This window comes from Lytechinus variegatus, chromosome 2, assembly GCF_018143015.1.
Source record: "Lytechinus variegatus isolate NC3 chromosome 2, Lvar_3.0, whole genome shotgun sequence".
Lineage (NCBI taxonomy): Eukaryota > Metazoa > Echinodermata > Echinoidea > Temnopleuroida > Toxopneustidae > Lytechinus > Lytechinus variegatus.
The window spans coordinates 32,491,102-32,635,280 of record NC_054741.1 but is presented as its reverse complement, the minus strand read 5'-3'; the positions used below and the strand labels follow the sequence as shown (position 1 = coordinate 32,635,280).

At 36.4% G+C, this 144,179-nt stretch overlaps 2 protein-coding genes across 2 annotated transcripts; one reads left to right on the top strand and one right to left on the bottom strand.

Annotated features, from left to right (window-relative positions):
- The first annotated feature begins 2,322 nt into the window (after positions 1-2,322).
- LOC121407882 (multiple epidermal growth factor-like domains protein 6) lies at positions 2,323-75,583 on the top strand. Its single transcript, XM_041599117.1, has 14 exons — positions 2,323-3,237; positions 25,978-26,112; positions 33,660-33,905; positions 39,589-39,710; positions 40,233-40,324; positions 48,154-48,183; positions 51,470-51,562; positions 52,226-52,342; positions 53,229-53,321; positions 57,646-57,735; positions 60,860-60,970; positions 62,168-62,197; positions 72,274-72,369; positions 72,910-75,583. Exons 1-14 carry the CDS (start codon positions 2,743-2,745, stop codon positions 73,035-73,037), a joined length of 1,878 nt encoding a protein of 625 aa, XP_041455051.1. The 5' UTR covers positions 2,323-2,742; the 3' UTR covers positions 73,038-75,583.
- A 3,959-nt stretch (positions 75,584-79,542) lies between these two features.
- On the bottom strand, positions 79,543-138,532 carry LOC121407881 (rotatin-like). The gene is made up of 45 exons (XM_041599116.1): positions 138,376-138,532; positions 134,117-134,304; positions 133,194-133,392; positions 132,079-132,237; positions 131,086-131,176; positions 129,388-129,502; positions 127,907-128,060; positions 126,895-127,057; positions 124,297-124,567; positions 123,587-123,772; positions 122,432-122,644; positions 122,003-122,106; positions 121,451-121,583; positions 119,685-119,810; positions 118,933-119,049; positions 118,316-118,467; positions 117,100-117,265; positions 115,883-115,982; positions 111,249-111,461; positions 110,308-110,455; positions 109,859-110,056; positions 109,235-109,486; positions 108,387-108,698; positions 105,132-105,269; positions 104,399-104,474; positions 103,487-103,615; positions 102,539-102,631; positions 100,705-100,863; positions 100,225-100,320; positions 99,526-99,709; positions 98,943-99,001; positions 98,054-98,096; positions 97,194-97,383; positions 96,220-96,503; positions 94,716-94,844; positions 93,363-93,581; positions 91,875-92,039; positions 90,969-91,066; positions 90,340-90,417; positions 86,357-86,483; positions 85,482-85,669; positions 84,039-84,198; positions 80,840-80,962; positions 79,991-80,094; positions 79,543-79,756 (listed from the first exon to the last, which is right to left on the bottom strand). Exons 1-45 carry the CDS (start codon positions 138,428-138,430, stop codon positions 79,577-79,579), a joined length of 6,837 nt encoding a protein of 2,278 aa, XP_041455050.1. The 5' UTR covers positions 138,431-138,532; the 3' UTR covers positions 79,543-79,576.
- Positions 138,533-144,179: the final 5,647 nt, after the last annotated feature.

Sequence of the window (144,179 nt, the reverse complement as noted above, 5' to 3'; positions counted from 1 at the left end):
CATTCGAGACCTCTCCCACATGGTTTGAGTAAAGTAAAATCTTCATCAAATTGTAATATTTCCCTATAAATTTCATTTTAATTTTCATTTCATTTTCAACAAAAAACACATCAGGAGAATAGAGTTTGGTCAAATGAATGAAGTAAATGCCATAAATTTGTATTTGCACACTTGTATTGGGTAACACTAATACCATTAGGTAATATCGGTATTCCAAATCTTTCATATCACAGAGTGTCAGTCTGATTGTGCAAAATGACGCCCCTCAAAAATATTCTTTAAACCATATTCATGTTCCATTTAATAAATATCACTGTTGTACTGCGGACAAGAAACAGACATAGACACTTGTCTGATAATAAATGGTGTTGCACTGAATCATTCGCATTTCAATGAGAATGTTCAACTGTTTGGTTCTGTAGCTTTCTCAGATTTTTTTTAATGTTCCCTCCTTTTTTGTTCCGCGTTTTCCTTTCTAATTTTCCCCGACTTGAGTTCCCCTTGTGCGTCCCCTAAAATCGACCCCGAGACACGTGTCCCTTGCCCCAAACCTGTAATGCCACAGTAGGGTCCTGTTTCGTATATAGACCTGGTGCAATAACATTTTCTATTACAAAAAATACTATCAGTCAATCAGATTGAACATGTATTAATATCTTTTGCTGCAGTAGAATTTAAATTTACAAAATCAAAGCCCTTTAAAATGGCACGATCCTTGGTGTTGATTTCAGTCAATTTGTCTCCGGCTGGACAACGGCACCCTAATCAATGTTTCTCATTTACTTCTATCGTCTAAGAAGAAATCCAAACTGTGCTTAATTTCAAGACTGACCTTCAGAGTGATTAAAAAACCTGTGTCTCTGTCTCTTGTAAAGCTCATGCGCGGTTGCGTTAGGTAGTTTATTTCTAACTGCCTGATCACGTGTTTACGGTTCATCAGCCAATCAGGATGAGATCTCAGTTTTTTAGTTCTCGATGACCAGCTGAATTGAACCGATCTGTGCGTTGTGGCTTGCGCCTGTATAAAAAAATAGCTCAGAGATCTACAGTTTGATCTAGTAGACGTAGATAATCATATAAAACCCAGTAACTGACACATCTATGCAAAACGCGCATACGCACACACACACTCACATGCACGTCCGTACACACTACACACACGCACACAAATACACGAAAAAGGTACTTTTTTATATAAATGTTTTGTTGTTTTTCGCTCAAATAAATTCATACAATGCAGTTCACAAAGTAACAATAAAATTGTAAAGAATAATTCGAACAAATTACTTAAACTCATTTATATTATGCACATCATGTAATATTATTCTGCATCGTACCATATGAGTGTGACAAACAAATATCAGAGAAAAAAACTTAAATAGTGAACAATTTCATGATAGCAACAACAAGAAGGTAACCTACTGGTGTATTATCATCGACGTTATTAAAAGTTAACATATTTTCACTTCAGTCGTAATTAATCGGAGTGTATTGATTCGTGCTCTTAATGAAAACCAAAGTGTTACCAGCCCCCTCTTACCTCTCCACTTCCTCTCTCTCTCTCTCTCTCTTTTCCTTTCTCTCACTGCATTTTCGTCAGAAAGCAAGCCTGTAATGCGCGACCGATTAATCATTATTACCACAGCTCCATCTATAGTCTCAAGTTATTGATCGAAATCTTGGTCTAATTGCAACCCGTGGGCGGTCAGAAATCAATGCAAATGCATTTGAAATGTTATCTATAGTCTAAACTTCAGTCACAACCTCATATTTCTATTCAGATTTTATTTGAGCTTTAAACCTTTTCATCAATTCTCTAAAGATCTCCACAATTCAAGCAGAAAAAGTGTATCATGTATTACATTTTTGCCCTATTTATTTGTTTTGTCCCCAAACATGAACACGTCTTTATCAAGAACCGATGTTTCCAAACTTTCCCAAAATATTATCTACCAGCCTTACCACCCGAAGCTCTAAATAAATCACTAAAAAATAAAATCACTTTAAATGGATACAAATATTGGTATCAGATTGTCTCTTCAATAGGCCCCGGTTTATCAATATAAGTAAATTTAACAAAAATTATAATTTTAATAGGACTAATACGGTGAAAAAATCAGTAAAGCTTTGTTGGTTGGCACACTGATGAAAATGATTAAAAACCATGACATATATTATCACTTGGGGAAATGGTACAGCTTTACGTGAATCGTCAAGAACTAGATAAGACAGAGCGCAGCTAAATCACGGTCTGACACCCCTACCTACTGAAATCGACGAGTCCGTACCTCTCTACGAAACTTTGTTGCTGTATTGTTGCGGCTCATATTCATAACTCACCGATCCACTCGAGTAGCCGCCACGCACACACATCATCATCATCACACACACAGCGGGCCACTATGGAAGCACACCCACCTCTTCGCTCCCACACTCCTCACGCACACTTATTATCCCAGTGGACTGATTGATGCTGGCTGGCGGCTACATCGCGCTTGTTTGCACCTCATTATCACCCATCTTTCCCGGTTATTTATTATTCCCTACCCCCACCTTGCCTGGATTACTATCATCGCAACCAGTACCACCAGTACCACCGAGTCGAGACGAGACGTCTTCTTCCACAACCTGTATATATTTTACTTGTCAGGATTAACGCAGGTCATTTTCAGGAATAACATAACTCGCACCATACGCCGTCTTTCTTGGTTTTTATTCAAACCAGAAATATCTTATGTGAATATGCCTTCATTGTGCAGGACGAATACGCGTCGACATCTCGGGACCGTCTCTGCTTGTTTCTTACTATATTTCTTCGTCGCGGCGGTCGATGGTGTCCCGCAGAGGACGTCGCGGGGCCCCATCGCCGAGGTCGACCCCGACGCGATTATTCTCAGAACACGGGGTCAGCAGCAAACTCCAAACAACCACGAATTTACGTCGACGACGACGAACTCGTCGACGACAGACACATATGACCCTTCGTATTCGCTGAACAATTTGGATGATGATTTCCTTCTCTTCTGGAATTTAAGCAGCGTCGGCGAAAGCGAAGACGATGCGTCGACGACCGGGGTGGTTCCTTCGGATGATGAAGGAACTAACCTGGAGGAATTAGTTCTCAGGTTAGAGGAAGAAGCAAGACTTGATGAGATGGAAATGGAAGGAGAGGTAGTGAGACAAGCTTTGGAAGCAAGGAGATCGAGGCCGTCATCTAGACTAGCACAACCAAAAAGGGTATGTAAAATGAATTATTATATTACATACCAGTTTTTAACCATCACTGGGCAACACTGTCCACACAACTATTGATTAAAATCTGTCAAAATTTGGAAATAAACACCAATAATTGGGTAATAAATTTGCTCAATTGGATAATAATTGCCCAGAATATATACATATATATATATATACATATATATATTCATATATTTTTCTGATGTTGATGAGTTTCAATCTGGAGCTGGAGGATGTAAGACAGCATAAATAGACGTAATTCTTATCTTGTAGAAATGTGAGTAAGAAAAGTCGTTCGGAACATGAAAATTCAATTTAGCGATCACAAATGTCATGTGGATAGAGAAACTTATGAACATCGCAGTGTTCTAGTTTTTTAGTAATATTTTGAGGAAGATAAAGTTATTTTTACCATAGATGCTTGATACATCTGTCATATAATTTCCCTGTGATGCGTAGAGATCCAGTAGGGTATATATGCAATCGACTTACAACCATAACTGATTCTATTGCACGTAACCAGCAAATACAATCACCCAGGAACAATCATACCCACGAAAGTGTTTTGAAAGATATTAATTTTCTGGGCGTGGGGAGGGAGAATGAGCGTGGGTTCAATACGAATATAAATTTACTTTGTATTCAAACAGTTTAACAATTTTCCTTTTTTAAGAAATTAAATTACGGGAAAAACATGCTTTACCGATATTTTTCTTTGGTGTGTTTACCAAGGGCAAAAACATGATCTGAAATTCCAAACAACTTTCAAGAACATTATGAGTCATTTCCGTATTGCGAATCTGTATGTCATCCAAATTGTGATGAATTTATGTAAACCGTATTAGATTAGACGGAGTTCATGGTATTCCAGTAATTGACCAATCGATGTGGGTCCAAACCATGACCATTTTCCAACGAACTCGGAGAGTGAAATCACAAGAAATGTGATTTCGCCTTCAGCCTGCATAAGATGTGCATCGAGGTAATAAATGTAATATTACAACGTCATTTTTTGTGATTCTTGGAAAACAGTAAAGAAATGACAAAGTGCTGACCAAACAAAAATGAAGGCAACACATGATATTGCTTGAAGACACAATGATTACTACAATGATTACTTGACTATGAAACCTCAGAGTTTGCAAAGAAATCACTCTCACCCTTCTTGAATTTAACCCATTATTCAGTTCTGATTTTTTTAGACTTTTATATCATTATCTTAATGCAATTGAAATGATAAAAGCAGTTCATTCATTTATCAAATATATTTTTAATTTTGATTGGCAATTGTTCGATGTAGGTTTCATAATAGTATTAAAGATATTGAACGAGCTCTTAAAAGGACTTCTACCATAAACCCCACACCACAACAACTTAAAAAGGACATTTTTTTAAACCAATAATCGAAATAATGAAAACATTTGTCTGTCATTGATGTCTGTAATTAATGTGTTTTGATTCTATTCCAAAACCGGAAAGCGTGGAAAAAGGAGGTTTCCCGATGCACTCTTTTAAGCCATGGAAAACAGGCCAGAATCCATATAGACTGATTATTTGTTTTAGTGTGGGATGCTGATATAATCTCAAGGTTTTGCTTTATTATTGCTTTCTTATAATAATTTAAATGATGGGTCTTCTTTTATATACTTTATCAGCGCATAGATCTTCTTTCAGCATGTTCAGATGGATATATCTTTATTCCATATTCCGTTTTATTGAAAATCGAATTTGCTTTGATTTCCTCATGCTTACGTATATATGTACGCCAAGAATGAACGTTCAAGAACATAGACGTTATAGTTAACAACTTTTCAAGTAGAACACCTCATATGTATTAGCTCTAAGACAATATAGGACGACTTTTATTCACTATTCAGCGATTTTTTAAAAAAAAAATTAATCAGAAAAAAAAATGTTTGAAGGTAATGACAGGCTAATTTTCAAAATGCTTGCATCATTCAAAATAAAGTGATAAAAGCAATAATCCATATGCGCTTTTTGAAAATGTAGAAAATTTATTAAGATGTCAGAGAATTCAAATTAAGTTTTAAGTAACATTTTGTCGAATATATAGCAACAGAGTGGTATATAAATCAAGAGCTATTTTCCAAAAGACATACAATATACTTTGGTTGCATGGTTCTAAGTTCCAAATTCTTGGAAGAAAGTGAGTGAAATCTTATTTGTTGAGAGAACAGTAAGAAATCCGAAATGACTATAAGCACCATCTTGTCCGGGGTGAGAGATCTAGTCAGTGGGTATCCCTCCTTTCTATTAATAAAAGAAAGTCAAGAAGCAAGTGTGACACCACCGATTTGGTTAGTCATCGGTATCAGGCGCCAACCTGTTAGACGTTTGTTAGTCATGGGGAGGCGATCAGAAGAGACATATTCCAAACCCATGGCTCCAGAAAGTGCAATCTCACCGTAGCTAATACTCTCAAAGGCTGATTCTGATTTTATACTGTCAGATTTTGATGATTCAGTTAATGCAATTATATAATGATTCCTCTCCGATATTGTCTCAGTGATAAGTAGATTTCATAGCATGTTTGTAAGTCTTCTGAAAATCCCATTTCCTTGATTGAACTAGCAGTAGTATATGCCTAACCATCAATATCGAAACGTAAGTAAAGTTCCAATTATGGATTTGTTTAAATCAAATCTATCAAATGTAATTGTTTTAAGACAGAGACTTTAGATTGAGAAATCACATATACATTTTTTACCAATATATCCCTTTGCTCATTAAGTTGGTTATATGGTTATATCACGATGTTTTAATAAGTTCTTTCATAATGTATACGTCCATGCTCTATTCTTGCCATCGGTATTACAGAATCAGCGTTTTGCAGACGAGAGGGTTTCTCTGCACCGTCTTAAATTTCTAGCCTTCTCACAACTCACTGTTATTTACTTCAGTTACTTCAATCACCCATTTTAGAATAAGCTCACAGTCAGGATGAATACATAGTGATACAATTTTGTGTAATTCGCGCTTATTGTGGCTTCTGGAGCAGTTCGGGTGGAAGTGGGGGAGGAAATCACGGACGAAAGGGGGATATTTGACTCGAGTTTGACAAGAAGTTTATCGAAGTGTCTTGAACGGGTGTGGGTAAACTGAGGTTGGCTCCCTGCACATGCTGAGTAATTGTGCCCCCAGACGGCAGTTGATAGACCTCAAGTTCAAGAATAGAGTTTCCCTCAATTTACGAGTTTTCGTACGGTCTGGCCTAGTACTGCGAGATCCCACCACATTCAACTTAAAGGGAGTCACGTAGCACCAATAGTGCCTCAGATCATAGACATGCTCAGACTTTCATCTCTCGTTATTCTTTTTACTTGTGTGCATATTTCTATTTTTCCTATCATTCATGACTGTAAGTAGTGGTTTGTGTGTAAAATTTGTACGGGAGGCAACCATTTTCATGGACTGACTTTTTTAAACATAAGCACAGCAGGAAAGCTGACAGTGTCACACAGTGTGGCCACAATGTGTTCACATATCCACACTGTTAAAATGCTCAAATTCAATAGTGTGAAGATATTTTCACACTGTGGACACCTTAATAATGTGACTGTCCACAGCGTGTTCACATGGCCGACTATTTGAATCTGTGTTTCACACTGTTGAAACGCTCAAATTTTACAGCGTGGAGGTAATTTCACGTTGTGTGCCACACTGTGGACAAACTGTGGGATAATGTGCTTTTTCTAGTAGAGAATCCTTTATCAAAAGGTCCTTACTAAACTAGGTCGACGATTTCGATAAAATAAATAATGGTTTATGAGCAGCTAATCTATTATTTAAACATGTTGAAGGCCGGCCCTTGTTTGCTTAATCTTATCTAGCTATGTTAGGATGATTTGTCTCCTGCATCGCACACTCTATCCAGTCACATGTCTATCCTCCACGTGTTTCATCTAATACTAATGGATATTTCATGTTTCTTTTAATACTTTAATTGATTTATATAAACAAATAAATGGAACTTGATTAACTGATATTGATGCTTATTATGAGTGTTGATGGAGAACAAGACCCAAGGCATGTAAGGTTTGTTCCCAAAGTCGAAACGGATTTATCTGGTGCAAAGCTCTGTCATTCTTTGCTGACACATAATAATTTATTGTGCTTCTTCGAGTGTCGCGAGGTAACAATTTCAGGGGCTGATTTAAGAATATTGGGCACTTTAAAAAAGCGATGGAATGAGTATGTTGGATTTTATAGGACCTAAATGATTATTTCTGTCATTATCGGCATTAAAAAAATGGACCAGCTAGATAATCAAGGAATTTTCAATTAAGCGTTTATAAAATGATGAATAATAAAGTACGATTATTTATTTTTAAGGGGTGGGGCTCCACCTCCCCAAACCAATTGGCCAGTGAATATATAACATCGTAGGGGACGAAATATTTTGTCTTGTTTCCCTTTCAGATTCATACACTGTCTTTCTTGCTGACCTCATTTTGAGACCATATCACTATTCAACATGCGTCAAATATACCGCACTGACAATAAATTTGGTATGAAACGACATTGAAAAGTGTCGTACCACACTTCTATGCGGGAAGGTAGATGTTATGTTTTCTTGTTCAAAATTATTCTTTGTTATTCTCTTGTAAACACAGTGCACACAGACTCACCGCAAACAACTCGAATATTTTCTTTAACAACTTTTCATGTTGACAAGTCTTTGATGTTGCAAATACTTTGTCGTTGCACAACGTTATGATAGGGCCTATACAAGATTTATCGAACAGTAATTTCAGCTGTTCCTTTAGTTCTTTCATTTTCACTTTTCATCTAAGTTTATTCCACCTATACACGCCATCTGTCCTTTTTATTTTATCTTGCCTCCCTTATATTTTTTCGTTTCCTTGTTAAATTTCGCTTGTTCTCTTTGATCGCTCCTAGTTTTATGGTATTAACAATTTTACATGACACCCATACACACATGCGCACTGTGATGTAACCGCACACGCTCGCACACACCACCTTTCCGCTCACATTCGCATTCATGTCATCATAGTACACATTTTTCAACTTCTTAAAAAAAAATATGTATCAAAATGATATTCAAATATTTCATGAAACTCTCTTTGATTCTATCGTTCTCTCTTAACAATCTACTCGTGTGTGGGTGATACTCTTGCCATTTTCTTAACAAGCATGTCTAAATTAATGAGATGGAAAGAGAAGAAAATGTTCTGTCAATGTTGCGTGGTTTGCTGTGACCGAGGGACATCCTCCCTGAGAATCCATACTAAGGGTAGGCGATGAAATAACACTTCCTGTCTTTTGAGCCTTGAGGAAAGAGAGCAAGAGAGAATGAATTAAAATGATATCACACAATGTTTGATTATTATATCACTGAAATTAATTCATTAACAATCCAATTGCATCACAGACCTCCCATGGAAGTCCTATTCATTTGTCAGTATTGAATCTTAATTATTTAATGTGTAGACTGTTTTGAATCCAGTTTTCATTTTACTTAGCCATTTTGTAGTAAAACAAATACACTTTCATTATTTTATTGTACATAATCAGCAAGAACAAGACCAAATGGTTTTTAATCATTAACTTACAGTATGCTTAAGCGTTGAGTTTTTAGAATGGGGGGAGGGACCGCTTAATACACAGGGATAAACTTCACATCTAACCTGAAAGCGACTTGATACAGGTTGAGATTATCATCTGAACCGGGGTAGGGGGTTAAATATAGCTCACTTTACCCCCTTCACGGAGTCCAAATCTCCCACATCAGTGAGCCTAGTTGTTCAGCCAAGTTAAGTTAAGTCACAGTTTCTTACTGCTGGAAAGAATACAGTGTCCTACAGTGTGTTCACAGTGTGGAAAACAATGTTCAAAGTGTAGAACACAATGTTCAAAGTGTAGAACACAATGTTCGAAGTGTAGAACACAATGTTCACAGTGTAGAACACAATGTTCACAGTGTAGAACACAATGTTCACAGTGTAGAACACAATGTTCACAGTGTAGAATACAATGTTCACAGTGTAGAACACAATGTTCACAGTGTAGAATACACAGTGTAGAACACAATGTTCACAGTGTAGAACACAATGTTCACAGTGTGGAACACAATGTAAATTCAAGTTCACAATGGGAACACTGTCAATATGTGACAATACTGTGGATAATTTAACACTGTAGAGATTTCCACAGTGTGAAACCATCTTTACATTGTGCGAGTGCATGGCTTGAATCGCATCTTCCCATGGTCCACTGTGTGGAGCGTTGTGGTCCAGTGGATGAGTCTCCGGACTTTGAAACAGAAGGTCATGTGTTCATATCCCAGCCGTTGCGTAGATTCCATCAGCAAAAAAAAAAGATACACATTGTACTACACTCAACCCCGGTGAATTAAATGGGTACCTTGCAGGAATTATTCTTTGAAATCCGTGTGCCCTGTAAGTAACTATACGACCGTCACGCTAGAGCCGGGGTATAATCATATCCAAATCTTTTGAAAGGGCATAGAGACGTTATAATCATAATGTGATATATACAAAAGCTGTTTATTAGTATAGTACTATTATTGATCGCACTTTTTGGCTTTGCACTCTTTCCATTGGGGTTTACTTTGGACCGATACTATATTGTCATATGGCAAACAAAACGAATTTATTGCTTCATGTTTGTGAGCACTTGATACGGTATTTCATTAATTCAAGTTTTTCACAATATATTAATGGAATAAAATGGATGGAATAATTTCATGGATCTGTCAATACTTATTATGTCAGTGGGCAATTTGTGATATTATCTTTGTGAACTAATTCAGAATTTAAAAAGTCAATATCGATTGTCATTTGCATCATATTTATATTTGATAACTTTGGGTTATTCCGATGACACATTTGTGTCACTGGAAACATTCCCATAAATTTTCAGTGCATAAACACACTTTTACACAATAGGACTTGGAAATTATTTTTTTAATTCAGTCTGCAAACTAAGCCATACCCCCAGGCCATACCACACCTCCATTACTAGCCCCCGCAACAAAATCATACCTGATTAAAGGACAAATCCACCTCAGAAAAATGTTGATTTGAATCAATAGAGAAAAATCATACAAGCACAATGCTGAAAATTTCATCAAACTCGGATGTAAAATAAGAAAGTTATGACATTACAAAGTTTCGCTTGTTTTTAACAAAATAGTTTTATTAACGAGCCAGTTACATCCAAATGAGAGAGTCGATGATGTCACTCACTCACTATTTCTTTTGGTTTTTGTCTCACCTGCGAAGCAAAGTGAGACTATAGGCGCCGCTTTTCCGACGGCGGCGGCGACGGCGGCGGCGGCGTCAACATCAAATCTTAACCTGAGGTTAAGTTTTTGAATTGACGTCATAACTTAGAAAGTATATGGACCTAGTTAATAAAACTTGGCCATAAGGTTAATCAAGTATTACTGAACATCCTATTAGAGTTTCATGTCACATGACCACGGTCAAAGGTCATTTAGGGTCAATGAACTTAGACCATGTTGGAGGAATCAACATCGAAATCTTAACCTGAGGTTAAGTTTTTGAAATGTCATCATAACTTAGAAAATATATGGACCTAGTTCATGAAACTTGGACATAAGGTTAATCAAGTATCACTAAACATCCTGCATGAGTTTCACGTCACATGACCAAGGTCAAAGGTCATTTAGGGTCAATGAACTTTGGCCGAATTGGGGATATCTGTTGAATTCCCATCATAACTTTGAAAGTTTATGGATCTGATTCATGAAACTTGGACATAATAGTAATCAAGCATCACTGAAAATTTTGTGCAAGTTTCAGGTCTCATGATTAAGGTCAAAGGTCATTTAGGGTCAATGAACTTTGGCCGAATCGGGGTATCTGTTGAATTACCATCATAACTTTGAAAGTTTATTGGTCTAGTTCATTAAACTTGGACATTAGAGTAATCAAGTATCACTGAACATCCTGTGCGCGTTTCAGGTCACATGACCAAGGTCAAAGGTCATTGAACTTTGGCCGAATTGGGTGTATCTGTTGAATTACCATCATAACTTTGAAAGTTTATGGATCTGATTCATGAAACTTGTACATAAGAGTAATCAAGTATCACTGAACATCCTGTTCGAGTTTCAGGTCACATGATCAAGGTCAAAGGTCATGAAAGGTCAATGAACTTTGGCCATGTTGGGGTTTTTTGTTGAATAACCATCATATCTCTGTAAGTTTATTGGTCTAGTTCATAAAAAGTGGACATAGAGTAACCATGTATCACTGAACATCTTGTGCGAGTTAGAGTAGTATTCAAAGTCAGCACTGCTGCTATATTGAACCGCGTGATGCAGGTGAGACGGCCAGAGGCATTCCACTTGTTTATTGTTTGAATTATACAATATTTCAATTTTTACGAATTTGACGATTAGGACCTCCTTGCCCAAAGCACAAAATGTTAAAATAATGGAATTCCAGGGAGGTTTGAAACTTCATTTCACATGACAATGACGAGAAAATAAGAATAAAATCATATTTCATATAATAAAACAAAAAAAAAACAATGAGTGAGTGATGTCATCAGTTCCTCATTTGCATACCGATCTAGATGTGTATATAACTGTTTTGTGAAATGAAGCGAAACTTTAAAATGCCATAACTTTTTTATTTTACATCCGATTTTGATGAAATTTTCGGTGTTATGCTTGTTGAATTTTTCTCTTTTTATTCAAATCAAGTTTTTGTTGGGGTAGACTTGTCCTTTAATGAATTCCCTTTCTGCACACAATGTTCATATTGATAGTGTGATCATAATGATACAGATTTCTATCGAAGTTTTGTCACCCGTAAACGACCACAGAATGGATACTAAGAAAGCGTTATGTTTGATTTTTTGCTTCGAAGTAATTGAGTTGAAATTGAAATACTTCCGTCAAGATTGAAAGATTATTTTTAATGGAAGCTGATTGAATGTTGAATTGAACAGGTGGTTTTCGAGTCGGTAACATAATACCTACGATATTCACTTTTCTGACAGATTTCATAGATAATATTTATGATTTCATTTTTCATAATTTTCAAACAAAGCGATTGTAGATTATGTTTCAAATTTCTCTTAGTGATTTTCGCTTTTCAAATTTTCTTGAATTTTGCGAATATTTGTTGAAGTCTTTCTATCTAAAAACTTTTGTGACTTGTCTACTTCTGGTTCATGAGAAGTATAATATTAAATAAATAGAAAAAGGGTGCGAGAAATTTGACAAAAATATGATACGCTTAAGCATTGAATACACAAAATTTGATAAAAACATTTTATCCAAAAAAACATATCATGATTCCTAATGACAAACCGGACGAAAAAGGTTAATTTATTAATATACATTTTCGTTCATCCTGAGAAAATCTTATTTCATTTCTTTAACCCTTCAGATATAACAAAATAACGAAACCTGGGGATAATTCGACCCGCTATACACATGATCATGAAGATTTTCTGTTAATATTCCGACTCGCTAGGTGGTTATCCGGGAGAAGGGGTGGGGGGTCATCTAATTCATTAAATCATCTCAAAGTAATTATTGCATGATTATGTCACTTTGGTCGTTATATTAGCTTGATTAGGAGGAGGATGTTGTTTTAAAGGCAAACTATGGGGTTGTAAATTCGTTAGTTATTATTGCGCGGAAGAGACTGATGTAACATCCCAGCTGGAGTTGAGGACTTCATGAATGATCCGTCTCGAAAGATTTTGTTCATTTCCAAACAGTAATGAAATGAACGTGATTACCGCCTCTCAATGTGACCATTTACAGAGCAGGTACAGTTTTAAGAGAGAATGATAAACAATCTTAATTTAATATTCAGGCATGTATATTTCAATATTTGTATTGATTGCAGGAATTGAGAGTGAGGAGTGAACTTAAATAATGCAGCTATGGCTAATGGGATTGTGAGTGATTGCTTTAACCAGTAGATCGGAGATGTAATATGTATTTATCCTGAACGTCAAACCTTAATTAGTACTCACAGGTAATGAGGTATAGGTCCTATACGTATGTATTTAGGTCAAAGTCAATGTTCAAACTCCGCTCCTGAGTTTGGGTGACTTCTGTAGAATGTGACGTCAACACATAAGTTAGTTACTTTGTCGTGTTTCTCAATAGTACATGTAGCACTTTGCAGAGAATTTGGTTGTATTCACCGAAATAAATGACTAACTGTAGTCCACCCCCATAAGAGTTAAAATTATTTCTTTGACGCAAGAAAAATGTAACGAATCAAAAGATGGTGACGAGAGCACAACGTGTAGGAAGGGAGGAAATGAATTCGAATTGTCGAGCACAACGAAAAGAATCTCATTTTCTGGAATGCATGTACCCGTTTCTTCCAATATCATATACCGGCAATCCAATTTAGACAAGAAACGGGACATGGTCAATATAATTTGTGTTGTTTATACCGCTCAGTGAAAAAGCCTTCGACAACATTTCGGTTTTTATTTCCATGATGAACCACGATCTTTCCATGAACAAGAATTATAGAAGAAGTTAATATTTTTCAAATAGTAACATATCAAATAAAAAAAAATTATCATGAAAGCAGTTCTTACAAATTAAGTTATTTTTTGCCACTTGATTTTAGAAGAACAACTGAAGACTCGTACATGTAAGCTAATATTGCATTCCCTTTTCAAATGAGTCAAGACAGTTGTAAAGTAAATGTGATCAGCACCCATCAATAGTACGGTAATGACGGTGCAATTATTTGAACTCTAATTATAATGTATAGGTTTAATTATGAGTAACGATTTATTGAAATCAACGAATTACCAAGACCCCCTTATGAAGCTCCATTAAGATAGAGTCATCTTAATCAAGGCCCTGCATTCTTTCAGTCTCTGAAAACATACTTACTTACGAGTGACGGGCCGAAGAGACACCGTACTTGGTGGCTTATGTTTATATCTTCGTCAACAGTCACTGTCAACACTCAACACCCCGACTGTCATACACGGCACTCGAATGTAACGACAAATCGGAGGGCAGTTTGTCCTCTGGTTCACTAAATTGGGTTAATATCATTCGATGATTCATTGACATCTTGAATGAAGTATTCATATCAAACAGCTGTAACGGTTCAAGATTCCACCATCCTTCCGTCCTGTTCAATAGCACCCTTTCATTAAAAAAATAGGATAGGATACAAGTTAAAAGCTACCGAAATGCTGCTTTTGGATTGGCTGAGAAATACTTGCAAATGGATTGAGGTACTTGTGATGTTTTGGAGGCGCTGAACTTGACTGCTACAGGAGACTGAAATGGAACAAGATCCTGATCCCTGGGGAGGGTGAAGATAGAACATGCCATTGCGCTACTGTCACACTGCCAAGGCTGTCAATGTTCCAGTCACACCGGAACCGGCTCCAGACAGATGAGAGGTACTACGTTATTTCGAATGGCATATAATCGGTCGGTTTGGGGTAGGTTTCGTTGGTGTGACATGCTCAATAGAAGGATGACATAACTACTGAATAGGAATTTTTTTTTTAAAATCATATTTATTTCTTCCTCATATCACATGTAAAAAAAATATATATATATATAACATGACATCATTAAAACTTAATTGTTTCAAGTTAACACATTAACATTTTAACATGGTGAGAAAAGGAATATATATGAATTTCAAATGTAAACTTAAAATTAATCTGCTCACATTTCTTTAACAACTTATAATCACGAAGGGATAAATACAGAACAGAATCCGGGTACCACAGCAAAAATCTAAATTACGGAAATAAACTTATAATCTGTCTATAAAACTCAAAATTCTCCATACTCTTCAATCAAACTGATTAATGAGGAAGTTATATTAATAAAAAAAACATACACACAACTTAAAGCCAGACCCTTAGCTACACTTAACCCCCTACCCCCATAAACTACAAATAAAGAATAATAATAATGGTAATAAAGAAAACCTAACTAAGTGGTGGAAGACTGTAATGGTAGGAATGGTAATGTCCGTAATCGGTTGGTAAGGAGTGTTTAGTGATGTGACAGGGTACTTGGGGCGCGCTGATATCCGAAATTGTAACAAATCAAACTTTATTTGTTAGAAAGAAAGCTCCGTCTCAAACAGAGCAGCTAGTAGGCAGATATTCCTGTGATCCGTGTTTGAAATTAAACTAGTTTGAGATGACAGCGCTCTTTCTCCGAGTGAGGACTTAAATTGTTGCTTGTCTGTATGTGTACGATATAATATAATAATGTTACTTATAAAGCGCCAAGTCCACTCCGTAGAGTTATCAAGGCGCATAAAGAGCTAAGAGTTAAATAAAAAAGTTTTTAGAAGATTTTTTTAAGTCCTGACAGAGATACATTTTTTATGTCTTCAGGAAGGCTATTCCACAATGTGGGGCATGCAAAAGCAAATGACCCCCCAAAGTTTTTGTAAAAGACATACACAAGGCATGCACAGAACAATATGTATAAAATACACATTTCTGAGAGATGTGCGAAGACAAAGTGTTCATCGTATGCGTAAGATGAAAGGGTGGGTGAGTGAGTGTGTGTGGTTGGGTATGTGTTTTAATTTCAACAGATGTGTATCAATCAGATTACATCTTGGACGCCACCAGGGCTTGAAACTCTGCAATGGAGCTTGCATGGCTTTATAGGGGCGCACGCCACAACCCCATGGTCATGTTATACGGCAAAAGTATATATATATTTATTCAAAAAAAAAACAGTTTATAAGCAATGTGTCAGACATACAATGTATAAAATGAAAGCATTCCGAAAATGATTCCGTTCATAGATCCTACTAATTTTGAAGAGTCTGTTCACATTCATGCTTTTAACTCCAGTTTTTTTTCTAACGATGACTTATGACCCGGTCACGCATTCAGATAGACCTGTGTGTTAGTGTTGAGTAAACAGTTTCTTTTATACAACAAAGCAGTTTTCTTTCTTCAATTTATTTTACCAGGTGTAAATATTTGTTCAAACCACTTCCTTGTTTATTCAAAGTCCAATTCATTCAAATAATGACTGAGAATGGTTTTAAAGGCCATCTTAAGACGATTCTGGTGATATCTTAAGGGTATTTGATAAAACGGTTGCCTACATGAAATAGTGTCTGAATATTTTGTACTGTATAGTATCTTGAACTTAAAACTAGATCCTCATTGGAATTTTTCAGAGAGCATAGATGCACCATGTGCACGGTCTTATATTTTTCTTTTTGTCAGTCGAGTTGGTAATTATTGTCGAAAGGGGCACTTACTTCAAAAGACAAGGAAGCCATCTGTTGTTGCTCGAATTGTTTCATACTCATTTTCAAATCTTTGATAAAGGTATGCATTTTTCTGGTTTATTACCATACCTATCTTTGAGAATACGTAAAACGAACTTAAAGAACCTTTAGAATTGACTACTTCAAGACACACAAAAAAACTATATCTACACGGGCATGTTATAGCTTAGTTTATCCCAGAGGTTTGAAACCTAAACCTGACAGACTGAACACTAAAAGTCAATAAATAGATCATTTTATTCGCATATCACACAAGAACCGGTATTTATGATGTATTACATGACGTCACATTTCTATGTGTTGTCGTCACATTTATATCTGTCGATCATGGAACCTTGATCAGTTTCAACTACCCACGGACTCGCAACCGATCCGTAGCAGTAATTCTGGCACAAATCAGTCTAGGATCGTGGTCATAGTATGCAAACGGTTGTAGAAGAGGATATCTTTACAAACCGATAGAGCTGTCGAAGTGACAAAAAAAAATGTTTGTATTAACAGGGCCTCGGAAACGGGGGGGGGGGGGGGGGGTCTACAGGGGCTTTTTTCCAAAACAGCTTACAAAAATGTAAAAATGACCATCTGATTAGGATTTTTTACATGGTAACCCCCCCCCCACACTTTCAAAACCGTTCCGTGGCCCCTGCTGTAATAACGCTAAGGATTATATTAACTCTTCTTTAAAAAAATGAAATGACATGAAATGCAGCACCATCAAGATGAATCATATAGATAAAACAACTAATTTAACATTTGGACTGGACTGACTCTGACAAAGAAGGACAAATAAGAAAAGATGAGGGTAATTTCGGAGTAATAACCCCTCTTTTTTGCATGTCAAAATATCTTCCCGTGTCCGCGGCCCCTAAATTGGAATCCTGGATCTGCCCCGGTACCATTTAAAATTTATTTTGACAACCTCATCAGGATATCAAGCAATACCAAATAATTCACTTTGTAAGCGATTTTATCAGGACTGCTGTTCTTCAAAATGTAATACGTAACAAACGTAACAAGAAAGTTTTAAAATAATTAAAGATGGTCAAAAGTATGTATTTGACCATCAGTAAACTTACATCATTCACGTGAGTTTTCATTTGACAATGTTTTGAGGGTTTTTTGTTTGTTTTTTATTCATTTGTCTTTGATTTTTTTTTAATAAGGGATTTCTTCATTCGATAATGATGTCAGGACCATTAGGATACATTGATTTGGACTATTCATTTCATCTTTCCCTTTAAATCCTATAAATATATGTCATATCATATTCTATGTTAGTTTCTGCAAGCTGAGGATTGGAAACCTGCCAAGTCAATTTGTTTTACTCGTCTTTTTCCATGTTCCTCCCAAGACTGGACCCAGAGTTGCCAGGATTTTGTTTGATTCCGCCATGTTTCCCATCCATCAGGAGGAAGATAGCGTGCGAGGGTCCGCTTTACCTGGATTCATGGACACTGGATGTCATTCTTTCTCCTCTTCTATCCTTCATTATCTCTTTTCTGACTTCCTCTCTCACTTACTCTCCCTTCTTTTTTGGTCTACTCTCCTCCGAACTTCTACCACTTCTTTCTCTTGTTTTATGCTTCTCTCCTTTCATTTCACCATGGAGATCTGTTCATCTCACTATGGATTCTTTTTTGTTTCTCTCTCTATTTATCTGTCTCTTGTCGTGTCCCGAGTCACGTCTTTCTGACTAATTTGTCGTCATCTTCTCCTAATCACACATTTCTTCCTCTCCATAAACATCGGATATTGAATAATTTCTATTCACTTTTTTATTCTATTATTGCGCATCCATCGATTTCCATTTATATCAGTTTCCAATCCAATCACGGTTTTCATCGTAAAAAATGACACACTATAACTTCTCTGGTACTGAATAATTTCGTCTGAATAGTGAATGATTTCTAATCATTTTTTTTGTTTTGCTTTACGGATTGAGTATCCATCGATTTCTTTTTATATCAATTTCCAATCCATCCCCTCAATTTACTACCTTCTTCGATGACTAGCAAGGACAAAATATATATCTTATGACGATTTTAATCGTAAAATGACTCAATAACATCGCTGGTAGTGAATAATTTCTCTTGATAATGAATGATATCCAATCATTTTTTACTTAATGAATTGCGCATCCATCGAAATCCATTTATTTCAATCCATCCTCTCAAATTGCTACCTTGTTTGATGACTGGCGAGTACAAAAAACGGACTCGTCTTAATTAATGACGGTTTTCATCGTAAAATGACTCAATAACTTCTCTAAAAAAAAAATATAATTATGGAGTTAATACCAAGTTCCAAGAAACAAGTTCGCCTTTCCACTAGGAGCAATGGCCAGCCAATGTCACTTTTTTCTCCTGATTTTCGGCAGATGGATGTACAGCTCTGTAAGGTTATGGACATCTCCATTCGCTCCAAGACAAAAGTTGAATTTCTTCTTCTTGTTCAATTTTTATACAAAATATTGGGCATTTATGAGGATTGAAGAAAAATTAAAAAATATGTTACCTAAATCATGTTTTGATTACCAGCCCAAGCATGCCAAAGGTAACTTCTTCGTAGGAGAAAACGAGTTCCTGATGACGACATTCGGGAGTGTTGTTCGTACCATTTACCACAATCTACATGTTGACCAAATCGCCGATTTGAGATTTAAGTAGTGACATCAGTTCTCAAATTTATCTTTCTACTTCATAATCCAGTTTCTTTCAAACTTTCATCTTTCACCCAAGTTGATTACCAAAGTTGAAATAAAGAGTATTCCTCGTGAGGGACTAATATTTGGTCAGGGCTACAAGGGAAAAAAGATGTCTTGAAAGGGGAAAGATTTTCGGAGTTTCGGTATAGGTATTCGGTGTATATGACTGTGTTTTCAATGGGACGTAGGTAGTTTTAAGAGATCAAATAAAATATTTTAAAGATAAAATGACCTCAGAATACCGCCCCAGATATTACCTCTTTAAATAAGAAAGAGTACAAAAGTACTTGGTAAAAAGGAAGCATACATATGTTTTGAGTAACATGTTGCCGCATATTTGCGTAAAACCTACACAACATTATTTTGTGGTTATCTAAACCGAACATACATTTGTAAATGTTCTCTCTTAACCAATATTGGGGAATGGGCATCGTCCAAAGGAATGTATATATCTTTTCACCATACATCTTCGCCGTACAGTGAAGTTTGGGGGCAGTTCGTGATGGATTATGAATAGGATTTAGAAGCTGATGTTCAGTAGAGGATGGGGATCTTTATTTCTGTCGCCGCTTTGGCATTGTGGCGTAGCCAGTTCTACTCAAAATGGGCGTGATAGTTTCATCGACTCAAGGGAGACCAGTCGCCCGTTTCATAAAGAGACTTACAACTATGGTAACTTTGCCAACTACCATGGTAACCTTGATTGTGATTGGCTGCTGAGTCATGTTACCATGGTACTTGCCATAATGACAAAGTTACAAAAGTTGTGAGTCAGGTGATCTCTGTAGTTTTGCATGGTGGAGTTGTAGGTCCTTTATGAAATGGCCCCCAGTGCCCCGTTTCATAAAGAGTTATTTATATATTTAGTAACACATTTAGAATTTCTGTAACAAGTTCTCTCCCAGCCAATCAAATCGGATGATTTCAGTAGCTTTTAACTGTTATTGAAATTTTTTCGTTATAACAAGTTTTATGAAATGGGCTCTTGAATATTGTGCATGAGAGCTACAATCGTATACAATAGAATTATTTCTTTGGATTGGGGGACCTGGAGTGTATTTGTGTGTGTGGGGGGGGGGCTGGAAAATAACAACAATCGAGGAAAAAAAAAATGCACAATGCATGATAGCATTTAGTATACCAGCATGTATTGCAGATAACACATCACTTTCACGAGGTCGCAATGCTCCGAATTCTGAAATGAGCATTCTTTTCGGGGAGCGTGTCAACCTATCGCGTGATATGGATGTGAGACCCTCGTGACACCCCTACGCCATCCCCAACTTTCCCGGCATCCAGGGGGGGGGGGAATGGTACGCTAACATATTTTGCTCTCCATAAAACATTACACGATGTGACATGACATGTCGGATTTTGAGAAGCTATAGAGATGTTTTGCTCGAGTTATGATTTCAACTGACAACGCTGCCTACGTTGTCTTGCCTTTTTCGAGTTATCCAGGGGCGATGCAGTAGACGGGTCGTCGGGTCGATGTGAATGGAACCTCTCGCAATGGCCCTGGGATGCGCGGGTACTGGGGTTGCTGAAGCACCCCAAGATTTTCTTTGGGGGTGTTGCGTGTATTATTTTCCATATATAGGCAGCACCCCCTGGAATTCTGATAAGTGTCTAAAAATTGAGAAATGTAAGCAAAACAGCGTATATATTTTGTGGCGAAACTCTTTTTTTTGGCTTGTCCAATGATCTTTATTCAAGTATACGGATTTTGTTACTTGTTAGATAACTATAGGCCTACGTATCTATGCAATTTAATCTGTTCGAAAAATGACAGTTTATACCTTGGTCACATTTGCTCTACGGCGGCCGTACGGCGAGTCGAAAACAGTCGTTTTATTCATTTTTATTCAAACCACCGATATATCATGTATATAGCTGGTACAAAAAACAAATGTTAAAACGGCTGTTTTCAACTCGCCGTACGGCCGCCGTAGAACAAATGTGACCAAGGTATTAGTTTGTATCCATTTTCCAGTCAAGTTCAACGTAGATCTTCTTGAGTAACCGTCTGTTATGACAAACTAGATTCTACGATTCCCGCGGGATGGGATGTAGAACGGATGGTATCTTGTTTTAAGTATGTTAGGCCTAATTGTAAACGGATAATTTTCAAGTTTGGTACTCAGCTGCTGTGGGTGTTGGGTATATTAGAATTACGCGTCACTATTTTATTTCAATTGACTTGTCCTGAATGTTCATCACCATTACGATGTAAAGAATTAGCAAAAAATAAATCTTTCAGATTTTTTCTCACCCTCAACCCTACCCCACTCTCTCCCTCTCTCTCTCCTTCTCTCTTGTGTAAGGGTCTTTCATTAAAATCAGTAGATTTTCTGTAACGACCATGATCATTCAAAACACACCTTATACATCCCCACGTGACATGTGTCACCGGTATCCAAATACATGACTTTCTGAATTAGCAATGTCTTATTTCGTTTAGTTGTAAAGGGCAAGATGTCACTGATGACGTCACAATGCATGCATGATATCCCTTCGGGTACCAGCAGACATCTTGTGTACAGATGCCAAACCCCATACTGAACTTGGGCCCTGTTTGGTACAGATCGAAGTAAACAAAGTCTCAATGTTGTTGTACTTTATTAAAGGTATCCTTCATCATCATGAATATTCATAGGTTCCGCTCTCGAGAAGGAGTCGTGTGGGCTAGCGGTAAGAGCCTTGGACTCATGATCGTGATTCGTAAGGTTGTGAGTTCGAATCCCCGCTCTGCCACGGTGTCTCCACTTTGATTAAAAAAAGGCCCCGAGGGCAATATCTGTTGTCTATAAGGTCAGGCACTATGCCTGATTAACTTAGACGTAATTGCTTTCCCGATAATTGGTTATACCAGCTTGGCGTTGTATACCAGCAGAAACCTGTCACACCGAGTGTCTACACGAGAGATGCCATAACGGAAACATGTCGTGAAGTCGGAGAATAGATGTGTAATCGTTGTCCATTCGTTAAGAAATGTAAATTCGTGGAATTTACGGAACGAAACATAACCAGAAAAAATACTGTCAAAAGAAACGAACATAGTGTAGTATCAATTTCGCTGTCTTGAGCTAATATTTGAAGTCAATAATACAATTCTGAATTGTTTTCTATTGGTAACTCAAGGAATTTGGTTGACTTAAGTAGCTCGAACGTGTGTATTTATTTTTATGTAAAACTTCTTCTCTCGGATCCGTAAAACGTACATTAGAACCCAAATAATAATTAAACAGGAACGTAAATAAGAGGGTATAACAGTGAATGGAGTGAGAAGAGCAAACGCGGAGATTGGATTTCAGGGAAGATAAAAGTTCATTAAACGAAGGAAACTGTGATTCATTTTGATACCATTCACATTTATTGTGAAAGTTTTTTTTCTTATCCTTTTTGTCTGTAAGCATGGTTAGTATTGACTTGTTATCAGCAGGTGATTTGAAGTTAAAACCATGTTCTGTTATAAGAGTCATATCTCTCACCTTGAATGTCAGCCAGAATGGAAATGCTACATTAAAACGAGTAGTATTGGTAAACCTTGGTAATCTAAACACTGTTAAGCCAAATGTTTCTCTCGACCTTCTGATAGAATTCAAGTCGGAGAGGGGAAAAAACATCTGGAAATCCAAGGAAATGGAATTAGAACAGAATGACGGCATCCATTTCTTGGCGTATCAATCAGTTGCAGATAGGTGAAACAATATTCTGGGCCTGCATTTTTGCAATATGTTTTTTTCTCTCGGAATGTCCCGTTTAAGATTTCCTTTTCTTGATACGTACCAAATACAAGCTAGCTATGCCAACAAGACCATTAACTTTGGATAGTCAATAGTATCACAAAAACTCCTTGATATCTGGATAGACTTATGGTAGTGAGGTACGAATTTCAAAGAAAAAAAATCTTTAATTCGCTGTATCATGGGTAAACTCGTCTGGCGAAAATAAATGCATGTATCACAAGACATTTTCTGAGTTTAGCGCTGTCTAAAATCAAAGCTATGTTGCGTGCCTATAGCGATGTAATGAATGTTTGGAACGCAGCATGTCTGTGCCCCTGACCCAGTTACTAAATATTCTATGAGGTTGCCCCATTCTAACTGAAACAAAATCGAATCAAGCTAAACAGAGAGTTGGATAGATGAAGTATTCACACAAGACGTCAGTCTGACTATGTTATTAGCTACGCTAATTAGCCCTTTGCACCACTGAATGAGCTACTGGTACGTTTAAACTTTTTATTTTACTTTTTCGAACGATGCGTCAAATAACGAACAGCCTATATATACGAATTAAAATGGGTCGTAAATCTTGCAATGATCAACGTATGCGTCAGTCTGATCATTGTCTTGCGCTAAACGAGAATCAGTTGATAGGGGAATATTTGAAGATATATCTGCTTCTTTTATATATACACTCTTAAAAATATTGGGTAAAAATGCTCCATAATGGTAATTATGTATCCAACCAACATTGGGCATTTCTTTTGGGCATTATTATTTATCCAGTGTGATGAAAATTTGCTCATTCTAAAGTGATTTCTGCTTATTTTTTAACCATACTGGACAATATGCTTCCCGCATTGGGTAAAATACTGCCCAAAATTGGTTGGATACATAATTACCCTCGTGCTGGTTAAAATTTTGCCCAATATTTTTTACAGTGTACGCTGCAGTCACAATTCCCTTACAGCCGCCATACGGCGAGTCGAAAACAGCCGTTTTATGTAATTTTATCCAAACCACCCGTATGCAGCTGGTACAAAAAAATTTTACGACGACTGTTTTCGACTCGCCGTACGTCTAGCTTAGGGGAAATGTGACTGCGCCATTAAGATAAGTATTATCCAAGTATGATCTAATGCTTTAATCTGATTAGTTGCGCTATTGAATGATATATCAATTCAGTCTACATATAAAAGACGGACTAAAAATCCTGGGTCCGTGCTTGGTTGATACAAAACATAATTACATATAATTTTGTACATAATTAATGCCTAAACAAAAATTTAGCTCCCATAAGATAACCTGAGTTTGAAATAAACCAGGCTTCTCTATCTGACAGAGATTCGTCTGTTTGCTTATAATTGTCGATAAGTAACATCACACTTCATCACATCAAAATTCAGTTTCATGAAGTTAACTGTGACGTCACTTTATGTTGTGTGGCCCCTTGACCCGTAAATGCAATATCCGGCTTGGTCCAGTATGCAACTCCACTCGGATATCCGAAAGTCGTGGGCGATTTATTCCCATATTGCGTGCAATATCATGAGCACATTCTGAAGATGGCTCCATCCGGGTTTTTTTCATACTGGGCCGAAATTCGATGAACAAAAACGTTTTCATATCAATGGACGTGGACCTTTAATTAAGCTGAAAAGCAGAGCCTTGGAGAACACATGTGAAAAAAAAACCCAGTTCGTACTGAGCGCCTCTTGAAATGGTCACTTATAGATGCTTTCTAAAGATCTCGTGATTACCTTATGAATATTAATTTATCGGGGATGAAAAGATGATATTCAAACAAGTTGCTATCTAGATAGGAAGAGATATAGGTATAGACGATAAGGGGGTCTATGGGGGAGGGGTGGGGGAGGCTTGATGCCTCGTTTTTACCCCTTTTTGCTCTCCCGTGCGTAGTTATGGTTATAATTACCAGGTCCATCATCAGTCATGATCCCATTAATGATTTCCGTTTCCCCTTTTAACCAAGGGCTTCCAGGCCAAGTCATGAACACTTCCTATATGCGTGAATAAAAATATCTTTCCAGTCTCGAGAAAATAAATTTCGATATTCATTCTGTTTTTTTTTATCCATGACTCTTAGAACGTGCATTCTATTTTTCAATTCATAGTATGACTAGTTTGAATTGTCCATCAATTCTTCATTCGTTTTTTTTTTGTCTTTCTTGAATCACTTTCACGATCTATTTTGTGTATGTAATTATTTATGTTGCTTATATATATGTTAATGCCTATATCTATTTATTAAATCAATGTGTGTTATTTTTTTCAAATTTTTAATTTCTAGATGTCAGTTGTGGGTTGGTCTTTATGTAGGTACACATCTCAGTTGCGTTTTCCCCCCTTTAAATTTGGTTTTTAATTCATTGAGACTACATTTTTATTTTCCCTGGTAATTTGTAGTTGATAGGCAGAAAACTGCATGAGCGCTTAACACGTGCAGTATTCATATATTTTCAAAGTTTATTTGTTAATCTATTCATGGACGTATGGGCCCTATAAACCTATATTGTATTATGTTAATCCATTTATTGGTACATTGTGGGCCAAGGATTTTTGACAAGGATTCAAATGAGACAATGGTCACATAATTTGTATAGATCATATTTCCATTTTGAATCTTTTAGTGGAAAATGGTCAGAAACCTAAACGGTTTCGTCTCCCAGTATTCATTCAGATCATACAATTTAATGTCACTCCAAGGCATATGAAATGCAGGTAAATTAAACAAAGTAGTTCAGCAACAGGCTTACAAAAATGTAGCAACTGAACTACAAGAACTGACCCCCCCCCCTTGGACTTGCTGGATAAAAATCTTGGAATTTGTTATGACAATACACGACACTTCATGCAATCCGATGTACAGTACGTATTTGATACATTTTCCTGCTACATTACAGTTTTTAACATTTAAGATTGTAATAATATTATTTCAGCATGTTCAATCTTAATGTGTTTTTTTCCACAGAAAAAGCCGAAGAGACGGAAAGATTTACGGAGCGAGTATACACCACTGAGTAACAGACACAAGAAACGTCTACTTGATATTCATAACTCATATAGGAGAAAGGTCCCAGGACCAGCGTCTAATATGGATGAGATGGTAAGATCTCTTTCAATTAAAATGTACTTGTATTTATCATGTTTATGCATTTTGATCGTACGTCTATGTTGTTACTGCTAAGGTTCCTATAATCTATCACCACCATCACTACTATTAATTGAAAGATGGATCACAACGTATGTGATTCCCCTTCCCTTCCCGCACCGGGTTATATAGGTAAGCTCAACCGACATACAATAATAAGCTCTCAAAAGCTAATATGATTTGAGGGTTATTCCGAAACACGCGTAAATTGCCTATACCTCGATGTTCGTTTATCCGAAAACGTAAAGGGTTCGTTAATCCGAACATTTGTGGCGTTATTCCAAAGGTTCGATAATCCGAAAACGAAATAAGGTTCGATGTTCCGAAGGTTCGTAAGTCCGAAAACGAAATAAGGTTCGTTGTTCCGAAGGTTCGTTAATCCGAAAACGAAATAAGGTTCGTTAATCATTACGTTTTCGGACTAACGAACCTTCGGAATTACGAACCTCATTTCGTTTTCGGACTTACGAACCTTCGGAATTACGAACCTCATTTCGTTTTCGGACTTACGAACCTTCGGAATTACGAACCTCATTTCGTTTTCGGACTTACGAACCTTCGGAAATACGAACCTTCGGAATATCCGAACCTTCGGAATAACGAAGCTTCGGAATCACGAATGTATGCGTGATTTGAGTATATGAGGATGGTTTTTGGAAAATTCTTGGAATTCGAATTCAGCATGTTCAAGGAGGAAATCAAATAATAATGAAATAGATTTCATTACATACGTTACAATTCAAAGAATATTTTCATTTATTTGACAAATAAACCGATCCTTGGTTCAGTTAAAAACTCTTGCAGATGTAGATTTTGAAAATTCAGGATGTTGAATCTTCATGTTTGCCGAAATTGTATTCAGGCAAACATGGCAAACGACCCGAGTGTCAATCTAACCGCGGTCTCATTTACCGATCCCAAGCATTGTGGTGACTTTATACAATGCTTTCTTCTTGGTATTGCATACTGCAGTAATATTGTGGTTAATATATTTTTTTAGTAAGATCCACTATGCACCACGTCATTTGATTATGCATCCTTTTTTCCCCTCAGTAATCATGTTATTTTTGTTATTTTTGCTTCTGCACAAAAGTGTACTTTTATCTGTTTATAAAGCGACACATGCAATGTATATATTGTTAACATAATGTATGCATCATGATAAAAATCCATTTAAGTTCATGCGATAACAAACAAATGAATGAGCTCAAAATATTAAAAATATTTATTAATTTCGACTAGAAAATGACGAAAGGATATGAGCGCAGGGGTGATGTGTGTTCCAAGTCGTGTAAAGTCTTTAATGTTTGATTTATTTCTCCCGTGTTTTAGCGATTGGGAGTAAATGAACAATAGCATAAAAAGGGACTGCAAGCGATTCAGACATTTGAGACAATGTTCCAAATCTGCTAAATTTACATCCAAATCGATATTGATACAACATAGTCCTATGATGTATGATCGATAGTTAGCTGAATATCGTCATCGTAGTTTTGTGCGTTCATTGATCTTCAAACGTGTCTCGGTCGAATTCTTCCAAGGCGAACCCTCTTCCAACATGACCAAGGTGACGTTACCCAGACTGCAAATCAACCTAGGTGTTAATCACAAGGTGAATGTTGTCTCGATTTAGCTCGCCCCCGTACTTTTTCCACATGTCCCAGGGTCGAGCATGGCTGAGATATCTTATCCTTTCCTTCATCTTCTTCAACAGGATCCGTGTGTTTTCTAATCAATTCAATACCTTCCCCAACATTTGGCTTTCACCTGCATGGTTGTCCTTAAACAGTGTCAGGTCGTGGTGGGGGCGTGTTCAGATTGAATTTTATGGGGGTGGGGTGTCTGAATCGCGCAAAGGCCCTACTATGTGACGTTAACATATTCATTAAAACAGACGATTAAAACAAAATTATTAATAGAAAAAAATGTGTTCAAATATCATGGACCAAAGCTCATCCTGGATCACCCTGGCACCGTTATCTCCATCAGTCGGACCATGAAGGTCATGAACTGTTCTGTCAACATCTTTGATCCAATCTTACAAGTTATGTACATACGAAATTCATTTAAGTATTTTATGGGGGGGGGGTTCTGGGGGCGACTACATGTAAAATTATTTCCGTGCTGGTGTCGTTAAAAATGAAATCCGAAAATTTTAAACAAGAAAAGGATCTCTTCTTGTGCTCCTACAGTACAAGTCAAGGACCCATTTTTGACAGCGTATGCAGAAATGCAATTGAGATTGGCCGATAGGGTACTGAAAATAAGTAAATGGATGAAATTAGATAAAAACCCAAATATCATTGCCAAGTTTTTTTTATTACCCCCTCTCAATCTTCGGAATAAGGGTAGATTGCGGTGGGTGTCAGCGAGTGGTGAACCACAGGAAGCCAGCTCTTCTCCTACCCCTTCCCGTTATCATTCTAGTAAAGAAAACCCCTCATGTTTCATCGGTTTGGGATAACTTCATCATGTTTATCATTAATATCCATTAGTTCTCATTTATGTTCGGGATAGGGAGCTAACCCCCTCTTTCTTTCCCAGTGATATCATGGATCGTTGATAATTCGTTGTAGAAGCGATTTAATGTATGATGTCAGAAAGGTGGTTGCGTTTTTTCGTTATCTTTGGAACATTTAGCTCTTAACTTCATCTTGAATTTGCATTGCGGTGATACGGCACGCCACAATTCGACCTCTGTGACCTGCAACCATGCATGCCTTTTCTCAATACTTCTGAACCATATTTTGCTTTCCATCATTTTTCTTATCTCTTAGAAAGTTAGAATATAGTATTTACTTTCATCACTCACAATTTTACATCTACCTCTCTGTCTCTCTCTCCTCTTAGCTCCATACTTGCTCAACACCCTCCCTCTCTCTGTACCTACTCCTTATGCAGATCCAAACACTCTCCCCCTCTCTCTTCTATAGACCCCATTCTCCATATCCATTCCTCCGTCCGTCCATATTTCCATTCCCCTCTCTTTCTCTTATTCCCCCTATCTCCCCCCTCTCTCCACCCCTCTTCAATAAGCAGTCATCCACGCTGACCTCTCTTCCCCACTTCTCTCCTAAAATGAGATGAGTGTCATTTCATATTCATGTTACGAATTTCCAAGTAGTCAGGTGAAAGCACAAAGTAGTATTTCAGAGATTATGTTTCATCTTAGAATACCCTTGGATTTCTTCAAAGAAATATGACAAAGATGATGATGGATGACACAGTTATACGAGACCAACAAAACCACCAAGTCGTAATTAAACCACGTACAAAGTGGCATTATGACACGATCTTTGCATTTCTTGAAAGTAACAGTAAGATGAAAGTGTTTTAACAATATAAACTGCACGAAAACATAACAAAGCATAAAAAAACCCTACTAACATCTCAGAAGTCAAAGCAAAGAATGCATACACCACTTATAGTTAATTAAAAAAAATAAAGAGAAAGAAGAAAAGAAAGCGAAATATAAACATGAAGAGAGATAGAAAGATATATAAAAGAAATAATAGATTGATATAAAGAAAGAAAAGTAGAACGAAATAAAAATATGAAAGCTATCACGAAACGGACAAACCAATTCAGCGTATTACTTGTATGATCTGTCTTCTGTTTGGACCGCAGAACCTGATTGGTCTAAAGTAAAAGTGGACCGACCGTCGCTCTTTGACCCTGCTTGCCGATTGGCTTCTTTGGTAATGCTGGAGATTACTGTTCATGAAGACTGTAGGTTCTGATCGGAGAATGGTACGGATATGTCTACCAGCTAAGCAGGATTTACTGAGTACACAGATCTTTTACAATATTTGTGATGGAGGGAAATTTGCTCTTCATGCGGAGGGGTTATCATTATTTTATCCGAGGACAACATTACTAAATACTCATTTACATTACAATCCCATAACAATACTACGACCATTTCAATGTGTATTGCTTCTTAAAAACGTCTTCCATTTCTAAAGCTCGATTTTTAGTTTTAGTATATAATAATTATAATAGTACTATATTACATAACAATTAGCTCATTTCTCCTTCAATTTTTTGCGTTAATAGCTAATTTTCTATGGTGCGTTTTCAATATGAAATTTTGCCGATCAACTCTTCCACGCATTGGCATTCATTATACGAAAATATAACCTACAACTTCGCTTCTTACAAGAAATGAATTAAGTGGTCTGAATGGGTGCACAAGTTGTCTTTTCATTGCCTGTCGGTCTTTTGTGGAAGGTATAAAATGAGTCAGTTTAAAATGAAGTACAAATACCCGGCCCATAATCTCAAATGCAAGCACAAGAGTGACATCTAATTGATATCACGGCCCCGTCTTTCAACGAGTTACGATTGATCCAATCAATCGTCACTCTATGGAAGTCCATCAGTGTCATAATTTTTTCTACAGGAAATTTGCACAATGTTTTTTGTAAACAAAGAGAAGCACAGCAAACTTTCAAGAAAACAATGAATGCATGAATATACATCATAATAAAGTTTTTTTTATAATAAACATGCATAATAGATGCTGATCGTGCTGGCTTTCCATATATATAGTTGCGATTGATCGGATCAATCAAAACTCTTTGTAAGACAAGGCCCTGGACGATGGGACGATCACCGAGTGATGACGGAGTTCTCTGACCAGGAAGGTAATCGTCTACGTCATCACCATGAGCATGATGAGGCGCTCTCTGCGTCTGGGACACACATGACTATCAAGGATTCTCGAAGTCCATTCATTAAGAAGTGTTTTTCAGTCATTCGAACTGTTCAATGAATCATTGTGGCGGAGACGTTTGATTACTTATGGGGTGGCGGGGGGTATTTGGGGGTGGTACCATTTGCCCACCCCGTCTATTGAAGAAAAGTTACTACAAAGAGTCAGGAATTACCTGACATTGCTTGAGACCAGCTTCAAAGTTAAGCGTATTGTGCCCCTCTACAGAGTGGACTTGGCGCTTTATAATTCACATGTTATTATTATATTTCTGTAATTATTATATTAATTTTTCCAAAATAATTTTTTTAAATTGAGTTAAGGTCCTTCATCCAGTATTAATCAACTCATGAATTCATTACTGAATAGATTTATTTATTTAATTATTTAGATATTTTAGGTGAATATTAGTAATCATTTTAGCTTTAGATATCCTAAAAATCAACATCCTTTGATTTGTTTTTAATGGTCTTCCTATTTCTACTGCACAGGCGCGATATCCGCATCTCCGGCGGATGCAAGCTTTTTATGCTCTGTTCGGAAGCCATTTATCGGCGCCAGAAGCATGAGAAAGAGGACCTATGCCCAGTTTTGGGGCTATAAAAGTATATTAATGTATTATTAAAAACGTCTGGTCATGAAGAGAAAAATTTTCCTCATCTAAATTTTCAATACTTAAGATGAGATTATCCCTTTTATTGATTATTACTATCAAATCAAGTTAACGCATGGTAAAAGATTGGGAACCTTTGATCTAACAAATAGTTTCTTTGTGATGTCGTATTTTATTTTTTCTGTTATAGTCTGGTGATAAATAGGACTAAAAAGGTCTTGAAAACTCCTGAAAATCTAATGGTGTACGACAGAATGATTGATTTCAATTACATGTCTATTCACTTGTTCAATATTTTCATGAGGAAAATCTAGGTTTCAAGCCTGAACAGATTCTTTGGTGCTTGTTCTTTTGATATGCCGTGACTCATCGCCGATTTGCTATGTGAAAGCGCGCCATTCATCGGCTTTTGAAGGAACGGCTTTTATGAAGTCGCATTGGTTTACGTCAGTCTGTCATTATCAATAATGAATCTACACTAAACAAGAAAATCACTGTTGTCTCCTAAGTTGAATCTAATTCACTCACTTATCGATATTTTAGAGTTAAACAGTGATTCCCTTTATTCAGATATCATTGGTATACCTTTCTTGAATTGGAAGACCCGCCGTTCAACTTTCTGTTCCAAACTTGTGACTAACGACCAACAAAAGTCGGGAGATAGCTCGGTTATTTCATCCTTTCAAAGTTGAACGGTTATTTGTACTGAATCAGACTGATTTTGACATGTTCCTTCTTTGTGCTCTGAAATCACTTCAGTGTTCGAATATCTTTCTAATAGTGTTTAGAATCGACATGAAATGTCTGAATTTATTCAGTTTTGAACATTCATCACCCTCGCAACCTACCTGACCTACATTACCCAGCGCACAATCAGTACAAGGTTTATATTTCTCGGACACTCCATAAACCAACTTGCCATCAATAATTTGTAAAATGTCCATGATAAAGTAGGTCTAATTCCGCTCATATTTCCCAATATTCACCCCTTTCCTGTCATAGACTCGTTTGGGAATACTAGACCAACATGAGCTTGAAATTAAACCCCAACCGACCCAAACAAACCCTCATTCTCGAGGGTACGTGATGAGCGACGTCTCTCTACAAATCCATGTCATGACTTTCTCTATTTTTGCTACCAAGTAAAACAGAATGAAAAAGGCTGTCGTGTATTTTTGAGCGGGAATGTTTGGACACAAAATAGGAGATGAATTATGGAAGTCCTTCCGATTGTGCCGGGGAGAACGATGCAGAGACCCAAAGGGAAATCCTATTCATTCTTGCCAACGTGATGACATATGATGTCAAATAGGAGACGATGAGACTTCTGAGAGAGAACTTTTTCAAAGTATCTTCGAACTCTAAGCTCCTGAAGGACGGATATCCTGAATAATTGGAACAACATAACACTACATTAGCTAGCAATTAGAAACCTTACCGATACTTATTAAAATCAATCATTTGTCAGCCATTCGACAAATGTATATATTGAATCCGTATTAATTATGTCATCACAAAGGAGAGAGAGAGAGGGGGGGGGGGGGGTAGTAAGTAGAGAGAAAGAAAGAATTATCCCTTTGCACATGTATTTTTCACCAAACATCCAAACTATATTATACCAATTGAAATCGACCTCCATAGATCCATGATCTTATAATGATCATTGTGATCGCCATCATTATCATCATCTACCCTAACATATCAGTATAAACCTTCTCTTGTTCCATGAATTTACTCAACAATTTTCCTTACTATTTTTTTAAGTGTATAGGCCTCTAAGTAAATCTAATCTTATCTCGCGACGTATCATCTTTATAAGCATTGTAAATGTGTTTGCATTTTATTTCATCTCACTTAGAAGTTTTTAATATTAGTCAGAATGTAATTCTTTTTCAATAAAAAACCGGATGCCAGTTTTGATAAATGAAAAATGGTTTTATTCGATTGGTCTTGGGACCGTATCGTGTCTTGCGCCTAAAATGGTGATGGGAAAATGGAGGTTGAAGGAGACGACGAAGATCAGACGCAGTAATAACTGTCCTCCATTAAGATCATCGCTCTGGGCAACCAGATTTGAATTAATTGTTTTAAACAAAATCAAATTTTGCCATGAATCTCATATATTTAATTTAATTCTAACCAAATATGTTTTTTCTGTTTGTCTTTTTCGCACAGATTTGGGATGACGAGTTAACTCTAATGGCGAAGAAGTACGCCAAGAAGTGCATATGGGCCCACGGGCAGACAATCGAATCCAAACAATTCAAACATGTCGGGCAAAACTTAGCCTATGGGAAAAACCCCCGTGGGATCAACATGTCGCCGTTTTACCTCGCTTCTCTATGGCACTATGAGAAAAAGAACTACGATATTGCAACGGATACATGCGAACCGAATACACTCTGTGGACACTATACACAAGTAAGTACTGCCATGATTCCATGCTTGATTATAAATATCATTAAAACAATCATAAATATCAAAATGAAATATGGTCGGGGGGGGGGACAACTTTTGATGACATCATTCCTTCTTGATGTATGACAGACAAGTTTGCATTTTCAATTATTTTGTCCCATCCCCGCCCCTAGCCATGCTAGCGTATTAGTGGGGTTGGGGAGACCCCAAATTTTGTTTTAAATATAATTTTTCACAGAATTGTATTTTATTTTTCACCATGACAGCATGTATATTTTCCTTCAATATCATTCTGGCCTATCAGATCTCGTTGAATAAGTTTGAAGTTGTTTTTGCCTCGAATGGGATAGCATAATATTGTAGATGTCGAACTGGGGGCTAAGTCCCAAATCGTGCAACATAAGAAAACGCGCATCTTAATTCTAATGATCGTTCCGATATTATTTTCAATAGACTAGATATGTTTCGCACATTAATTCTCCATTTATCAATTATCCTTTCAGAAAAATCAATTTCATTTTGGTTTTGATTCATGAATTTCCCAACTAGATTGAAATTCTTCACCTCTCTGTCACTCTTAATTCTCCTCCCAGTTATTCTCCATGGCGTCGCAAACTCAAATTAATGATGTCAATAGAATAACAACAATTTCACATGTTTATCATATTTTTGTCTGGTTGCTATATATTTCAAAGCTAAAAAGGCCCCGGAATAGAGAATCCAATTTAGTCTCAACTGCACGCCCACTGAAATCTGTCTTTAAATCCTAAATAATACAGCGTGTTTCAGAAAAATGTGAACCGAGGTAATTAGTAATTTTGTGCAGCATATGCGAATGATTTATTTTTTAAAATTTAATTTACATCATTAACAAGATCATCTTTCCTTCTTTATTTTGATACCAAAGAAAACTTGAAAAGCTAAGGCAAAGACCAACTTAAAGAGTTTGAAAATTCCAAGTAAAACTGAAGTGACGCAGAAAAACCGGTCATGATTTGTTTGGGATACGACGATTTTGAGTCAGAAACGGGGGACGTTTTGGCGTTACTTTTTTCATCGTTTCTTTGTTTTTAATCTGCCATGAGTAAACGACGAGCTAAGTATTTCATCTTAAAGCGAAAGATAGGGTTTTTTCTCTTGAAATTCGTGTCATATTCTTTATAAAAAGGGAATTTATTACTTATGATGTCTATCGCGTTTCAGGATTCATGATGACTACCGTGTTTTTTTTCTGGGACACACTCTATAACACCGCTCACCCACCTCGTCATCCCCAAAGAGGGCATCCCAATTTTAAAACGCATGTGTCGCCATGACAAAACAAAGCGTTTACTTATCCCATCTTTAGCATCATAGATGAACCGTAGAAACAGAAATATTTATGATTCCCAGTGCAAATACAAAAAGGTATAGAAGAATGTTTATGACGTAGCAGTCAATTGCCGATCCCTCGACGCCCATTAATGCCAGAGTTACTTAAATTAAACATCATGGCAACTTAATGCTCATCCCACACAAAACCCCTAGGTGTTTCTGTTATATAGTCCTATCGATGCGTCGCTTAGCAACTTATATATTTTTTCAACATGGTGTTTTGCATCATACGCCCATGTCGACAAACAGAAGGGGAAAAGGAAAGATTGCCACAATCCAACAGGAATAGTATTTTTCAATGGAGTGAATCGAGTAGGTTTGGGTCTCATGGGTACCTTGAAGATTTGAATGAAAGGAAGTTTTTTATGATTAATGGTTTTGTCTGGCCCGGGGGCGAGAAACATGATTGCCCAGAGGGAAAGCGATCGCGAAGGAAATGAAATTGACATGGGTAATTTGACTTGAACCTCGCAAGGCAGTGCACGGATTTAGTTTGGGGGAATACGAGTTCTCGTCAGGAGAGGAGGGGTGCGCCGGGGGTGCTACCCATAGTGGTAGGCTACCCTGGCATGAGTTATTGTAGCCAAGTACAGTTTTACGAAGTATCTCGTCAATGATTTACATTGACAAATTAGAAATGTGGTCTTAGCCAACAAGATTAAATGAATCAAAGTATTTGTAATTAAAAATCATCAACAAGTGGCTTTGTGAAATGCTCTTCAACATATTCAAGTTATTCAGTCGTACATCTTGTAATCATAATGTACATGGCCTTTAAGGCATCAACCAGTTATCACTTTTTTAATAAGTATTCAATGGATAATATATTTCCCCACACAAGTATCGTGCATTGAATAATTTCGATTTCATGCACATTATATTTCGAATCTTTTTTTCTTTTTCGTTTTAGAATAATAATAATATATTAAAGTGCATGGTGTCACCGCAATCAAATATCTTTATCATGTATATGACTGCATGAGGAACAATATAGAGAAGCAGAGGTGTAGTATCATGTATGTGCCGAGTACTTCACAGGGAGGATTTTCTTCCTTCCCTTTTCTTCTTTTTCATTTTGGAAGTTGCCCAAGTCTGGGCTCACCATGCACCAATGCATGGGTTGAGACAAATTGATAGAGATATCATGGTAATAACAAACAGCAGAGTCTGAAATAGGGTTTCTGAGCTTCGTAAAATATAAGTTCCGATCGTAAAACGTACAATGGCTTGCCAAGATGAGGGTGACGATAAAGTTGACGACGTTTATGAGAGTGATTGTTGTTATTGGGGTGGTGGTGTCGGTGATTATGGTAGTGGTGCACTGTTAAAAAATTTATCCTTAAAATAAAAGAAGTTCCTGCAGCAGAGTCTCGAGAACACCTGTAATCTTACAGGAAATTGATATTTGGTGTATGGAACCTTACAAATTTCCTTTAATAAAACACCCTTTCCCCTTTTTAAACAGACCTGTTCTGTTAAATTGCAGAAATATTTATGAATTTACAGAATGATTCTGTTGCAAAATCTTCTCTTTTTTCGTAAAATCTGTTTTTTTTAAACAGTGTTGTGATGATTTTGATGAAATTGAAAATGGTGACGATCATGACGATGATAAATGTAATGAAGAAGAAGATGATTATGATCTAGTGGTTCTGACTCTTGCCTTTCAAACAGAGGGTCGTGAGTTCAATCCTAGCCATGGCGTGTTTTCTTTCAGCAAGAAATTTATCCACACTGTGCTGCACTCGACCCAGGTGAGGTAAAAGGGTACCGGCAGGAACTAACTCCTCAAAAAAGCTGTGCGCACCAGAATCAGTAGACCATAGTAGGTCCATGGGTAGACTAGCTTAGTCAGGGTAATATAGGCATGCTAGGAGCGCCTTGAGCCCCTAGCAAAGTGGATACGTGCGCTATACAAATCCTATATTATTATTTATTTATTTATGATGAAAATGATGATGAGGTAGTGATGATGGTAATGAAGATGGAGATGCTTTATGATGCTGCTGCTGATGATGAGGATGGTGGTGGCGGTGGTGACGATGATGATGATGTCGACGATGATGACGGAAAAAAGGAAGGGAAATTAATATTTTATTGTTCGAAAGGCAAATTTGAAATAGAAATACTCCGAAAATTCTTTTTGCCCAGTTTATCGTGGGCCTGGCAGCTACCGGGAAATGCCAAACAGGATAGCAGCAAGTCCCAACTTTTTACATCTTTTGGTCTGACGCAGCCGGGGTTTGAACTCCCGACTTCTCGGTTGTGAGGCGGACGCTCTATACCAACGGAGCCAACACACCGGTTCATAGTGATGAGGGTGAAGATGAATATCGTGATGATAATGATGATGGTGGTGGTGGTGATGGTGATGTTAATGATGATGATGGTGGTGATGATGATGGTGGTGGTGGTGGTGATGATGATGATGGCGGTGGTAGTGGTAATGATGATGGTGGTGTTGGTGGTGGTGATAGTGGTGGTGATGGTAATGATGATGGTGGTGGTGGTGGTGATGGTGGTGGTGATGATGATGTAAATAGTGGTAATAGTGATGTTTGTCGTGATGATGATGACGATAATGAAGGTGGCGATGATGGTGATGACAATGACAACGATGATGATGTTAATAATGGTACATCAGTGATCTGAATGATACGGCTACAGCCGCTGATGAAGGTTATCGTATCCACTACGACAAAAGACGTCTATAACATAAGCGGATATTCACTGTTAAACAAGTTGAACAGTAGCCAGATGTCAAAAACCTTTTAACTGTTCTCGGAACTTCAACAGATCATCGTGACAGGGAATGAAATTCATGGGTAAAAACATTATCGCGTCACATGACCCTGCCCTATATTCTAGTGGTCGTTTTCAGAATTTACCTGAACATCATCAGATCATGGAGGATAGAAATTATGCATAGCTAATGTAAAAAAAAAAACACGAACGTTTTAACCGAAAATTTTAGCCAACTTCGTAGTTGCAGATGGGCAAATAAGTTTTGTAAAACTTTAAGCTTATACTTCCAAGATACAATATAAGTATATCATGACAATTTTCATTAACGAAGTCGATATATGCATTTTTCAATATGTGTTCAGATCAATGCCGGTGAAAAATCAACATTGCTTGACTGTATACAAAAATGTCAAAATCATTGACTAAGTCAATGTTCGTCGACAAAATCTGTACACGAACAAATCTCCACCCAACAAACAAGCCAATGTAAAAAACAAACAAACGAAGAAACATACAAAATTAACAAGGCACATTGCAAACAAAGGCTAACCGTTCCTATGTTGATTTATGGCATGTCATGTTCAAAAATAGAGTTTGAAGTAGGATATTTAACATTAAAAGCGAAGTTTCTTTTTGAAAGAATAACATTTCTGATAAAAAAATACATAAAACGGGAACATGTTTCAAGGTAATAAAATCCCATCCTCCGTCTGAAAATTATATTGGATATCAAGTAAAATTAGTTTGTTAAGTCAGGTTGTACGGTGGGAATTCATTGTTGAAGAAGGAGAGTGTAAGTATAAACTGTTTACAGTTAATTGATCAGTTGGGGGTTTCTGCTTTCGAAACACAGCCTCTGTTTAAACATGTTAAACATATCCACGTTATCATTAAACACGTTAAAGTGATAGGTTGGAATCTAATCTGGTGATTTCAAGTGCATAGAACGCTATTGATTTCGTTTTGTGTTTGTTTTTAACCAATCTTAGCCATCATTTTGACAATAATTGTAATATCAAAATAAGCCCTCATGTTGATATATTCAAGCAATGGCTAAATGCCTAAAGGTCACCGCACACCTTTCGACTGTTCACGATCGGATTTTGCTCATTTTATTTGAGGTCAAAACTAATTGAAAGAATACTAATATAACCATTTTGAAAGATTGCAAGCCTTTATTTTGAGGTAAATGCAAAATTAGTTTCAAATCGCAGCTAATCGTACGACTGCTATGACGTCATTACGACTAGATATTGAATTTGATTTTATTCTGAGAAGGATGATAGCATAGTCACAGATTTTATCATAGGTATTCGTACATGGTAAGATATTCAATGTCTTAATATTAGCATCAAATTCTACTAGGTTTTATTCCAATCGTAAGATGTGCGGTCGCCTTAAAGTAAGCCTTTCTGAGGAGTCAACATCTTCCAGATAGTCGCTTTTACCACCATTTTACGAGTTCATGGATTACGATAAATCTATAAAATTGATAATAACTATATGTGATCAATCTCAGTTTTCTTGATTTTGACCGAGAAAACTCTCTCTCTTTTCAATTCCTCAGATGATTTGGTCAGACACCAATCGAGTAGGTTGTGCCACTCATTTTTGTGACGAGATGAATATACCTGGTAGTACTATGATCATACGAGATGCTCTTTATCTAGTTTGCAACTACGGACCTGGGTAAGGAAACCACCTCTAAAATTGATGTTTTTTAAATAATAGTTTTAATCATGAATTTATCAGTGGTAAGTACCGCGTAACATTAATAATGATCATCAGTTTACATTATAGGAGTGACCGAGTGGGGGTCAGTGCAGGACGCCAGGGGTGACATCCCTCATGATTTTTTTTTCAAGAAATGAAATAAAAAAAAACAGGAAGAAGAGAAAGGAATTAGGAAAAGGGAAAGAGAAATAGATAAAGAAGATAGAAAGCTTATTATGAAAAGGAAATACATTTGTAATGTTTTTATCGAAAGGTCCTAACGGTATTGTTTAATCTAAAAAGGTAAATCAAATTTCACGTTCGGGTAATCTTGCCCGCCCCATACATGGAATTGGTCTTTGACAAACAGCAAAATAAAGAATTTATTGGTTGTGTATTGTATAGCTTTTACAAACATGATTTGGTGTTTTTACCTCACCATTGCGTATTTCTTTCATTGATTTTTAATTTTCTTTTGGTTTTAATTCATCTCAACAGCGGCAATATTCATGGTAAAAAGCCTTATGACATCGGGAGACCGTGTACACAATGTGCTTCCGGTTCAGGGAAATGCAGAGAAGGATTATGCAGTAAGTTCATTGCCTTTTGTAAGCGATTTATATTTTTGGGTAAAATGTTGATGTATTGATATTGACTCGTAAATACTTTGCTTCAATGATTTATCCAAGGCAATTCCCCTAACAGTTGATCCATATTTTACCGTGTGATGAAATTTACAAGGTACATACACACCCGCATCTCATAACCTTAGAGCTTTTTGGTAGTAATTTTCACCATTTTTATCTTCAAACTTCGAAATTATTCCACAATGGGCGGGCTCCCTCCATATTTTGCGTATTTTCAACACTATCGGAAATAGAAGTATAGATATTCAATAGAGTAAAAACGAGAGTCAAAGACAATGTTTCCACCAATCTAGCAATGTGTTCACCTGCCGTTGCCACTGGTAACTGTGAGAGCCAAGGTTATCATTACTAACCCCATGGGGGGCATTAACGAGGGTGGTATGGGCTACAAGGCCTCCTTTCGTCTATGACAACACCAAAATAAAACCGCTTAAATTACGAGATAAAATTTAAGTATGTACTTATATCTGTTGAGATTTTTTATTAAGTAATAAATAGTTGTTCAAAGCGCGTTTCGTTTCCCCCAGCAAACAGTGTAATAGCCATACACACTATTCATATCGTAAATATTAAGACCGTTTTAGGGTAGGACGGTGTGATATTTCATTATTTTAATTTCATACTTTATTTTATTTTATTCATTTTTATTTATTTCTTATTTATTTACTTCTTCAATATTGGTTTATTCATTTACGTATTTTTTATTTCATTCATTCATTTCAAGTTTTTAATTTATTTTTATTTACTTATTTTAGTTTGTTTTATTTGTTTATTTATTTATTTATCCAGTGATTTATTTATTTATTCATTTTTTTAAATATTTTTTTTTTTGGGGGGGGGGGGTGGATTCTGGAGACAGGTCTAACCAACCAACCCATGTGTGGGTATATTCAACTCCCATGTAGTCAAGGTATAGTGAATAACTTCGCAGCTTTTTGTTTATTTCTGAAAGTGAATTTACACCTCCCTTTCAGAAACACCTTGAGATCTCGCCCTCTCTCTCTGATTCCGGTAACAAACATTATTCCCTTGATGTTCAGGTTCATTATGATTCAACACGTGTCATATAGAAACAATGCTCAAAACTAAATTGTATTTTATTTTGCCGTCATCAGAAGAAATACACGCATATATATTCGTCATATTAAACATTCTCTCTTCCTTGGTCTTGATGTCTATTTCTCCCTCTATCCTCTTATACACACCTCTTTACCATTTTTAAATACAAATATCCAACCTGTCTACTTTTTCCCTATCTCACCCATCTCTTCCTCCCATTTTCCCTTTTCGCATTTCCCTTCTTCTTTCGTTCAATATCATTTTTTTAGTTCTTTTAGTTTATAGTCTCTTTATTTTCAACTCAGTCATGTTATCTATCAATCTAATTACTTTTTACGCTCTGCTCTTAATTGGGTCTGTTTGATCAGGCCAGTGTTCATCACTTAAAAACTAGTTGTCAAACCCTTTTTAAATTATTGCGGGTAAATCGAATATGATTTATGGATTTCTCAATAATTATGATTATAGATAATATTCACTGGGATGTTTTCTCGAATAAGGTCGACTGTAAAAGCCGTTTTGAGTTGAGAACTATTTACCCAAAGTAATTATGTACTGTATATTGGATAAGCAATGAAATCTAAAGGGGAAGTTCACCCTGAAAAAGTTTATTGTAAAAATTATGTTGTTTTACAAAGCGCACACACCGTCCAAAATGCTCATAACACTAGCCCATCAACAGTTATCTTGAATATAAAAAGCTATTAAGATATAAAAAAATACCCCCAAATTAACCTTCAATTTTACAGTGCAAAAGGTACAAACATTGGCTAAGCAGCGAATAAAAAATCAAGCATTTCAGGAAAGTGACAATTGGATTGCAAAGTTACTGCAATAGCGACTTTTATTCAACAGGTACCTGGCCGGTCTTTAATGCGAAGAGAATATTGGTTTAAAATTAAGTCATGTATGTAATTAAAATGTACACATAAAAAACGACAAAAATGTCAATAGTTTATACAGTTTGCTCTTTGGGCATCAATATTACCGAAATCTATGAATTTGACTGATATTCTGTATTAAAGAACGTAGAGAAGTGCACAGCACTTTTCAAGGGTAATTAAAATCATCATTCATGTTCTTCCGCACTACAACATGTGTATCAGTTTTTCTTGTTCAAGTTCTAAATTTGGAAGACCCCGTGTATGTACCACCAAGTCATTTGTCACATAGTCATCCATTAATTTTCATTTAGCCAAGCTAAGTAAATCCTGAAATCCCAAGTAAACAAGGAAGAGCGGTGACAATCTTCATTTTTACCCGTTTCAGGGGGAATTGTTTATGACATATCTCGAGAAAATGTAAACCGAAATGACCTTTACTGGGCATGCCGAGCGGGGGTTCTCCTGTTTTTTTTCTTTCGAAAAGGGAAACCATCACCAATAATATTGAACATAGTCCGTTTGTAACAATTTAACTGTTCTTTGCAAAGAAGGTTTAGCAATAAACCAGATGAAATTCAACAAATTTCAAAATGATTGATTTGAATCCAGACAACACTAGTTTGAGAACTTTGCATCAAAAATATTTGTAAATATTTGAGTTTTGCAAATTAACTTATAAAACTTTGTAAAAGGGCAAGGTTTAGGAAATAGGCCTATACCGCTGTGGTGTGTGCAATTGACGAGAATAAGGGAGCCATGATTTCATGTGCTTCTATTTTCATGTTTACGGTTATTTTATGATTATCTAGAATATTATGAATTGTCATGGATATAAACAGTGAAAAAGTTGGGCTTATGACATCGATAGGGCACTTATAATTAGTTAGGAAACAAAACTTATTGCTTAAGATCTTCGTTTTGACAATACCTTCTAAAGATTAATTTCAGAAGATAAGACAACCAATATAATATCTACTTTTCGACTGTATTACATAAATTGGAGCTCCCTGTCTGGGTAGCTGATATATAGGATGCATGGTTTAAAAAGATGAGTGCCCAATATGATGTACTAAAAAAAACAACATAATTTGATCAGTTGACGCCAGAATTCTGGCGGCAACCGATCAAAGACTTTATACACGCTGATCAATGGTCCCTTGCCAGTGGCGTACCTAGGATTTTCCACAGGGGAGGGGGGGGGGGGCAAAACCGTCCGGCTCAAAATTTGACAAGCCAAAAAAAGGTCTTCAATCACAAATAAAAGATTTCGTACCCCAAAAAAATGACAAGCCCCCCCCCCCCTAAAAAAAGGGCTTCAAGCTCGTCAGGAGGGCAATAAAGGTCCGTCAGGGGGGGGGGCAGAGATACGTCCTTTGCATGGGTTGTGGCTCTTCAGGGGGGGGGGGGGTACGCTAGTGTCCCTTGCAGGAGGCAAATGGTTAATTGAAACAAAATGAGAAATGTCACAATCGTGGTAAAGGTATCAGAAAAATCTTCGGGCACTTCCTCTTTCCTGATAAAGATATATATAATGATTAGACATATTTTTTTTCAAATTTATATATATATATTTAGTTTTTCATCCGCCATACTGTTTGTAACCCTTCTTTGAATTTGAGGACGAAGCCAAATAGGAGAAATGAATCAGATGACTCCACTTCCATTGACGATGACATTTCATTTTCATTTCATTTAGGTTTTATTTCCACAAATCCGTTATGTTACAAAACTTTGATATCTTGCATAACTAAGCTGAACAACCATTACACACGTAGGCTATATAAGTATAAATAGCAAGCATTCTTAATCAATACATAATACATAAAACGGAAAAGTGGAGGAAACCTTAGAAGCAGAATGCTTGTAGATAAGGTTCCCTTTTTATACATTACTTTTGATATAACTACTTAAGAATAATACACGTGACAACATTTTATAAATCAAATTATACCGACAAAAACAACACAACACAGAAACGTGACAAAAGAAAGAAAGAAACGAAGAAATAAAAGAACAAAATAAATAAAGCAAGCAGCTGCCATCCAACAGAATTTAAGAAAGTTCTTGATAAGCTCTGTGGACAAAAATACAATAGAGCATGCCAATAAAGAGCAATTCAGTTTGTTTCATTATATCGAAGAAGAAGCTTTGCTTTCAAGTGATGTTTGAAAATATTATAATTTTGTAGTTGCTTAAGTGTCATATTATTATGATTATGACAATAAAGTAAAAAAAAAAAAGGATAATTCGAATTGCATCCGGTTTGTCTTTTTTGCCCCGTCTGCAAATGGGACGTCACAATGAAAAAAAACATTAATCAAATCACAAGGTCAAATTGGACCAAAAAAGGGCGGATTGAAAGGCAATGTTTCCTTGAGACATAAGAGCTTTTATCAGGATGAGCATCGTTACACAGAGTAATAATGTTTAAAGATCCTTGATCCGTTTGATCGTAAGAAGTTTGATCACGAGTTTAGTGAAACTGACCTTCCTCCCAGCATGCAGTTATACTGTCTCAAGGAAGACAGATTGGGGGTTTCCTAATTTATTTGTCACTGTCTCTTGGTGCCAGAAAATTACCCCGCGTCCCTACCAAGGAGTTCTAACTCTTTAAGCTCATCCTTAATCAAAACGAGTTTCTTTTGTGCACTGCAAAAACACCGGTGTTGATTTAACACCAGCCCGGAACACCAGGGAAGTACAACACCAGTTCGGTTTTGGTCTACCACCAGATCGGTGTTTACACAACACCAATTAGTATTAAAACAGCATCGGTTTGATTCCAAACTGGTGTTGTTTCAAGACTTCTCTGGTGTGAACTGATTGATTGATTGATTTTATTTGTCAGATAACTATGAACAAGTACATGAAAATATGAACATTAGTGTATACCTTGACAGGATTGCCCATGAAAGCCGAGATGGCTTATTTCCAATGGGGTCCTTAATACACTCTAAAATCACTGAGTAAAATTTTACCCAATATTTAGTAAAAAAAGGGAACATGCATGTTTCTTGGGTATATTTTTTACCCCATATTGGGCTATTTCAACGCAACATTGCATAAAATTTACATATCTTTTTACCCAACCAACATGCATGCTCCCATTTTACCCAATATTGGGTAAACCTTATTTTTAGAGTGTATGTAGAAAAAATGTCGAGATAATTTTCACACATGCTTTTCACCAGCCAGTGTATATAGAATTAATTTGTTGTACAATTTTTTTTGAAATTTTAGGTGTATTGAAAGATCATTTTGAGCTTGCAAACGATAAGGTTACGGAATTCATTCTAACATTTTCAATTCTGTCTATTTTAAAGAGTTGGAGCTCGTCCGGTGCCCAAATCGTCTCATTTAAAGTATTAGCTAGTCTAGTCCTGCAATTATGTTATGAAATTTTATCTCTAGGAATAACCACTTAATTATCACATCAAGGTAGTTAGTCTATTAACTATGAAATGACTGAACACGATATTAGGCCTATATATTTCTCTCTTTCTTTTGTCCATACGTTATTTTCGTTTCCATTTGCACCAATAACTTTCTATTTTGAAATTGCGAAGTCTCTTTAATCCCTGAATTCTAAGGATGCCTTGCCTCATCATGCATGCTCTTGAACGTCAAACCGAGTGGGGGTCGAGGATGTTTCTAATAATGTGGAAATTGTGATCTGCCAAGGAGCGACATAAAATGTTCCTCCACTATCAACCACGATGCCAAGTGTCCTTCCTTTTCTTGAAACGACCACCACAACAGGCTTCATTTCAGAGATTCACGTGAATTCACAACCATTGTCTTAACCGAAATAGAAGTGTCTAATTATGATGATTGAAAACCACAAGTGTATTTATATCCAAATCTTCTCCATCATGTTGGGTCTCTGGTTGGTTTGACAGGGTGATAGTGGTTTGGGCGGGGTCAGTGTTTCCTATGGTTGACTGCATGGGTCATCAATCTTCATTTGGTTCAATCGCAATTCATAATTGCAGGTCGGCTGAAGTTCAGGTGGAATAATTCAATTTGCTTGTCATAATGGTCCCCTTTTTGTTTTCACCTGCTGTGCGCTTGCGGGCTGGTGCTCCGTGCTGTATACCCCAAGTCCACCCATCGGGATTCCCACAGAAGACGTGCGTTAATACTGGCTCCGTTAGGGTCAAGAGCGCATATGAACGACTCTTAAGAACATAAACTCTTCTCCTTTGTGCTTCGAGTTTGCTTATTTTAGCAAGACGAATTTCAGAAACTGAAGCCAATATTTTGGTCATCTGATCTAGTTCTCTGGGTTAAGTGGTGGCCAAGAGTCTGCAAAAAACTGGCACAAGGATCGTCAAGGAGGACGGAAGTCACACGTTGAGACGATTAAACAGGGTCTTAAAGACATCAAAAATATTTTTATGAATTTTGAGACAATGCCCTTCTAGTGTATATTGTTTCTCCAGAACTTTTTAAAGAAACATGCTATTTTCTGTGGACGGGTCTAAGACTTACATTTTCCCGATTCGATTCATTATTGTATTTGGAATGTACAGGGTAGAAGTTACAATATAATCCAATATAGTAAATGTTACACTGGTTTGATATGTCATATTTGTACTTTATCATGATAATTATATTGTTTGTGTTATGCTGAAAGGAATAAACAATTTGAATATAATCCTCCGAGATGGACATGGTATCTTATACACTGCAAAAACTCCGGTGTTGATTTAAAACCAGTCCGGAATCTATTATTTCCATCCCAGAAAAGTATTGAAACAACACCAGTTTGGAATCAAACCGATGCTGTTTTGATACTAATTGTTGTTGTAAAAACACCTATCTGGTGTTAGACCAAAACGAAACTGGCGTCGTTTAACACTTCTCTGGTGTGGACATATGTAGATTCCGGGCTAGTGTTAAATCAACACCAGAGTTTTTGCAGTGTATAAAACTTCGAAATATATATATTTAAGTTGTTTTACCATGAGGTATATGCCTACATAATTAAGGCTAGTCTATAGCCTATGAATCTAAGAAAAAAAGAACCCACTATACATGCTACACTGTAAAAACTGCGGTGTTAAAACTGACACCAATTGGTGTTAATATAGGACCACACCCTGAGGTGTTAAAATTACACCCTAGAGATTAAACATAACACCAAAGAGTGTAAATGTAACAACAAAAGGTGTTGTAATAACACCTTTATGTGTAAAACTTACACCACCAATTTAACACCGGTGTAAAATAACTGATGTGGTCCTCTATGTACACCAGTTAACACCACAGTTTTTGCTGTGTATAATCATGCAAGTGACTCCTTGGAGGAGAGTCATCCATTTGAATTAACCTCTTCCCTTTTCACTTTTGATTAATTGAGAAAGTTCATTTCTCATTTCAAGGGATCTCTTCCCTTTTCATTTTGATTGATCCAGAAAGTTCATTCCATGATACTTAGTCATATTTTTGTACCTTGCCTTAATCATGGACCTACAATATTAAAGTTATTACTGTTTCTTTCCAAACTCTAAACCTGAAATAAAGAAAACCCTCTAATTTCAGGTGAAAATCTTACTGTCATGAATCACTCTCCAGATCAAAGCATTTATCATCACTGACATCAACTGACCTGAAAGTGATCTCTTTCATCAAACTTCCCGTCATCAGCATCCCGATATACTAACGATGTGACACTTCGGAAAAAAAACCTACGATAATCCATATTGCTTGATTGATTGACTAAGAAAAAAAAGCCGCCAGCCTTAAACCTTTTCCACTGTATAATTACGATTCTGACCTCTTTCTCTCAAAACCTTTTTAACTTTTCCCTTTTCTGTCTTCCCTCAGGTGACTGCGATATTCGTGAACCATCTTGTGGTAAGAACCAATAATATTCAATTAATTTTCAACTTTTTGATAAACTACCCCTCATCGGGATCGTACAAAATTGTAATGATGAATGGGATGGGGGTGCTGTGTGTAAAGAGGGTCTTTTTTATAAAGGGATATGTTTTATTTCTTTTTACGTAATGTCCCAAAGCGAAATCATGATATATCTTTAAACTCATAGGCCCGTATTCTGAAGTCGGGCTTAAGTTAAACTCGAGTTTAAAATTGTGGTTTAAGTATGGATAGCCAATTGTTACATAAACCACTAATAGTAGAGATATCATATTTCAGCTCGTTTGGCTCTCAAATCATTCATAATTGTCTAGGAGGCATAAATAGATGACTGGTCTTCACCATTGAAGAATCAGGAAAGAGCACAGTAAACATAAGAAACATACAACTTAATAAAAAAAAATTGACACTTTTGGCTTCCCATAATTTTAGCACAGAGTTAGACCATGGTCCTAGTTAAACTTGACTTCAGAATACGGGCCATAAGGTTTTTAACAGTCCATAAGCATATTCCAGAACTTTTCATTGCAATTCTATATTTATTCTTATATTTGAGGGAGGAAATGGGGACGCATGGCCCCGGCACTTCATTTTAATCTTTCCGACTTCCTGATATTTCAAAGTTCTGGGACTGCGCAAGCCAAACTTTCTATCTACTCGCGTCATATTTGACCCCCAAGAATACATAATACTGACCAGGGAATGTAGAATCTCCTTTAGAATGACCGAATCAATCAGTTACTGGGTTAATGAACTCTGCCCACTCTTAATTTCCTCTGGTCACCTTTTCATATTTACCACCTCAGTTGCTTGACCGACCCTATGCGTAGAGAAACCACTTCGTGTCTGCTCCGCCCCCGCGAATACTAATTTCCACGATATTGATTACTTGGCCGCAAGCCACTGAAGCGAACAGATTTTAGGTGAAATTATTGTACGATGATATCCCGGGATGATATTGACTATATTGTCGGAGGATTATGGAAGTAGGTCTATGCATAATATCGACCTGGTTTAGCAGCTTTGCTGATTGAATAATTAAAATAAAGGCGACATGCCCTTTATGAAAAATTGATCATACCCTCTAGGATTTAACCATTTACCTTTGAACTACATATACATTCTTTTTTAATATACATTTATTCATCATTGAATAAATGATGAATTCTGTGATGGGGCAATAATAGATTATGAAACTTCAAATGTCCAGTAATTTGCGATTTTGATCAGGATCAAGTCCATTTAGAATTATAGTCATCACTTTTACTGTAATTTAGTCACTTTGTAAAGAATAATTGATTAAGTGTCCCTCCCATAATATGGTATTTATCGAAATTAGTTAACAATGCGATCAATGACTGTTGTTGTTGTCGTCGTAGACGGAATGGGATTAGCTCACTGCGGTAAAAGACCAAACATACGTTAGGCCAGTCATCGATACAGTCGTCTGCATTGAGCACGGTCATTTCGCCATGGGGGGGGGGGGGTGGGACCATGCAGGGCGACCCCTCGTGTGTTCAGGTGATGGGGGTGATGCCAACATAAAAAAGGGGGGTGGAAGAAAGAGTATCGAAAAGGAAGGGTTGGATCATTAAACAAAGTAATACCCTCATATTTTTTCAAAAAAATAGAGAGAAAAAGTCCCTATCCTCTCCCCATCAAAATACCCTGGCATCATCCCTGCACACAGAGGTGTCGATTCTGGGGGCAGGGGGCGATCGCCCTACCATTGAAAATATTGGGGGGCAAACATATCGTTTTGCCCCCCAAATAATTCTGCATGTGCAAAAATAATATAATATTGTAATGTTACACAGAAATCAGTAAGCGAGACTGAGATACCAACTCGTTCTTTATTTAAAATCGTGCGCAAAATGTCCGCTTTTCAGATTGGAATATAAAAATTTTCAGCTCGCGCTTCGCGCTTGCATCATTTCTGTAGCAAAAACCCTTACTTTTTATTACTAAATAGGTGAATAGAATGTCCCGTTTTCAGTTCTAAACCTCAAAAGAGCTCCCGCCTCGATTTATCAAAAAAGTCAATTTAACTGTCATTTTTTTCAGATCGAAATATCAAAATTTTCAGCTCGAGCATCGCGCTAGCATCTATTGTTCTTTTAGATACCCATCTTAATCATTGGTACCAAAAATACTTAGAATATCAAGCTTTCAGTTCAGAATATAAATAAATTTCAGCTCGCGCTCGCATTAATATGTATCTCTTTCTCATGAGTCATATATATACATGTATATATATATATAAATGTAGGAGTGTGTGTATGTGCATATATATAATATAGGCCTATGTATATATGTATGTATGTGGGTGAGTTTGTTTGTTTGTTTTGTGTGATCGAGCGCCTTTGGAACGTTGATTCATGATTTTGCCCCCCCCACAATCTGAAAAATGGATTGACGCCCCTGCCTGCACACAAAACATCTATTCCGTATCTACGATCACAAGACGATCATGAGCACCACCAAACATCACAAGATCCAAGTGCCAACTCTTATTAACTTCAAAGATTCCATAAACACCACGATAAGATGCCATACGTACATTATAGTCTGGAGGGTGTGTCTATGGGATCTTAAGGGGTACGGTGGGATCTAGTAGGGGTATTGAAACGTCCCTCCTAATAAACATGTTAATTCCTCGTGCGATGATTATGACGGCTGAAAGCGAAATCTATCTTGCACGTAAGGCTTCTTGTTTGGCTCGATAACGTCCTTGCCCTTCCGTGGTCCGAATGAGGGCAAAAAAAAATCGTGACGATAATCATTGCTTGTTTATTATGATCAGTTATATTTTGATTTAGAATATAAATTTTATGAATATTATTCAACATTTATTCTGGTTTATGGATTAATGTAAAGGTATAAAATCGTAAAGATATAATCGAAAAAATACAAATTTCTTTGATATTTTGGCCTGTATCATTTTTATTTCAGGCCTTGTTGTAAAAACGTAGGGCCTGATGCAGATATGTACGTTCCTCGTCTTTTTTCCCCACCAAAACCCTGAATAGTTTCTGATCTGAGATTATTCTCCCCACTCATGAGGACTTTACTTTTCATTGAAAAACTTCTTGGGGAGACGTCATCAAAATGTAGAAACGGAACCCAAAAATATCTGCAATTACCATCAGACTGGCAATCAGTCATTATGGGATCCCCCGTCTCTTGAAGGATTATCTATAATCATGATAATGAACATTTTCTGTCAAATAGATACACCACTTTGTGTTTCTTTATCTTATAGAATGTATGCTTGAATGTCAAAATGGCGGCATCCTCGATGAACAGAATTGTTTATGTTCATGCCCTGCTGGTTGGATGGGATTGTCTTGCGAAAGTAAGTGTACTATTTTTTCGTCATGAGTGACATACTTTCAAAACAATCGTTCAATGGAACATACAAAGAAATTATTGAAGTATTTTGATGTTTGATTAATAATTGACATTTTTCATGATGGAATCTTTCTGTTAACCTCAAATATAAAATACAAACTTTAGATTATGGGGTATTGATATTGATGATGCTAATGACGATTCTGCTGCTGAAGATATTGGTGATGATGGTGATGATGGTGATGGTTAGTCTGCAGGCACAGACCCTCATTGGAACTTTGATCAACAAGTGTGCCTCCACGCAAAGACTAGCACATACAAAACTTGCTGTTCCAATACAGCGAGAGAGCCTTCAGTACACAAGGCATGAGTAGGCTGCACATTCAGACCCTTATTTCGAGTGAAGGGTTTGCCCAGCAGACTAGGTGATGGTGGTGATGATGATGATGATGACGATGGTGATGGTGTTGGTGGTGATGGTGATGATGACAATGGTGATGATGATGACGATGATGATGGTGAAAATGCTGAAGGGGATGTTCATGATGATAATGCTGCTGATGATGACGATGATGATGATGGTGATAATGATGATGAGAATATGCTAAAGACATCACTTAATCATAACGATACTCTTATCAATATCCAAACGTGAATACTATTTCAGATGTTTGTAACAACACGCATGCGTGGTGTGGAAATGGTTGGCCAAAGGAATGGTGTTTCAACAACAACGACAACAATCCTGTAGAGGAACTATGCCCTGCAATGTGCGGTATATGCGGTAAGATGACACATTAATATGGGGGGGTTAAGTAAATGTCATTACGAAATTCAAAAGATCCTAATATCAAGATACCTAATCATTTTATATCAGTAACAGGGTCGAGGATAATATCAAGTAAAACTTTCTATGTACTGCAAATAAAGTAAAAATCACATTGTTCATATTTATTTTCAAGTGCACAACAAGCAACGCTAGATTTTTAACGATTTCTATATAGGATTCGATTTCTCCGAAGCTTTTACAGTCAAACTATTTTCTTACAATACAGAATGTGTTCCATTATTGCTAAGTCATTAATTAATTTGTTTTGTTTGTGTCCAATGTCATTGTTTATGTTTTGTCTCAGCTCATTTCCCACGCGTTGTCTGATTCTTAAATTTTGGTATATCTGCCCGTAAAGCAAAGTTTCAGTGTTAGGTATCTATCGTCGATAATCTTTATCGTTTATACAAATGCCTACGCCCCCCTTGTGTTATACCCTATCTAATTATTTATGTTTTCATTAAGTTTCCTCTTCCCCGTAACTGGGCGTTGTGGAGTGCGCCTGTAACCCAAGTAACATGAGGTAGTTTAAGAATTGATGCAGAGATTCGAGGTTTGATCCCACTGATCTGATCTGTATACAGATATTAGTGCACAAATGCAAATCAAATAAATGGACACCTGGGAGGTCTTTGTCGAAAAGTATTGAACCGGGACAGAATCGTTTGCAAAGTGGTTACGAAACTCCGTACCGTAAAAAAATCATATCTGATTAATACACGTCATAACAAAAAAAATTTGTTAAACAAATTATAATCTCCTCCTATAAAAAGCCTCTTAATTTACTATAATACACGTCTGTTAAACTTTTTACACACATCCTCTTGTATTAATATGATAGATTGTGGAGGGCCACCGTGTATGAACGGAGGTCGAAAGAGTGTCACGTGTGAATGCGATTGCCCCACGCCATGGAGCGGTGAAGATTGTTCAGGTAAGAACTTTATTTACCTATTCATTTTGCGATTTCTTTTTAGTTCATTAATATATTCGTATTTGTGTATGTATATTTCATTTAGTAGATTATCTGTTAATATATGTATGTATTATATTGTTTATTCATCTCTTCATTTATTATATCATTCTATTTTTTATTCGTTTATTCATTTACGCAATGGTTCATTTCATTGATTATACATTCATTAAATTAATTCACTTGTCTATTATGTATGAATTAATTCATCTAGTTATTCCTTTATTCAATAATTCATTTATTAGTTTAATTGACATATCGATTAATTCAATTTCTTTCAGTGTTTAATGATATGTGCTAATATCTCTCAATAAGTTATGTTTCTGTCGAGGTAAATTAGGCAAAGGAACTCGGCAACACAGCTTTCCGCCTCATTTACGCCAAGTTGAAACTTTGTGTCTGTCTGTCATGGTGATGGATTATAGATGTCAAAAATTACTCTAGGGTTTTTTGTTTGTTAAAGTGGTAATAATGGCCAAGCGGGGATTCGAACTCACAACCTCATAATCGCGGGTCCACTGCTCTAGCCACTAGACCACATAACTCTCTTAAGATCCGGGTTAAATCACTGCTATAATGATGTACAATCATTTAACGACATTTTCGGAAATGATTTCTGCAAATTCTCATCAGAGTTCTGTATAATTACAAACTAAATAAAAGTTAAACATGATCAACGGGGGCACCGGAAAGCTGTTTTGAGAGGGGGGGGAGGTGCAAAAAAATCACAATCAGATGGTCCATTTTACGCTTTCGTACGAGGTTTTTGAAAAAGTGCCACCCCCCTGTTTCCACGGCCACTGATAAATTATTATAAAAGATCGGACAGTTGCGAATTTGAAACAAAAATAGTTTTTTTTCGTGAATAATTATGATACATACTGATCAACACATACGCAATGTAATAGGTATATCTTATTGTCATTCCAAAATCGAATACAATGTCACGTCCATGCACTACCAGGCTTGTTCTCCCAGCATGCCCAAGTGAAATTGTAACCCAAATAATGTTGATGATGGTTGATGATGTTGGTATAACTGCCTTGTCTGACATGATAATCCATTTACTATTCATTTGCACGGATAGCATTGATAGACATGTATGCATCCAAGCGAAGAGCATGAAGCATGGCTCTGGAAAGCAGGGTGCTAGGGGTGACCAAATTACCTTCATTTTGTACCGAAAAACTTTTTTTTTTCTTGTCAAATTTAAAGCAGCATCTCCTGTTAAAAAATCGTTCCCAGGGCCCTGGCGCGAAGGGGTGTTGATTGAGAATCGGATACAGACCCGTGACCGTATCATCTTATCGTGTCAGTTTAGGCGCGAAATATAGGCCTATACTTCCAGTGATTTAAAGGAGAAATCAAGTATCGTCGTCTAATCAGAGGGTTGCGTACAGCCATACACACTTTTACTGGTGTTACTTTGTAAAAAAAAATGAGTTTGCGTCTATCATTTCCCTCCTGGATAATCTGACAAGTCCCCCCCCCCATACTAACAATCCCTACCTTTGCGATATGTAGTAGTAGTCGTAGTAGTATTAGTAGTAGTAGTAGTAGTAGTGTAGTAGTAGTAGTAGTAGTAGTAGTAGTAGTAGTAGTAGTAGTAGTAGTAGTAGTAGTAGTAGTAGTAGTAGTAACAGTAAGTAGCAGCAGCAGCAGCAGTAGTAGTAGTAGTAGTAGTAGCAGCAGCAGCAGCAGCAGCACTGTCGTTCAATAATTCGGTGCATAGTGATAAATCCCGCATAGTGATAAATATAATCAGATTTGAAAGTAATATGTCTAAATAATCAATCCTTATTACTTTATATACGACACAATCTAATTGAGTAATCAATGAAGGTTTGATTATAGTTATTTTTATCCAACCCATGAAATTCATTAGGGAAACGGAGGATTTAAAAGTCTTATGACGTCAATCCCGGGACGTCAATGATGTCGAGGTGCATTGATTAACTTGCATCTTCATCTTAAACAGCAGAACATTCCGTTTGATGGTTTGATACGTAATTACACAAGATGGGGAGTTTGTATAATCACTGATTATGTGGATAAAAATAAATGAAACTTAAATTACAAGTGAATGAAACTTGGTGATCGCGAGTTAGCGACTTCAACGACGCATATAGGGGCGGAATCTGGTCTCAGACAAAAAAATTATATCATCATTACCGAATGTGTTGGAATGAAAATGATTCATACTTGCTCCGTCACGAATAAAATATTATTTTTTCATCGTAAGCAAGTAATAGTCTTTATTCGATTTTAATTGGGGCATTACTTTGTTGGGTTTTTGGAACGGGGTATATATTTACCTGAAAACCCACACGTGATCTTTTGGCAAGGCACAATCATCATATTGATGATAATGATCGTCATCAACAACATAATCATAAGATTGGCCACCATCATTTGTGATTGTTTTACGTAATTAATCGGTTTGCATCACACATGCCACCTGGAAATGTGTGAAGTGAACCACATTAATACTGTATTGGTCGCTTTTTGAAAATATGAACAAATAGAATGTTGATTTTACTGCGGATTGCTTTTAATCTAATGTTGAGAATAAAGCCATCGCCAGAACCCATCCTTTAAAATCAATCCACGGATGTCAGACGGATGGCAGACCCATTGATAGGCTTATCTCATTCATAGAACTGAGATATAAATTAAATAGAGCGCAACGTCGAGGTAGGTTAAATACGTCTGGGGTTACCCTGCTTTTGAAAGAGACAGGGGGTCGAAACCGTCGAAAGGGATAGTGACGTAGCCCCCCTTTTGGTTGAGATGGCACCGATCATGTTCAGTTGTAGCGATTGATATTATGGGGTCAAGATTCCTTTTGTGAAGCTTATTAAAATGATGATATCGCTCGCATTTTTAACAGGATTGATTTGACCCCCAATGTCCCCCCCCCCCTTAATTGCAGAGGACGCCCTCACCCCCTTGTATTATTACGCACGGTCTCGGCATACCATATTGGTGTAGGGTAACGAGATGTGATGTTTTAATACGAATAACTCACGTTCCATCACGATGCATCCCCGTTGCCTTACAAGTCTCGTCTTCATTTCTCATTCATTCCCATCCCGAGTCAACCTAATCCCCGCACAAAGATCACATCAAGAAAATCAACTGTCCATCGATCGATATTCGGTTACTGGAAATAACGCAATTTCTTTGATCAATCTGAAGTTAATCGCGTTAGTGTGACTGAGTCGGCATTAGCAGAAAGATTGAAAGTAGGGGTTCTCTTTGCCCTCGTCTTTGTACCGGGGGCCTTACTCTGGTGAAAAATTAGTTCATGAGTTGATTAGCGTATATAGATAACGATGTAGTTAACCGGGAAAATCGGATCATAGCTGTCATATTTTCATTGCATCCCTTACCATTTCCCATACTGGGCGATGTGGCGGGCGCCTGTATAACAAGCTGTGGGGAAGTTACAAATTGATGCAGAGGTTCAAGGTTCGAGCCCTGGTCACGTCTTTCGGATGGTGACGTTAAAGGTCGGTCCCAGACGTAAATAATCATATCTGATTGATACACGTCTGACAAAACTCAAATCCACACACATTTCTCATCCTTATTGATGAATATTGAATTGACAACGGTTTGTAATTTCGATATTGCCGCGAATTCATATGTTCCATTCTTGTGTCAAATGCATTAACCTTTTTCTGTATCATTTGTATCATTTATGCCAATTCTATGGATAAAAGGTCGGTATTCAATATAAATTTATTTTAATATACCGATAATTCGAGTTAACTCAATATTGTAATAACACAAAGACATGTTTTTAGTTAAGCTTATAGTTAAGCTATGATATCCAATGATTCCGAAGGTGTTTCTCTGAGAAAGAGAAATGGAATCACAGATGTAATTATAGTTTCTATTTTCCAATAGTACACTGTAAAAACTGTGGTGTTAAAACTGACACCAATTGGTGTTAATAGAGGACCTCACCCTGAGGTGTTAAAATAACACCCTAGAGATTGAACATAACACCAAAGAGTGTAAATGTAACAACCATGGGTGTTGTAATAACACCTATAGTTGTAAAACTTATACCACCAATTTAACACCGGTGTAAAATAACTGGTGTGGTCCTCTATGTACACCAGTTAACACCACAGTTTTTGCTGTGTAATCAAAAATAATAATTAACTGAGCGCAAACATCGTCCATGGAACCTCATGGCTGTAGCAAAATGGCAGTTTTTTATCGCTATTCAGTGTTTCCTTAACTTCAAATGTTAATTTCCTTCTTTCTTTTGTAGAATGTGACATTAAGTGTATCCATGGAACTTTAGACGAAGCGACGTGCCAGTGTACTTGTGATGATGGGTGGATGGGCTTAACATGTTCAGGTAAGACACTAACAACCATCAAAAGTATTACATCATTTTGAAATGGGTTAAGTGAAATCAAACAAATAAAAGAGTATAATTAAGGGCATGTTAGCTGGATGGGGTTCCCCCAATACACGGGCTTTCATGGGTTGGCTGCACTTTTTGAGTCGTATCAAAGACTTCAAATCTGGGGCACACTTTGAAATCGAGCTTTCTCTTATTTATACGTTTAACAAAATGGAAAGGTATACATACTAACAAAATGTTTGCGTTATGCAGATCGACTGGAGGAGCATTCAAGAAGAGCATTGTCTCTTTTCAAATCATTTTTTTTATAACTGAATGGGCTACCACGGAGGTCTACCCTGTGTAAATGAAACTTAACTAAATAAAGAAAGAAATAAATAAACAAAAGCTATTATTGGGACTTTATATTACAAATCCGTGTCGTTTAGGGTTGCATTGTTAAAAAAAACATGGGATGAACATGTCACTATATAAAAAATTGCACGAATATAACTTTGATGAACTGTACATGGAATATGTTATAGATTCACTGCAGCTGTTATTGCTATATATTATGGTTATTGAAGTCAAATCAACAAGATGCATGTTCTCTATCTATTTGTCCGTTAATTAAGAAAATTATACCTTCCATATTTTATAGCTTATTTCAATTAGATGAATTTGAGTTGTTCCGATATCAGCATGTATTTGGTAAACCCGTGGAACTATATATTAACGAATTACATTTTTGGGGAGTGTTTCATGAACATTTAGGTCCGACCAGTTTTTAGAACTGACAACTTTCCTTGATTTTGACTGGCTGAGAAGCACAGTTACTGTGGTGATTGTCGGGTAAAACAGGACCTGTTGAATAAAACGTTCGACAAGTCCCTTCATTAAACGCTATAACCAGGGCCGGGTCATTCCAATTTAAATGAGTATCATTTAGCACTCAAACAACTCTTGCGTTCTTTCGCCTCCCATCTATCAAGCCCATCGTAACACTTCGAGCGATGATTTAACACATTCAATTATGATTAATAGTGGCAGTTGTAGTATGTACTTCAATTAGTCGTTGAATGATGAGACGGTTTTGTGATTTAGTGGAAAGTTATGCCAACCAACCGGTGAGCTTCATCCAGCGTTGCTATGGATGTTAAAGAATTTTTAGGAGAAAAAAGCCATCAATCATCAAATTCAGACGCACCTGATGATAAGATATTGTAATAACATTTTTTCCTTAAATATATCATTATGTCTTACTTTGGTGTAGTTCATAGAATGACATTGACAGGATATGATTTATAAATGCAAACAAAATAAACCTTAAAAAAGATAAATGATTAAAAATGCTGGAATAAATCTTTCATAAAATAACTTTATACATAGGCCTAACTACTTCATAAAAGTGCGAGTTTATTTTCAAGCAGGGACATGTATATTTTCGAAATTCATCAGTTCCTTTAGAAACTGTAAACTTTATACCAGAATTGAAGACAGACACATTTGTCATTCATGTTGAAGTGAAATGTCACAATTAAAGTCTGCATTGAAACCATGTGGACTTTAGGCTCTTTTCGGAAAAGCCGCATTTCTTTTTATCAAAAAGATGTTTTCCTTTCACGTAGGTTTTGAACTATAGGTTTGTCATTGTTTAATTGGTTGTTTGGTTCCTCATGTCGTTTTGATAATCACCCCCATCTTTGCTAGGAGATGACCTAAGTAGTTTAAGTTGGAACACATTCATTACCCTTATTATTTTGATTATCTCAAATCACAAACCTCTCACGGTCTCGTACTATAAGCATGACTAAAGTATTTTAGTTAAAATTCATTTCTGAGACAGAAACAAAAAGGGGAATATAAATAAGCAATCAAAATATACAAGATTCTGGGACAAGTATTGATTTGTCAATTAACAGGTGGGACGAATTAAAGTACGTGCTCATAGTAAACTATGAACACTAGTTTATTTTTTCGTGCCACGTTGGGGCTTCCAAGATTAAAGATCAATTAAAATTGCGGTGATGTAATCATTAGACAGCCCATCAAACATTTTATGCGCTGCGTGATGGAAAATTTAGATGGCAAAGGAACAAGGCCGATGAATTAGACATTTTCTCGAAAGGAGGGTGGGAGTCATTGTTCCAAGGAAAAATTTGACAAGAAAAAAAAGAGGTTTTAACCAAAAAATAAAGATATTTCGTCCCCGAAAACATTTGACAAGCCAAAAAAAACCGGACTTCACTTAAAAAAAAGGGGGGGGGGTGGGGGCACACTTCTGTTTTAATGGCATTTTTACATAAAAAATTTTAATTTTGCTTCTCAAGGGGGGGGGGGGCACGGACCAGCCCCCTTGATCCGCCAGTGCTATTCCCTAATTGTGAACCCAAATTGTTACAGGTTTCACCCAGCTATTAGCAAAGACTTTTATTTTACTTTAACGAGACCCCCCCCCCCCCCGATGTTGAATGATACCGAATGGCAAATTGCTCGATCCGTCCCTGATTTTAACGATGTCAGGTCTAATACAGATGTAGCCCTTAATGAGTTTAAAAAACAGTTTTACATTATGAATATGTCTGGTATGATTTTAGAAAGTCTTCTTTCAATTATAGGAGCCATGCGGGACATAAGCCACAGAACGTCAACGCCTATATGTTACAACTATACAAACACATGAAAAAGTAGTTGCTAAAAGTTAAATCGTCAAAGCTATGAGATCGTGATTTGTAGCACACACCGTGCAATGTATTTTGACGAGGGAAAATTAATTTTGCATATCTTATTTTGGAGCCAATTGTTAAACATTTATAAATCAATAAAAAAATTAATCCGCAATGAAATTTACGGAGTCCTCGGTTCCATTTTAGAATTAAAAAATGTTATTGTAGACTCATATTTAATGGGCCTGTTGATGAAGTCCTCATTAATATCAAGCAGGATTCATGCATATTATTTATAGGCTAACCGTAATTCGATTTTTTTTTCAAAAGAAAAACAAAATATAACAAATGTTATCATCGTATATACAGGCATGATACATTTCTTATTGCAATATTGTTACTATAAAAAAATCACTGACAGAATGATGTTTATTTTACAACATTTATCGATTTTTAATCTTTATTTTCAGAACCGTGTGAGAATAAGCATCAACTTTGTTATCACGGATGGTATCCGAATTGGTGCGACGATGAGCACCCGTATGTACTAGATAACTGCCCTGCGATGTGTGAACTATGCAGTAAGTATTAATCCCTGTATTACTCTTGACTTTGCAATTAACGCAATTAATTAAAATGGAAACTTTATCAAAAGGGGTAAAGTATTCAGTCATAACGATCTTCATATGACTTTCAACATGATAGTGAAATAAAAAGTTGAATTGAAATATCACCTGAAAATTAATATATAAACATTCTTTGGATGGCTACTGAATAGAAATATAAAAATATAGATATGCCGTTGAAGTAGTTGGAATCATCATCATCATCGTGTCCTTGGTGTACTATGAAGATATATATTTTGTTGAATTGTACATTTGTAACAATGATTTCTTGTTGTGACATACCCTTGCTTATGTTTTTTCTTGATATATCAGTGGTAACATTTTTTTTCCATTTGGTATGTGACCGTGGTGACAAATATCATTGAATTCACTTAATTTCCTCCTTATCGATCAAGTTATTTCTTGAGTTTTTCCTCTCTAAAATCAATTGTGCTTGATAATAACGGCTTTCTATGTCTTTAATTAGTAAAAAAAATATATCGCATTTTAAAAGCGTTTTTAAAAGCGAAATTGTATTATCACGACCATAAAGGTGAATTTTAAGGGGGTGCCCTTTATCAGAACAGTCATGTATGTGGTGCTCTCCACCAAACTTGCACAATAATCAGCATCTTTTAATTTTCGTCAGTGAAAAAAAAATCAGTTCCCCTGTAAATAAATTTGGTGGTGGGCTCCTTAAAATGTTGTGTAACCACGTAACATGTACAGGACCCGTCAAGACTTTTTTTTTTATCTGAAGTTCGACCTGTAAGCCGCCATTTCCCGTCTGCTCATCCCAGAGAGCGTGTCTGTTTCCTCTTGTTTCCTACCCCGATAGGACGGGGGAAGAGAGGAAGCCCATATACGCTGTCAAGATGGGGAGAAACGACCTAATCTTAAATTTCCGTGGCTGATAAAGTTATTCCCTTCCCTGTTAATCCATTAATTCTGGAAAAATGTCTTAAGGTTTGGGGGATTAATCTCATTTGGGGGATTTGTCTCATTTTTTAAAGCACTGAATAGTATCAATCAATTTGGCGCGAACATTGTTTTGGAAGCGTTTTCCCGAGTCTATCATGTTTATCAATTAGTTTCATCATAATTATCAAGTACAAAATTATTTATGATATTTGTTGATTTTTAGGTTAAAATTATCTTTTTATCCATTTTCAGAAATCAGCACTGGTGGTGATACAAGACCAGGTGAGACATTTCAGTCCATTTTGGGTTATTTTGCCCTTTTATCTTTATAAGTTCACTTAAAATAAATCATTACTACAGAAATTTTCCTTGAACTGGAAAGAAACTTGTAATTGATCCAAGAAATCTTGAATTGATATACCCACGATATCTATGAAAGCAGGCAAATGAAAAGAATGGCAGAGTTACGAGAGGGAAAGAGAGATATGGAGAGAGGAGATCGGGGGGGGGGGGGTGGGGGCAGGTAGAAAAACGGAATCAAGGAGTGGAAATGTAGTGGGGATAACATATGAAATAAAGACAATTTTCAGTGTTCAGATTAAGACAATACGAAAATTTTTTTTTTTCAATTTGTTTCCCCTCCACAGGGATTTTATTATTATTCAAACATAACAAGATATCTTCTCAATGACAAATCAAATTAATAACAACGAAATACAGTACAACAGTAATTGCAACAAATATATAAATTGAACTGTCAGGTTCACATAATAGTAAACAATTTAAGAAACAAGCGAGGAGTAAATGAACAATAATATTCATATGTATAATTGTACATGGAAAGGGAACTGAACAGATCACCTCATGTAAACATGGCACGTAATTGAAACCATTTCTTTGTAAACTTTACCATTTTACAATTTGACTCTGCGATATATTTTTCATTCTTGAAATAGTTCTGAAGTGCAAATTTGATATTATCAAAAACAGGTAATTGATGTTTTACTCTGGAAGTGTAAATCATTTGCCGTATCACTATCAATAAACAATTTAATGCATGATTACTTGAACCTCTTAAGCCAAATAATTTTTCTTTATTAGAGAAAAATATTCTATTTCCAGTTTTAAGAAATATCCATTGTTCAAACTTGTCCCATATATGTTTAATACATGTACATTCACAAAGTAGATGAGTGACTGTTTCACGGTGTACATTACAAAAAGTACATTCTTTTTGTTGAGCTAAATTAATTTTAAACAATATTTCATTTGTATATAAAATGCGTTGCATTATTTTGAACTGAAACCAACGTAAATTCACATCGGTAGTACAACTGAATCCAATAGAGCAATACGACTGCCATTGCTTGTCATTCATATCGAATATACACTTCCACTTAAGAAAACTTTTACACTCCACTTTTCTTTTCTTTTTAAGAATCGTATAGATGTGTGAACAACCTTTATCATATTTCATAACAAGTGCTATTGTATCAGGGATAATAGGTTCTTGGAACTTGCTAAAGTGTGTGCCATTGCTAAAACCGTCTCTTATAGCATCACATAATCCACGGTAAAAAAGAAAATTTATTTGAACATTGTATTTTTCCTGAAGGTCATTCAAAGAGAGGAAATTGCCATGTACATCTAAAATATCATTAACAAAACGAACACCCCTATTATTTAGAGATCTACTGTGAATTGAGCTATTACCTATTTTGATAAAATCATTGTTCCATAAGGGTTGGCAAGGTATATCATTACAGTGCATAGATAACAGTGTGCTATACGCTAAGAACATTTCTTTCCAAAAAGTATTTTTAATTTCGTGTGCCAGTCTAAAAAAATAGCTATTTCCCATATAAAGATCCAAGTTTTTAGTTTTATGCAAAAAAGAGTGGAGAAGACAAATAATATTACCGTCAATGGAACCGTTTATCATTTTTTTCATCCAAGAAATTTTCAATGACTGGCAATGCAGATTTATGTCTATCATTTTTACTCCACCTTCAGAATAACTCTGAGACATTTGATTTCTACTTACTTTATCTGGTTTCTCTCCCCATATGAATCTATGAAATTGGGAATTTACATCTTTTAGAAATAACTCACTTGGATTCGGGAGAGAAAGAATTAAGTAGTTCAATTTAGACACAAACAATGACTTGACCACCGTAACTCTTCCAAGGACCGTCAGGTAACGTCTCAACCATGAAGTCATTTGACTTTTGATTTCTTTAAACTTTTCATTGTAATTATGCACTGTCATTTTCTGAAGATCTGTACAAAAATCTATACCTAAATATCTGAAGTATTCATCAAATACCCAATTCAAATTCCTGTTGGCAAGAATACAGTCTTTCTTGTTCTTGTATCCTCCAATCCATATTGCATGTGTCTTTGTTATATTAACAGTCAAACCTGAAATTGTTTTATATTTTTCCAAGATGTCAAAAGCACTACTCAATTCTCTTTCTGAACCGTTTAATGTCAGAAGAGTGTCATCTGCATACTGTAATATTTTATGACATTTACCAGAGGGCATCCTCAAACCATCTATTGACATTGATTGTCGAAACAAAACGCCAAGTATTTCAGCACATAATAGAAAAATATATGGAGACAATGGATCTCCTTGGCGACAGCCTCGCTCTATTGAAAATCTGGGAGACAGGTGTCCATTGATTAAAACACAAGATTGAGCATTTTCATAAAACACATCAAACCATTTAACAATGGTCGGACCGAATTTAAAGAAGTGTAGTACATTGCGAATAAAGTCATGAGAAATTGAATCGAATGCCTTCTCAAAATCTATAAGTAACAATAAACCGGGAATATCGTTTAATTCAGTATATAATAATATATCATATAACAAGCGGATGTTTTCTCCGATAAAGCGTCCGGACATAAACCCTTTCTGATTTTCATGAATAAGAAGAGGGAGTACATTCTTCAATCTATTAGCTATACAAGTAGATCCTATTTTGTATACGACATTTAATAATGATATGGGTCTCCAATTTTTTAAATAGTGTCTATCTTTATTTCCTTTTGGGATTAAAGTAATAACTCCCAACTTCTGTATGTAAGGCATACCAGATAAAAATGAAGAGTTTAAATATCTAACTAAAAATATATGGATTTCCTTCCAAAAATGTTTAAAAAATTCAACAGTGAATCCATCTAGACCAGGAGATTTATTGTTTTTCATATTTGTTAGGGCGTAATAAACCTCGTCGATGGAGAGCTCTCCTTCTAAATTCCGTGACATAGCATTTGTTAATTTATTTAGTTCATCATTGTTTATCATTGCATTTAAATCAGTATTTATAACAGGGTGCCTTTCATATAGTTGTGAATAAAAAGAAACAATTTCTGATGTAATATCCTCATGTGTTGTTACTTCCTTATTTTCATTGGTAATCAATTTGCATATTCTTTTATTAACAACATTTTTCTTTTCTAAATTTAAGAAATATTTGGATGGTTTCTCTCCGAACTCCATCCATTTAGTTCTGGATCTCATCTTTATTTCTTCATTATTTTCTTTTCTCAATGACTCTAACTGAGCTTTCTTCTCATTCAAAACAGTTAACCCCCTTTCTATACTTGTATTTAAAACCAGATTCTTTTCTAAATTTACAATTTCTTTCTCTAAATCATTTTCTAGATTAACGGTTTTTTTCTTTTTTGCTGCAGCATATGAAATTGTTTCACCTCTAACAACTGTTAACAGCGTATCAAAAAACAGCTGATCACTTACATTAAACTCATACAAAGGATTTTTACCATCGACTACATTTCCACCGGATCTTACCGGTCGAGTTGAGTAGGTATCAATTGTTTGTTGAATAACACCTTTAATCAGTTCTATATAAATATCATCTTTTAACAATGAATTGTTAAATTTCCAGTAACTCGGTCCTGTCTTACAATGATTTAGATTCAATGATAACTTCACCAACGAATGATCAGTTCTATATCCCGGTAGAATTTCTATTCTGTTGACAAGAGACATTAATTCATGAGATACAAGAAAATAATCCAATCTGGCTGCCTTAAATGGAGTGGGTTGGCGCCATGTAAATATCTTTTCATGTTCATGTAATTCTCTCCATGGATCCACCAAACTTAAGTTAGTTTTCATTTCATCAACTCTTTTCTTTGCGTTTGGATTATTCAAACGGACATAATTAAATGTGTCTTTATCAAAATTTTGGACCAAATTCCAATCACCACAAAAAATTGTTAAAGGGTTTTCAAATTCTAATGCAATATTTTCAACATCTGAATAAAAGTTAACATTGTCTTGGTTAGGGCCGTATAGAGATATCAATGTTATATTATAATCATATATCTGGAGATCTAAAGCAACAAAATTCCCTTCGGTTGACCTTTTAATTTGATTTATATTAAAAATAACACCCTCCGCAAAGAGAATGGCTACACCCCTAGCATTAGACGTTTTATGACTAAAAAAACAATTATCTCCCCAAATACGTTTTATTGAAACTTCGTCTTCACTTACAAAGTGAGTGTCCTGCAAGCAGCAGATATGAAACTTTTTTGCCTTAATATATTCTAAGACATCATTTCTTTTTTTACTATTTCCTAAACCTCGACAGTTCAAAGAAATTATACTGAAACTACCCATCATACATTGAATCTAGCATTAAGTTATGAATAACAATTCCTGTGGAGGCTTTTTTATTTTTTGTTAACACTGACAACACAAACACAAAACAACAAACATAAACAAACATAAACACTTGACACACAAACAAGACAACACTAAACATAATTTCACGCGAAACGAACAAGAAAGACATGGCGCATACCATCGCGCCTAGGTCCTTATCCAGGCCTTCCATATTATGCTAAGAATAGAAACTGAAATCCACTACTTTTTAGGCACTGTAAAAATGTCTATGTACATTTCGTGCAAAAATTTCGTGCGCAAGGCAACCAGAAATAATCTACATAAAACAACCAGTATCTAAGTGAAAGAAGTATGCGTTGTTAATGCCACGGCTCATTCTGCATTATCAAAATTATAAAGATTATTTAGTCAATTGAATGCACAGCCTTGCATATAGATGAAAGTCCTTTGTTTTTTAACAGCATTTTAAAAATATCATCCAATAAATAAAACAAACTTTCTGAAACCGTTGGTACATGTACTTATTCCTTATTTTCTCGCATACTTACTACTTTTCCATAGATATACAAATAACATTGGTGAAAACTATACCAGTTTACTTGAGCTACACGTTATTCACGTTCTTTCTTTTATATTACTTTCCTTCCTTTGTCTTCTTTCATATTATTACAAAGTACCCAATAATAACAAAAAAAACAAACAAAGAAAAAAAAATAAAAGAAATTTTAAAGTACAGCCACATTTTTTTCATATCAAATACATAACTGAAAACCTTAAATCATTAGGTCTTGAACATGTTGAAAGGTTTAACCAACTCTAAAGGCCTTAAAAACATGAAATTAAAATTTCCTTCAAAGGTTAACCACCTCCTTATTTGATATCTCTATTTTTTGGAGATGCATAAAAAATATATATTACATGTATAAAGGCAGCAACTAAGTCTTTATCATCCATGCTATGAATAAAAACCATGACATAAAAACACTCAATTTTCTTTATTTGAGCAGTACAAAAGAAGCAGAAAGGATTTTTTAAATTTTAATACCGGGTCTCATAAAAAACTAAAGTATTCTCTATGCCCTTTCCATTTTGGCACAAAAACCCCCTGCAAGTTCTTTTCTATTTTTTCAAAACGTTTTGTTATCATCCAGGTAAATTGTTATCTTGTACTGGAAAATAGGCCTATTCATTTTGTTTCATGTAATAAACAACAACAAAAACATTCCATTGCCCATCAGTTCATTTAGGCAAAAATCTGAAAACATGTGCTTACTTTCTTTAGTATGACATGGAAAAAGCAATGTATTAAGAACTCAAAAAATGAAAACCAAGCACTAGAAATGGAATGGATGTAGTCCAAAGTTAAATGAAGGTAATATAAACCGCTTGGGATGATTCTTTTTTTTCAGGAAAGTCCGAAAGTCAAAAGTATAATGATCCAAACTTGATGATGAGTAAATCTGCAAAGCTAGCCATTCACAGTTTTCCATTCTGAGTGGATTGAGCCCCTTTCTCTGGTTTGTAGATACAACTTGACTCCAATCAGCCTGATTCTAGTCGACTTATTTTCCTCTTTACGGATTCTGTAGGCCTCTTTCTCGAGTAGGTATCGATGCTTTTTCAATTGAGGAGGTAAATCTACGACGAATCTCCATGGGAATTGTTGTGACTGCGTAGGGGTCTTGTCTCCTCTTCTTGATGTCCTCTGCTGGTAGGCGTTCAAGACCTTGTTTCGATCCATCATCGAGACAAATCTGATGATGACTGGTTCTGGCGATTGTTGGGTGCCGCCTTGAGCACGGCGGGGTAGGCGGTGAGCATTACTGAGGAGTATATCTTGCTGGATACCCATTTCTTTGAAGACCTTTCCCACCACATGGACAATGTTCTCATCAGTTTCTCGTTTTGCCCCATATAGCAACAGATTCATTTTTCTATCGTAGATTTCAAGTGCACTAAGCTTCACATTCAAGTCAGACTCTACTCTTTGTGTTTCCTTTCGCATGTTTGGCAATGATTCATTTTCAATTTTTGTTAGCCTATCAGAAGAGTCAGTAGCAAATTTCTCTAAATCAGCTATTGATTTCTTGATGTCTATGATCTCCTTTCTCAGAGAAGAAACATTCGAGTTCATATTATCAATTTTGTCAATAATTGTGTTTGTGACCTTTAGAAATTCAGCATGACTCACCGGTTCGTTTTTGTCCGCCATGTTTGATTCTTGCGTATCTGTGTGTGAAGTTATGGGATGAGCAAACGTCGCCTTTTCTGCGGTGTTTTCTGGTGTAATGCTGCCTGTAGATGGGGCGTCTGTGTGTTGCGGTGCGGGTGCACGTGGTCGAGTAGTTGAGTCCCTATTTGAGTCACTTTTATCACCTTTTTTTCTCTTTTGACGAAGAAAATATGGGTCACGTCCTGGATTATGCTTTGCAGAGTCACTCATACTAGATTAGTTTCCAAAGTTTGAGGTGTATTACATCCTGAATTTGGGTCCTAGGCGAAATTTTCTAGTCAGAAGACAACGGGTTGCGGCCGTCCTCCATGACGTTGCGCGAGAAATTCCCACTCGAAAATGGCAAGACAATACGAAAATGGCGAAGAAATTTATATCATAATTTTTAACACTGCATGTTACAAACTTCCTTGCTAACTAAAGAAGATGAAATACATCATTAATACATATTAGAATAAATATATAAACAAACATAGTCACAAATTAACAAATTATAAAACCATTCAATCGTATGACAAAATTGCTATAAAAATAGACTTGAAACATTTTCATTAATGTTTTGATTTTTTTTTTCATTGACCTCTTGCTTCCTTCTCTTACAAGAAACGCTTTATAAGACATTTAGTTCTGATGTTGAATCACTTAAATGTTTCAATACATTCATAAATCGTGGAAATACTAAAAATACTATTTTGGCTGGAATTTTACTTATCACATTAAATTCAGAAATATTTCACTAGTTTCATAAATATTGGACATTAATTTTCCACAATTGAGAGCAATTAAGCTATTTTGACATATTTTCCCAGATAGTCCTAAATGTATGGCCAGAATGTTTTTCGTATCAGCAAACTCGGACTTCAAATTGTTGCACAGACAGATAATTTTGATGAAATTAATTTTGTCAATGGTATTTTCAAAAAGTTGTGTAATTGATGTATCTGGTCATCGACTTCCATACAAAATCCTTATCAAAGTAAACTTTGCAGGAAATACTTGCGGTTTGCTTTGTGGTCAGTAGTGATTTTTTTATACCTGGAAAATGCCCCTAATTGGCATTAGGGGTCAGTTTTTGCCATAACACCACCCTTCCCAGCGTGGTCAAACACGTGACTGCAAGTCCCTTGAGCAAAATACCTTCAAAACGTCATCCCTCACCCATATTTTGGTGAATAGGGCTAAAAAATTAGGTTTTATATATAAAGAGTAACCCATAAGCCCTTACCAGGCCATTACAGTGCCCAGTTTCATTAAACACTATACGTACGACACGATAACTTTGCTATATACACCCGCTGAAACCTTGTATCTGAGCCCGGTTACCATGATGGTATACGGGAATGTGAAGGGAACATGGTATTAAACAAAAATAAGTTATGTGCCCCAAAATATTCACAATTGCGTTAGGAGGTGGGGGAGGAGGGGGTGGCTTGTTCATAATTTCGGTAACTTTAAGGCACAAATGCTCTTTCTGGTAACAACACAATTTCTCAAATCAACTTATACTGTCATGTAAAGTGGTGCTAAAAACTTAGTGAACCACCCCACCAGAAATTGAACATATTCAAAGTGTTGAAGATCTGCCTTTTTTAGATATCTAATTTTGAAGTCAGGCGATAGAATTATACATTAAATAACATTTTGTTTATATGGGCTCACTAAAGTGTTGCCGTCTACACTCTAAATTCCAAGAATTTAAAATAAATCCAGATCGGCTGTGAATAATGACCAGCCGAATTTTAGATTAAGATTTAAACTATTACGATTTAAACATAAAGCTAAAAGATTTGAATTTAAATCATTTGAGATTTAAAAGTTAATCCTAAAGATTAAAAATAATTCCAAAATTTGCCTGGTCACCATTCGCAGCCGATCTGGATATTTATTTTAAATAATTGGAATTTTGAGTGCACATCAACATTCAGCATAAAGGAGTGTATTTTGTTAAGGGGTTACTTTTGAGCACAACTGGAAATAGTAAAATGGCACTGGAACTAGTAAAGTTATTATTGTGCACGAACAGACATCATTCAAAGTGAAATTGAAGACAAGTAGAGTAATTCAATTAATTGAATATCGAACTAGATCGTTCCATCCAATTTACGAGCAATAACCTCGTTAAAATTGATAAGTTATACGAGGAAGTGGATTTGCTCTGTATATCTTACAAGATAATTGTAATTTACAGCATGAATTGACCCCGGATTTTGGCACATACATACATTGATTATTTATCCAAACTACCGCCCCCCCCCCCCTCCGTGATGGCTGGGTCAAATGTTGATATACTTTACCCTATCGTGAAAATAGAATATTATTTTGAACATTGTTTATGGTAAGAAGGCGTACTATTTAAGGTACCAAAAATACCTTCCTAAGGCTCTTGATGACCTGTTGCCAACCCACGAACAAGCATGGCGTCCATATATAACAGAGTCCCTATCTCCTCCTGGTTGTAGCTTTAGTCTGATAGTTTAAAAAACTAAGTGATCATTGGAGGCTTGAAATGATTTTCAGGTAATTTCCCCGAGCGTTTCATTCGCCTAGTTTTTAATTGAAATATAAATGGAACGAAACCGAGGTATGACATACACGCACTGAAATACCATCACGACCAGGCGCAAAATTGTCAGCAGTTTCAATACTTAAATTTCATGCAAAAACGTGTAGGCGGAAAATGATGGAAAAAATAAAGGAAGTTACGTTGTTTTGCCAATCTCTCAAATTACTTCATTTATTATGATGAAGGGCTAGGTTCACCATTGTCCTAAGATAATTTGTTATCTTCTATGTCGTATACTTAATTAAGTTTAATCCCCATTTAGCACGAGGTCTTTTGCTAATTACCGATGTTTCCAATGTTTCATCAGTCAGTCCAAAACACTCTCACCGTGTAGAATTTTTATAAACTAAAAACAAAGTAGATATACCCTCTACCAAGCCGTGCTGTTGAATCATGTAAGAGGCCGAACTTTATAACAATAGAAGATTTACAACAACACAACCTTAGAACTGAGCACGGGTAAACATAATTTTACAAAATGTTCGAGAATACGTAAAAGTATATAAGGACGTTGTTGTATTTCTAGATTAAAATAAATGAATGTGGAGTACACTTTGAGTGTTATTTTATGGAGGAAAAACGTCTTGAAAACAATGTGGTGGGGGGGGGGTTTCTTTGCCCCACCCCATTCTCCCGCTGCGTACAGCTGAGAAACCTCTAACAAAATTAAATGCAAAACAAATGCAATGCCCCCAAAACACAACAGAACGAAATGAGAAGAAATAAAATCGTTCAAATCAAAACAAAAAACAAAAAGGAGCATAAATGAACGAAATCGCCCCTATCTTGAGAACAAAGAGAACAAAAAAGCATTTACAATCCACCTAAAACAAAACTTAACATCTATTCCCGGTGCCATAGCAAAAATCAAACTTTATATAATTTGTTATCTTTATCAGGTAACTGTCGCAAGAGATGTAAGAATGGGGGGAGTCTTCAGGAATCAGCTTGTGAATGTGAATGCCCGGATGGATGGTTTGGAGATGATTGCTCATGTGAGTATAAACTATCATGAATCTTTACCAAATGTTCAACAAAACTTACATTGATAACAAAGTTTCTTTGCCAAAAGTTAGGTTCATAATGAGGTTGGTTAAAGGGTATAATACAGAGGTGGATTTTTTGCCTTATGTAAATTGAGACCTTTTTATGGGAGCTTGCATTTTTTGTCTCTAAAAAAATGCCCCCTTTTTGGGGAAATCCTGGATCCGCCCTGGATAAAGTAGGCCATTACCTATAAGCATATGTTCCCTATAGTGATGAACATATCGGACAGTGTGACTCCTATTAATATGCGATGATCATTTACTGAATTCACAAATTTATACTTCTGATTTGTCATGCCTGCCTTAGTGAAGTCAAGTTAGAATATTGAATTGAATAACAATTTCGCCTGTATAATGTATATTCACATTTATGTTTTGATGAAACAATACGTTTATTCTCAATGAGATTAACGCGGTGATTTAATCCAACATGAAATTAATATTTTTTTTGTAATATTTACTTTTTGCCCCCCCCCAAAAAAAAAATAGTGGAATGCCGGGACAAGTTCCACCACTGCCGATGGTCCACCAGACTTTGTGACAATCGCGATTACGCTCGACATTATTGCCCAGTATCGTGTGATTTGTGCTCACCGCCGCTAGACATTACCGAGTGATCCCGAAGCCTTCCGAAATGAAGCCGACAAAATCCGATGATGGAAAACAAATTGCCCGTAACACTCGAGGAATTATGGAGAAAGATTGATTGATAAAGAGCTTTAAAACGAGTCTATGTGTACGGTATCATGTATAGGTGTATCTTGTGTAGATCTTAAAGGGACTTATCTTATATAAAAAAAACTGACTCTGTACTTGTTCTCGCTGTAGTTTCGTTCTTCAAAATTATTTATTTCGAGTTATTGCTCGTAATCGTTGAATGACTATCTGCGAGGTACATGCAACAAATATCAAATATGTTTTGTAGTTAAAGGAAGACATATGCATTTGGAATCATTATTTTGTAACGCATATATGATTTTTATTGGCTTAACTAATAGTAGTTCTGATTTCCACGATTGCCTTATGTGCAATCAATCTGTCAAATCGGCTGTAATGATCAATTTCTATAAGCTTTGTTTTATCATGGTTATGGGGCATTTGTGATCGCCAAATTCAGCAAGCCATAGTATTTTACAATATGGTAAAGACCGATTTTACGTATTTATTTTATTATATTACTTTAAACAACGACGGGCAAATCAGTAGATTTGTAACAAATCATCAGTGAGGCGTCATATTGGCCATGGTTGCTTAGTCTATGTCACTTTGGTTGATCTTTCTGTTTATGTAACTAAAACAAAACATCTTAATAGTCAGATATTGCAACAAGGTTTCACTTTGCATTATTTTGTCGGAAAGGTATATATTTATGTTAGCTCATGTTGTATTCATAAATCTTTGGGAATATTAACTCTGTTACTTATTTTCGTATAAAGAGTAATTTATTTTCGTTATAGAAAATCTAACGTTCTAACGTGGTAGCTTAGAAGTTAGTCAAAAGAACGATATTTTAGACTGGTATGTGTTTCATGTTTTGCACAAACGAAATCTTGATAGAACTGATAGTAAATTAGTCATCGTCCTAGTAAACCTAAATATAATTATTTGGCACAGACAATAAAATAAAAAAAATAACAGTAATTTTCAAAGTAAGAATTTATGCAAAGAGCAAGGAGCAAACGTAATAAAAACTTTTTTTATGTCCGCAAAAAAAGAAATCGAGGTAAATGTATACGTAGGCCAATATAATAAATTCATTGATCACCATTTCATTAAGGTCTTAAAAATACAATGTGCCACTTATCAACGATATTAATAATAGGTACATTTATATAGCGCTTCATACTTTGTGCTTGTCAGCGCTTTACATGTAATTATTACTTTGGTCATTGGATCAATCACTGTTTCGCACATAAAGTGCACTATCCCCACTCCCTGGGGAGTATCCTGGCCAGGCAACCATTTTTTAACGGTGCACGCAAGCCAATGTAATATATAACTTTCTATGTCCATTTTACACCTGGATAGAGAGTGACAAACGTGGATAAGTGCACTGCCAAAGGACATGCGGCGCCGGGTGGGATTCGAACCCGCGACCCATGGTTTAAGTGTCATGTAACGATACCTCCACATTTTTTTTCTCTGTATAATTCCAAACTTCATTCTCTAAATTCCTTAGATTGAAAATAAATTGCGACCAGGGACCAGTACAAAATAGATTTAGAATTCAATCTTGTTTGATTGGAACTTTTGATCCAATTTTTGATTGGTTCCTGACCACAATATATGAGATTGACTTTCAATCTACGGAATTTATAGTCTGGGGTTGGGACTCTTGTTACATTCATAAATTTATCGTAAAATGAAGTTATGCAGTCTCACACATGCCTCGTACGCTGAATAAACAGTACTCTTTTAGCAGCCATGTTAAATGAAGTAAACAATATAAATTCGTAAAAACTGTAAGCCCGTTGTTCTAAATATAAACAGAGTTGGAAAATACAGCGTTCCTGGGACTAATCAGTCCGTAAACTTAAAAGAAATCGAAAATTATTTCGAACCTGTTCCACCCATTGGATGAATGCCACGAAGTCAAATTAGATGTAACCACGAACCGGAAAAATAAAGTATGCTCGATTTCCCCGATGAAAGGTCATATGGAATAACATGAAGATTTCATTGGAATGAAAGTTTTCGTTCGAGGGACTTGAATTGTTAAATACATGTAAGTTAAAGGGTAGTTGTAATTTATCCAGATATCGGCTTGATTTGAATAATCAAGGTAATATATTTCGATGTTTAAGTACTTCTTTATTTATTAGGAGAGTGTCGTTTGATATTGTTCATCATCGAAAGAAGGAGGAAAAGGTTTGTACAAAGTTGAAAGTTTCATATTGAAAAAAAGGACCAAAAAGAGAAGTCAGGAATTATATGACAAAAAAATGATCGAGCTGTTGTTTGTTCACTGATATTTAATTGTGGAAATTGTGAAATATGTTATGATTTGTAACTTTATAGCTAAAATCAAAGTGTTTATTGGGACACTTTAGAAGTACGTGATTAAAAACCTATACTCCAATTTTGAGACTTATGTAATAATGGAGTAAAAATGTGTATTAAGTCTAAATCTATTTCTCGGTCTATTCACTCCTGAATGTTAGAAGCTATTTAAAAAATGTAAACAAGTACCATGTAAATTTCTGTAACAAATTATTTTATTGTGTGTATAGAATGTGTTGGCGATATTATAGCACCTATGTCCATATAGGGGGAAGAGAGGACGTATGATGTGTATTCTACCTGTATAGCGATCGATGATATTTTATGTGTGTACAGTGAATAAAATGTGAAATGTTATGAAAATCAAAATGACTGTCACCGATACTTATTGTTCGACTTCAGTGACATTTACAGTTTCCTATAAAGCAAGGTGGGTATGCAATAATTGAATGAATAAATGAAATGAAAAAGCTAATCATTTTATGTCATTTGAAATTTGATTGGGGGATCTGATATTGTGAAACAAAAATCTTATTTTTTGTATAGCTTTTGGCATAATATAAAAAATAAGATATTTTACCATTTCCTCTTCCTTTACTCGCTCCTTTCCTTTTTTTCTTGGTCGCAAAACTTTTTTATTTTTTATTTATTTATTTTTTTTTTTTTTGGGGGGGGAGGGGATATCGGACCCCAGGTCCTCCATGTGAATGCCAGTTCCCCCTTTCATCGCGAATAAACACAAATAATATTGACTAGACAAGTAGTCAGCTGGGTTTGTCTAGTCACATTTCTGACATATATAGATATAACTATTCTAGTAAAATACGACTAGAAAATAGTTCAATACGACTAGAATAACAGTTGCACCTATCAGCTGACCCTATTAACTAGTCATTTTTGACTGGTTTGTTTTTAGAGTGTACAGTATAGCGCTGGATACGGCATCCAGTCGATCACCAGTAGAGATTTTACGATAAACTTGTGCACCATTGGTTAAAGGTACCGATAACTGGTGAATTAATTTTTACTTATCTTAACGATACCAACCTTCGTCAACAACATTCTTATAAGGGAAAAAAATATTTTTTGAGAAAAAAGGGATTAAAAAATTTCCGTAATGATCGCCACTGAAACCGCCGGTGTCCTTGGACTTTTCTTTCTAAGATAACAAATAAATTAATGATTTTTTTTCCTTTTCCCTGCTCAAGGATGCATCACCCACGACTTGTACTTTGCCCCTTTCCAACACAACAGGCCAGGTTTGGGATGGGGGGGGGGGGGGGTAAGGTCTGTCTGTACACCAAAGTGCTATCCACCCATGAGCAAGTAACTCAGAAGTGCACCATTAATTTTGCAATCTACATTACCAAGTTATGAATGGTAGTGGAATGAGAAAATGCTCCTGGGGCACCTTTCCCCCCCAAATCTGAGAAGACACCCCCCCTCAAAGAAAATCACAGAAATTTGTTTGTTGTTGACAAGCCCGAAATCCATGCCAGTGAACATTGATAAAAAAGCACTCCCCTACCCCCCCCCCTCGACGTCTTAGGCAGCATGCGCTGGAAAATGAACCCAGACGTGGCGCCCATCAATTTAGGGTGGAGTGGGGCCCAGTGCCGACGTGACACCCCGCGTGACACAAATATCCTCATATTTATTCGTAATCCCGAACATTTTACACAACGCTGTTTTTTTGTGGGGGATGGGGGTGTTGTCTGTTTGTACACCAAAGTACTACCCACCCATGACCAAGTAACTCAATCAATCTTACAATCTACAATAACCAAATTACAAAATGGTGTGGAATAAGTGCTCCGATCCTGGGACAGATTTTCCAGGGGCACTTTTCCCCGCAAATCTGACAAGACCCCACCCCCCTCAAAAGAAAATCACGGATAATTTGTTGTTGTTGACAAGGCTAAGGCAGCATTCACTGGAAAATGAACCCAGACGCGGCGCCCATCAATTTAGGGTTGAGTGGGACCCAGTGCTGACGTGACACCCGAGTGACACAAATATTCTATTTATTCATAATCCCAAACATTTTACACATTGTCGCTCCCTTGGGGAAAACAAAACAAACTCAGCATACGGCCATTAATATCTTCCTGGTATGACAGTACAGCAAGCTTACTGTCCAATAAGAAATAGAACTTTTTCCCCACGGAGTCTAGATAATTAATAAATTGCAAGAAATGTGAACAAATTCCTATGGAGAGCAGCGGATTCCCAAAATCTGCCCATCCCCCTTCTCTGAACTCAATCTTCCCCTTGCATCTTTCCTTCCGCCTCCAATATACATGCCAATTTCATTGATATCTCCATGTGCATGCTATTTCAAAAACATGTCTTAAATTATCCCTCTGCCCAACATCTGACCATCATTCTTCATTTCCTTTCCAACCCATCACTGTGATATATTTAACGACCAAACTACATCCCCCTTCCCCCAATAAATGCTAGTCAAGAGATGTAGATTGCTAGTTGATAAGGCTATATTTTTTGTGAAGATAGAGAGCTATTTATTACAATTTGGGAGTACAGGTATTGCATATCATACTTGTGAGGAAATTGTGGACAAATGTTGGAGGAAACATTTGCCGCAGGAGAAAAAAGTTTGACATTCAGAGATAAGAGACAGGCGGAGAAAAGGAAAATAAGACCAGGGTTCCTTTTCATAAAGGAATGATGATAAATGTACAATTTCCATAACAAATTTATGATCAGCCAATCAGATTGAATGATCTCAGTAGCTTATAACCAGTATTGTAAATTTGTTATTATAACAGGTTTTATGAAACAGGCTCCAGGTATAAGACAGAGAAAGAGGGAAGGGGGGGGGGGGGTCTAGTTGACGTGATCATAAGGGAACAATCAAGAGAAAAACTTAACAGAATATTAATAATAAATGCAGACACGGAATCATCTTTTGTTTATTAAATATATTTAATATTTTTCATGCAAATCTGCATATATACAAATGTAAAATAGTTTATTATTATACATGTTTTTACTATTTGCTTACAAATGTTTACATATTTACAGTAAATTGTATTTAGAATATAACAAATTCACCACTGTCATTAGAATATTCACAACATACACATGTGCAGTAAGAGTATACATACTCTCCATGAAAATTCATTTCCAACATCAATCAACATTTGTTAGCTGGAATTTGCTTACATAATGAGATGAAATTTACACCCACAAACATTTCATATTAAGCATATTTAACTAAAAAAATCACTTAAGGTGATTAAAACCATGCTATTACAATGGACCGTAATGGTAGTGCAGTTTCCAACACTTGGAAATGGGTAATACACATCTTTAACCCAAGACACCGTTTTTTTTTAAACCAAATTTCATGAGCACTGGTCAAAAATTGATGATGTAATTTGATCCACAATGAGTTTTCTTGGGATTTTGGCCATAATACACTAGCACCATGGCAATACAGAGTGTCTTGCATACCTATATCTCAAGATGTTATATGTGTGCCAAATCTCATGAGCACCAGTCAAACACGGGATGAAGAAGTTTGACCTGCATAATTTTTTACCTAATTTCTGGCAATAATCTTCTGTTACCATAACAGATTAAAAATGCAAAAATGTCTTGCACAAGACCAACGTGTGTGCTATATTTCATGAGAATTGGTTTACAATTGAGGAAGTAGTTTGATCTTCCACATTTGCAACAGACTTGGGGGCACTGCATTTTCTTTCTGTAAGACCATTTCAAGAGCAAGGGTTCATTCCAGCAGGAGAGCAATAATTGCTGATATGACAAACTGGCACCAAGTAGTCATGTCTCTATTGGCTGCCTCTATCACTGTGGCTGGGGTTTGAGGGTACTGCATTTCTTCCTGTAAGAACATTTCAAGAGCAAGGGTTCATTCTTGCAGAAGAGCAGTGATTGCTGATTTACAAACTGGCAGTGGGTAGCAATGTTTCTTCTGGTTGCCTCGACACTGCTTTTCTTTCTGTAAGACCATTTCAAGAGCAAGGGTTCATTCCTGCAGAAGAGAAGCGATTGCTGATGTTACAAACTGGCAGCAGGGTAGCAATGTCTCTATTGGCTGCCTCTAAAGTGTGGCTGGGGGCTGAGGGCACTGCATTTCTTTTGGCAAGACCATTTCAAGATCAAGGGTTCATTCCTCCAGAAGAGCAGTGATTGCTGATGTTACAAATTGGCATCGGGTAGCCATGTCTCTTCTGGTTGCCTCTATCAGTGTGGCTGGGGGCTGAGGGCGCTGCATTTCTTTCTGCAAGACCATTTCAAGTTCTTGAAGACTCAGGCTCAGACGAGATGTCTTCAATAGTGCTTTGGCCTGAAAATTGAGAAAGAGAATATGAAAATGTGAGCTGAGACATTAAACATGTGTAATGGATAAGAATTTCAAACCATAAATAACAATCTAAGAACAGGGTGATTTGGGATTTGTCTGAAGGACATCATTCTGAGTTCCACTCTGGAATGTCATCGGTGATATCAGCAAGGATGAGTGCAACCATCACGAAAGTACAGAAAAGACATAACGTTGCTAGAGCTGGGAGATACTTACTTTCTGGCTGTCATAGATGAGAGCATACAAAGCACTGGTCACTGTGAACTGGGTTTTGAGACATCCATCAGTCAAAGTGGTCAAAAAGAGCCTCACTAATTTATCTGGAATGAATAAAACAAATAATTGTCATTGCAACACATACATTAAAGGCATTGGCTAGTTTTTTCAAACAATTGACTTAGAAATTTATAAACCAAAATGAAACATGATGTACGAGTAAATGTATTGGAACTAAATAAACCTGAAAATAACCATTATTGAGAATAAAAAGCTACAGGTACAACGCAAACCACAATTTAATACTTCTGTGTCTTTGAGCCATTACTAGGACAGGTATAGTGTATGTCATGAATTAAGATGGTGTTTCTGGTCACTTTATATTTCACTTTTTTGAAGCACTAAATGATTTTCGGACCCGATTTTATTTCTAGGCTAGAATAAATATAGGGTATGTGATGAAATGAAGATGGCATTTCCATTCACTTTACATTTCAGTTTTTTAAGTACTGAAAAATGATTTTCAGACACAATTTTTTCAGAGCTTCATTTTTGTAACATATCAGACACATGTAAAAAGAGGGACCTTGTAGCTTAGATTTTTAAAAGTCAAATCATTGTTAGCTTATGCCTTAACAACAAAAATTTATACATTTTTCAAATGCAAATATATCTTTGAATAGAGAGAGAGCAGAGATTTCATAAGTTATAAACAAACTTGTGGGCACGTCATGGTCTAGTGGTTCTGACTCTTGCCTTTCAAACAAAGAGTCGTGGGTTCGAATCCTAGCCATGGCGTGTTTTCCTTCAGCAAGAAATTTATCCACACTGTGTTCCACATCAACTTACCATTAGCAACCAATCTTGTTTTATTAGCAGTCAGGTAGCAGAGATTATGTAAAACCAGCAAGGCAGAGTCCTGGAGAGCAGAGACTGGACACTGGGCAAAGTCAATCAACAGATCAAGGGCATCTAATGATGAGAGGGGAAAAAAATATAAGAATTTTTCATACATAGGAAAGAACTTACCACAATCAAATTTCCAGTACTAGTAAAGCAAGAAGAAAGAGGTGTGAAAATAAAACAAATAACCACATTCAACTGAAAAATGCATATAGTTTATTTCTTAAAAATTTCTTTTTGTACATGTACATATTGAAGTTGGGAGGAAAGAAATTTGATTGAATTACACGAATGGGAAAGGAGAGTGATTAAACAACAACAACATTGCAATAAAAATAGCCGAGTCCTTTTAGAGTTAAGATCATTAATCTCTTTAATATGTCTAATTACATGTTTCACACAAAACAATGTCTCATTCCATTCCAATTTCGCACATTTTTTTTTTCAAACCATCTACTTGATGACAAACATGTTTCAAATAAAACAATGTCTCATTACATTCCATATTCGCACCAGTTTTTAATTTTTTTTCCAACCATTTACTTGATGACAAACATATTTCACACAAAACAATGTCTCATTACATTCCATTTTCTTTTCGCATTAGTTTCTTTCTTTTTTTCCAACCATTTACTTGACAAATATGTTTCACACAAAACAATGTCTCATTACAATCCATTTCCACACCAGTTTTTTTCTTTTTTTCAACCATCTACTTGATGACAAAAAATGTCTGCACAAAACAATGTCTCATTACATTCCATTTTCGCACTAGTTAAAAAAAATTCCAAACATCTACTTGATGACAAATATGTCTCACACAAAACAATGTCTCATTACATTCCATATTCGCACCAGTTTTTAATTTTTTTTCCAACCATTTACTTGATGACAACTATGTTACACACAAAACAATGTCTCATTACATTCCATTTTCACATTAGTTTCTTTCTTTTTTCCAACCATTTACTTGATGACAAACATGTTTCACACAAATCAATGTCTCATTACAATCCATTTTTGCACCATTTTTTTTCTTTTTTTCCAACCATCTTCTTGATGACAAAAATGTTTAACACAAAACAATGTATCATTACAATCCATTTTCCTACCATATTTAAAAAAATCTTTTTTCCAGCCATCTACTTGATGACAAACATGTTTCACACAAAACGATGTCTCATTACATTCCAATCCTTTTCGCACCTGCGTTTTTTTTCCCCCAACCATCTACTTGATGACAAACATCGCAACAATCGTGAGGTTTCCCTCCAGGTAGTTTTATGAGCCTCAAGACCGTTCACATCTCCTTGGAGGGTTCCCATTGCTAAGGAAATGGGGGAACTACGTACGTGGAGTGAATGCTGGAGTTGACCATAGGATGACCCGTGGGTACACCACAATCTACCTGACCTAGTTTGGATACCTGTGTCTACTCCCCCAGAGTACAATGGTTTGTATTTCATAATTAACACCATATTGTCTTGCAGAATGTTATTATTTTTTTCTGTAAGGAGCCACCACATAAAATGTTTCAGATTATGCATTCTCATTATTCAGATTTGATGATCAACCAAACAGTAAAAAAAAAATCCCACTTACCAATAAGTTGATATCCCTTACTGACTCAATAAAATCAATGTGCAATCCAGCATTTCATCATTCAAATATAGTTGCACATTCAGTTTCATATATCTATTTATACTCAATTTCACAGTTGTTGGGAGGAACGTGGGAGACCTCACAAGATATGGGGGGGGGACTAGATGAATAAAATAAAAAAAAGAAAAGTGTCATATATAAACCACATTGACCCACATGACAGGACAGTATATGGAGGAGAGTCATCAATGAAATGAACTGTCCAACCCCACAAAATGGACAAAAAAACCCCAAAACACTTTAAACGCTGTGATAATGATTCAGTTTTGAATATATACAAGTATTCAGTTTCTTGGACACCTTGTACTCTTTGAGTCTTGAGACAAACAATGATAATCCTGGCAGACAACCAAAAAGCAAGATAATCAATCATTAGTTAGAATAACCTTTTGCTGGGAACCTCAAGAACACGGTAATTACAATTTCCTATTAGCATCACGGTCAATTAGTATTAATGGGCAAGGTAGCAAAAGGGTCACGAAAGGGTCAATGGAATAATGCCACAAGGGAAATTCCCCCTTACCTGGAATCTGACCAATAAGGATTTATTATATCAATGGAGGTCAATACACCTCGTCAATCATGTTCGACAGGAAACACGGACTTGAATTGACATTTAAGTCTCTTTAGGAATACTACTCTCTAATTATGGTCACAAAAGGTGGTTTCAAACCGCCTCCATCATAAGAATCCCTGTTAAATTACGATAACTTTTTTAGGCTAAAAAATACCCATTAATTATTCCTGCATTCACACCGCCCCGAAACATATCCTTCAGGATAAATTCCTAAAGTTAGGAGCATGGGCAGTATGGTCTGATAAGCAGGCAAGGCGCAAGATTCAAAACCACTAGCTCAGCAGCCACCCACAGCACCGGCGCCCAACTACACACTGGGCTAAAAGTTCCCGTAAATTGCTTTCACATTGCCAAAATACCTGCGACCTTGGAAAAATCCCCGCGAAAGTTCTCGTAATTTTGCCAAGTACCTACTATTTAGTGGGTATTTTCTTTCGGGGATATTATGCGTAATTTGCTTTCACATTGCCAATATTCCCTAGAATTTTCTGATCGGGTAAATTTCACCATCAGAAAATATCTGGAACTGATGAACTTCGAGGCGGTCTGAAACCAGCTAATATGACAAAAGTGGTATCAAATTATCAACAATTTTCAGTGTTTCACAGACGAATCACACGTGGGTGACATTTGGATCTTTATGTTCTCTCTCCATCTTGGCAGTAGCTTTACGAAAAAATCATGAACCAAGAATGGATGTGGGCAAATGCAAGACTCTTTTGGAAAACCTCGAATAAGTACCCACACTACCACTTGCTGCAAGGAGAGTAATATACTTTAGCCTGTGATTTAGCTCATGTACCATAGAAATGAATAAGAAATCACACATGCCATAATGGCAACTGCCTCCCGAGCACATACAAGTATACTCTCCTACGTTTCTATGAGAAAACCCTTGATACGTACCAGGAATTCTCATGATCATCTGTTGCCCTTCCGTTGCAAAAGTCAGGTTGGTCAGGAGCTGTAGCCAGAGGGCAGCAAACGTGTGCAAGCTGGCGGCATTCTTGGTCTGCTTGGAGCTTCTCGGAAGTTTGACCTTGATGAATGACCCCAGAAATCCACTCTGAAAAAAACCACGAAAAAATGATAATGAGGTAAAAAAAATGAACGAGTTAATGGCAAGAGTAACGCTCTTCATACGGGTTACTAGGATTGTGCTGCATATGTACTTTCAAAATATCACGGTAGACTAATTCAGTTGGGGTGGTGTGTTTGATGGTAATTTTTAACTGGGGATTTGAAGTATGCCTAACATAAGATAATTAATGTACTGGCATATCAACACTCTGACTTATGCAACACCAAATGAAAACGATGTTGTTGAAATCCCCCATATACATGTACGGCTCCCATGAGGTATATTCACCTGTTGAGAATAATTGATATTTCAAAAAGAAGAATTTGAATGGCATACATGTGCTGTTACTAGGTTGGGCAACTATCAAAATGTATTCAATCCAGACTTTTGACAATTGTGATAATCTAGATTCCAACTAATGAATTACAATTAACCTCAACAGATGAATGGAATCTGTTGGGTGTTTCATAAAGCTGTTTGTAACTTAAAGGTCAAGTCCACCCCAACAAAAACTTGATTTGAATAAAAAGAGAAAAATTCAACAAGCATAACACTGAAAATTTCATCAAAATCGGATGTAAAATAAGAAAGTTATGACAGTTCAAAATTTCGCTTCATTTCAGAAAAACAGTTATATGAACGAGCCAGCTACATCCAAATGAGAGAGTCAATGATGTCATTCACTCACTATTTCTTTTGTTTTTATTGTTTGAAATATGAAATATTTTGATTTTCTCGTCATTGTCATGTGAAATGAAGTTTCATTCCTCCCTGAACACGTGGAATTCCATTATTTTAACATTTTGTGCTTCAGGCAAGGAGGTCCCAATCGTCAAATTCATAAAAACTGAAATATTTTATAATACAAACAATAAAAAACAAAAGAAATAGTGAGTGAGTGACATCATCAACTCTGTCATTTGGATGTAACTGGCTCGTTCATATAAATGTTTTGTTAAAAATAAGCGAAACTTTGAAATGTCATAACTTTCTTATTTTACATCCGATTTTGATGAAATCTTCAGCATTGTGCTTGTCTGATTTTTCTTTATTGATTCAAATCAACATTTTTCTGAGTTGGACTTGACCTTTAAGAGTGACGTTAAGAACAACTGGTGATCCTTTCTTCTGGTAAATGATATTCACCGTTACTGTTCATTGGTGATAAATATGCGTGTAAAAAAGGTTCACCAGGATGCTACAGTTGCTATTGGCGGGTTTAAAAAGAGGAGTACTTTTCTTTCTTATTCACAAATGTATCTTCTTACCTTCCATAAGACATTCCTGCATTCCCCATACCAAACCAGATTGCCAAGGATAGAGAAGACCTGAGCTAGCATATCAGATTCTGATCCTTTCTCAACCTTTAATCTCTCCCTCTCAACCAGTCTTATCAGGTAATGAAGGATCGAGTTACCAGTCTGCCCAGGTCCACAAGAAGCAACTGCTGCACACACTGTAATGTAAACAAATAAAAATGAAAATAAAACAGAATAAAACAGAATAAAACTCAGTTGAATAATTCTTCCAAAATACACCATTATGATTATCCTTTATTCAATTCAATTGTTGTGATATATATATTTTTTTTAATATATAATTGTTAGTGATTTTGTAACATACATATTTGAACACAGAAAATGGCACCATCACCATTATACCGTAGTCAGCAAGTGTCTTGTTATGGCCATGATCATTATCAATGCCATCGTTATTGTCATCATCATTATCATCAACATTTGTGTTATTAATATCATCACCATAACCAAAACCCATCACAACACTCATAACCTCACTGTTGTTCTCACATGCACATATACATCATGCAATGCTACAAAAACCATGGTATGAATTCGGCATTCGAAATCGCTTGCATTAAAGTCCCTTTATAACACATACGAACAAATCATCCTTCACATCCACCAAAAATGATTCAGCCACAGTAAATTTGTTATTTTTCTTAAACATGATTTTTTACTAGAATTTATAATCATTAAAAACTTGAGATCCTTGTGAGAAAAAAAAATAATCGGAAATCCGACGAAACAAAGAGAAATATTGTGCTTGTAAATATCACCTAATTACATAATTCTGATTTACATCACATTATGCAAAAATGAATGTTTGAAATACATAAACATACCGACAGGGCATCGGGCAGTGTAGGTGGTGAGTAGTAAGAGTGTAGTCATCATGAGCTTGACATCCAAACCAAGCCAAGCCCATAGTTTATGAATGGTTACACCCAAACCTGCTTGGTGAGCTGCCATCTGGGAATATAGAAGAATTATTGATGTTATTCACGTTGGTCAAACCAAGAAGTTTTCATGACTCGAGTTCGAACGAGGAACACATTCAGTCAAGCACCTGAGTAAATTCGAGTCATATTTCATAGAAAATTGCCTCGTTTCTTTTGCATGCCTCTCAAAAAGCAAGAATTATGTACTGCACATCTAACCAGACCAGATGCAGCAAAGTAACAATTAACATCACAATAGGATATTTCATTTTATATGACTTATATATACGAAGTCAAGAGGGAATCTTTTGTCTACATATTTGCAAGGAAGGACGAGCAAAGTGCATGCCTGACATACTTTCTGCTGGCGGCTTCAAACTTTGTTCAAAGGGATTTTGTTTGCTGTTTACTCCATCTCATTTTAAACCTCCTTGGTCAGACATTTACTCTCACGACATTGTTCCTGTAATAATTCCTAAGTCCCCCCCCCTCCATGTGACTGTTACCCTGTCTCTATCTGAATGTATCTAAGGACATAAAAGATATAGGCCCGTATTCTGAAGTCAGGTTAAACTAAAGGCCTGGGGCGGTATTCTGAAAACGTTCTTATCTTAATTTTGTTCTTATCTACGTCACTTTCTTAAATTGGTATTCTGAAAACGTTCTTATCTTTTTCTTATCTTTTGTTCTTATCTTTGTTCTTATCTTGCTCTCCACCCAATGCTGAGCGCGTAAATTTACAACTCGCGCATATAATACCAAAGCGCGCTAAAAGATAAGAACAGAATGTAGATAAGTGGTATTCTGAAAACGTTCTTATCTTTTTTCTTTCTTATCTTTCACGATATTTAAGATAATATTTAAGATAGCTAGAGGGTTATCACATCTCACGATGTCCGCGTTTTTTCTTGCTCAAAATCGATGGCCTCTAGTAGTAACAAGTACCCACAAGTATTCCTCCCACCATTTATTTCATTCACCCTTTATTTTGCCCGTCTCTTTTTTCTATCCCTTCTTTCTTTTCCATTTTTTATTCCTTTCTATCTGTCTGTCTTTCTTCCTTCCTTTCTATCTGTCTGTCTTTTGTCCTTTCTATCTGTCTGTCTTTCTTCCTTTCTATCTATCTGTCTTTCTTCCTTTCTATCTGTCTGTCTTTCTTACTTTCTATCTGTCTGTCTTTCGCCCTTTCTATCTGTCTGTCTTTCTTGCTTTCTATCTGTTTGTATTTCTTCCTTTCTATCTGTCTGTCTTTCTTCCTATCTGTCTGTCTTTCTTCCTTTCTTTCATTCTTCATTTATATCTTTACTTTTGTTCTGTTTGAATCTTTTAATTTCTATTTTTTTCTTTTGCTTTGTTTCATTTATATTTCATCTTTCTTCCTTTTTTATTTTCCCTTTTCGTTTTATCCCTTTCTTTTTTTTCTTTACTGAGTCTTTTTTCTGCTTTCCCCCCGTTTCTCTTCCTTTTCTTTCTTTTTCTTTTTTTTTTCTTTCTTTCTTCCTTCACTTGTTTGTAATCTTTATTTTTCTTCCTTATTTTTCTTCCATTCTTTCGTTTTTATGCATGCTTTTCCTTTTTTAATCATTCATTTCATTTTCCCCCTTTTTCTTCCTTCCCTTTAATAATTCTTAATTTTTCTTATTTTTTTATTTCTGCTTTCTGACACTTTTGTGTCTTTTTTTACTTTCTTTCTTTTTTTTCTTTATTTTGCTCATTCTTTTTTCGTTCGTTCTTTATTTACTCTTTTTCTTTACTTTCTTTCTTCTCTCTGTCTTTCTTCCATTAACTTTTTCTTTATTCTTTCCATTGATTTTTTTCGGTTTTTTTTTCCAAACTTTTTATTTTCCCTTTCGTTTTCTTTTTCTTTCTTTCTTTCTTTTTTTTCTTTCTTTCCTTATTTCTTTTTTCTATGAATTTACCTTTCTTTCTTTATCTTTTTGTAGTCTTCATATTTGCGTCAAATTTCCTTTCTTTTTTTCTCTCATCTTTATTTCTTTGTTTAATTTTCTTTTTTTTTCTCTCTTCCTTCACTTTTTACATTTTTATTCCCTTTTTTCTCTTTCTTTTATTTCTTTCTAACTTTCTTCCATTCGTTTTTTTTTTAGACTTTTTTTTCTTTTTCGGTTCCTTGTTAATTTATTTTATCTTATATTAGTTTGACCTTTTCTATTTTTGTGTGTATTCCTTTTAGTTAATTTCTTTTTTTCTTCATTTTTGTTCCTTCACTTTATCATGGATAATTGTTCTATTTTTTTTCTTCCTTTTCCTTCTTTTATTCATTCTATTTTCTTTCTTTTTTATTTTTGAATTCTTTTTGCTTGCTTTCTTTCGTTTACTCTTTATTTTTTTCATTATTTTCTGCTTTGTCCCTTTCATCTTTTTTTCTGCTTCATTCTGACCCTTTTCTGTCTTCTTTCTTTCATACCTAATTCTTTCTTCATATTTTGTTCTTTATTCGTACCTGCTTTATTTACTTTTCTTACTTTTTTTTGCACGTGGACGTCTCGAAATAATAAAATCAGTCATTGCGTATAAAATGCCTATTTCGCGCAATGCGCCAGAAACGGTGAACGCGCAGCGCCCATGATATTCTCTTCACATAAGGAACGCTTCTATTGGTTAAACTGCCAATATAAAGCGCATTTTGATTGGTAAAATCTTAAAAATGGGCGTGTTGGAGATAAGAAGGGGGCAGTCCTTACAGAGATAAGAACGCGTTAAGAAGATTTTCAGAATACCGATTTGCAATGATTTTAGCGTCTTCTTATCTCAGTGAGATAAGATAAAAGATAAGAACAAAGATAAGAACGCTTTCAGAATACCACCCCTGGTCACACCGCCCGAGCGTTGTTGGAGCGGTCGTGGAGCGGTAGGGAGAGAGGGTCGAATTTCGCTCACAAAATTGGGGGAAAAAATCGAAAAAAAAAAAACAATCGAAATCGAAAATGGTGAACGGTAGCGAGCGGTGATGATTTTTTCTCTCTGCTCCACGACCGCTCCAACAACGCTCAGGCGGTGTGACCAGGCCTTTAGACCATGGTTTAACTCTGTGCTAAAATTATGGGAAGCCAAAAGTGTCAAAATGTGTATTGCATTGTATGTTTCTTATGTCTACTCTGCTCTTTCCTAGTTCTTTGATTGTGAAGACAATTATCTATTCAAAATTCCTAAACAATTATGAATAATTTAAGAGTCAAATGAGCTGAAATATTATATCTCTACTGTTAGTGATTGCTGTCACAATTGGCTTTCCATACTTAAACCACAACTTTAAACCTGAGTTTGAATTAAACCCGAATTCAGAATACGGGCCATAGGGTTGGGGTTAATATTCAGAAGAGGGTTTTTGTGGAATCATATGAAATTGTGAGGAAACTTATTTATTGCAGTTTTTTTATGTTAGCTTGTTAGTAGCAAAACAGAGTGTAGGCTAAGCTTGTGTGAGGTGTTTTATCCCATCAAGAGGACAAATACATGGAGAAAAGGAAAACATGGCCTAGTCTCTTATATTTCTCCAAAAAATCAAAAGATTTAAATTATAGTTGTGCATGTATATGTGAGGGAGATCTTTGCCGGAACATATTGGTATGGGATCACGTCCCTGGCAGGGTACAGTCTGCAGTAGCATGGGTCAAACGTGTCCCCTATAATACATCTATTAAAAAAAATGCTATGATTCTCTTACAAATTAGGAGTGGAATATTTAGATTATTTTGATAGCTAAGAATGTGATACCAGAAACATTCCACGATCTAGGAGCAATATTGTACCAATTGAGTTATTAACCAGAAATGGCCAGGTAGTATTAGGGGTATTTATCAATAACAATAACTAAATTAATATTTAATGATTAATTGGTCATTACTTGAATATCTCTTTATGTTTACCTTGACATCATGGCTGTTCACCATAATACTGTTAAGAAGATCAAAGGAAGAATGGAGCTCGATGAACAATGGATCCTCCTGTAAACAATATATATGTAAAACAATATATATTACATTTTTTTACTTTGTTCCTTTAGTATAGATTTTCAAAGATCTGTCGTAGCTTTTTATGTTTATTACTCAATGATGAATGTATGAGAAATCAATGATAATTGACTTCATCATCATATCACCATCATCATCCATAACTGATCATCATCACTACCATCATAATCACAATCATTATCATCACTAGCATTATCATCACGACCATCATCATCACTAACACCACCACTACCACCACCATCATCATCATCATCATTATCATCATCATCATCATCATCATCAACATTATCATCAGTACACCTCAGTAACATTTTCCCTATGGCGAGCCGAAAACAAAATTTAAAACCACCTATATGTAGCTCTTACAAAAAATGTTCAAACAGATGTTTTCGACACCCTGTATGGCCGCCGTAGGAGAAATGTGACTGATGTATTATCATCATCATCATTATCACCAGCAGCAGTAGTTTCATCATCATCATCATCATCCTCTTCCTCCTCACCATCACTATCACTATCAATACCTTCTTCTTAGCACCAGTCTTGTCCATGTGAAGACTCTCTAAGGTGAGTTTGGCGTGAATTTGTTTCAGAGTGTCAACAGTGGTCTCAACTAGCCCAGCTGAAAGAATAAAAGCAATAAAAAAATTGCCTGTATTTACAAATAAAGGTATAAAAGTAAATGAAGTGACAACGCCACCAAAAAGATTCAATTGAAGCGGATTAGTTCTTAAATCCAGAATCAATCAAGATAGAACAGCTCTAATATCATAGGTTCATGCTAAGGAAGTGAGCATGCAGTCTTGCCTATAGGCTGAGTGATGTCACCATGGCCCCCTCCCCAATTAAAAACTTGATCTGAAAGCATTGTTATAATAAGGTTAATGTCATGTACAGGATAAAGTTTTTATAATTTCTTAATCTGCTATGATTTTTTTGTTTCATCTTGTAAATCAATGTTAAAAGCAACGATAGATGATATATCTTTGAATTTAATGATTGAGGGCATATTGCAATTTTGTCTCCTTATGGGAAGTGTGTCATTTGCCCTCATAGTTGCAGTTTAATTTCTTTAAATTTCATGATACGACAGGACAGCCATGATTGGGCAATTGTTTTTTTTTTAAAGCATCACAATTTGAAATTGACAGTATTTGTACAATGCTTGCTGAATTTATCAGACACCTATGATATCTGCATAACAAATTGTTTTGTAATGCAATACTTGCATCTACTTTACACCTCTAAATAAAACCTTTGTAAAAGTCATTGTGTATGTAAACCGAATATTGAATGTGTCTGATAAACTCAGCAAGAACTGTTTGAATACTGTAAATTTCAAAGTGTGATGCCTCTAAAACTGTCAAGTGCGATACCCATTACATAAAATTGCTTGATTATTTGATTAAAATAGAGGGTTTTTCACTAACCAGCTAGTGCTTGGTGCTTGGCTGTATCTGAAATGGAGAGGAGGACCTTGAGAGCCGAAAAGACGGCTGGTTTTTCCTGGGCTAGACTTGGACCCGTAGACCTAGGAAGGGAACCATCGTAGGCCTTCAACAAGGTCTCACCTAACTCATTACCAGTAGAGGTACCTGATGGTAATAAAAACAATAACAACAATAATAATATTTACAAATAATGCTTACTACCACTACTACTACCACTACTACTACTACTACTACTACTACTACTACTACTACTACTACTACTACTACTACTACTACTATTACTTCTAATACTACTACTACTACTACTTCTACTACTACAACTACTACTACTTCTACTACTACTTCTTCTAACATTAATAATACTACTGCGCTTCATACTTGATACCATATTATTACCGCGGCTGTAGATGAGCAGCCTAATGGTGCAAAGCGTTCCAAGGAATAAATCCTACTGGGTACCCATTCATTTCACCTTGGTCAAGTACAGCACAATGTGGGTAAATTTCTTGCTGAAGGAAAACATGCCATGGCTGGGATTCAAACCCACGTCCCACTGATTGAAAGACGAGATTCGTAACCACTAGACCACGACACCGCAAGGTGTTGGCTCAGTCGGTAACGCGTCTGCCCGTCGAACCAAAGATCGTGGGTTCGAGTCCACCCCGGGCGGATGACTGAAGCCAGTGCGTTGTGTGTAAACGTCTCTCCCATGTTTCATAGATGCAGGCTATGTTACAATGGAAAACACTCCGTCCCTCGGATAGGACGTTAAATGGAGGCCCCGTGTAGAGGAGAGTCACCACCTTTGCACGTTAAGAACCCATTGCACTATTCGTATAAGAGTAGGGGGAAACCCCGGTGTAGTGGTCCACCTGCATTCCCCCCAATCAGTTATATCGGGAGGAGAGACCTGCGGGTCACAGTGATTCAGTTCGCTTTTCGCCTCCCAGGCACAGGTGACGCCAAAACAAATAATAATAGTATGCAGGATTGATGGTGGAGAGAGAGAAAAAATCATCAAGAATTGAAAAGGAGGTAAAGAGATAATTCAATTCAATGTTTCTTAGCACTGCAAACCATTTCCCCGGCTTTAGCATGGCTACCCTGATCAAGCGTAAGTCCAAACATTCAAGGAAATTTTTTCCTAATGGGTACCAATTCATCCGACATGAGTAGAGTGGCAAATGTAGATAAATGCCTTGCCAAAGGAAGCAGGTGCAGCAGTGGGATTTGATCTCTGGACCTTGTGGTTCAGAGTCAGGAGACTTATCCACTGAGCTACAACTCAGGTACATTTAGTAAGAGAAAACAGAGTAATGGATAGATAGATAGATAGATAGAGGAAAGTAGAGAAATTGATAAATGAATAGATAATTAAGTAAATGAATTAGTATTTCATTGTAAATAATTTAATAAAATATACAAATAAATAATCAATTATTGCTTGAACATCTAAATTACACCAACCTTCCTGATCTCTCCTCTCATCGAGCAGCCCTGCCAGGAGAGATTTCTCATCTCGACCTTCTGCGGCTGCCTCCTCGTACCCCTCCTCAAGGCTCCTGGTAGATGATCTCCTTGTCTCCTCCTCCTGCTCCGCCTTGGTAAGGATGGTGGAGAGGAAGTTGAGAGCGGTGATGCGGGTGGATGCAGGACTGGGCTTGCTTACTACGGAGATGATGCAATCTACAACAAGTAATAGTAGTAACAATGACATGCTGGTCACTATAATAGCTACAATACTACTTTTGCTTTCTACTTCTTCAACTAGTTAATAACAATGCCACTTCTACCAAGGCTATTACCATTACTACTACTACTGTTACTGTCATCACCAACACCACTTCTACTATTACATTTACAGCTACCAAACAGTGGCCCATCCAGGGGGAGGGAGAATCCGACCCTCTCCCCCCCCCCCCTTTGAAAGTTACCGCAAACATTTTAAATGGGAATATATGGTCCATAAAAAGTGAGGGCCTTTTTTTGCTTGTCAAATTTTAAGTGGATAAAATAACCTTCATTTTTTTGTTGAAAAACTTTTTTTTTTTTTGTTTTTTTTTGGGGGGGTTTTGTTAAACTTTTAGCAGGAAAATGTGTGCCCCCCCTTTGGAAAATCCTGTATTCATCCCTGCTACCAACACCACCATCATCACCACTACCACTTATCCCACTCCCACAACTAAGACACTAAATATACGTAGAAATATACAACACAAGTCATTTTTGACTGCCCATCCTTGAATTAATATGTTTCAGATGATGCATATACATGTACTTTCAGAAATGCAGGAGACATAAAAAGGAGAAAAATATTGTTATTCACATCAGCGTATCTGTTTGTTTGATTGATTGATTCATGTGATATATATATGATCAGCTTGGGATGCCATAATCTCTGTTGCTACAAAATAGTAGCAACATCTTTCAAATATTTTCCAAACCATCAGAGGCATTGTGAGAGAGGCAAGATTTCAGCATCAGTGATTGAAAATCTGTGATTTCAGCACTTGTTATGATGTTGCAATTGGGAGGGGTGACATTTCAGCACTTATCCCAGCATCAAAATTAGAAAACAGAGTATGATTTCAGCACTAGTTATAGAGCCAGCCCTATCTGTACATTAAAAAAAACCTAACCTCCAAAACTGAATAAACCCTAATCCTTATCTATACATTATTCTGAAACAAAAACCTAATCCTAACCCTATGCCCTCTGAGATATTAAGACTGGAGCAATTGTCGCAAGAGAAAATGTTGTGTCACCCTACTGCCACCATCATCACTGCTTTAGCATTTTTTGGTAGGGGGAGTTCCTTACCAGTGATATAATTCCAGCTCTTTCCAAGGAGACTATTAAGATGTTCTAACCCTGAAAGGTGAGCAAGGGTTGTCAGAAACTCAAATGATATCCTCCAAAGTTCATGGATTTCACCTAACAGCTTAGTATCTGTATCAGAAAAGTAAAAAAAAATGCATATTTGTATTTTTCATATCAATTATGGTAATTGAAATTTAGTCTTTTGAATATGCCCAACATCTACACAACCACATATTTCCACACTGATCTCATCTCATTTTGTATTCATATCCAATACATATGAAGCATTATTACCTGAATGAGGCATTTTGGAGACATGATATAAACGCGTATTTTGTCTGTCTAACTGATTAACTCAACATAAACTACGTCACAATGGCTCGGTCAGCGATCAGCTGAATGACGAGTGACCATAATATTCGTACACCCCTCCTCCCCGAAAAGAGTAATTTTCCTACTGCACCTACGTACAATAATTAGGGGTCCATAATATCCGTATTCCGAGCTCATCAATCCCCAGCGCATTTGTGGATGCGTATAAAGAGATACGCTTCATAAGGATCCGTGCACCAACAATATACATCATAATGGTAAAGTGCAGAATTGACACTAGAGGCTTGACCAAGGTAAGTCCAACAATTTAGTTATATAATCTATCAATATGTTAATTTAATGTACCAGAAAGAGTTGAACAGGTAATAATAATATTGACTGGCGTTACTTTCGGGAGATACCAAAAATATTTCCCTCACTAGACCCATATTGCCCTCGTCTTCGACTCGGGGCAATATGAGACTAGTTTGGGAAATATATTTGGTATCTCCCTCAAGGCCAGTCAATATTATATAAATATACAGTTTTGCATGTATGAATAGACATTCACTTTACCTACCAATGAGTAAATGATATCATAGTTTCTTGACCTACTTTTCAAGCATCCATAGAAAAAGTCACATAAAAAAACAATTTTTTGTGAAGACTTATTAAGTGATCTTACAGTTAAAAACAAAAATATCAACTTCTTCTGTGACAGCATATCACAGTATCAAAGAAATCAACTGAAAGAGAGAGTGACACAAGGAGAGGAGTCCTGTTTACTGATACAGGAAACAAAATTACAAGGGACTATTGATTTTCGTTGTTGTTGGAACACTCAGAACATATCCCATACACTAGTATTTTAATCAAACACTGAGCAAGTGTGCTACATCATTTTCTTACCCTCCAATTAAGGGTTTTGCTAAATAATGTAACAAACAGAGGGTTTACGAGTCGATGCACAAAGAGTTGAATTATGGGTACATGCCCAAATCAATCGCTCCCTTGAATTTTTATGAGTATTTTGAGCTGAAAAAAATTTACATTGCCTGAAGCCTACAACATAACTCAAAATACTCTAAATAGAGCAACTTGAAGAACTTCTGCCTAGGATACAAAATACCTATAACACATTTAAGGTTTTACACTTATCAGGGATATCTGAAATGTAATAGGAGATCCTGACCTCCTTGTTCTGGCAGCTGAATGGCAAGAAGCCGACAACACTTGGCAATGAGCTTCCCATCATGCAATGCATCAAGCAAGGTGGGCGTGTCCTGTTGCAAGCAAGCCAGATACAGCCTGAGGACAGCTGCACACATAGAGGTCTGTCTGCACAGCTGTACCTGGCTGGCGTAGTGGGATTTGGGGGAGTGGCGAGGGTCCGTTGGCAAGGGGGTGTGGTCTGCAGACGAAGAAGAGGGTGTGGCTTCTTGGAGGAGTGACTGAATGCGGTTGACATTGATGACTCTGTAATGACAAAAAATGATACCTGGATGAAATGTCTTCTGCGTGCAATCAAGATTTAGGAATTTTACGATTTCTAGGTTTGAAGACAGACAATATCCACTTTTTTATGTGCTTTTTCTTGTACTTATCTTTACTTCTTTTTTTCTGTTTTTAAATGCCTTGAGCATTTATTCAAAATGAGGAATAGACACTATATAAATCCAATCTTTTATTATCATTATTTTAACATTGTTGATTTTGAAGCATATGACATATAACTTCAGAAATTTGTATGTAAAACAATGTGATTTAATCAAATCACTGTCACTTTCTGTAAAGCCAACCAAGCTCTATAAACACATGTTACTTTGAATCAGGGTAAATTAAGTACACAATGGAAATGTACGAACTCAAAGGAGACATGTGCGGCCTGTTTCATAAAACTTGTAATAACAAATTAACAATAACAATTTTTCTTAAGCTACAGAAATCATTCAATTTGATTGGCTGAGTGATAGTAATTTTGTCACAGAAAGTGTGCATTTGATATTTTTAACAAATCTTTATATAAAAGGACACTGGAACAGATTGTGTGTGCATTTATGCTTTAAAAGACCTATGAAGGGGTTTATTAAAAACCATGATTACAAATGTACAATTGTTAATTCTTGCCACAGATGCAAAGAAATGATGGAAATATTAAGCTTTTACCCTTGTAAAGTCTGGAGGATGTTTTCCTTGGTAACCGCATGCACCGCATCACTTGGTATGACGGCTAGGAGGTTGGCGAGGAGACATGTTGTAGAGGTCACTAGACCAGGGGTCACCACGCTCTCAAAGCGACCTACCGTGATCCCAGAGGAGGAAGAGGAGACAGTGTCTTGGGACGATATGGAATGACCTGACAAGAAAGAAAAAATGGGATGTTCTCATTAACTGCCCACATGGTTTAACCTTAGACCTTTTCTCATTCCATCCACATGTGGACATTGATCCGCAAGGGTTTGCCACTGGCGTCGATCCTGGGCAATGAGGACTACTTCGTTCCAAGTTGCGTCCCGATCAGTAAGGTCTCTTTTAGTTGTTCTCCACCATGTTAGATGCGGTCTCCCTCTTTTCCTTTTCCCTCCTTCTGGTTTCCATGTAACAGCCGTCCTGACTACGCAGCTTTCTGGCATCCTTAGGACGTTTGTATGGTTTATAAGTTCTAAACATGGTTTATAAGCTATATTTTTTAAATTTCAACATGCAAGCTCACAATTGATTTAAATGCAGTATTAAGATAACAGAGAAAATGGTAATAGATATGATGGGTAATTGCACCTAAATTAATAAAATAATTGTCTATAACACTCTTTCAGGGGATAATGCAAATTTGTGAAATGTCTCAATTGTTTATGTTTCCTTCAACTATTTTTAAAAAAAAAGTGTCACCGAGATGTTCAAAATGACTCTAATGATAAAAATTAACACAATTTTCGTTTAAATTTGAATTAATTCATTCATTTACTTATTCACTTAGCTCTTTCCCTGTTATTATGATTAAAGATTAATTGTCAGGAATGACATACCTTCTGGTGATCTCATTTCTAGATGTGTCCTCGCTCTATCATCCTGAATAAACATACAAACAAAGAATGGGATAAGTGACAAATAGAGAAACATTGCAACAATAATTGTTCTTAATCATGAAATACAATATTACATTGCTCGGATGTTATGCAGATATTCCATGTTATGCAAATGTGATATGTGCACTTTGACCTCTTGACTTACAGAGTCTCACACTACATGTATTCTATTTTCAGGTGGCAATAGATACGTAATGGACGATTTCAAGTATGGTGTTCAAATAGGGTGTTGCTGTTGTCACAACACCAACACCTGCCACAACACCGTACTTGAAATAAGGCTAGTGTTGGGGTTGACCTCGGAAAAAATGACATATTTTGTGTTGAATGTCATCTGCTGAACCGAGCATTACTGCTGGTATTGACGATCTACGTGTGATTACCCCATTCACCAACATCAACTCCCAGGGATTGGGAAAACCATGATTTCAAGTTCGGCGTTGGTGTTGATGATCTACAGTTCATGAAGAGGTGGAGAACAAGATGAAACATCCCTGTAAAATTAGCTTTAACAGTTAAGATGATGCAAATTATTAATATTTTTTTCCTTTCGGATTCTTGCGGTGAATTTAGCTTTTGCATTCTGTACGATAACATTTTGCTGCAATTTCTCCGATTTCACTTTCGTTGTTAAAATTTTCTCACACGCAGTTGATATGATCGTCAGCGTAGGGCAGAGGTATGATGTCATAAGTTATTGATTACGTGATCGGTATCGTTCCTCTGAATCCAGCTCGGTTCAGCGGCCTTATCATGCTCTCAACTCTAACACCAAACACGGAATCACCCAATATCTCAAAATGAATGAATGTTCAATGCATGTTTTTACCTGTGACCTCTGACCTCCTGATTGACTTGGTCTTACACTGCCCTCATTCTCTGATGAATCTGTGGAAAGAAAAAAAAATGAAAGAAAAAAATAAAACAAGAAAAACAATTCTTCTTAGCTTCAATATTCAATATTACTAATAGTAAGTTACAAGATTAATCAACTGGAATAGAAACTGATGATAATAGGGAACAAAACTACGAGAGAGAGAAAAAACAAACAAACAAGCACATAAACAGAAAGAATAATGGACTTAAGAGAGAGGAGAGATAGATCAATAGATAGAAAGAATGATAGCGAGAAGGGGTGAAAAGAGACGGTGGGAGACAGAAAATAGAAAGAGAAAGAGAAGGGAGTCAAAACAAAGATAACAAAAGCAATGCAATGAAAGGAATGTTATGAAAGAGACTGAAGGAAAAACAAATTCACATGTCAAAGTGACAGTAGGTTACAATAAATAAGACATGCAGACAAAAGATTGATTTTCAAAACATCCTTTGCCCTTATCTATATCTTGATTCCATTAACTGCACACCAAGCATCTATCAATCCCCCCCCTCCCACACTGATGAAAGTCACTAACCTGGTGTGGTGAGTGTAGGTGGTCCACTCTGTGTGCTTGACGATGGCAGAGTGGAATCTTCCACTATGCTGATGGGTTGGATGGTAGCATCCGGGTAGTAGTGGGTGAACATGGTTGCTACCTCAGGAAAGAAGCGATGGTACTGGAGTAAAGCATTGACCGCAGAGAGTCCAGCAATACCAATCTAAACAAGGATGAATATAACAGATGGTTTTCATCATGTTTTGAATATTAAAAGTGTTCAACAAGGTTGTTTTTTTTACTTTTTGTTTTTTATTGTTTTTTCGATGGAAATCATTCCATAATTAATTCTGATCATAAACAAGGCAAAATCCATTAAGTTTAATCAGTAAAAGTAGAAATAATGATACATCTATGAATTTTGGATAAATACACAATTTGCATTGGATTTGTACATGAAATCACGTTTATGAGCAATTTTGGGTCTGACATGCACTTACATAATGTTGCGTACCCGGGCGCGAGACTTGAAAGTAAATAGTCAGTGAGCGGCGAGGTCAAAAAATTTTGCGCGGCAGATATCGCGAAAATTGTCGAGGCCCCCCCGGGAGAATTAGGGTTAATATTAACAAAAGCATAATGCTGATGTGGCTAAACACCCCCTCCTCCTTTCTCAAACACTCAAATATATTCAGATAAGTGAAAAAATAACCCACCTGACAAACATCATCAACTCACCTTTTGCTGATTGTCAGAGTGTCTGGACTTCTGACCTTTGGGTGGGTCATCTGATTTAAATGGCTGCAGCAGGAGGTTAGCAAGAAAAGATGCTGCCTGCATGGTAGATAGAAAGAATTGTAGGTAACAAATGAAGAAGTAGATATTGCCAATGTTTCTTGCACCATCTTTTATAACATAAACACAACATTGGGATGGCAAGAGCCCCTTCTAACAAAGAGTATTGATGATCAATCTTAAAAAAAAATAAGAAAAATAACGCTGTGATTTATCATCTATAAGTATGCAATGGAAAAAAAAGACAGAGATAGTCATCAAATTCAATGATGCCTGAAAGAATATAGAGGTTTCTCTCACAGAGAGAAGAAGAATAAATCATGGCATCATTTTCCTTATTTAAATTATAATAAACCAGATTCTTCACTCGACAGGGATCTATCATATGTTCATATGAAGACAGAAATATATGATCAAAATTACCTGTTGCCTAACTACACTGCATTCCGAACGATCAAGGAGAACAGAGAGAGCCAGGCCCCAAACACCACCTGTTCGCTGCTGGAAGCAGGTTGCTATGGCAACACAACCCTGCTCGCTGGAGGCTAAGGATGCAGCGATTCCAAGACCAGCAGCACGCACCTAAGATTGTAAGCATGAAACAAATTAATGATAAAATTGAAATTTGCTGTGTTGACATCAGTAGAATTTTATACATGTATTTCTTAAAATGCATTTCCTATTCAATTTTGTTGTTGGTGATTTTTAACCTGATTGTTTAATAAGAAAACATGAATTCCTGTAAGCAAACAACCAGAGAACCAACATCTTAAGGTCCTCTCCAAGGGACCTGGTAATGGGGATTAACCATAAAAAGACTGGGGGGGGGCTGATTCAGCCCCCCATCGACATTTTTTGCGATAAATACGCTGCTTGAAATTTTTTGACCGCGTCGCTCGCAGACTTTTTACTTTCAAGTCTCGCGCAACTTTTGAGACCAAAATTGTGACCCCCTGGTAAGCGGTTCCAAAATTACGCAACATTTTGTAAGTGCATGCAGATCCAAAATTACTCAAAAACATGAATTTGTGTACAAATCCAATGCAAATAGTGTTTTTAACAATTCGTAAATGTATCATTATTTTTCCTTTCACTGCTTAAAATCAATTAATTTTATTTTTTATGGTCAAAATAAAGTCCCAAACAATTTTCATTGAAAAAAACAATAAAAAACAAAAAGTCGAAAAACAGAGAAATACATAAGAAATTTAGAAAACAATAGAATACATAGGAAAATAAAAGTGATGTTGAAATTTTTTTGAAATAAATTTGATCAGATGCCTATCTAGGGTATGTGAAACAAAAATTAGCATTTTAGGGGCATTATTTTATTAATTAGAGCAAACTTATGATTTTAAGCATGAATTAGCATAATTAATGAGCAATGAGATTTTTCACAGAATTTGATATTATAATTTTGTAGATAATGCCATGGGTAACGTGAGTGCCAATTTTCGTCGCAATCGACGGCCGAGATCATAATGGGGGGCTGATTCAGCCCCCCCCCCCCCCCCGTCTTCTTAGGCGTTGAAGTAGCCCAGTCTATTTAGGGTTAATGCCTTACCAAAGGGCACTAGCGCATCAAGTGGGAATCGAACCTGGGTCACTGGAATCCGAAACCCCCGCTCTATTGACTGAGTTATCCCGCCTTCTTGAATTGTGATTGCATGATATGTAATTTTCTGTGTAAAGCAATAGTACCCATTTTCACTGGGAATAAAGCAATGATAATTTGACACTTCTACCTTTACCTTGCACTTGTTTTATTATAAAATCCTGCAACGTGTTTATTGAGTATATTTCATTTTTAAATGTCATCTCATAAAATTCATAAGAAACATATTAAATTATTTTGAGTCAATACCACCAAAAACAGCTGAAAAACAACTTTTAGTGGTCTAATACTGTGGTAAATACCATAAATACCAAACTGCTAAAACATTTTATTTCTAATCTTGACCAGATATGCACCAATAAAACCATGATTACAAAATAGGTTTTGAAAGTCTTTTCTCTATGAACTGGACAATTTACTACATGCAAGCAGAACACATTAAGTGTATACATAGAGCAAACACATGCGTTTTATACACTATGGAAATTTTCACAATGCGTAATGTATGAAGCAACACTTTTATCTTAATTTTGTTAAAGAAAACACAGTTACCGGTACTGGAAAAATATATTGGCAGCTCTGCAATTCAATATTGAGATCAAACATTTTAATATATTTTTGGAACGAATCAAATTATATTACCTCAGGGTCTCTGTATGAGAGCAAAGGTGTAAGCCATGAAAACCCAGGTTCTGATGAACCCTTGCTGGTGTACAGCCAATCCATAGGCCAACTCTGTAAAATACATGCATATGAAAAACAAGAAAAGAAAAGGAAATGCTGAATTGTAATGAATCATTCCTTCACTGTAAGATTGACATTTTTTTTCAAATACTTGATTTATTTGATTCTGTAAATTTTATGCCTTCTCATTGGGTAATTTCAAGTACAGTGTTCGGTGTTGGTGTTGAGAGTGTAAAAGGACTGCTGAACCGTTCTCCAACACCGAGCTGGAGCGATACCGATCACGTTATCAATAGCCTATAACGTCATGCCTGTGCTGCTGATCATCTCAACTTTACGCGCGAAATCTCAACGACAAAAATGAAATCACGGAGAAATCACCATAAAATCTTATTAGTGCAAAGGTTAAAATCACTGCAAGAATTAGAAAGCGTAAATATTATTTTTAATTAAAATCTATAAAACTCTAATGATTTGCGCTCATCTTAACTGTAAAAGATAATTTTACGGGGATGTTTCATCATGTTCGCCGCCAGTTCGTGAGCTACAGTTCATCAACACCAACATCGAACTTGAAATCGTGATTTTCCCGATCCCTGGGGGTTGGTGTTGGTGAATGGGGAATTTGCACGTAGATCCTCAACACCAGCCGCAGTGCTGGATTCAGCAGACAACATTCAAAACTGCCGGAAATACGTCATATTTTCTGAGGTCAATCACAACACCAGCCTGATTTCAAGTACGGTGTTGTGGCTGGTGTAAACAGTAGATTTCAACACCATTATTGCACTGTGTGCAAAAAAGTTGCAGAATCTGATAAGTGTGTATGACAATGAAGTTAGAAACTTGAGGAATAAAGAACAAGAGAGGGGGATGGGGAGGAGGGGGAAGAGAGAGATACCATACCTTGTCTACTGCCCTTGCTGCCATCTCTCTGGTTAGGTGTAGTAGACACAATGTAGCACTCTTAGTCACTCCCTTTCCCATGTAAGACATTGCTGTACCACCTCTGCCAACATGAAATGCTGATACAACCTGTAACATACCGATTTGATAACACAGCAAGACATAACTCACTGAACGATCACCGAAAGATGACAATACTTCTAATTCTAAGTGGATGTCTCAGTAACTATCTAAAATACATTGTGTTGTGCAATCATGTATGTTTTGGTCATATGATTAAAAAACAATAACTGTAACAAGTCTCAGTAACATCTACCTGCAATTTCAAGGTAAATATTTTTAACAGACCTTTTTAGGTCCATTGCAGGTCTTTATGAATCTACCAACATTCATGCAATGTCTCCAAGACTATCTGGACAGTCAGCATATATCGCAAAAATATCACAACTAAAAAGAGGTATAGATGTTTTGCCAACGTCCCTGCAGAACCTTGGTGTAATGGTCATCAACTTGTGTCTGGGGATGTCGCAGAATACTCTCTGAGAAACACGTTGCCTAGTGTGGCATTGAAAGCCATTTTGTGGTCTCATGATTCACTGTGACAGCCTTGACTGACATGCTGCAGCAGTTACTGAGGTGCCCTTTTCTTGACCATAAACAGAATGATGAATTTATTTAACTCTTTCTTGTGGTATATGGCATACAGTAAATGATCCTTTGTGATGGTTTAGCCTGTAAGAAAGGTTCACCAGTCATTCTTAAAGTTGCTCTTTACTTACAAAGTGCTTTATGAAACACCCCCGGCAACCTACTTCTACATACTGTATATCATTTTTTGTGATTTATTGTGTTTCCTTGAGAGCATATTGAAACTTCAGACTTAGATAAGAATATCTCTTTTTCTATATTTACCTCTTGGAGCGATTTGAGCATTTGCTGGCACAGTGTGAGGCTATCGCCATCTGCCCAGTCTAAACTCCAACCAGGTCTATAAATCGGATAATACATCAAAGAATTAATTGATCTGCAAAATATATCAAAGAAGAATATCAACTCTGTAAATAGAATTGTAGAATTCTTGGTGAACTGGAAAATTTTGGGTTTAACCCAAATAAATTGAAACATTACATAACTTGGGGGAATTTTGGCAATTTTGTTGGTAGATTTTTTTGTTGTTGCAAATATGCAAAAAAAAAATTAGAGCAAATTCATATGCTTATTTGCATGATTAATCAATTAAAAATATAAACAATTAAAATTTTACTATATATAGTTTTTAATTTTACATCCATCTCTATGAAAATTTTTGCTGTGATCTCGCAATCAAGGGCCAAGATCTGAAGGGGGGAGGTCAAATCAACCCCCCCCCATCAAGCAACACAGATGTGTAATACTACTACAAGAGGGCAGCTGTATTTTTTCAGTATCTTTGTAATTTACATTACATAATGCTGCAACAAGTATAACAATACTTATATCCAATGGTCAAATGTCCCTGGTGAAACTAACAATATTGAATATAATGCATGTCAGGTTTGCATTTCACTATATATCTAATCGTTTTGTGATAAAAATATATTTGAACAAAATTGGTAACTGACTTGAACTAAAAACCAAACTAGATATACAAGACTTTGATTCCAACCTGGCAGTCACGTGTACAAGACAATGAAGCGTGCTTTCAAGGGATGGCAGATCATAGAAATGAAGAGCATCAGCAAGATCTAAGCTTCCTAGAAGACCATGGACCAAGGAACCACCGAGGAACATCCCTCGCCGTCTCCTACATAAATAAAAAAAAATGGAAATCAGAGCACAGAATTTTTAAAGATGTCCCGCTTGTGGTAAAGATATTTTTCTTCTTGTGATCGCTTGAATTCTTTTCACAACATTCACAGAGAATATCACAGAGAAAAGGTACCTGCCAAAAGATTGCTCTGCAAATGCCATCCCAATGACATTAAAAGCAAAGACAAAAGAAATTCTACTATTCAGTCTCATCACCAGAACAAGAGTTGATTTTGGTTAGATAACAAAACCTGTCAGTATACACAACTCCACTATACGACCAACCTATCCAAGATAGTGGGGTTTTGGAAAAACTCAATCTAACAGATAAAATGTAAATAATTACACTATTATTAGGTGGTCTGTCTATGACAGATCACCTCTTAATTTCGTCAGAATTTTCTTATTTATTTATTTTTACGGATTTTTCTTGTCGCCAAGTTATCTCAAAATGGACTTGATCAATTTCGTTGAATTTCATGTCATCTATAGGATCTGTCATGGACACGTGCAGTGAAGCTTTTCAAGGTCATCACGTCATGATGACGTCATCTAGGCGCCATTTTGTAAAATCACATTATCAATCATATCTCCATTATCAATTATCAAAAATCAATCAAATTTACATCACATCAACTTCAGGTCAAGGGTCATCAGGTCATGTCATCAGAGGTCACCTGAAGGTCACGACGCGCGCGTACGCGCGCGTCAAAATTTAAAAATGCTCAAAATCCCTTTTTGACCAAACGAGAGTACGTTTCAGGTCATTCTAAGCATTTCAAAAATTTGCGCGCGCGCACGCATGCGTGCGCGTTTCCGCGCGTAACACCTTAACGCAACGCAGAAACACCGTTTTTTTTACATCATTGCATTGATAATAAAATTCTGAACAATTCGATACCTTGATCAACCTTCTACGACCATTAATGACGAAATTAACACCCGTTAAAGTCTGCAGCACGTGTGCGCGCGAGCTCTCATTATAGGCCATATATGGGCAAAAACATGCCTATTGAAAATTCACTGTAGCTCTTTAAATAGTCCGTTGACCCCCATTTTTTTTTTCATATATCGATAGAGTATGAGTTGTAGATTTGATTTCATGTCATCAATGTCCCTAAATTATATCGTGACGTCATCAAAATGGCGCCTAAACTAAAAATTTCATTTTTTCAAAAATGACGTCATCAAATTTATGCAAATTTGGTTGTAACTTCTCGAATATAGATCGTTTTTCGCCCAGATTTCGATATGTTGTAGTTTAGAATGTACTCTTTCTCCTTAGTTAACATGAATATTCGTTTTGAGAAACGCATCATTGCGTAAAACAGCGATGAAAAGAGGCATGTCATTTTTCCTCATTTTGCGTGTAATCTCTATGGGACATGACTTTTTCTCAAAACCAGATTCGACATTCCTCTATTTCGTGAGCCATATCTCCATTTTTTCTTGTCAGTTTTCCTTAAGCTTTTAGTATGTTGTAGCTGAGATTCTAAGCTTTCGGAAGTGTGCCCTTTATTTTTTGATCAGATGCCGGGATCATGCCCGTATTTCACTTGCAAAATTGGACTTGTAATTCTCAAAATTGCTTACGTGTATTCTCTATGGGGAATATCGTGGCTTTGACTGCTTTCTAAAGGGCGCGGGTTCGAGTCCTGGGGTGAACAAGATGATTTTTTTTTCACTTTTTTTTTTCCTTTTGCCACTTCTTACATCATCCTTTATGATAATTAAAAGGTATAAAAGTTGAAATTTAGCAAGATAAAACAGATTATAATTGCTTTTTTCATATCACACGTGTTTTGCGTGTAATCTCTATGGGACATGACTTTTTCTCAAAACTAGATTCGACATTCCTCTATTTCGTGAGCCATATCTCCATTTTTTCTTGTCAGTTTTCATTAGGCTTTTAGTATGTTGTATCTGAGATTCTACATTCCTCTATTTCGTGAGCCATATCTCCATTGTTTCTTGTCAGTTTTCCCTGAGCTTTTAGTATGTTGTAGCCGAGATTCTAAGCTTTCGAAAATGTGCTCTTTATTTTTGATCAGATGCCGGGATCATGCTCGTATTTCGCTTGCAAAATTGGAATTCTCAAAATTGCTTACGTGTATTCTCTATGGGGAATATCGTGGCTCAATGGATAACGCATTTGAATCGCTTTCACAGGGGCGCAGGTTCGAGTCCTGGGGTAAACAATATTTTTTTTTCATTTTTTTTCTTTTTACCACCTCGTACATGATCCTTCGTGATAATTTAATGGTATAAAATTTAAAATTTCGCAAGATAAAACAGATTATAATTACTTTGTTTCATATCACATGTATTGTCATACATGAAAGAGACCCTTTTAACAGTGCTTTATCATCTCCCGTCTTTCACAAGTATTCCATCCATAATGAATATTCCGTCGTCATCATGAAGATCATATTGATCTGCATGAATATATGTCTGTCTATCTACCTACTCTGTATATGTATCTGTCTATCTATCTCTCTGTCTAATATAACATATTTATCTGTTTAGATATGTATATCTATCTATCGTTCTATATATCCATCAATCTATCTGCCTGTCTCTATCTATCTTTCCATATGTATGTCTGTCTGGCTATCTATCTATATCAATCTATTTGTCTCTATCTATCTATCTATTTATCTATCTATATGTCTGTCTGTCTATCTATGTTTTATTAATATAACCACCTATCATTTATCTCTCAATCGATCACTTGATCCATCCATCGCTCCATCCACCACTCCATCCATCTATATATATAATCATCTATCTTGTATGTATCTGATTGAAGATGTATGTTTGACGATTGTCATCATCACATCAATAATCACATTTAGCAATGGTCTAAACTTATTCTTAGGATGTCTACGATCAAGATTATCAATGATATCTATATTATTTATTTCATACATCAGCCGACACTGAATGACAAATCATGACAGACCACCTAATTCGTCCACATGACGAATTAAATTCTAGTTCTTTATCACATTAAAAAGGAAATTGAATAACTTGAGATGGTTAAGAGAGGAGTCACAATTGTAATTATGTAAAAATAAATATGAAGGCATAAATCAAAAGAATAGCCCCTCACCATGCATCCCGTGACAGCGGGAGATTCTGCACAAAGCCAGTCAATAACCTCAGAATTTCTTTCCTCACCAGAGCTTGTGACCCTTCCTTCCCCTTCCCACCATCGGTTTGCCCCTCCCCCATCTGACCGGCAGGGGGGTACTTCCCGAGCAGCTCCACCAGCGAGAGCTTGCCCCCACTGCAGGTTGACCCGACCCACTCGATGAGGTCAGGGGTCACTAGGTCGGGTGATCTCAGAAGCTGGGAGAGTAAGGAGAGGAGGTGAGCCAGGAGCTGCTCGTCTTCAGAGTTGGCAGGAACTACTTCAAGGAATCTGTTTGATGAAAAAATTGTGATGGTTGAATACATTTTACACAAAAGGACTGCGTATTTTTATAGGTCAGACTGAATTGAATTCAATGTGTCAAATATGACAGAAAACAAACCCTTCATCAAACTCTGGGTGTAAGCATTTGTAATCACTAGAAAGAAGGCTTGCGGTATCACCCCCTTCCCAAGAAAAAAAATAAATCCTTCCAGGAGAATCTCTCTCTCTAAACATGCTAATATACTGTAAGCAATATAATAGTAATAATGCAATTTATAATCATAGCACTCATATCCACCCTGAAGAGTGCTCAAGGTGCTAATTGTCATCATTACTGTGGCTTTCTCTGTTTAAATTTGTTACCAAAAGATATGCAGACTTGATAGAAAAATAACGCAGTAAAATGAGAACTTCACTTCTGCGGTGGATAAAGAGCCTCATAAAAATTCAACAAATCAACAGATCCCCCCCTGATTTAAATGAATAATGTTTGCAGTCTCCTAGGCTTTCAGTCAATTGGGCATGAGCCTTCTAGGACTCACCTGTTCAAAGCTGCCTTCCAATCAAAGCCAAGCAATGCCCTAGTTAAACTTGACATCTCTCCGCCTTCATTTACACCCCTATTTTGTTGTAGGCTGGCCCAATGCTTCATAAGGGACAGCTGACAAATGGCCTGCTTCACTGTAAAATGGGAGGTGGCAGCTAGGATTGTCTGGAGGGACTGACGGAGACAGGTTGGAGGGTATGATGTAGCTAACAGAGCTCTCTCCTCTGGTTCAAGTAACAGATTGGAGCTGAAATTAAAAAAAACAAGAACTTTGGCCATGAAAACAAAGATTTGTATTAAATTTCAAGTTAAAAAAAAAACCTGACTTGCCATTGCAAGTTTTGCATTTGATCACCACCTTTAAATACAGAGCTTGTATTTTTTTATATTTTTATTTATATTCTACATTTGCACAATCACTGACAATTTACATCATGAAATACTTTGCAGGATTAATTTGGCCAATTGACAACTCTCTTCCTATGAGATGCTGGAAATAACAAAAATTTCTCAAATTAAATGCAAACATCCTTAGAACAATCAATGTAGCTGAGATTGGGAAGGGATTTCCACAGAGAGGATGGGAATATCTTTGATTGAACATCAAACAATGATTTACCTGTATTCAACCATTCTTTTGTCATCATGAAGTAAAGCTTGAATCAGACCATCCTGCCCAATAGTCCAGGCCTTCATCCATTCCAGTTTGAGCCTGGACCAATTCTCAGACAGTCTCATGGGATCTGGACTGGGTCTGGGAGTCAGTCGATGAGGGCGAGCTGAAGAGGTTATACCACATCGGAATGGAAGCTGAAAACTGCAAAATGAGATTAAGAAAAATAGAGGAATTCAGAAAAAGCAGTTTAAATTTAGACCATGGCCTATTCAAATTTTGTGGCAGAGGTACAATTCTTTAGGAATGATTCCTAGTACAAAATGGGTGTTTGGTAAACTTCACCAGATTAACATTTGTTGTCGTGGTTCCGACCATAGACTAACAGAGGTTTAGGCAAATCAGTTTTCATTTTTCATTACAGTAATACAATTTGAGAAGATATCAAGCCTTACTGTTGTGTGATGACTAGAGGAAAGCAGGCTTTCCTGGAATTATCCTGGCCATCTGTTGTCATGGTGATCGTTTCATCGAAGATGAGGAGTGTGATGAGATGGGCAATCTCCTGCCTGGCTTCTTCAGAACCTCTGCAGATAAGGGAGGCTATGAAAATGAAGCAATTAATATATATGTACAAATAAATCAAATATTGGATAAATTAAAGAAGTGTATTGGAATATCAATCACTCCCTCCATTTACCCAAACACAAGATAACAACAACAACAACAATAATGATAATATTTGGCCTTCAGTATGCTGATTATTCAACAACTCATTGATAGGACTTTGGTGGTTATAACTTATAATTATTGAAATTTCAAATCATTTGTATCTAAATCTTTTGGTAGTTAGAGTACAATATCATGGACATTTATTTCAATTTCCAATTTCTAATGAAATTGAATAATAAAATTACGTACAGAATAATAATCAGTAAGTAACTACATATTAATATAAGAGAAAAGGTCTGATTAATTCAGTCTTCAAGCAAAATAGAAATATCAGTCTGCTAAGAATTTAAATTTAGAAAAAAATTTACAATAAATTTACATATCTTATTACATTACAATTTACACATTTTTTTTGTATCTTCCAACAAGAGTATATCAAGTATATCACGAGTAAATCAACGGGCATGGTGGCTAAGTGGGAGAGCATCTACCTCATGATTGGAAGGTCGTGGGTTCGATCAAGAGCCGAGTCATTATAAAGACGTATAAAAAATGAGATCTTCTGCCTTCTTGCTAGGTGCTCAGCATTTAGATTAGAGAAGTTACAATAACAAATGTTGTATTATGTTATGAAGGACCCGCTGGTAGGACAGTTTCGAAATGGAAGTGGCTACCCTGGGTAAAGAAAACGTTATTATTCTCATTATTATTGATTGCAACTAACCTCTGAGTAGCATCAAGTACAATCCAGACTGGTGCGCCATCTTCCTCCTCCTTGCTGTGTTAGCATGTACTAAATGACGTAAGATGGAGACTAGAGGGGGTACCAGGTCGCATGTCAAGAGGGACTGAGGTCTAGGAATGATGATGGTGGCTAGGGTCTCCATCATCTTCTCTAGACCCCCATGGGATACAAAGGTGTGATGCAATCTGCTATCTGTCAACAGGAACGTTCAAGAAAATATGCTCTAATATTAGCATACATAATAAATTATCACAAAAGCAAATAATAAAAGAGCTGCCAACCTAAACAAGAACCTTAAGAATTTGAAAAAAGGAAGAAGCTGAAAATCACTATTTTGGTGAGGAAATCAGCATTTTCAAAGTACCATAGGACAACACATGAAACTGACAGTTTAAGAAATCAGTATTTGCATGAAACCATCAGTTAACCTCTCATGTGTTAGTACTTAATAGGGGAAGGCGGGGTAAGTTGTGACAATTTTTGCTTTTTGCATGTTAGAATTGATATGATTAATAATCTTGTCGAAATAAGTACCTTGCCTTGAAATTTAATTCTTATGAAGTATTTTCCACCTATATATAACTTACTATCCCCACACTGAAAGTCATCGTGACCTTTGAAAAAAACGATGTCAAATGGCTCAACTTGCCCCATATATGGGGTAAGTTTGAGCCACCTTCTGGGGTAAGTTGAGCCACAAAACCTATGTACAAAATGTATGGGGGAGAACCAGCATGTCAATTTTTTGTTTAAAGTCTTTTCACTTGCTGATTCTCTATAAATACTAACATCCTGTAAAAGGAAAAAAGCAGTCATGTAAATTTGCTCTTTTCAGCCTGCATTTCAATCAATTTTTTTATGCTTTGCTTGTTTTTTAAGATACATTACCATAGGAATTACCATGGCTCAACTTGCCCCATGCTGTTTGGCTCAACTTACCCCAGTCCGAACTTAGAGCGATAATTTTGTATCCACACATTTATTATGCATCCATCATATAAAAGACTATGACAAAATGAAGATCCATACCTGGACTAATAATGTTGTTATCATGTCTTTATTATATTTAAAGACGTGTGTGTTTATAAAGCACTTATCTATTTCACACTCTTTTTTACTTTTTTGGCTGAAATTCATATTTTTCCCTCTAAAAAACTACTTTTTGTTTTAAAGTTGGAAACAATGTGGTGGGGTTAGGGGTTATGCTATGGGTCATCAATACATGACACCACCACAATGTCTGACTCATTCATTATTGGCCTGGGGCTGGTGGCTCAACTTGCCCCTATGCTCAACTTACCCCGCCTTCCCCTACTGAAAATCAATACTACTTCGCAGCTCTGGGGCCCGTTGCAGAAAGACATGCGTTTAAAGGCAAGTCAAAAATGCACGCTGTTAATTGGTTGAAAATCAAGTTGCGCATGATTTTTAGAGTTGCGATTGATTGCAATTCTTTCTGCAACGGGCCCCTGATTAAATATCTCAGTAAAGATGATGATGTTGTCCATGCATGGTTAGCGTTTGATCGTACGCTTGATTTTCACGACTGATTGTACATTGTAATCAATGGAATCAATCGTAGAAAAGTGTTCTACGATCATTGCTAAGCTTTATGTTACGGGCCCCCGGATTGGTGAATAGTGCATTGAATAAACCTTGAAATAATTGGGAAATCCCTTGTACATTGTCGTAATCATTATTGTGTGATTTTTTTTCACTCGATTTTCTATTGTGCCAGAATTATTTCATTGTTCATTGTTTTTATCAGCGAATAAATTATACAATTAGTAGTATTAAAATTAGTTACTGTTCCTTTTTAATAATTTACAATATTTTAGTTTGATTAATATTACCATTTAAGTAACAATATTTGTTTATTTATGTTACTAAGTATTGTTATCTTTGATTTAGATTTTGACTATATTTTCATGTATGATGTGATGATTTATGTTATTCTTTATGTTTTCATCAGGTCATTGATGAAAAACAGTTTTATACTGATCTTTTGTACCTGATTAAATATGTTCTAATAAATAAATAACTAAATAAATTATGTTGAAGGAAGAAAGGGATAGTCATTACTGAATGGCCCATGACTTGCAACTATACAAACATATGAGGACATGACAGAGACAACTTATTTATCTAATAAGATTGTGCAAGACATTGGTATGAAGTACAAAATCCTGAAAATCCTTCAACACCAAAAGTGCGATCAGGAGAGTTCATCTGTGCAGCGTTCTCGCCAGTGTATAATACGCATGGTTCAAACACCATCAGACCTGCCAACATTTGAAAATGGAAAAAAGGAGTCCACGAATCGCGCGGAAAGCCGAACTCCCAACGGCGGGGGTCAAGGGGCCCGCCTTAGGGCCCCTTGTGGGGTCCAGGGGCAAGGCCCCGGCGGGGGTGCAAGGGGGCAGAGCCCCCTTGAAGCTGGAGGACATTTAGGAAATTTCACCCTAAAAACAAGCCTTCTGAAGCCCTTCTTGAGCTTTTTATGCCTTGTCCTTTCTCTGGAGCCTTTCATAAGTGGCTTTTTTGGCACCATGTATTACCTCTCTTGAGCAAGTATGGCATAGTTTCTTTCTACTCTCCATAGCCAATTTATGTACCATCAGAGAACTTAATGTTCTTGTGCTCAGGCTTGCTCTCTGCTTAGTTTTGTTCTTTACCACGATGGAAAATACTCTTTCACAGTCACTGTTGCTATGAAAAATTAGCAGAACTGCTTTCATTGTTTTGCATAGGATTAGGAGGGAGTCTCTGTGTGCCTTTAACAGACTAAAAAAAATACAGCAGGGGTCTAAAAGTTTGCAAGAATCGGCACTGAAACGGCAGACTTGTAAAATCCAAAGCATTTAGCTCACTAAGCACAAATAAAAAATATCAGGGAAACATACATGTATTAGTTAAAAATTTTACCGTTTCTAAACCCTCAGCTGGCGAAACAATCCATTTCGCACACTGTATTCCAGAATTAGAACGGTAGTAGCTAGTAGCGGAGGCACGCAAGCGCTGCGCTGCATCGTATGCATAGAGTTACATTCGCACTACACGCGCTATGAATCCTCGCGATCGCGGGCGAACTGTCCAATGTCAATACACACGATCGCTGTCGGATAAATAGCGCGCTGGCCGTGGCTTGTTGCGCTTCGTATATGCACACACGGAGCACAGGCCCATCACGCGTTCTTATCCATTGAACTCTGAACTCCACGTACGCGCGCGTAGTGCATGCGTTTAATTAACGTTACGCACGGTATATAGGTACGATCCGACACACGTGCGTACGTACGTAAATGTAACATTGAGAGGACTCAGAGAGAGAGAGAGAAAGAGAGCCGTAGGCAGACGGAAAGTGCGTCATTTCCCAAAGAAAAAAGAAAATCATCTGAAATACAAAGAAAACGGAGTTCTCCGCTTTTGGGCCGCTATAAATTCTGAAAAACGGAGAAACTCCGGAAAACCCGGAGAAGTTGGCAGGCCTGCACCATGCGTGCGGAAATGGAGACCAAGTGGAACCATGCGTAAAATTTCAGCGACATGCGTGGAAAAATTAAATGGAAATATTCAGAAAAAAATAATACACTCCATGAACTCATCTTAGTGATATCAACTTCATTTATCGGGTTGCGCCGAAGTCCCACCAACTTAAGACCACTTACAGGCCTACTACGGCTAGGAAAGTGGCAAGGCGCCCAGCTAGCTCGCGGCTGCTATTGCGGGCATATGACGGCACAGTACGGTCGTTCCGTTGCCTATTCCCCCGTTTGCCCCGCACATCACACCGGCTATGCTCCATGGTGAAACGTCAGATCACAGACTCACACAAAACTTACATGTCGATCTACACGCCATTACGTTGTTTGGTGTTGGAACACACAGTTGTAAATCACTAGGAAGTGTCTGTGATATATTTTGCATTTGTGTATGTGCACGAAAGCCACACGCATGCGCTCAGCTAGCTCAGCGAATTAAGTTGGATGACGCGTCTCGACTCTATACTTTTATTGACCAACTCCATTACATATCACATGACCCTCAATCATGAACGCTGTTTTGTTCCGTTGAATGTTGAATGCATTTCGTGATTTCCCTTTTCTCAAAAATATTTACAATTCATAAGCTGGAAAGCTGCACTTCTCTTTCTTTGGACTGAACGGCAAGTATCTGTGCATTTATGTGCATTTGTGTGGGCTTAAAAATACGCCACAATGGGGCTTCCTTAGCGTCTCTATTTGATGAAAAGGCCGTCGCTTCCGCGCTGGAGGGGTGAACCCCCCTCCCGCATCCACCCCCCAGGAGTGGCAGCACAAGTCCCCGACATGGGTGAATTTTTTTCTGGCGAGAACGCTGCGTTGGTTGGAAATAAGGAAAATTTGAACTTTTTTTCTCAACAAATAAAGAAAAAAAATCACCTCAAGAATTTTGAAGTAATTCTTCAGATTTTCTGTATGTATTGAGAACAAACTTTCAACTTTTCCCTAACAAAAAGTGCAGCTACATACAACAAACAGTACATGAGTGTTTCTTAATCATTGTAGGCTCAGTAATGAGAAGCAAGTTAGGCAGAGTAAAACAAGAATATAATTCAAATCATTATCACTTACCTTGTAATATGATAGCCATTTGTTGAAGAGCTGATTTCTTCAAATCCCTCTCTGTGTTCTCAGAGGTAAAGATGTTCAAGACTTGTAAGAGGCCATCCTCCTTTATAAAAAAATATAAACAAAACATCCCGAATGTGGTAAAAAGTTAATCTATATTTGATGATCTCCATCTGGGTGTGGGTAGAAAGTGAAGGTTAGAAGAAGTTTGATTAGCAATGTAAGCACCATGGCCTATTGTTGTAATACTTGTAGAGGAAATAGAGAAATTGCATGGTTTGGAGGAAGGTTGGTCAGAACCCGATGTTCAGGGTAACAATAAATCTGAATAGAGCTCAGACACATGTAATTCCAACTTAAACACATATAGACAAATCATATCGTTCATTTTAATCATTATATAATACACTTATCATACACTATTCTATTGTCCGTGCTGTTCCTATAGTAAATTAGATATCGATTGCTGCTCATTTCTTGTCTTTCTGTTATTACCACTTATTATCTAGACATTAAAACGTGTTGTGTTTTATTTGTTTTGTTTTTATCTTTTTTATCTTGATGTATATAAGTGATAAAATTATCAAATGATGCAATATGTCTTCTGCTTGTTTTTTTGTTTTTTAATTCCAAAAGTAAATTTATTAGCACTGTATAATACAATGCCTTGTGTTTTAACGATCTTTCATCCTTTTAAATGCTTATATATAATCACAGAGCCCTGAGGTAGACCAGTTTTAATGTTAATATTTTGCATATTTTTATCATGTATCTTGCCATCTGTACCTTGTAACACATTTTCGTATTTTTACCTTGTATTTACTCCCTTTTTCTGTATCTCATAATGTCCTGTTACTATGTTTTTCGTGCATTGTATGTATTTTAATGCTGATCAGGCCACTCTGTATAAATATTCGAGAATAAATAAATGTTTTATAAAACACTATGTAAAGAGGGAAATAGAATGATGCTATTACTATTGAAGATAAGGAAGCATTCAGACATCATACATGGTGTCACATGAGTTAAGATTTGAAATAAATTGCCAGGGCCTGAGAACAAGCTACTGAATAAAGAAAAAAAATCCAAGTACTTCATTCTGGTGGTCTCTCTCTCTATGAATTTTCTCATTGGAAAGGATATTCCCTGGAAACAGAAAATGTGGTATTTGAAGACAAGTAGCAACTAAAGCAGTTTGATTGTATATGATTGTAGCTCACCTGAAACACTGACATTCCATTGTGATTATCCAGACTAGCCTTGGTATGAAACACAAACAGTTCCTCAATCCCCGAGGGTGGGGGGCTGAGGATCGGGCGCTTCATCTCGGCCTCTGGTTCGTTGACTAGGTGCCATAGGAGGGCCGAGGATGCATCAGCACGTACCCTGAACAATGGCAATGGTACCAACAGAATGAAAAACATGCAAATGACAATTAGAAATACATTAACAGTATTAAAGTGATTGGTTAACATTGGTTTGACTTTTAAAAATCTGAGCTAGAAGGTCACACTTGTCACCTGTGTCTGTGATATGTTACAAAAATGAAGCCCAGAAAAAATTGCGTTCGAAAATAATTATTTAGTGCTTCAAAAATTGAAATATAAAGTGACCGGAAACACCATCTGAATTTCATCCCATACACTTATGTGTACTATTTAGGCATCTATAAGACGCCTATTTACAAAATCTGGGTTTTCCTTGTAGTTTTAGCTTTTCATTCTCAATAATGGTTGTTTTCAGGGTTTATTAGTTCTAATGCATGCACTAGTACACATGTTTCATCTTGGTTTGAGAATTTTTTAAATCGGCTGCTCACAAAGCCTGTAATTTCATATCTTGCATTTTTTGCAATCAAATTATGACTGATATCTATTTTATATGTTTTTTAAATATTGATTTATATCAATATGTAGGTAAGTGCTTTATTAATCTTAACCTATGATTAATAATATTATCATTCACCTCACTCTCAGAAATGCATTCAAAGCTCCACTTGAACTATGGGTAGCCACAAATATATTTGGCTTTGTTTGTTAAAAATCAATAAAGATTCTGATAAATCAAATATCTATTCATGATATCGGTGTCACATCTGGCTACCCCCAGGCGAACCATACAGACAATGGTGAACTAAAATTTAGTAAAACAGGTATATGAGTGCACTTCTATCATCTGATATATTCTGAGTTCATTTTTTTTGTATAAAGTTTGAATGTGTGCATCATATGCATCATAACTGCCATTACATCCCCCCTCAAAAAAAAAAACCCACAAGGGGAAAAAAAGAAAAGTGGTTAAAAAAAGACATGCCTGAATTTGTTATACAATGACATGGGCACAGGTCCAACCAAAATAAGAAAACAAGGGTAAAATATTGCTGTAATACAGGTCCAGACATATCTCAAATACAAAACGGCTTATAAAATGCACTACCTGAAATCTTTACTAAACAACATCCTCAGTCCACCTCTGATCTGTTCTAGGGCTGGTAGTCTAGCATAGGACCCAAAGACAGCAGGGTCTCGACACTTGTTGATCAGGTCATTCGCACACTCACTTACCGCTGGATGGCTGCTGGCGTGGGCCTATTACAGGTCAAAATTCCATTAGCATGTCTCTTATATTTGTGGATGCTTGAGTCCATATCACAATTAAAAACATTTAAAACTTTTGAAGTTTTTCATAAGGACTTTTTGCCTTTTGTTCTTTTAATAATTATAACTAATTTATCATAATTATAATTTGTAAATCATAAGACATTAATTTTTTTTTTTGCAAATTATATCATTTCTGGATACTCCATGTTCAAGTAACAAATTTGGATTCTTAAAAAATCTAAAAAGGAAAGTGCAACAGCCATCAAAAGAATAAAACAATAGAAAACACGTATAGTTTTCTGTTACCTCAGCCTTTTCATCGTTTTAAAATACCTCCCAATGATATTACAATTTGATACTGTCAAACTGCAACGTATAGGTGTGCACCATTTTCAAGTATCAATATTAGATTGTTTTAAATCTAAATAATGTAAAGCAATAACTTTCACTGACCTGCAATAGGGGCATGATGGGAATAAACGCTTGTAACAGGGTATCCCACGATGCCTGGCTCATGAGTAGACGACCCTGAAGCAAAGTGAGCAGGATACTTTCACTCATTTCCTGTACCTGGATGGACAAAATAATGCGGTCAAATCTATCTGCACACTTATTTTTAATCACATAAGTGACTGACTTGATATTATCACTTTTGAGACCACCCCTCCCCACAAAACAACATGGCATTTACATATTTTGTCTTGATTGGTTGCAATAATACTAAATCCAGAGCCTTTTTACTTATACCCTTGTTCTCAACTAAAATGAAATAATCAGTCACAACTTTTGCATGTAGACTTGTAACATGTGTGACAGATGATGGACAGACAAATGGACGGAGGTCATGTGGATCCCGGGTCATCTCAAATGGGCAAGACAAAAAACACAAAACTTAATCTTAAAACTCTTGTTATTAAAAAAATTTGAAGATACATCACATATTGTCTCAAGCGGTAAAGGGAAATCAACACAAAAGGGAGCTAGACGATGACATTCCATTATCTCATTGCAAATGCTTGATGAGATACTTAAAAGGTTTGTAGGATGTAAGTTACTAAAGGGGTCAGAGATATATAATTTCAAATGCTTTTTTGTTGTTGCAATGAAGAGCCGTTTAATTTTTCAGTTCATGAATGTTATTCAATTATGCTATGCCATACTTCTTCTTTATTCAAAAATTGAACAAATTCTTACAGAAGCCATACCTCTTGATTAGAATCATCCAGTCCATAGCATGCTATTTCATGAAGGATGGAGGGGTCAAGTAGAAAGGTCACACGTTGGCTGACCTCTGACCTCGGGTGGACGGCTTCGGCAACCTTCAGTGAGTCCTTAAAAAAAACATAAGTGAATTGCATTCTTGTAGAAATGTTATTGAAAATGGATTGAAAGATAAACAAATGGGTTGATGATATGATGACACATTTGCTTCTACTGCAATTGCTCCGGGCTTTATTTCGTCTAAGGGGGCTCCTTTCTACACTTCCCTCTAATCAATTAGTCCGTGTTCAACGACTACAAAATTGGGCAGCACGATTAATTCTACAGGTTTCCCGGGATCATCCTTCCCAACCACTCTTTAATTCCCTTCACTGGCTTCCTTTTAAACAGAGAATTACGTTCAAATTACTGGTGATTGTCTACAAAACACTGAATAAACAGGCTCCACAGTATTTAAGTAACTGCTTGAATCTATATAGACCAACTAGAACTCTTAGATCGGCCAGTGATCACCTTCGCCTCACATATTCATTAACTCGTACATTAGCTGGTGACAGAACTTTTACGGTGTCGGCCTCAAAATCCTGGAACAACCTGCCACTAATAATTAGACAGTCTCCATCATTAGCAATCTTCAAAAAGTCATTAAAAACTCATCTCTTTAATACTTTGTAGTTTTTAAAATATTACATCTTATTCATTGTAAGCGCTTTGGGCCTAATGGGAAAAGCGCAGTACAAATAATAAGTAATAATAATAATAAGTTGTAGGGTTGGAGTTAGGGTTGCAATAGGGTTTTATGTTAGGTTTAGAGTAGGGTCATTCCATTAGTGAGTGGAATCTATTGCAGAGAAAATGCCACGGAACCTGTCCTATATTTCTTTAATGAAAAGAATATGATAAGGTATCGTTGCTTGGTGATTTTTAAAACTTTTCTACCTTTGCAAAATCTATAACTGTCAGTGACATGTACAATAGCTTCAAAACCCAAATCCCTTTGTTCAAATCAATAAAATGTTGTTCTTTGCTCATCTAATAGCTCCATGGATTCAAGTTAATTGACAATGTGTATGTCATTGGCATTTGGGTGAAATGGCTGTTGTTGTTTGTTTACAATGAAAATATCAAAGATAAAATCAAGTTCTGGTGATGAGATTGAATTGTTGGAAAAGCTGCATCAAAGTGATTTGGAGTATCAGTAAACACTATGATTTTGGAATCACAAAAATAATCATAAATCAAATACACTTTGACAGCAACAGTCATTTATGATTGATATATTATGTACAGCCTGTAATTACACACACAAACATTTGATAGCTAGATCTGAGGACTGTAGCACAATGATAACAGTACTTGGTTGAAGGGCTGATATTTAAGCTTAATTACAGATATCATGTATAATCAAGCATACAAATAAACTGTATGAAATCAGTAAGCTCTGTTTTATAGGGACAAGGCCCCGTCTTGCAAAGAGTTGTGAGTGATCCGATCAACCATAACTATGGAAAGCCGGCAACATCAACATCTAAGATTCATGTTTGTTCTAAATAATTCTAGATATAATGTATATTCATACATTGTTTTTTGAAAACTCACTTTCCTCCTCTTTGTAGACAGAAGAACACTGTTAAAATTATCTGAAGAAAATATTATGACATTGATGGATTTCCATATCATTGAGGTTGATCTGATCAATAACAACTCTTTGTAAGACGGGACCCGGATGTCTATCGTTATTATTATTTACCTTGATAATCTGAAGACATGCTCTGTATGTATGTAGTCTGCAGCTACCGTCTGGATGTGCTAGGTAGTGGAGTAATGCTAAACGACTAGCTCTCTTATCATCAACATCACCTGTATCATCTGTACGTCTGCATCTACAATTAATTAATTGCATCAATAGTTCATCATGTCAGATATGATCTAATTAGTAAAAAAAAAGCTAAAAGATGATACTCTCTAAACCAGAGGAGTTTATAAAAGCACTGTTCATAAATTTACGAATGACTTCACAAATAACTGGAATATGGAAGGCTAGCCTGGTTCTTTTTTTATAGTCATTTTTAGTTCAATGAATTAAATTGAAAATATAAACAGGGTGATTATACTTTCATGGTAAAACTTGGTGCAATCTTTATTATTAATCAAAATTTAAACAATATTATTTGAAATATAGACAATCAGACTTTCTTAAAACATTGGATGCAACTAGATGTAAAACACACTTTTGCACTTCATAATCCAACTCATAATCCACTCATCATCATCATCATCGTCATCATCATATTAAACTTACATATCAGAGGAGCATTGGACTAAAGTCTGGATGATATCTACCATCTCATAGTATGACCATGCAAGACATGCACTCTGAGCCAATTCAACCTGGTCATGCAATTCCTGCAGAGTGAGAGATAAAAACGGTTGTACATTTAGGGTTTTTCTCTTCCAAGGCCTTGTAACATATAGCTTGGTGATCTATCACAGGAGTGAACATTGATATTTTTGTTCGAGCAATCATACAAATCTATGACCAACTGATTAGCTTTCAGTTTCAGGACCAGGGTGTCACTAATTAACCATTTACACTATCAATTAAAACCTTTGCACAATTGTCCTTAGGGATTTATCAATTTATGTAAATGATTAAAATTTTGCAATTAATCTGCCAATTAAAGAAACAGGTCATTTAAAAAACTTTATTGTAATTCCTTCAATTCCTTACCAAGGAGTTCCTTCCTTTCACGAGAGCACAAGCACTCTGCATGGATGAGATGATCTGATCCATGTCAGTGTAGACAGAGTACTGCTCTGGGCTAACCGATGCTACATAACACAGGAGGTTCTTGATGCATTCAGGGTAGGCCAGGTTGAATCCTGCATCAATAAGCAGCATGCCAAGGGCTGTGGAAAGCTCCTCGGGTATCAGGTCCTGGGCCTGTTAAGAATATTCAGAGTTCAATTTTCACATATATTTTTAAAACTATAGTCAAAATAATGGATTTCAAGTATGATTTTCAGTGTGTGAACAAATTGGAAACAACGCTGAGCTGGGTTTAGAAGAAGATCACTTAAATAAACCTTTTGAATATGAAATCATAATCTCAATGTGCCCTCCCTCAAAGAAAAAAGGAATAAGCATAAACACAGTTGCCACCTGCAGATCACCAACACATGAAATGGCTTCAGCCTCTAAGATGGAGACATCGATGCGTAAGGTATATTATCGACAGCAAAGTAATCATCCTCTATAATAAATTTGTATAGGGAGGGGAAAAAGAAAGACCAAATCATGACTGATGACTTCAGACCTCTGAAAACAATATCGGAATCTTGTCGTAAAGGACGAATAAAGAAAATTACAATAAGGAATCAAAAGAGCCACTAGTATCACTCATTAGAAAGTATAAATGATGATTTGCTTCATCTTGACTGTAAAGCAAATTTTAAGACTCCTATTCTGTTTATGAGATTGAGATCACCAATACCAACACTAAATTCAAACATGAAATCCCAATCTCCCCAATCTGTATAGACCAGTGTTAGTGAAAGTGGAAATAACACAAAAATCATGAACACCAACTGTGAAAATCAGTTGAGTAGATGACACTCTTCACCGGCTTCCAACATGAACTGATGGAAATACTCTAGTTTCTGACATCAATTCGTACATCAGCCAGGTTGTGAATATGGTGTTGAAAGCTGGTGTTTGATTTTATACAGAAATGCTTTAATTAATTATCTGATGCACAATTCTGGGTAAAGTTGAAAATCAGAAATAACATTGGAGTAAACTTGACCCCCCCCCAAGTAGACAAAATAGACAGAGGAGAATAATAGAGATGAAAGAGCGTAACAAAATGGAAGAAAGAAATATTACCTTTGAGAGAGGAGCAAACTTATTGATGACTGCCAGGGTGAATGTAGCCAAGACTTGGTAGGTTTGAACATGATGCATCTGTTGTTGACTTGTCATGTGACTGGTCATGTGACCACAGTGTGCCATTTGGTGGTGATGATGGATAAGACTTCCCATAGACTCCAGGCACTCACTCAGCTTGTCAGTCTGCATGCAATCAAACAGAATCTCAAGGTTTTTCATCTTGTACGTATTAAGAGCAAGTGCCATTATACGATTTATAGTTTCAAAAAGCTTTTCAAACAGAATCATCAAAAGAAAAAAATCCACTAAAAAATCCACAATGGTGCTCTATTTGAGCTCCAATACCTGTTCCATAATAATCAATATTCTAGAGAAAAAAAATCATGATCAATTTTTATCAGTCCTGCAGATGGAAAGATTTGGGTAATTTACAATGGTCGTTTGTGTCTTGTCATCTACAAGTATCTGAAATAGTGCACAGCTAAACTTTGGATATTCACCATCATAATTTGTCTGTGGTTCTTCTTGGCCACAGTTTCATAAAGGTTGTTATTGCTAATATGTTGTCATAAACAGATAAATTTAGTGATATCTTTGCTTTGGATTGGTTGAACACACTGTTGCTAAGGTAACTGTCACCGAGTAAAAACATGTCGGTGATAAAATGCAAATCAAACAAGACAGAGTAAGGTTTTGATATATATTACCAACAGTCTTCCAGAAACGCTCTTGTCCTGCCAGATGTCTGCTGTCATGGCAACGCTGAGAAGGCGGAATGCTCGATGGAGTAGATGGACAAGGGGAGAAGTGAGCTCCAGGGAACTCGTCTTGAGAAGGTTCAATGCCTGGAGCATGGCGTCGAGGGTGAACTGTGGCAGGGTCATCTGGGAGAACTGAAGCACGATGGTATCATCAGAGTCTGTCTCAGGGTCTACCGCTGGAGGGCTGATGGAACCAGGTAAGATGGGGCTGGAACCACTGGCATGGGATCAACAAAAACATTGGCACCAGCTATATAACGATGTCACCACTTACATGAATGAAAGGTCACAACAGGGGGGGGGTTGAAGTGGGTGAGGAGGAGGAGGAGGAAAAATCTTGAAAGTGCCTGCTATGCTAAGTGATCAATTAAACAACCAGTTTTTGAGGTTATGTCACTTAAGCATTTAAATTGGGATAATTAGAGCATTGGCCAATATTACCTTAGATTTTAAGCAATTGAGAGTTTTAGTCAATGATATTTCCACTGACATTGATGCAAGGTTTCAATTTGTGGGGGGGGATGTGGACGAAGAGGATGATGAAAATTCTTGAAAGAGCCGGCTAGTGAATGATTTTAAACAACCAACTACTGATGTTACCTCTCTTGAACAAATACCAACATTTCTTGCAATTTAGAAAATGCTGGATGCTAAATTAGATAAACTGGAGCAAAGAATGGGTCTGAACATAATGTAATTGAGAAATGAGGACTTGGCACATGCTTGAATGTACACTGTATGAGGAATGAAATTACGGATTGAAGAACAGTGCAAGTAAAGAAAGACATGAAAGGGCATTTGTGATGTACTGCAAACACGCCTATGGCCTGAGAGAGAACAGTGTTTTGATGAGGGTGTGGAAAATCAAGACACAGAAACAGTAGTCTATGACTGTAACAAGAATATCTTCAAAGTTAGAGGAAGATATCACTAGTAACATTGAACATCAGAAGATGCATAGAAACATCTCAGTTAATAAAGAAAGACCGATTAAGATCAGATTTCTAAGATACCAAGACAAGGTGAAAGTTCACAATGCTCCACACACTTCAATTTACCAAACCATTCGGTTCATAATGTCCAAATCACAGGCACAGAACTGATCAAGAGACAAGAACCTCATATCACACTGAAGCGCAAACCCTTTTGGATTTGTAACCACACACCTTACACTCAAACAAAATCAACACATACCCTTCATCCTTTCAGGAACATCCCTAAGCCCCACTTCCCTTCCCTGTCTTAATCCCTACCACGCATATCAAAAAGCATAGAGGTACATGGGCTGATTTAAACTCTCCATGAATAAAAGTTGAATTATGTGTCTTACAAAAAAATACCTATTTATGCATGTGGCAAGTGTACTGTAATACACATGACTTGCGAAACTCAACTGCTACCTACAGTAGAGGATATTGCAAGTGAGCAAGACCAGAGGCGCCAAAAGGATGTCATAATAATGGACTTCCAGAAAGCATTCGATAAAGTGCAGCATAGAGTTTACTGCTTAGACTCTGGCGCTATGGCATAAGAAGCAAGACTAAATCATGGATTGAAGAGTTTCACAACCGATGTAAGAGTTTAATGCTTAAACTCTGGCGCTATGGCATAAGAAGCAAGACTAAATCATGGATTGAAGAGTTTCACAACCGATGTAAGAGTTTAATGCTTAAACTCTGGCGCAAGAAGCAAGACTAAATCATGGATTGAAGAGTTTCACAACCGATGTAAGAGTTTAATGCTTAAACTCTGGCGCTATGGCATAAGAAGCAAGACTAAATCATGGATTGAAGAGTTTCACAACCGATGTAAGAGTTTAATGCTTAAACTCTGGCGCAAGAAGCAAGACTAAATCATGGATTGAAGAGTTTCACAACCGATGTAAGAGTTTAATGCTTAAACTCTGGCGCTATGGCATAAGAAGCAAGACTAAATCATGGATTGAAGAGTTTCACAACCGATGTAAACAATGTGAAGTAGTAGTAGTAGAGGGTGAACATTCTAAATGGATCAGTGTAGACTCTAGTGTGCTACTACAGTGGCACACCACAGGTGAGAACATCCCAGATAAACTGGTCATCAACTGTGACCAAACGGCAGTAAAGGTCATTCCGTTCGGCAACTGGACTAGGAATGAAAAGGGGGAAGGCAGGTAGAGATCAAAGGTATCGACGACAAACGCCAATACACAGCGCTGCTTGCATGTACCCTCAGTGGCGAGATGCTACCCCCTCAGATAATCAATCAAGGAACGTTTACTTTAACGTTGTTTCGTCATTTTTATCAACTCATTTGTATTCATCATGTTTGTGTATTGTTCAATTGAATATCGATGTACTACTTCTGTATCTGACGTACAGTATTCATCTATTCGTGATTTATGTTCCCAATGTGACATACTTTATCCCATGAACTTACTGTTCACTATGTTATGTCTCAAGAGTCTGACACAACAATTTTTATGTTTTTCAGCAATTACATGATTATAAAATAAATTGAATTGAATTGAATGAAATAAATGAGATGAAATAAGAATTTACTTACACAGAGCTGTGGGAATCCCAGTCTCTGCCATCACCACTCACACGCCTATTGGTCCTTCCTATGATAGAGGGCCTAGACTCGGAACTCAAGGTGGACTGGATGGTGGAATGGGACTGCTCTCCTCCCACAGATGATGTTGTTGAATTGGTCCTCGATAAGAACTCTACAGAAAGAATGATAAAATTGAACAGTTTAAACATCAGTGGCCCATTTCATAAAGACTCAAGTATGGTACCTTGTCATTATGGCGATTAGCAATGTAAGAGGGCTCAGCAGCCAATCACAATCAAGATTTTCAAGTTAGTTACAATCTTTTATGAAACGGGTTCCTGTATGGAAACACTAATGACAGACAGAATGTGATTATTTTTGCTTGATAGCCATTGAAAATAGAGCATTTAATTCAACATATCAGATACGCATTATCCGAAGGAGTTATCAGAGCAAGTGATGATTAAACAAAAATGGCATATACAACCAAGATTCAGGGGTTGAATGTTTACTACCAGTGGATAGGATATATATCTGACAATCCACATCTGACCAGAAAAGTGTCCCTCGAACAGCTCATTTTAGATTGGCATTTATGAAGACATCTAATGAGGGATCAAATTCATTGCCTGTCAAATATAGTTCCAAAGTTGGTGAGATATATCGTTCCAATTTGGGAAAAGGAAGTTCAGTAGTTATCCTCCGTAGAATCAGTATAAGATGGACAATCATATTCATACACTTTGTCAATCTTTGTTAAAAAAAAAAAGGAGAATGGGTTGGCTGGAATGAATATCTGTTGCCCTCCCAATGTTAATAGGCCCATGCAACCTATACCGTGGATGATCTCCATGGTATGAGACCAAGTGGCTACATATAACCATATTCATGAACACAGTTCCATATGCAGAGAAGTAAACATATGCCTACTGAAAGAAATGCCATATGAGGAAAGAAAATCATTTATCACAGCCACAATTACTTGGAGAATGCTCAATGAATGAGAATGGGAACAGACTACCTTGTTTTGGACAATAGAGGGCAGGATCATGGTAGAACTGGAAACGAGCCATAAGCAGTATAGAGATGTTAGTCAGACAATAGACGGCATGCTGGGTAACACGAGCCTTGCTTTCGTCATCTTGGCGGTGATCGGCTAGAAGAGACAGCAGGCTCTGAAATGAAATTAGGTAAACAGTTTCTTTTTATTAAGATGAAAAAAATGATGAAAATCCATAATTTATTGTTCGAAGTAGACATGAAATACTCCAAAATTTGCTTTGCCCAATTGATCGTGGGCCCGGCAGCCGCTGTACAGCGCCAGATCGACGAGGCTCTATCCCTTTAATCGTTGAACGCCAAACAGGGTAGCAGCAACTCCCATCTTTTAACGTCTTTTGGTCTGACGCGGCCGGGGTTTGAACCCCCGACCTCCCGGTTGTGAGACGGACGCTCTACAAACTAAGCCAACACACATGTACCATATCATTATGGCCTTATGATATAAAGAGGTTCTAGTTGCACTTGATTTCAATCAATCTCAAATTATTCTAAATTCCTAAACTACATAGTTGTAATAGATCACAAGATATTGATTCTAATTGAGTCGGAAGACAAGATGTGAAATATTGCTATCAAATATGAAACAGTAAAATCTACTTAAAAGCTACAATGAAACAACATATACTTTCAAGACCCCAACCAAAGCATGGCATTGTTGTGCTTCACAGCTTATAAACTTTTTATCCGAATATGATTTTTCAATTTTATTTAAAAGTAAAACAAAGTATTTGCAGCAAACAATTATTTCATGAGAAAGTCTTTAAAATAATGGTACTATGTTCCATTTGTATAATGCAGCTACTATAATTGCATATACTCTACTGCGCTCGATACTTGGTATCATATTGGCAGTAGCTGAGCCGCCGTATTGGCGCTAAAGCATTCAAAGAATAGATCCTACCAGGAACCCATTCACCTCACCTGGGTCACGTGCAGCACAATGTGCTGAAGGGAAACATGCCACGGCTGGGATTCGAACCCACGTCCCTCTGATATAAGAGAGTCATAACCACTAGACCACGACGCCCCCAAAATCAAGATTGTCACCATATTATCATAGATCAACATCTGGTATATTTACATAAGCTTATCAATGTGAAATCATGAAATCTTAGCTAAAAAATGACAACACATATGATCACTAACACAGAAATGCAAAACATGGGACATGGTATTAAATATTACTTATTAATATTGCTTGGAAAAATACCCAACATTTGGTGGAATTTTGTGGGTTTTTTTTTGCTCATTTCTCAGCAAGTACACATTTTCTTCCAGAGCCATTTGGCAAATATTTTTTTATTCATGCATACAAACATTTGGGTGGTCATTTGATTGAATTCTATTCGAACTCATTTTGAGATTGAGCTTGGGTTGGACCTTTAAAAGAAAAAGAAAAAACAATTGCAAATGAAATGTATGATTTATATTCATCCTTACCTGGATGATATTTGGTCTCTGAAGAAAAATCTCAGCTGGGAAGTCATGGAGTACAACATCATTAATGAAATCACAGGATGTGATTACTACTTGGACATCAGAACTACACAGAGAGCTAGAGAAATAATAATAATAATAAAGCAATATTGACTGGCCTCAGGGCGATACGACATATATCCCTCAAACTAGATTTATATCGCCCAAGTCGTAGACAAGGATGATATCAAATTAGTGAGGGCGATATATGTCCTTTCACCCCCAGGCCAGTCAATATTAACCAAATCAGACATCTAGAGCAAAAATCGTTAAAATTTAGATATTTTAAATTTTTAGAATGAGAATCTAGTTTCTCATGTTGAACAGACTAGGCCTCTGAACCACTGTAACGTAATTGAAATGACGCGTCCCTGGCCTAGGGACACAGTATCCAGCACTGCGCGGTTCAAGGACACGTACAAAAACGCGTTGAATACCTGGATATTAGCGCTGGCTTTCATTGCCCGCTACATTTCCACACATTTTCTCATTGGCTTTCCTGAGTGGACAATAAATTGGGCCCGTGGATGAACAATTGGAATTTTTATTGACCGGCCATTTGATCCCAGTCTTAAGCAGGCAACAATGTTTCAAAGTTGCCCTGCTCAGATGCCTGATATGGTTAATAATAATGTCATATTTTACCCAGGGTATCCATTTCAAATCCGGAAACTGTTCTCCCAGCAGGCTCTGCTTAACATGATTATGTTATTATGTTAGTGGAGCATTGTGGCCCGGTGGATTAGTCTTTGGACTTTGAAACAGAGGGTCATGGGTTTGAATCCCAGCCATGGCATAATTTCCTTTGGCAAGAAATTTATCCACTTTGTGCTGCACTTGACTTTCCTTCGGCAAGAAATTTATCCACTTTGTGCTGCACTCAACCCAGGTGAAGTGAATGGGTAAATGGCAGGAATTTATTCCTTGAAATGCCACCATGCTGTAAAAGGCTATGAGCAAAAGCCAGGGTAATACTAACCGCATAGGGACGCAGTTGGCAGTGATATGCGCTATATAAGCATGTTGGTATTATTATTATTACTACTCCGGCTTCAGCACGGCTAACTATGATTGGGCGCTTGAGCATTCAAGGAATTTCTTCTTACCGGGTACCCTTAATGTGGGTAAATTTCTTGCTGAAGGAAAACATGCCATGGCTGGGAATCGAACCCACATTCCTCAGATTGAAAGACGCGAGCCTTAACCAATAGACCACACCCAGAGAAAGACAATTTTGTTTTGAAAATAAAGAATTTCAGTGCATGATAGACATCATACATGTGGTCCAGACAGCTACAGAGAAACATTTTCTAAGTTGCACAGAAAAAGTCATGACATCATAAATCTTGCCCAATAAGAGTTCAACCTGGAGAAATATTGGTATTCTATACCAGACTGCAATAGCTTATTATACTGGTGATCATCGTGAATAACATTAACTTATGAAGCACCATTGGCTAGGAGCTAACTAGCCAGCTTATGTCCATGATAATAATCCCCAAGCTCCATGCATATTCATATTTAATGAACCATGTTGCTGTACAAGCACTGAACATAAAAACTAGGTCTTACATTGCCACGAATAATATTTGTACACCTTGACAGCAAGTAATTGGATTCTGTTATGTGTATAACTGCTTTATCAAAAACAATATCTCTTACTTGTTTGTTGATGAAAGGACATGGACATCTGTAGCAGTCAGGGGTAACCATGGGAATGTAGAAAATATCACTCCACATATTCCTTTACTACCTGAAATTATAACAATTTAAGACCAAAAATCCCAAAAACATATTCAAATGCCGTAGTATATCAGATAACAATAGAAATGCATATTTCACTCACAGTAAAAAAAATATATTTTTAAAAATAAAAAGTACAGAAATAAATACAAATAAAAATGACTGGGCGTTGTGACGTGCACCTGTAATCCAAGCTGTGGGGAAGTTACAAATTGATGCAGAGGTTCGAGCCCTGGTCACGTCTTTCGGATGGTGACGTTAAAGGTCTGTCCCAGACGTAAATAATCATATCTGATTGATACACGTCTGACATAACCCAAATACACACACACACAAAAACAAAGTTTTGTGATAAGTGTTGCTGGTGGTGTTTAACCAAAAAGCATGAATAAAAAAACTAAAATAATTTCAAATAAGATACTATTTCAGGGTGGACAGAAAAACACAGTGTTGACATGAGCAACCTAACAAAAAGCTTAAGGATTGATCAACAGCGTTATTTTCAGAATAGATTGCCTTGGTAAATATGAGTTACCAATTGTTGAAATTGATCTGTCATTTGCAGAACTTTGTGTAATTGGCCCTTCATGATCACTACATCATATTCAATGATAAATATACATCACCTCCAATACCACCAATTTAAACATCATGACCATCATCATCATGAAGATTCATATTTTTCATATTCGAATTCATTCAACACTCATCATAAAAACACATTACAAAATTTATACAAGTATTACATAAGCTGATAATGAGAGTATATAACTAGCACCATCACCATTAATCATCATTAACATCAACAACATGATCATGATCATCATCATCAAGCATTATGATGATCATCATCATAATTATCCTCCTCCTCCTCATCAAGATAATTCAAATGATTTTCCTGCTCCCTCTTACCTGGACACTGTTCTTGTAAGATCGCTCTTCTTGATTTATTCTTCAGTGCACCTGTTGGAGACGGCAATCCAAGATGAAAGTAGCCATTGGCCATGTCTGGTGTCAGTGTCAAGGATCTCGGAGACACTTTGGGAATGGATGAAGCATCTTGGATAACATCTGGAAGAAATATTCACAATTCCCTCATTCAATGCAAAATTACTTCCAAGGGTCTTGTCGAAAAAGTATTCTACACCGTAACAAAAACTAACAATAAAAATAATTTTCAAAGTGTATGCTAAGTGCTAACTTTTTAATCATCATTTTCAAGGTGAACTGAATTGATATTGGTCATCTCACCTCTATAATCTAAATTGATAATCATTATGCTCATTATCATCACCACCACCTTCACCACCACCACCATCATCATCATCACCACCACCACTACCATCATCATCATCATCACCACCACCACCATCATTACCATCATGATCATCATCATCATCATCATCATCACCACCACCACCACCACCACTACTATCATCATCATCACCACCACCACCACCATCACTACCATGATGATGATGATGATGATCATCATCATCATCATCATCATCATCACCATCATCACCACCACCACCACCACCATCATCATCATCATCACCACCACCACCACCACCACCACCACTACCATCATCATCATCATCATCATCACCACCACCACCACCACCACTACCATCATCATCAACATCATCATCACCACCACCACCACTACCATCATCATCATCAACATCATTATCACCATCATCACCACCACCACTACTGACATCATCATCATCCATGCCATCAATATCATCCTCATCTAACATACTATTATCACAATCTGGCTGACGAATGAATTTGAGCCTTGACAAGTTCAACATTACCATTATCATTACAATCATCACCACCACCACAAACCACAACAAAATCAATCACCAAAATTAAATTATCATCATCAACATCATCATTATAATCAAGCACAGAGTGCAATGCGGTCTTTCTTAAACAAAATATTGGTAAACAACAGCAGCGAACAACAGCACAATAATAGAGTGAGACAAAAAATCCCTCATTTCTACATATACATGTACCTCCATTATGACCTGTTGTCTGAGCCTCATAGAAGCAATGCTCATAGGACACAGAGGAAGTGACTTCCCCGGGCAGACTGAGTAGGAGTTCCAGAATGTCATCGATGGATGCCTGCAAGTTATCCTCAATGTCTTGCCTCAACTGAGAGAGAAACTGAACAGCTCCAATCTTCACCAAGTGTTCTGAGGCAGAGGGGTGCTGTGAAATAATAATGTGATAGTGCTATATGAGGTGTTTACATATTTACAGGTAAAGGCAATATCTATGCAACTTTGATGTTAAAAACAGGAATCAGCAGTATCTGTATTTTATTTTGATGGAAATTATCAAAAATTGCTTTTAATAACATCTCAACACTCACAAAAAGCTCCTTGATAATTTTATGCCACAAATAAGCAAAAATAAATGATAAGGTAGACATATATATAGGAGATTCTTCACTTTTGATGAAAAATAATTCTTTGAATTATTTTCAATCTGATGGTCTTTATTTGACTTCAATTTTTTTTAGCAGGAAGATACTAACATGTACATGTATATCCTCATATCGTGCTTCAAATAATAAAAACAACACAGTCCAACACCTTTGAAATATATACATAAATCTAAGACTATTGATTCATATGGGGCAGGTCATCACTGCCTTTGCATATTAATTGTTACTCATGGATCTATAAATTATTAGAATGACAACGTAAATTCAAGTCTGGTGTTGGTGTTTGATGTACAGATAAGATTTTCTCTCTCAGCTCCAATACCTAGCCTAAATTGGCACTTACTATGATCAAAAACACATTGATACTTTTGATAGCTCGACACATATCGAAACTTAAAGTTTGGTGCTGTGTTGTAGTAAACCTTGGCCTAACACCACCACCAAAAGATCAACACCAAACTTGAAATCACCCAGTTTTAAAACAACCTTTGCAAGTCTCTGAATCAGCAGCAGCACATCTTTCTTCTGAGGACATGACTTGAAATTAAACCATTCCAACAAACGGATCAACAGGTGGTGCTCTTGGACCAGGTCAGCCTCCTCAATGAGCCGATGCTCAAGCTTGCACAGGAGATTGGTTAAAGCTCTACATCGAATCTCTTCAATTTCATGACCTGTAAGACACATTGTGATAGTGAAGGAATGAATGGTTATTCTCAAGAAATTAATCACACGTGCCTTTGTGCTTCCAAAGGACTTGGATATTATTATTTAATGATTTGTTTTCAGTTTTTTGTCACTAACTTCAGTCCAAATCAAAACTACGGTGAAGGCCAAGCGAAGCCATGTCTGACTGAGAATTTGTAAGATGACGTAGAGATCAGAGCTGTAATACAGTCGTTCCAGTCTAAATTCATTCAGTTAAATTGATCCAGATGCCTGAATCTGGCAGATCTGCACTGCCTGCCATGCCAAAGGCAAAATGGGCCATGGCTGCAAAACTGTTCAAGCAGCTTCTTTTTTCAAATAGATGTTGTTACTCTAATTTAAAAAAATCTAGAAATACCTAGCCTTGAGGACATGATGATATTTAAAAAATATTTTGACATATACTTTTTCATCACGAAGCCTTAACCCTAAATAGACTGGGCTATTTCAACGCCTAAGAAGACTGGGGGGGGGCTGATTCAGCCCTCCCTTATGATCTCAGCGGTCGATCGCGCGATCGCGACGAAAATTGGCACACGCGTTACCCATGGCATTACCTACAAAACTATAACATCAAATTCTGCAAAAATCTCATGTTTCATTAATTATGCTAATTTATGCGTAAAATCATAAGTTTGCTGTAATTATTAAAATAATACCCTTAAATTCTAATTTTTGTTTCACATACTCTAGATAGGCATCTGATCAAATTTATTTAAACAAAATTTCAACATCACATTTATTTTCTTATGTATTCTATTGTTTTCTAAATTTCTTATGTATTTCTTTGTTTTTCGACTTTTTGTTTTTTATTGTTTTTTCAATGGAAATTGTTGGGGACTTTATTTGGACCATAAAAAAGATAAAATTAATTGATTTTAAGCAGTAAAAGGAAAAATAATGATACATTTATGAATTTTGGATAAAAACACTATATGCATTGGATTTGTACACAAATTCACGTATTTGAGTAATTTTGGGTGTGCATGCACTTACGAAATATTGTATAATTTCCGAACCTCGTACCCGGGGGTCACAATTTTGGTCTCAACAGTTGCGCGAGACTTGAAAGTAAAAAGTCAGTGAGCGACGCGGTAAAAAAATTTAGCGCGGTGTATTTATCGCGAAAAATGTTGAGGGGGGGCTGAATCAGCCCCCCCCCCCCGTCTTTTTAGGGTTAAAACCCTGCCCATACATGCCTAAGCGGCACATATAAACACAGATATATTTCCCTAGGATATCAACTTTAAACCTACAAATCACATAAACTTGTTGCATTTTATCTATCTATACCAGACCGATCTTGTGTAGATCCCTCAGGCTCAATCCATTTGTAAACACCGCAAATACTATGGTACTGAAGAAACCTCTTTTTTTAACCTTCTTACTTCATACGCATTAGGGGTATGAAGGTGTAGACCCTATAGAAAAAGAAAAAGCAAAAAATTTATGTGATTTGTAGGTTTAAAGTCAGATATCATAGGGAAATCCATCCATGTTTATACGTGTCACTTAGGCATGTAATGATGTATGGGGAGGATTTCAAGGCTTCGTGAAGAAAAATATACCAGAATATCAAAATATTAAAAAATATCATCACAGAGTCCTCAAGTCAAGGCTAACTCTGAGAATCTGAGATTCTTGTATTCATATCATGTGCCCGTGCCTGCCTGAGCTGAGCAACAACCCCTTCAGCCTTCATCTGCTGGAGCGAGGCATGGCGGAGCTCCCAGACCCAGTGCGAAATAAACATAAATTAAAGCTCCCCAAGGCAGGTGCAGGCCTAGACTGGAATAACCATCATTTCTAGGGATTATTTAATAATTTCTGACATTTTACTATAATCCCCATTCACTGATGGTAGTGTGTTTAGTGCGAGCCTGCATGTGTAATCAGGTACACCAATTCGGGCGACCGGGTTTTGTCTAGATTTTTATTTTTTTTTTAATTTTAAATGACATTGTATTATCTTGAATGAAGGCCCACTATTTTCATTAGACTTTCTTTAGAATTTTTGATACTATACATACACTGTATACAAAGAAAATATCGAAAATATAAGTTACCGATGGTTTATTCCTTATTTCAGGGCGTGACAAACCCGCTAGCCCAGGGCAAGTGAAAATGATGTGCAGGCAAGCATTTCTCAAAGTCAATTGCCTGATCGGGCAAGTGGTTGTTTTGGAAATAAAATAATAAAATATCAGTAGACCATCTAAATTTCAATATCTTTTGGATAATCACAACTTATCTCTCATATTATGTCAAACCAGTAAAAAAACAGAGGAAGCTGATGTAAAATCAGCGCCAATTACCAATAATTTATCGCTAGGTACCTTGTTCGAAAAACCGTGCCATCGCATCTTATGTTCTATGGGTGCAATGACTGCGCATGCGCTACAATCTCGCGCAATTGGCCGATGCAAACCCCCCCCAAAAAACCACCAAAAGTGGCTAAAATTTCACATTTTGCAAAAATACATGAATGGCCATCTATTTTCCATATTACCTTGAAATTGTTTTTAGTTGGAAACTACCGAAAAAATGAAGATTATTCAGCTCTTTCTTGACTCTGATTTATGATGATGTTACACTCGGTAAATTTTTTTTATTATTGTGTATCCCACATGTAGACTTTCATGGTGTTGACCAAGTGTAAAACGACTAACAATCGTTTTCTGTTAATGTTGCATGAAAAAAAACATGAAAGTTTACATGTGGGACTACAATAAATTTGCAGAGGCCTGCTTATTTTTTTATTTTTCTACCGGAGAGGAAAAAATGGCAGCCATGTGTTGCTGCCCTCTACGTTCAATGAGTTGTGCTTTTATCAAGGCTTTACAAATAAATTTTTGATATCCTGGTCAATCAATGCCAGCGACAAGTTTTGAATGCATGCACATCTACAAGCGCAAAGCAGCAGCACCATATAGCGACTGGTAAATACGTCTGTAAGGACGATGATGTCATCCAAGATGGCAACTTACGTTGACCAACGAAAGGATCGAAGATGACTATGTTTTGATCATCATATGAAAGGAATTAGCGGTAACTGTGGTCTGAATTTTATATATTTTTTCGTAAGTTTGGATGTAATTTACCTTTTATAATGTGACATTTTATGTAAAAAAAAAGATCCAGATCGCAGGTCAAACCGATCACATGCGATATTTTGAAATCGGCCATGAATAATACGTGTGAGAAAAAAGATACTGGCCAAAAATCACCAATTTTGAGGATTAAAATTTATTTCGTGATCATAAATAATTTATATCAATATATATAAATTATTCATGATCACGAAATAAATTTTAATATTTGTTAAATAAGATTTTTTATCTCTAAATTGTTCGTTAAGACGGCATTGCTTTCCGGAAGTACGTCATACATAAGCGGTTCAAGGGTCGACGCTATTGTATTTCCGTTGTTTACATGTGGAACGAGGGGTCTACGCGGCATCAGTTAGGTAAGAAATCTTCATTTTTTTACATTTTTTAAAGTAATATTTAAAACCTTCCTACGCATTAGGCGTAGGAAGGTGTAAGAATTAATAAAATTAACAAAATTCTAGTGAGTTCGGTTTAAAAAGATGGATTTTTTGGGGGAATCCATCTTTGTTTTGGTCATTCGCTGAAGACACTATGGAGAGAGTGTCAAGACGTCAATGATGAAGAAGTATATGACATCTCTAAAAAAATCATCATCATTGCGTCCTCAAGACTACTATTACGCGCGCTATGACACTGCTATGGCTATGACTCTTCAATTCCCGAAATTCAACACCCCCGGGATTCAACAGAATACGTCATCCATAATGAATATTCATTTCTAACTCCGGTCATTGGAATTCATCGCTTACCGCCCAGGCCCCAGGGCCGGTGGCCAGCGCCAGCCAACCTGAGCCGAGGCTGAGCTCGGTAAGGTTCTACTTCAGTCCCACGTATGAAAACCCGTGTCGTGTACTCCTCTCTCCAACTCCAAGCACACTCAAGTCAAAGTCGAAACTCGAAAGTCTTGAAAAGGAAAGTTTCACTCACCTAACTTCACAAATATATGATTCAAATTTGTTGCCTTATCCCTTGGATCGTCCATTGTAATCCTTTCATATGACAGAAACACATTATTCACAATTTATCACCAGAGATTGTTGTATGTTTACAATAATTTGAACGAAGCGCCATCAAAGAATAATGTTGAACTGACAACACTGAGGGCGCTAGATTTTGGAGAGTAGAGTTATCAATATTGATAACTCTGTTGGAGAGCTTATGGTTTTGGCATAGAGATATATCTCTATAGGTTTTGGGAAATGAAATCAAAGACGGTATTCATGACAGTATAGGCCGGCTCAGATATAGATTTATACCGAAAATAGATTTAAGAACAAAATGAGAAAAAAAATTAAAGAAACGAATTCCCACTTATTTCATCACTTCGTCATCGACTTCTTATATAAAACTTAAGGTGAGCAGTGTGGTAAAAAAAACACACAGAATAAACCCAAATTTTACAAAAGTGTAAAGCATACAGAAAATAATGTATGAATTTCATTTTAATTTTTTATTTCCATTTCCAACATTTAAAACATTTGTTTCGTACAATTTTATATACAAATTAAAGCAAGAAAACATATACAGCAAATTTCCATGTACAAAAATTATAATCAAAATTATCACATAAACAGGACGGGGAATGGGGAAGGATAAGGCTGCTAAGAAAGCGGAGCTTATAGGGTGCAGCCGCCCAGAATACATGACTTATAATCATCAAAGTTAATCAAGATTTGATCACTAATTGAAATCACCCATAAAGAACAAATCTATCTATAGACCAAACAAAAGAAAAGGGATTTACCAAAATTACTGATATGTTAGATGAATTTGGACGCCCACTACGCTGGAGGGAAGCGAAGGTAAGGGGATTAAAGTTTACCGAGTATTTTGAATTGTTAGATTGCTATAAAATAATGCCAGGGAAATGGAAAGTTTTCTTTTTACAACAAAACTGCCATCATCCTGTAAAAGAACCTGAGGATTTCCCTTCTCTTTTCTGTGAATCTGCATTTAGACAAATTCAGAATATATCGACAAAGCAATTTTATCGCACTTTTTTAAACATTAATAACTCTGAAACCTCCAAGGTGTGTACTCGCTTTAATCAACTTTTTTTACAACATCAATAGGCAACAGACTTCGAATCTCACACTATAAAATTTTAAATAACTTAATACCTACAAATGAATGGCTCACAAAAATAGGAAAGAAAACCAATGCATTATGCCCTTTTTGCAATGCGACACCCGAGACATTATGGGTCATTTGTTTTTTGCATGCCTTTAATAGTATCATTTTGGAATGCGTTGCGTATGAGAGTGACTGACTTTAATCCTACATATTTCCTTTCACGAGATACTGTTTTATTTTGATTACTAGAACCACTTAGTCCATCTACCTTAGCATTTAATTTTTCTAATTTTACTTGGTTAACAATTCATTTTGCTATGTAAATACCAAGAGACTCTCCCTAGTTTAAAACAACTTAATTATTATCTTTTATTTTATAAAGTTACTGAAGAAAATACTGCAAAAAAGAAAAACAAACTCAATAAACACAATGTAAAATGACAAAAAATAAACAAGTATTTTTCCATCGCATAAATTGTAACCACTGTAGATTAATATTTTGTGTAATCGTTTTTTTTGTGACTTTGTTTTATCTTCTGTCCATGTTGTAGTGGTGTTTTTTATGTCATACTTTCGGTCATGTTAATACATGAAAATGTCATATTTTTTGGTTGCGCTATACCCGGCGATGCCGCCATCAAGACGACACGTACTGGACCGTTGGGTATTACCGTACCCCCTTTCTTCTTCGGTTAATGGATCGTCCTGTCGGCAGCGCTAGGGTACAATTTTCTTGTAAATTAAGATTATGTTGCATGTACTTATACAATGTTCTTTTTTATTGAAGTGCAACGATATGTTTTGTATACTTTGATTATTTTTATGACGAATAAAAACTGCAAATATTATAAACACAAATGATTGTGTAGGTGTATGCATTAATTATGTACATCAATCTTCGTTTCATGTAAAACCTGTACACTCTAAAAACAAATCAGTAAAAAATGACTAGTTATAGGGTCAGCTGGGTGCAACTGTTATTCTAGTCATATTTGACTATTTTCTAGTCGTATTTTACTAGAACAGAGCCATTTCTGACAAGAATGTATGTCAGAAATTGCCATATCAGTTGCAGCCAGCTGAATTGCTGGTCTGTGATTGGTTTTAACAGTGTATATTTTACTAGTATCTTCGTTTCTTCAAAATAATGGAGGGGGGATCGCTAAAACTAAAAAAGTTTTAATTCTACTTTGACGAAATTTTGAAAGAGGATTAAATGAATGATGAGTTTGAAAGTATCTAGAATCAAGCAAGATAATCAAGTTTAATATACTGGCCTGATCGGTAAGGGAAGTTAAGGAGTTGCAGTTCTCCATGAAGACCACACATCATGTACATATTTCAACAATGAAATAATGCAGGCAAGAAACGCGAATTGAAAACTACATTCTAAGCGCTAGTGATGTTTAACTAAAGAATTGATGCCCGAGCGCGAAAAAAGAGAGATTTAGACCTAAAAACGGGACACTCTATTCATGATTATTTTGTAACCATGAAAAGGATGCATTCGTATCTTCCTTAATGAATAATGCGAGCGCGAGCAGAAAATTTTTGATAATTATCCTGATTTTAAGCTGGAAATTTAAGCACGTTTTATCTGAAGAACAAGAAGAATTTTATTAATATGAAAGCCTGAAAATTGGACATTTCAAGCATATTTGTAATAATTAATAACAATAAATGCGAGTGCAAAGCACGAGCTCAAATTTTTTTCAATAATTTTTCATGAAAAATGGTTTCAAGTTGTTTGTTAGAATTTATAGAGAAGGATAGCCTATACATATCTCACTAATCCAAATGATTAGTTTTGACAAAAAACAAGAAAAGGTGATATTTTTATAATTTTGTGGAATACACGAGGAGAATAGATACTAGTAAAAAAAATCAAACAATGGGAGCGCACAGCGCTCGGTGAAAAGTTTGATATTCAGACCATAAGATGCGACATTTCACAGAGCAATTTTAGTATCAATTTGTAAATCAAACATAATAATTAAAGCTAGATTTCCTAGATAGCTGAAATGTGTTTAATTGTTATTGACTTCAAATTTCAGCCTATTGAGCAAGATATCTCATCGAACAGGCATTGCGAGTGCGAAGCGCAAGCGAAAATGGGGACATACATTTTTTTATTTTTTTTTATCTTTTCCTCACCTTATCATAATTATTCACTCGTCTTCCTCCTCTTCTTTTCCCCTTTTCCTTCTTCCTCCTCTCCTTTCCCTTCCTTTCCTTTGTGGAGCGTTGTGGCCCAGTGGATTAGTCTTTGGAATTTGAAACAGAGGGTCGTGTGTTCAAATCCCAGCCATGGCGTAATTTCCTTCAGCAAGAAACTGATCCACAATGTGCTGCACTCATTTAACCCAGGTAAATTGGTACCGGTAGGAAGTAATTCCTTTAAAAGCTGTGTGTGCTATGAACGTCTAGCTTAGCCGGGTAATATACAAGCGCCTTGAGCACCTATGTGCGCAATACCCTATATTATTATTATTATTTTTCAGTTTATCTGCTTATAGTCAATTTTCCTCCATGCCCTTGAAATGATGACATGTATGGACCCCCCCCAAAAAAAAAAAGGAAACAATATCATTGTCAGGTTACCACTGAGCCTTGGCGCCGAGTATTCGCTATGATACTGTCAAAACTGCCAGGTCTGCCGATCTGTATGAACTGGAATGTCAGGGAGAACATTTCTCTGTTTATTTTCCCCAAGGCACTAATGAACTTGATGATGGAAGTCACCATCTGCATGTTCTCAATTATGTATCCTCATATATTATGGAGGATATAGTTTTGAGGGAGATGAGATGGGGGAAAGTGGATGGGGTTGATTTCGATAAGAATGTACACATTTAGTCTGTTGAGGCACAATATTTTTCATGTTTTATTTTATAAAAATACAAAATTGCTGCGATAAAATAGACTAAAAGACTGACAGTTTTCTAGACTCATTTTATTTCCGATTATATAAGCCTACTTTTAACAAAAGGCGTTTTCCCATATGGAGTTGCTTTTTTTTTTAATTTGCCCGAAACACCCTTCCTCCGAATACGGATGTAATATCAAAGTTACCCCCACCCCCTCTCTCCCCATATTTCCCCCTCCCCCTCTCTCTCTCTCTCTTACACCATTTTCCCCCTGTTCATCCTGTAACTATATTTTTTGTTTTCGTCAGCATTTCTTATTTGAAAGTCTGAATGACACGACGACTACGAAAAATTGTAATAGATTATCACTCAAAATCCCGCTCAACAATACTTGTTTCGTATGGACAGGGAAATAAGAAAGAGGCAGTTTCATTTGGTGATCTCTGTCACCAAAACTGAAATAAAGGTCATAAATATAATAAGCATTGGTGACTAAAAATTAATTGAAGACAAAATGCAAAAGGGTGCACATTTGGTACCACCTGCGTATTTAGATTAGAGAGGGATCGCCGCCCCCAAAAAGGGTTCCATCCGGAGAAAACAAAAAAACAAAAGGAAAAAAGAATGAAACGGTGAAATACGATATATTTCTCTATATAGCTTTCCGTATATTAATCATATTAAAAATTTTGTTCCTTACACCATATTTTGACCCCGTTTTGCTCTACATCCATGACATTTGTCCCTTCGTATGTATATGTCATTCCTCACTTGACATTTTTTTTCTAAAACAGCATTTGAAAACATATTTCTCAAAGGGGAAGTATACCCTGACGAATAGTTCGTCGTATCCAGAAGAACAAATTAAAAAAAAAACTATTTTATACGAAGCTGCATGCGTATTACGTCACAAATAAAAAAAGAATCCAATAACTTTTTAAAAATTCTTCCTCAAACCTTCACCAATAGATTTCTTAATTATTTTTTTTCTGCTAATGTTACACTAAACTTCTCGTTATTTAGGTGAATATGTATCGCTTTGTATCTATCTGGAAAGTATGATGTCATGATGTCAGACATTGGTTCCCTTTATCCTCTCCACTCATCTTTGTACCCTTTTAAATGGATGATTCGGGCTGAAAATATTTATATCTAAATAAATAAAGCAAAATTCAGAGCAAAATGCTGAAAATATTAACAAAATCGGATAAAAAATAACAAAGTTACTGAATTTTAAACTTTATCAATATTTTCCGAAAACAGTTATATGCATGCACATCGTAAATATACATTAGGTGGGCAGATGATGTCACAACCCCCATTTTATCTTTTCTTATGTTATTATATGAAATCATAAATGTTTCATTATGTCATGTGTAAATGATATGTCTCCATTATGATGAAATAAGTTGCGGCAAAAAAAAATGCACTTAATCATTTGTCAATCCAATTGTTTTAGTTCTTGGTCAAACTTTTTGAATAAACCTAATTTCATATAATAAAATACAAAAGAACAAGTGGGGATATGACATCATCAGCCTACCTTATTAATATTCAGAAAAAAACATGCCTAGAACTGTTTCACCGGAATAATGCAAATTTTAAAATTCAATAACTTCGTTATTAATCCGATTTTGATCAAATTTTTTGCATTTTGCTTTGTGAATTTTACTATGTTTATTGAGATATGAATATCTCCAGCCTGGACCAGCCCTTTAATCAAATTTCTGTAAAATATTCAGTACTCAGCCTGTAACTTGCGATGATTGAAAAAAAAAAATCGGAGGCATC

Bases quoted from the DNA above. Each gene is read 5' to 3' on its own strand.
- LOC121407882 (XM_041599117.1), top strand. From the start codon at position 2,743: ATGCCTTCATTGTGCAGGACGAATACGCGTCGACATCTCGGGACCGTC. The intron at 51,563-52,225 runs GTAAGTGTACTA...ATACTATTTCAG, and splicing joins GATGGGATTGTCTTGCGAAA to ATGTTTGTAACAACACGCAT. The intron at 53,322-57,645 runs GTAAGAACTTTA...TTTCTTTTGTAG, and splicing joins GAGCGGTGAAGATTGTTCAG to AATGTGACATTAAGTGTATC.
- LOC121407881 (XM_041599116.1), bottom strand. From the start codon at position 138,430: ATGGACGATCCAAGGGATAAGGCAACAAATTTGAATCATATATTTGTG. The intron at 99,710-100,224 runs GTGAGTTGATGA...ATCCTTGTTTAG, and splicing joins ACTCTGACAATCAGCAAAAG to ATTGGTATTGCTGGACTCTC. The intron at 80,095-80,839 runs GTAAGTTGATGT...TATTCATTCCAG, and splicing joins AACAAGATTGGTTGCTAATG to ATAAATTAGTGAGGCTCTTT.